Raw genomic sequence first — 142,880 nt, forward strand, 5'->3', positions numbered from 1 at the left:
GCTGAATTATAATCTTTTTTTAAATACAGTGGCCAAAATATTAACGGTATCTCTAGAAAATCACAAGTTGTTTCCAAAAACACAATATTTAATATCAGCCAATAAATATAACTGAAGACGTGTTATTTATAATATCTGCATATGCATGATTTATTTTGTCTCACACAGGCTTATGACGTTTTTCTGACTTTCTGCATTACAAATATACATCCAGTTTGTCTGTAGATTTGATCAAAAGTCATCAAAAGTGTTAAAGTGTTGGTGAAAATGAGCAACAATGTGCTGGAGTTGTGTTGTAATTCAGGTGACAACGCTCAACTTATCCCCCTCTCCCTTTATTATGAAGACAGACAAATATAACAGAATACAACCACTCAGAACAAATCACACAAAATCAGACATAAGATTCACACATTTCAAACCTGGCAACACAAAAGGGAAATTCTACATCCTGACTGTCATATACCAAATAATAACATTATGTGGAATATAAAGACACTTACTTTTTTTATCTTCTCAGCTGCAATTAACTTTTCCCGATGCCTATGATACAGTAATTGTGTCATTATTTCTATTTGTGATACACCCTTCTAAATAAAGTTGCACTCTGAATTGATTCATATTCAATGACTCAATCAGCTTTCAAAATTAAGACTTTCCCTAAGAAAAAAAAAAGGATAATATTAGTATTTGTTACTGTAACATCACCCAGTACAACCACGAAAAGCTTTGGCTGGAAACTCAGGTTGATTTTTGATCATATTGTTTGAACCTTCCTCCATAAGGTCGAAACAACATGACAGAAACAAGTGAGCTCTTGATTCAGACCCAACAAAACAAAAACAGCATTCATCCTACTCTGTAAAGCCCCACATCTTTAGCATTTTCTACATTTTTCAAAGTAACCAGTACAGCATGCATTCAAATTGAACTCAATGAATCCCTCATTTAACTCAAGTCCTTGAAGACTTCAAAGCTTCTTTCAAAATCACAGGAGGCTTTATTGGTCAAACATTTTTTCATTATAGTATATCCTATAATAGTTCAAAAGTATCACAAATGTGAAAGAATGTGACTGAGTGAAAATACACAATGTACCTGGTGGGTTAGGGTAGCAGTGTGGGGTTATCTAGACTAAAACTGAGCATCTACTGACTCTCTGTCATGTGAATATGAACCAAACTGCTCAATAAAAATATTTTTGATAAATAAATGTTGAGTGAATATTGATCTAAAGGGTTGGTCCATTGATCCAATCGGTGTGCAGTATATGTTTAAAGCACAGGAGCGATATAGTTATAGTTAATGATAAATGAATGTACAGTAGGTTTCTGGATTTTTCTGTGTACTTGATCACTGTCTCATGCAGGAACATCTGTGTTAACCTTTCTTACAGTGCTATAAAACATCTCATTAAAATAGTTCAGCTTAAAGGTGAGAAAGGCTCTGATAAGTGCTCAGGAAGATAGCATGTCCTGTTAGAAGTGGCCAATGTAAGGCTGTAATCAGAGAGTTATATATAGTATAGTAAGAGGAGACATCAGTCAGAGTGAAGTCACCAGTGCTGCAGGAGAAGACACTGTGCAGGTTGGAGAAATTGGGCCAATGGCAGTAATCTCAGGTTTGTAAGAACTGAATATGGATAACAGATTTGGAGCAGGTGGTGTACAGTGTCATAATCTGTATGATAAAGGAGGGTCCCAGACTACTAGTGGGTGGGGGTACACATTAATCCAGAGCTAGTGGCACTTTGTTATGTTAAGATTTGATGAAAATGTAATGTAAAGTATTACTGAGACATTATGAGTCAGTTAAAAGGGATATAATTAAAAATGTTCAACACACTGTAACTATTAAACAAAGACTACTTAAATCAGAGATATAGTTATTCATATTGATCATTATTTGATCTATGGCCGCTTGCACTGTGCCAAAATGTAAAACATCCTGTATCAATCAAGAAAAGAATGAAAGAAAATGCCAGAACACAGATTTTCAGCCAACTCAACTGTATAGTGATTAAACTACAAACTAATTATGAAATATGATATTTTTGATAATATTATGGTCTGTTTTTATTATTACTCTGCATCTTTATAAATGTTCTCATTAACTTTGTCATTTAAAATATTTTTAAAAGCAGGGTAGCTTTATAACATCTGTACAGCAACTACAGATGAAAAAGAGCCACTTGGCTAACTCTGGCCAATTTATAGTTTATAAATGTGCACTGTCCCTGTTAAATAAACCAATACATGAATAAATTATGCAATAAAATAAATAAACTATAAACCGAAAAACAAAAACATTCTGAACATATGGAAATGAAATGAATCACAATGTTTGCTCTTACAGTAGCCTCAACTGCAATATGTTTACTGTTGATTTCATGCATGATTGTGCACATGTATAATGTTGTGATGAGGGTGGTTTGTATACAGTGTGTATGTATTCAATTTCATTTACATGAATCAAAATGTATGCAAATGTGTTGTTTTTTTTCTTGTTTAAATACATTTTTGTAATTAACCCTAACCCTATAAACCTAACCTTTCTATTTCTTCATCACTGATCATATTTTATTATTTTAAATTTTCAGTTTCTTTTTTAAAAACCAGAAAATCCTGCTGCAACTTTTTTTGCTTTGCCTTTTTAATGCCTTGTTTTAGACTTTAGTCCCATTGAGCGACTGCCACTGAACTGCACCCCCACATACTGACAGCGTGTGCTCACTTTCTCTCTAAAATCCAGCAAGAACACAAATGTAGGCACAGTGGCTGGAAGGAATACTGTAAAAGCTCTGAAAGACTGTATCCCAGATGCATCCGCTGTGCAAAGAAGCAGAACATATAAACTAAAACTGAACAACTGAAATTTTATTTATAGACAACCACAAGTCAGCCATGAATATTTTTCCAGTGATCACACGCTGTTTTCCAGGCAGGCAGACACTGAGCAGTTTGTTTGTATCAATGAACATCAATCAAGGAATGAAATGAACCTTTAATGGGTCATTGACTTCAAGGTGCACCCTTATTACCATTATGTGTTGTGTCACCACTACCGCATCACATTGAATCCATTAGTATATTTTGTTCCTCTTTACTGGTAAATAACTATGTGTGTTCATTATCAGCAAATAATTGAGTTTCAACATTCCAGCTGCAGAATTCCCTGAACATCTGGCTGGATGTTTGTTTCAAGATAGACTGACATTCAGATTATTGTGACTGAATTAAAGTACAGCTTGTGCAGTATATCCAAATAGCTAAATGTTTTTGGGTTTTTTTAAATATCAGTGAATATCAGTTTATTATAAAGTTAGATAGGATAGGAATTTCCTGTCTGTTTCAATTTTAAGATGAATCTCCGTAGCCACCATACTGATGACTAAACACCATTTTTATTTCAGTAACTGAGTCCCACAAGCAACATAAGTCATTTCATCATCCATACACAGTGTAGCTATTACAGTATATTTAATTCTTTAATTGTTGTACATCCCTGATAACTGACTGGCTTCATGTCATCACTATTAATAAAATAATCAATCAATAAATAATAATAATAATGAATAAGATAGTTTAACCACCAAAAGACATATGAGCTCAGGAAAAATTAGTCTTTGTGTTCTTTACTCTTTCATCAAAATAATTCAATATTAGTCAGTCTAAATGTCAGTAGCAGACATGTCAAATTAAGTCAGATCTGAATATGCAATATTATTAGATGTTTTACATTTATTTAACCAGGAAAAGTCTCATTAAGATTAAAAATCTCTTTTACAAGAGTGTCCAGCAGCACAATTAATAGTGTTGCAGAAATGAATAATACATTTATACAATAAATACATTTATTAAAAATGTTCATCAGTATTCGTTGCAAGTCATCGACATCAGGGATCAAACGGGGGCAATATGAGTCAGTCAAAACATCTACAGCCAGATGTTCCTCCAAGTCATCCAAATCACTTTATATGCATTAAGTGAGACCAGCTCCTGAACATTCAGGTCATTTCTCAACTGAATTCAAGCAGAGGGAGCAGCATACTTGAACAACTTTTCAAGGACATAATGGAGACTCTGGAAATGTTGTGATTTTCATTCAGATTTTATGGAGCCAATGAATAAAACTGATGTGCAAACGGAGATGCAGATGGATGAACGTGTAGTAATAATTACTGGACTTCTTCTCTATTCAGGTCACATTTTCCCCCAATTTCCTGTCTTTCAATAGTTTTCACTTCTTTCATTTTATTACAATTATTATGATATTTTGTAATTAGAGATTGGACTGTTACACCCACAACTGTAAGAAATATGATGAGAACAGAACAATTACAGGATATCAAACTGATAAATTAAAAAAAAAATATTAAAAATCTGTCACACAAACTGTCAAACTTTTGTTTATTGCAGCAGCATCTGTCCAGCTGTTGTACCTTTTATTAGCAGATGACTTGTATGCACAGTATCTGGTGTATTTTATGGTTGGTATATAATCTGTCTTTTCAACTGTTTGTTTTCTTTCTGATACATTTTTACTGTAGATTTTGTTTTATTTCTTCATTGAATAGATTTTTTTTTAAATATCATAGACTCGATTATTTTTTACTCCTGTGTGTTGTATAGATAGCCTATGTTTGTATGTTGTCTATAGTGAAAATAAATAAACTTGACTAAACTAAGAAACCATTTTTGCGACATGCTGAATCAACAGGTGTGTCTTCACTTCATCTTTAGAAGGCTATCTGAAACCAACGACAGGCAGAGACGAAAGCACATCTTTGCATTTTTACAACAACACACTGAAATCCTCCTGCAGTCACGTTTTAGACTGTCATTAAAAGTTTGGATGCCACATATATGATTTACAGCTGAAGACTGAAGCTCCGCCTCCGAACCAGAGTTGCATGAAGCAACAGGAAGCGACAACCCAAAAGAGTGCAGACTGGGAGGAAAAAGGCCGAAATCATATCGGCTGATTATCTTCTTCTCCTCATCAGAGCCGGTGCCAGGCTGGAAAAGCTCAGCTCAAACCCGACCTGCCACTTCTGACCCGTTACTGCAGGAGTTATACGTGGCAGATCAATTAGCATGTCCTCCTCATAAAGCTAAAGCCAAAGCTTACCTGCCACAGCAAAGAGCAGCCGAGGTGAGTGGGCTACATGTCTTTTACACGCATGTGATCCGTGTGTGTGTGTGTGTGTTTGTGTGTGTGTGTGACACTTGGCAGCGGACATGAGACGTTTATATAACATGGCACACAGATAATGTGGAAATAGAAGTTATTGCAGGCGGAGATCATCCAGCTCCAGCTGTGTCTGTGTTGTTTCTTTGTTGTTGTGTTGTTTTTTTGTTACTGCTTTTCTCCTCCGCCACGTCAGTGAACATGTAGGTGAGGAGAGAAAGTCCGTGTGGCCTGTTTGTTGCTGCACTTTTCTCGCCAGTTTAATTAACAAAGGAGCGCCATGGAGGAGCACCACGTGTCGGGCCTGTTTCTTTATGCCTCCGCCCACAAGCTGGCCTTCAGTGTCCGGCTTAATGTAGATTTTTTTTTTATCAAGAAGATCAATGGATTAAAATTGAGAATTGTCAACTTCCGTCTGGCACATGATCAACAGGCTGTCCTGGTGATCAATAGCTGCCATTACAGGCAGTCAGATGCATGACCTCAAGTGTTGAGACACATGTGTAACTTCCAGATGTTGTGGCACAATCTTTTCCCCTGCTGGTGTTGTCACTAAACAAGGAAATAAGAAGCAGGAGGGGTGGTTGGGGAAGGGGGGCAAGGGGGGGCGGGGGGTTAGTTGGGGTTGACGTGACAACAAGTCATGTAGAGACTGACCACTTCCTGTGAGACCAGGATGTTTGACAAGTGATCATAGACCTGATCAGCCATAATGAAACTCTAAGTACTTCTAACAGGGTACTTCTGTAAGCCAGCGATCAATCAAGCAGTTCACCCTGCAGTGAAACTCCTGTGAGGACACTACAGGGATCAGAGCCTGGCAGATAAAGTGGCCAGCAGATAATATCAGCCAGTATTAGTGTATGTGTGTGTGTGTGTGTGTGTGTGTGTGTGTGTGTGTGTGTGTGTGTGTGTGCAGTGCATGTACACTGATGGCACTTGAGTAACAAGAAAAGTGGTCTGAAGTAGTTTAGAAAGAGTGGCACTCTTCCATAGTTTGTCTTGGAGGTGTTCAGTACACATGTAGGAGTAAATCTTTAACTCTGAACCAACTTCACTGAATCATCATCATTACTGACTGAATCAGCTGTTTTGGAGCCAGCTGAGCTCTTCAATGGTGACAGAGAGCTATGTTCACTCAGCTGTCAAGACTAGTTTTCTGAAAGGCAACAAGATCTACAGAAACTATCGTAATGTGATACATGTTGCAAATGACTGGCTGCTGCTGCTGAGCTATTAAACTTATAAACTGTGCTTTATAGGTCTACAGTTGCACACGTATACCAAAGTGTATTTTGGAGTTTGTATTTTAGGAAATAACTGAACAAACTACATAGCAATAAACTGAATTACATTATTTTAATTTAGTAATTTAGTTATTTTCACTGTCAGTTTGTTCTCTACAAACAGAGCACTGAAAAGTATGTCCTCATCAAAAATGTTTAAGTTTTGTATTTTTTAAATTTCAAACCTTAAAAAGTCACTGATATTTTTCTCACTATATATTTCACACATCAGAGTGGTAGAAGAGGAACTCTTTGGTTGGTGCACTGGCAGATCAACTTGTGAAATACACAATGTTGTGATATTTTAGCACGCAATATGCAAAATATGTTGGCATTAAGCTTTATATTGATTGCTTCATTCTATTAAGTTTTGCAAATTTCTGTCAAGCTGAGACAAAGTTCTTTCAGTGGTCTTTCAAATGGAAAAAAAAATAAGTAATTATTAGTAGCTATAGTTGTCCTAAAGTTATTACGCATTTGAATCGAAATATATCATAAATACCATAAGTAATAATTGCAAGTGTTCTGGGTTATTGTATTTGTACATTTTAGATGACATGTATTTTAAATATAAACATCTACAGATTCCTCCTTTTGAGTATTTTAATAATTTCATGGGAGGCCAGAACTTTAGAAAATATTCATTATTTAACAAGTTGTTTATGTGTCAAAAAAATATTTACCTATTCAAAGAAGTTTAATGATTAAAAACCTTTTGTGTATCAAAAACAATCTTTATGGAATATATAGTAAATGTCACTGTTTACTGGTTGGCTGTAGATGTATGTAGGGACCCAAGTAATGCTTAATCAGAGTAGTTAAGTTTTTTTCTTTTTGATTATGTTATGTACAAATGAAAATCTGCTAAATAAAAATATGAAAATCTTTATAAATTTAAGATTGGTATTTTTAATAAAGTCATTAAGTGACAGTTTGTTCATGAGAGAAAAAAAAGCAAGCACCATTTGGTTATGTTGATTTCTAATTTTCAGGCTGCAGAAAAGGAAGTTATTTTCAGTGTGATTGTCATTTCAGTCGTGGTGTGAGTAACAGGAATTTGTCTTTTTTGCAGACAGGCAATCTTGTCCGCAGACACTCTGACTCAATTTTGTTTGCATAATAGGAATAAATGTGGTGTGTTCACCATGAATGATGCACTTTCTTAATGCTATCACTTCCTCTTAACTGAATTATACTGACCACTTCACTAATTGTGGTTCCTTTTCAACCATTGTGCAAATTTGAACTTTTTCTTAGTTAATGTTCAAATTTTACAAGCCACTCAATAGATTACCATTGTTAAGTTTTTTTTTGGCTGGTGAGTGAAGCAAATCCACCATTTTACCAGCATTTGGTTGGCAGCTGGTGCTAATTTTGGGCCCTGTTCAAACACTTGACTACAACATATTCAAGCCCGATGTTGGTTAATGACATGATTATTTTTAGCACTGTTGTATCTTTATTTTGAACATGTTTAAAAAAGAAACAAAAAAAACCAAACACTAGGAAATAGAATGAACAGTAAACCTATGCTGGAAACTACCAATAACAAATTCTCATAAACAACATGAATAAATATACATGAGTGGAAAGAATTGCACACTTATATGGTCCAATCCCTTCTCCATAACTCAAACAATGAACTCAATTTATATCACATATAGCTAATGTAACTCACAACCAGCTACAACTATAAACAATGCTATTACAACAACCCAAACATCCATCCCATGTCAATCATATATATATATATATATATATATATATATATATATATATATATATATATATATATATATATATATGATCAACATTTATCCTATCATTTATCCTATCAGCGCTTCCTCATCACCATACCTCCTTAAAAGTACATCTTCCTGAATTGAATTGTATTTGGACTTTGCTTGACTTTTATATCCAAAACTTTTCACAAATTTAGCCAAAACAATGTTGTTGTTTTTCAATTAAACTTTCCTGTTAAATTATGACCATTATCACTTTTATGTGTTTGTTTTACAATTTTCAAACATCATTTTTATTTTGTTCAAATTTAATGATAAGTTGTTTATCTCAAAATACCATTTTAATTTAGTCATTTCCATAGCAACCATAACCTCCAGGAGCTGCTAGAAGTTCTCCTCAGAACAAAACATATTATTTTCCTCAGGAAATAAAACACATTTCAGTATTTTGATACTGTTCATATATCATTTATGTACAAAACCTGATAGATTATCATTTCACTGATACCTTGAGATACAAATTGACCTTATTGTATTTGCATCTTGGGTTGTAAATCGTGTTTACAATGTTGCATTTTAAAAAAAGAAAAGAAAAAAGAAAAAAGCTGTCTACTGCTATAAACAAAAATTTGAACAGTTTAGAGCATTCGATTTTGGAGTACTGACATTGGAAAATTATAGTGGTGGACAACAAGAGCAAATTCCTTTTGGAAGTGTTTGGCTTTCAGCTGAGTGTGTTCTGCTCTTTATGTTGTTTAGTTTTTTCCGTTCCTCTAGCAGAAACATTTTTCTGCCTTCTAACGAGTCCAAGGTGTACACAGTCTGACACAGCAGCAGGGCTCTAAACTGGTTTAGTTTTTCACTCATAATGTCAGTCACACACACTTCACTTTAGTTAAATATATCAACATAATCTTGGGTTTAGAATTGACTCTAGAAAATGCATACTATTACACAACATTGGATAGGCAAGACATGTGGATTGTATTAGATATGTATTAGATCATGAAAACTGTTGCACAATTAAGTCAAGACCCAGTTTTACAAGAAAGCATACAAGTTCACTATTTAGCCTGTCACATTTATATACAAGAATTTAATAAAATACAGGACCACCGACCAGAGGTGATCTGGATAATGACAGTGCTTTAAATAAATGTTGAAACTAAAAGTGTACATGTGTAGGTTGAAGCTGACCACAGAACTGAATAGGTGAGTCAAAAATGTACTGAAAGATGAACAGTAGCAGCAGAGAGATGTGTGCTGGCTATGAAGCCAACAGGTGAGATTATGGGGTTGGTGGAGGGGGTGGGGCGGGGGGCACAGATGGAAAAGGAGAAGATGAGGCTTCCTCCCACTCCACGGGAGTAGAATCAAATGGGTTTGATAGATTAAAGGCTTCAACTTGAACAAAGGGGAGGAAGGAGTGGAACGAGGCTGTTTGCCGTTTGTGTGCCTGCTGCCTGGCAGGAAGCTGCAGGGATGGAGTTGGCGGAGAAGCTGGTAAGTGGAAAGTATGGAGCAATGGGGCGGAAAAGCAGTTTGGTTGGAGGTGCTTCCTGTCGTGACCAAAAGTCCTTCATAACGTGTATTTGCTCTAAAATGGCATTCCATTCAGTGAGTCATTTGACTTCTCTCAGGAGGTCAGGTACTTTGTCCTGCGTTCATAGACTGTTAAACATTTGGTAAATGAAGAAGCAGGTTTCCCATGTTCATGAAAAACCTGGAAAATTCAAGGACATGTTGTTTTCCTGGCCTGGAAATATCATGAAATGAAGTAAAATCATTAAATCATCATCATTTTGGAAAAGTAATGGAATTTTAATTTTGATATGTGTAATCCTACTACTATAATTAGAGAGCAGGATGTTAGTCATTCCGTCTGTCCGTCTGTCCGTTCATCTTTCTCCAACCCCCTCCATCTCCTCTAAGGTTTAGGGAGCCAGCCATTGCATATGGCATTTTTTCACATTTTATTTCATTTCATATCAACTTCAATGTCTATTTCAATGTTAAATAAATAGTCTGCAGTTATACTTTTTATTTGGTACTCGGGAGCCACAGCAACCAGGGACTATTTTTTTCAGCCTGTGACATAAATGTGTAGAGACGCTGTACATTTTCAACATGCCTAATAAGAGCAAATCACTGTTGGAAAATACTCACCATGACATTAACGCAAGATGGCGAAACTCAGAAGTCAGGTAAGAAAACACAATCCACACCATAGCTAATGCTAATGCTACCGTCTGTTAGTTACTCAATTCACACAGTAGCTAATGCTAATGCTATAGTTTGTTAACTACTCACCCATATGTTTCTCTTTGTCTCATGGTTAAGATCCTTTTTGTTCCAGAGTTAGATAATAAAACTCGCCTAACAAAAACTTTGGTTTATGAATGAGGGTCTGGGAAACATGCTCTCTCTCTCTCTCTCTCTCTCTCTCTCTCTCTCTCTCTCTCTCTCTCTCGAATCTTAATCGCGATATCAATTATGCATTTCCTGCACTGCTGTTATGTTCCCTTGGGAGACATATAATTGCATGTATTATATAAATTCTATATAAAGCTGTACATATATTCTGTCAACAATCCCTAAACCTTTGTATGGCAAGTTCTCCTCTTGGTTTCTTTTTTACTCTTTACCTTATATGTAGTTCACTTTCTCTGTGTCTCATCAGTGGGGGAGTGGGGGTTTCCAGGGCACAAGTGTGTTTGAGACACATACTTACTGTGCCCTTCATATATAAATATACATTCTTCTCACTGTCTTTTGGCAGGTAAACATACTGTAGCGTGTGAAGTTAATTAGGCTGTGTTATCTCTGTGGAGAATCTTCCATATAATGTTTTGAAGTTCAAATGTCTGTAGCTGTTCACATTGCATCGATTATGCTCCTTCACTTTCATCCCTGTCTTTTCGTCTAATGCCAGTTTGAATCTGTCACATGCTGGGCGAGTGTAAGTTTAATATTTCATGGCTCTCTAATTAACGATATAAAAAGCTAAAAAAAAGTTGATAGTTGTAAGCTTTGCAGAAATAGCTTCCAGTGGTTCAGTGTGGCGTAGATAAGACAGTGATAGACAGTTCCTCCAATCACCTTTCATGTATATTTTGAAAGTACCCGCCCTTGTCCAGTTTCTATAAACAACTTCTCAGATGGCTTTGTGTAACGTCAGGTTAAGGAAACCATGCTATTACAGTAAATAACTGAAATACACTATGTTTGAGCAGTTATATCACATCTGGTAGGAAGAGGTGCTTGTTTTTGTTTTTTGTTAAATCTCTTTTTAGAGTTGAATTTTGAATTGTGTATAAGCAAGTCAGCTCAGTTTTTCCTGATGTTTGGAAGATGTTTTTATCCTAAGAGACTGTAAAGCTCTTTCTGTAATTAAGGGCACATGCAATGACTGAGTATTTTAAGTGAATATGAAAATAAGTGATAATAAGAAAAAAAGATAAAATTTGCTCTTTAATTTTCATATAATAATTCAATAAAGTGCACTTCTGTTCATGTGCTTAAAGGGTGTGAATGGTCATGGAAATTATATTATGGGTCCTTGAAGTTTTAAAATTGTCTGTGAAAATATGTGCGAACCCAAGAGCAGCAGCATTATTAAATTCCTCTTTTAGATATGAAGAAAAAATGTCACAATTTCAGCACTTTGCAGCCAAAGTACCTGGAGAGCTCGTATGAGGCATTACTTTAATAGGCATCGGCACAGAAAGCTGAATAGAAAAAAAAGGTGTGCACTTAGCTCCCAGCATAGTTGGCACCTGCTACCAGGTTGATTGAAATGACTGAGAACTTTTATTTATGAGCTACTCTTCTCGCTAAGAAGGGAAATCGTGTGGGTGAAGCCTTTATCACTAATGTATTTTGGTAAAGCTGCACCAATCAATATTTTTATATGATGGGTCAAACGACTTCTTGTATGCTTAAGGTGGTCACGCTTAGTGACAAATCCACAGAGAATTATCACCCAATTTTGCAATTCCTGTCAGCTGTTTTGGCGTCTCAGCTCGTTCACTCATCTGCTTAATTTCTGCAGTTTTTCAGCAAACAAGCTTTAAAAACTAAAGACAAACAAGGAAAGACAAAGTTAGTGACTCAAAAAACTTAGTGAAGCTTAATAAGGTGGTGATGATGATAATAATAAGTTGATAATGTGTCTGTTCTGTTAACGGCTTTTTTCACTGCCATTATGTGGCCACTCCAATAATGCGTGTTTAGAGTTTGTATATTGTTGATGTTTATAGCAGCCTGATTGTGGTAAAATGTTACACCTCTTTTTGGCATTAATGAATATAGTTGACTAGAGTTGCAATGATTAGATGATTACGCAAATTAATTGCCAACTATCTTGATTGATTCATCATTTTGAGTCTTTTTTTTTCCTAAAGAAAACTCTGGTACAAAGCTTGGCTAACTATTGGTGCTTCTCCTCAGCAGGTAGTTGAGCTATACAGTCTGTTTCTCTTTGTATACAGCTGCCCTCTCACCACTCTACACTGGCAGACAGTGGAAAGCAGTCTGTTTTACAAATGTAATGACATAAGGGGAAAGACGGCCCTCGTCCTGCTTCACAGAGAGTGCTGTTACACCGGCTCAGTTTGTTAAGTTATATTGTAATTGAGACCAGACTGGACTTTTCCAAGTCCCTCTCTGGACATTGATCATGAGGGTCAGCAGCTTGTTGCTTTGTTTGTTGGCAGGTGCTGTAACTGATTCCTAAATGAAGCTCTCCTCCACACTGCTGCCCCCCTCCTCCTCCTCCTCCTCCTCCTCGGGCTGATGCATCCGGCAGCTGAGGAGTCACAGGAGAATGCCTGGAATGACAATTCAAAACAAGCTGAAGCCGTCTGGTTGCTAAAACTTTAATAAAATTAAACAAGTAACACAAAGGGTGGTGCTGCTACAGGTGAAATAAGACAGCGTTTGAAGAATTCACAAACGCATTAGACTTTCATATAAAGAGAGGTCTGAACATGAAAGTGTCTTCTGTGGACACTTGAAAGTGGCTGTAAAGTTATTTCTGAGACTGCTGGCAGGGTGACTAAAAATAGCTGTTGTATTCATTCGGAAGTGGATAGTCGAGCACAAGAACTGTTGAGGAGCATGTGTACGTTTTGATTGTGAAAGGTTTAGAGACAATGAGTTTCAGCTTCTGCAGTATTTTATTTCTAAGCCTGAGGACAGTTATGTCTTTTATGGCTGGAATTCCACCAGCTTCTCACTGCCAGAGTATGAGACAGTTCATTACTCGTCCAGTACAGGGAGTTAATTAAACTGTTATACTAATGTCAGATGTTTATTGTCATTTTTAGCCATGCTGATGGCGTGGCTCTACAGATCACAGTCGGTTGGTCCAACACTTTAGTCACCATATAACATCATCACCTTTTATCATCTTTTTAGATTTTGCATCTCATACGTTTTGTCATATTATGTCTTTCAGTCTTTATGAACCTGGTCATGGCCCACGGCTCCAGCATCCAGTATGAGCCGGTGGCAGAGATTGGAGGGGGCGCTTACGGGACAGTTTATAAGGCCCGGGACACGGAGAGCGGGAAATTTGTGGCTCTGAAGAGTGTGCGTGTCCAGACAGACCAAAATGGCCTCCCGCTCTCCACAGTCAGAGAGGTGGCTCTATTAAAAAGGCTTGAGCAGTTCGACCACCCCAACGTGGTCAGGTAAGACATTCATCAAAGTGAAGACTGTTCAGCTTGTGTTGTCTATGATTCACTGTGAACACCTCTCACAGGAGTTACTGTTTTTTTTGCAACAGGCTTATGGATGTATGTGCCACCCAGAGGTCGGACCAGGAGACTAAAGTCACTCTAGTGTTTGAACACGTGGACCAAGACCTCAAGACATACCTAGAGAAGGCCCCAGCTCCTGGATTATCTCCTGACCGCATAAAAGTATGCACCAACTGAAACAGTATCTAAACTATGAGCATTTCAAATGGCTCAGAAGGAAGAAATTTATGTTGAAAAGATGGAGTTGTTTGTTATGTAGTCTCTTTTTAAAGCACCTGCTGAAATATTAAGTTTCATTTCAGATATGCTTGTTTTGAAGTGAGTGGGTGTTTTTTTTTTTTGCAGGACTTGATGAGGCAGTTGCTGTGCGGTGTTGCATTCCTTCACTCTAACCGCGTCATGCACAGAGACCTGAAACCAGAGAATATTCTGGTAACCAGCCAGGGCCAGGTGAAGCTGGCTGACTTTGGACTGGCCAGGATCTACAGCTGTCACATGGCCCTCACTCCTGTGGTAAGAACCTGGGTGTTACCAGTAGTTTATTGTGTGTGTGTGTATGTATGTATGTATGTATGTATATATATATATATATATATATATATATATATATATATATATATATATATATATATATATATATATATATATATATATATATAATTTCTTTCTTTCTGGCTGGAAGTATATATATACACACACACACACTGTATTTTCCCACAGCATACTGTGCTTTTTTAAAATTAGTTTAGATTGATTAGCATAAACGTTCAGTTTGGGGTCCTAGAGATGGTCACAGGCCCTTGTTATTTTAATGGCTTTTCCTAATTCTATGTAAACTGATTATAAAGATGTTGTTGAACTGATGACATGTTCTGGGATCTGCTACAAAAAAAGACACAGTATTTCTGGCTGGAAGAACAAAACATGGGTTTGAAGTAAAGAAATTGGTTGATGTAACTAATTTTTTAGAGATAATTCATAGTGGGTGTATTCAGTGTCTGACCCTCGACAGTCTTCTCTACAGGCTCCAAACCTGTGGAACAGCCATACCATACAATATCCAAACTGCTCAGACCCTGAAAAGTTGGAAAGACTCAACTTTTTGCATTGGTTTTTAATCCTAGTTGAGCCTCACATCCTAATTTTATTGTGTAATTATATTTAGCTTTTTTCTATAGTGTTTTTATACTGTATATGTGTTTTACCTTACTCGTAATTGTTCTTTTATTTTCTCTTGTGTCTTCAGCTTGTACAGCACTTTGGTCAACTGAGGTTGTTTTAAATGTGCTATATAAATAAACTTTGACTTGACTTCTGCCAAACATTAACCTTGTTAATGAAATACACTTCACGTTACCCTTTGGCAATGTCCATGTTTGCTTATTATTTGTTTTCTGACTTTTAATTTCCTGACAAGCATGAATGACTAGCATGAGTTTGATGTTTTTACAGTAGCTGCCCTTGAATTCATCATTTAGGAACAGTTTTAAGCTACAGGCACGCACAAGTATTTAGTTGTACAAGGAAAAACATACAAACCCACCGCAATAGTTAGTTGCTTAATTCACTCCTGTAACAACCCGCCTGCACATGAGCTCTAACAAAAAATACATTTACTTTACATAACTAAAAGATAAATGAAACTAAGCATGACCAAAACCAAAATGGATGGAAGCCAGAGAAGAGAGGGCATGTGAGCTGAAATCTCTCTGACAAACCAACTCTGCCCACCAGGCTCCTGTAGGGCAAGGACAAGTCCATCCAGATAGGGTCTTCACACTCTCTATAAATGTTACTGTTTGTTTTTCATGGTTACTTATTTATTTCTTCACTTGTGTGTCTCTCAGGTGGTGACACTGTGGTACCGATCCCCGGAGGTTTTGCTGCAGTCAAGTTATGCTACGCCTGTGGATATCTGGAGCACCGGCTGCATCTTCGCTGAGATGTTCAGACGCAAGTGAGTCGGCAGAATAATCACCAGATAAAAAGATACTTCATATTTGTTTTTGTTATGATGACATTATAAATTGATGTAGTTGTAGTTGTGTATGGCTGTGTCTGTATAACTGTGCCTTTCAATGATGTAGTTTGGTAAAATGAGAGAGTAAAAGAACAGTTCATTAGGTTTTGCTGGTGATCTGATTCATTTGATTTGATTACATATCCTCAAGGTGGAGGTTTGTGCTTACAAAGTGAGTTCTAGTTTCTCATTTAACCCCTCAGGCCAGCTCAGAGAAACATAATTGCTACCTGGAACTTGTAACAAACACATTAAAACAATATATTAGACTTCACAATATTATATATGGATTATCTTGGTAGAGGACAGTTTGCTCCACCTTTTTAAGCTCATCTCTCATTGTCTGACGCAGGAACACTCATTACCTTCTGGCATTAGTGTCCAGATTTTAACTCAAAGCAGTGATCAAAGCAGTTTTCCAGTAGTTCAGCAGGGTTCCGATTTTATCAGTAAATGGCTCACATTACGAGGTTATCTGTGGCCTCAGGGAAATCTGGTCTGCAGCCTCAGACTGTCGGAGGTGAACTGGTGAAAGACAGCTGGGCTGTTGCATATTATATCACAGCACATCCAAATGTTTTATTTCAACCAGATCTACAATAAATTTACTTGGAATATACAAAAATACAGTTTTGGCACTCACACATACTGTAGCTGTACTTATTGAACCCAAAAGTAATAAGTATCATGTATGTTGATACAAACCTACTGACAACTCACACACTCTGACCTGCTTCAACACATCCCAAATGGCTGGAGTCAACATTTTCTGCAAGCAAATGCTCTAATCTGTTAGTTCAACTCATTCTGCTCAGAGAGCATCATGGGGATTTTGTGATCGAGCTGTCTGAGGTGGTGCATGTGAGATGAAAACTTTCCACTAACTCCAGTGCATAGAAGTACACAGCAGCTACATCTAGTGGTAGAAATGACACATTGCATGAGAACGGTCAGTGGTTGGATGCTTTGGTTTAGAGATTCAGGCCTCAAAGTGGTTGCTTTGTCAGTTAATAATAAGGATGATGATGATGTAATGATGTGTGTTATCTGTATTAATAATGTCATAACTCATGAACATTAATAAACACAAGTTAGTTGGTCTGGGTGAGATGTGGCAAACACATGCAAAACTGGTAATCTGTGTTTTTATCTGTTTGCTACTTTGCTGATTGACATCTCAATGACCAGCAGGCAATACATCAGCTTAAATCTATTACCTTTTGTATAAACTGTAATATCTGTTTTAGACCTTTATTCTGTGGAGACTCAGAAGTGGACCAACTTGGGAAAATTTTTCAGTGAGTATGAAACATTTTCCATCACTTTTACCAGACTAGGAGATGAATCGGCTGATGACTCATTAAACATGATGTGTGTTTTCAGAGTTTTTGGATTGCCAACAGAGGAGGAGTGGCCGACTGATGTTACACTTTCAAGAAAAAACTTCCCCCCTCTATTCCCTCGACCAATCACTGACTTTGTTCCAGAGATAAATGAGCAGGGGGCTCAACTATTGCTGGTAAGATTTTGCCATGAATTAAACATCACAAGTGGCAGTCCATCCTGTCTGGTAATTGATCAACTTTTCATCTGTATACAGAGTTTACATTTTAAATCAGGACTAAAGATAAGCAGACTTGGACTCAGAGGAATTTTCTTTTCTCCTAGTTTAGTGAACAAGCCACAAGAATTCCACTGATGCAAACCTGAAATTCTTCAAACTGATGTAACTTTTCCAGCTGGTTAAAATAGGAGTGAGATTAGGATTATACAGTGATGTTAAAACTGAAGATAAACCTGATTAGTGTTGTTTATCAACATATCTGAAGAAGGAAATGTTGCTCTTCTGTGACTGAACCAGTGAGTTAAACATGTCCTTTAAATAAGACAGTATATTTATTGGGCTTCCTACATATAGTTTATTTAGTCTCTTTCCATGTGTAGAAAATACATCATTAAGTCCAAAATGATAGAGAAACCATTTAAAGCAATAGTTCTTTAAAATCCCTGAATTAAATTATCTAAATCCTAACAACCAAAGGAAGCTAAAGGCTAGACAATATTTTTTATTGATCCATTTCTTCACTTTCCTGTTAAAGAATAAGTTTACTTTTCTACTTTTTTTCTTTTTTTTTACCAGTTATGCCCTGGAGTCTCTGCTGGTTGCTTAGCAACTGGTCGTGGCCAAGAAATAGTCCAGGACATAACATCCTGCAAAACTGTGAATTGTCTTTTCTGCAATTTGGATTTTCTACAGATAAACAAACAAGATATAATATGTTAATAAATAGGGGTGGGGGAAAAGAACGATTCATGTACATATCGCGATTTTGTTATGGGGTGATTTTAAAAATCGATTTTTCTCCCCAGAATCTATTTTTTTTTTCTTTCTATTTTAGAGGCTCTATTTTGGCCAAGTGTTTTATTTTATTACTTTACAGCACTATCTTCTCAGCACCGCTGCAAAAATGACTGTGCTTGAAGCAACCTGACATTAACTATGTTGATCACTTGCTCGATTTCATTACAAGTTGCTAGCAGCTAGTTAACTATATAACTTCGCTTTTGGCTTTGGTGTAGGCTTCATAACACAACCTGCCCCCTCCCTTCATAAGCTACTGAAGTAGGGGGAGGATAAAAGCAGACAATCCAACTCTCCTGGACGTCCTGTAAGTCTCCAGCATATTGATAGTGACTCCTTGAGGCCCGCAAATTAGTCACAATCTCCCAGAATCTGGAGCCAGCGAGCAAGAGCGTGCACTAGAGTGACTGAGCGCGTGTGCGTGTCTGTGTGTGTGACTATCAATGCAGTGTGTGTGAGAGCACAGCGTCCTGATAGTGTGTGTGTTGCTACTTATTACACCAATCGCACCTAAATCTTCTAAAGTGTAGGAGCAGTTCACACTACATAAAACTAGAAAGTGTGTGCACAAAAAACGATCTGTTTTCTATCACTTTTGCGTGTCGTATCTTGACCAAAGCATATCGTCCCACCCCTATTAATAAATACACTTTAGAGGTACTGGTAGGTGGATTTAGTTACTCCTGAACAGAGTCAGATCAGCTGTTTTCCCTGTTTCCATTGTAATGCAAAGCTAACCAGCTCCACATTACCACAGAGACATGGGAGCAGCATTGATGTCCTCACTGAACTCTCTCAGCAAGAAAGTGAATGTGCCTTTTCTCAAATGGTGAACTGTTTCTTTAAGACCTAATATTTGACAGTGACACAGTTCTAATATCCTGCTATTCTTTCCTCCACAGAAAATGCTAACCTTTGACCCCTTCAAACGAATATCTGCCTTGAATGCACTAGAACATCCATATTTCCGGGATGAGGAGACATTGACTCAGACAAAAAGCTGAAATGATGCAATGAAACATGCAGCAAGAGGTAACCTGTGTCTAAGTTTAGACCTGGCCTTAACCATAAAAGATTAAATTTCAGTCAGTGCCATGCCTTTTCAAGACATCTGGGTTATTCTTTGGGATCTATTTTATTATTCCCGCATCACAAAGGATTGAAAGAAGCCTGAGAAATGAAGAGGAACGAACCGTGTATATGTCACAATTAATGATGTTAACATGTCATGACTTCAAGGACAGTACCAGTGTTTTTGATGTTTGCTTTCTGCATCAGTCCTGTCAGCAGAGGCTCATCAAGAAACATCTGTCATCTACTCTGAAATGTTGCTCTTGTTAATTTTGTACAGTGTTTAGACAGAAGAAAGAAAAGATGTTGTTTTTTTGTTACAGGCTCAAGAAAGTTTGAAAGAGGTGACCCCTCTGTCAGCTAGTCATTAGTGGTTTTACTGTATTTGTGTTCATATTTATCACACAGAAGCAACATCATAACATCATAAGCCTATGACAGAAATAAACCTGTAATGTAATTATTGACCAACTGTATTTAATGAGAGGGAACCAAGTAGAAGAAGAAAAAACGCACAAGAAAGACGCACATGAAGCGAAAGAAATAGTTACAGTTACAAGACTGAAGGGCTTAACTTCATTTTTATGTTTTAATTATGTGTGTTGCCAAAACCATCTGAACTCAATCAGTGCTGCAACTACAAATATTATATTAATGGCAGTCCATATTAAATCAGTAAATGTGATCCTACTAAACTGAAATGGATTAAAATGATTGAATATATGATGAGCTATATTAAATATGAACAAAAATAAAAAGAGCAAGTAGCCTTACTACACCTGCTGTTTGTCCTGTAAAACTGACCAAATAAACTGTCAAGAGCTGTTTTCTTTTTTTTGTTCTTTTGAAGGTAAATTGATTTTGTAAGGGAAGTGTTTCACATAGAAATGATCCTTCATTATTATTTTAAAGTACTCTTTGGGGGACTTGCTAGAGACACAGGTAAAAAGTAATTGTCAAAATCGATGCAGCAGAAGCCAAGATACTTTTAGTCCTCTATACTGCAGATCAAGCTCCAAAAACAATTCCTACTATACAGTTCCATATTGTCTTTTTGTTTTACTTTTCCTGTCTGCTAAACACAATTGTCTTTCCACACGTTTCTAACAAATACTTTCAATGTGTCCCTGACTACATCACAAGGGGTTATTTTCTCTTTTTTCTTAAGCTCCCTCCAGAGCCACAGAAAATATGAATACACTTTCAAACTCCATGTATGCACTTGTTCTTACAGGCTAATTAATACTGCTCATGATGAGTAAAGGTGAAGGGAAAATCAGCAGAGTTCCCCTGTAAATAGATTCACCTCATCGCTGTTCTCTCAAATGAATAATCTGATGAATTCACTGACAAAAACAAACAAACTGCAATAATCCTCATTATATGAGAATGTCAAGCTTAACTGTAATTAATTGCCCAGTCATTATCAAACATTCATGCACAGCACAACTTGTGACCTTTTACAACTTTCAAGTTATTAAGTTAAGTTGCTCAAAATGTCAAAATATTTCTTTAAGAAAATTATCCACATAGCATCACTTACAATACGTAGCTGGCTCTATTTCATCTAAATAACTAAATTCAATACATTGATATAAAATGTAAATCAATGAAAAAAGTCTTTGCTCTCCTGAACTATACATCTGAAATATTATTTTATTACATGTGTTTACTTAAAGATCCACACAAGACAAGTTATATATTTGATATATTTGGGGGAAAAAATCTTTGTATAATGTGGTTTTTCCACAAAGAAGTACTATTACTTCCTTTAAACTACATCTCCATCCTCACTGTAAAATCCTGGAATCCTTGAATATGCAAATATTTTTCATTTCAAGGGTTTAACTGTATTTGCACTGGAGGTTTCAAGTTTCCTCATACCTTTTTGTAAGCTATGTACTGGACTGCAATTGGTTTGAAACTACTTGTGATGTCACAAATCTTGCTTATACTGTAGGTAGACCCCTTTTAAAATCAGATTCAAAGTGAGCATGTACACTTTGAAGCGTATTAAGTTGATTAAGTAAGAATCAAGGGAAGTAACAATAAGCACTTTTTTTGTGGAAGTGGACTTCAACATTAGTAGTGTATATTCCAAAGTAGATATTTATCGTAGCAATGTCTTAAAGTTTAATCGTGCTTATTTGTACCTTAATTTGGTATTTGTACAATTTTAACCATTTTCTTGATGTTATTGTTATACAAGTGGCTTCCCCTTGAGAGATTGTGTAGTGAGCAGAAAAATAATTTTAAGAGCTGCTTTCTACCATTTTTATTTCCAAGAAACTATTTTTTTTTCCCTTCTCTTCTATTCTTCTACTCTCCTGCTTCATCCAGTGTTTATTATTCAAACCCTTGAGTCTTATTCACGTTCCTCTCCATTTTTTCTACTGTTCTTTAATTGGATTTTATTTGACACAGCATTTCATTATTTTTTCTTTTTAAGATCTCCTTATCCTTTTCTATTTCTATTTCTAATCTTTACTGCAATTATCCATCAACTAACATCCAGATTGTTCTCCCCTTCTGCATCATCACTTTCTCCCTCAGAGGGGACAGACTGTGAGGCAGGGAGAGAAAACAGGAGCTGCCCATAAATTGCTTTGGAAAGGAGAGGGGAGAGAAAGAGCTGGAGACAGAGCAGATGCATTGGCAGGAGGAGAGCTGGCTTTTTTTCTCTCTCTCCCTCCTGTCTCTTTTGTTGTGTCGGCACAGATAAAAATCTGAAAAACGTGGGCAAGGACCACCACCACCTCTCTGCAAGCTTGTCATTCCCTGCCTGTTTGCCAGAGCTGAATCCAGTGTGGAGCTGGTTGTGCAGCAGGCTAACGGCGGGCTAGCAGGGGGCTGCGAAGCAAAGGAGGCAAGGGAAAAAAAGAGGAGGAGGGGCCGTGGTGAGCTGGTGGGCTTCCTCTGCCTCACAGACACATTTTATTGACTTGCTAATTGGATGAGGCACTCGGAGGAGAGGATGCGGTGACCGAGAGAAGCAGCTCTCCAGAGGAGTGATACAGGCACAAGGAAGCATCGCTTGGGTTGCTTACATCCAGCTACTTTATCTTCCTTATTTTAATGTTCTGGGGACATAACAACAGATGTTTTTCAGCATCTCTCTGTGACCCTCACACCGTGCATACATAATTTTATGCATGACATTGTCGAATGGAGGCTCCAGCTGCCAGACGCTTCGTGACAAGTGAATGATTTCCATTTTGATGTTTTTTCACCCTGTTCCTTTTCATTTGTTTTTTTTTCTCTTGGGCTGATCAGCTGAAGCTCCTTTTTTGTCAGTCTTGTTTGATGTGGTATTTGATGTGAATGATCCTCTGGTGACAAGAGAACATCTTCAATTGTGCAGAAACAATATGTTCAATGGATATTCTTCAGGAAAAATGAAGGTATGAGATGAGCGAAAACCAAGACACATACTGTACTAAGGTGGCATTATTCAGCCAGTGTGAGTCAAGAAATGGATAAACCGAATGTATTGACTGTTGCATAATTCCAGGCTACAATCAGAGGCTATAAGTCATCAACACTATAGGAAGAAATGTCTTCCTGTATCTATACATTTGTCTACATGCCAGATTTGTGTAGAATAAATTAGTTTAAGAAGGAAAGCAAGGCACAGAGAGGAGAGGATTATGAATGAATCAGTGGTAGAGACCAGTAGTAGCGGTGTGCATTGAAGAGGATTAATGGAGGCATTAAAAAAACAGTCTAGACTTGTTTTACCACTGGATCATGCTTTTAAATATATTCTGAAATTTGCAATTTTCAGCATTCCTCTTCGTGTTTTTACTAAGCTGTAAAGAAAGCAGGATTCCTGTCAACTCCATCTGCCTGATAGATCAGACTGAGACATCATCAGCTACGCAAGGTTCAGGCAGGTGTGTGTAATCTTAGATTTTCTTTTTCTTCTGCTCCAGTCTTGTCCTGGATGTCATGACTGAGGTTTGTAGGTCTGGCTAGGTCAGAGAGCAGATGCCACTGTGCTCAGGTCTGCTGTCCCAATGAGCAAAGCGGGCAACCCACAGAAACGCACCACCTACCTCATTTCCCTCACTCTGGTGAAGGTTGAGGCTGTGCCAGAGGATGGAGCAGGGGACCAAGTGGAGAAGGAGCCCCTTCCAGAGGTGGAAGGGAGCCCTATGAAGGAGGAGGAAGAGGAGGTAGGCAATGCTACTAAAAGGGAGGAAGAACCTGTGTGTGTGCCAGTAGAAGAGAAAGCATGCATACAGGTGGAAGAAGAATTGGAACAGGTGCCATTCAAGTATGGCAGCCCCAATACAAACTGGGGGAAGCCCGAGAGGAGAGAGACTCATGGGCATCAAAAAGACTTTGTATCAGTCGGAAAGAGTAAAGACACTTCTTTTGTGCATCCACCTATGAAGCAAATGGTGAAAGTGTATGGAGGAACTAGCTATGAGGCAACTGTACGCAGAGAGGGACCTCGCTCAGATGCCATGCGTCCTAAAACAGAGCTCTACAGGGAGCCCCCCATGCTTTTCCTAAAGGGTGAAAATGGAGCCGACCTGAACAGTCGCTCACGTTGCAGCCTCCCTTTTTCCGTCCCACCGCAGGTCAGCCAGCGCCCTGAAGTCCTGATGAGGTCACATGCAGGAGGCAACTCTGCATCCTGGAGGGAGATCAGAGAGGCCAATTCAAGCTTGTATCACTCTGCTAAGACTTTAGACCGAAGGGATAACCGCCTCGGGGACCAGTCCCCCTTAATGGCACCTACAACTCTTGGGCCTTACAGGGCGTCCTGGGCTGACAGTGATGGTAGAGGTACACTCATCCGCCCTGGAGCTCCCATGAGTGGAGGATTTACAGGTGTGATGACGAGGGACAGCCCTCAGGGGGAGAGATACAAGACAGTTTCAGTTTCCTTGCCTGCTCCTCCTTCCGCTGATATGCCCAGGCCTCAAAGAAAAAGTACAAGTCGTACCCTGGACAACAGCGACCTACATTCCCCCTCAGAAGAACTGAAGAAGGGGAAGGACGGCCAGGGAGGAACAATCCAAAGGGGCCCTGCTCGTGATCGAAAGATGCTCAAGTTCATTAGTGGGATTTTCACCAAAAGTACAGCTGTGCCACCCAGTGCCAACACTGCACCGCCCCTCTATCCAGCTGTGGAGAGGGGCTCTAGTGAGGAGGAGGGTAAGTACACCTCATGCATCTACTACACACACACACACACACACACACACACACACACACACACACACACACACACACACACACACAGAACATTACTGTGTGACAGAGAATTATGGCAGCATTTTACAGTTATAATCGGCACTATATCAAACCAGCTCACTGTTTTACACATTTGGGCTCTCCACAGTGGTGAACATGCATAACAAAACATTATTAAAGATTGCTGTCGGTGAAATGAACCAGCTGAATCATTCACACAACTCTACAGACAAGAAACTAGTCTTTCATGATAATTTGGTGAGGGTGGCAGATAACTGTCACATCTGCCGTTTCACTTCACTCATCAGTGCTCACTTGGGCTGAGATTAAGTGACTAAGAAGACCATTTTATTTAATGTGATTATACAGGATCACATATTTATTGCCATTAATACTGCCCTCTCTGGAGCTGTGTGGACCTACACCAAAAATCTGCTCCCACTTAGAGTTCATGTAATGCTCTAATGCGCTTATAATTTGTTAATTTACTTAAATATTTCATTTATATTGGCACCTGATAATTAAATGGATTTAAATGTGGCTTAACATGGTTTTTTCTGTGTTTATTTCAATAAGAATAAGCTGTTTTCTTTTCCTTTTAAGAAGATTGATTATTACATTGCTTTAAGTAGAATGGTTAAGTTAGCATGAACATGTGTTAGCTGGCAGCTTTACAGATTAACTGTGTTAGTGTTTGTGACATGCTACTGTAAGTATTGAGTTAATAGTATAGAGAGCCAAGAAACAAGTTTAAACTCCAGCTGCTAACCTTTCCTGTCTTTGAGGGATTTGGTAACATGATTCTGCTGTTTCATTACTGCCCCGAGCTCTCTGTGTTTCTGATACTACTCCTAAGAGCTACACAATTACTTGAAATAACTTTGCTGGAAATACTATCACAATGAGATCTAATGAAATGGGGCTCCTTTGAGATGAATTACAGGTCTAAAGAGAAAGAAAACGCTGCTCTTCTATTCGGAGCTGCAGAGGAGATTTTGCCTGGGAGATATGTATGGGTTTGGAATATGTATTTTTTAGATTAGAGATAGATTTTTAAATGTGCGAAGCAGTTACATGGCATCTATCCGGTCATTTGTCAGATTTCTCTCTGTAATGGCCCAAATGGATAAATGACTTATTCAGATATGGTGTGGAGCTAAAATGATTGGTGGATTAATCGGTTATCTGATTGACAGAAAACCCAAATTCTCTGATTCCAGCTTCTCAAATGTGAATCTATTGTTTTCTTTGACAATAGTTTTTTAGGAAACTGTTATGGGTATTAATTGTTAACTGCATCACTATAATGATTATTAGGTTTACCGTGACTCCAACTATTATTTTCATAATCGATTCATCTGTTGATTATTTTCTTGATTATTGAGTAGCTGTTTGGTCTATATAAATATCAGGAAATGGTGAAAAAATGCGATCACTGTTTCCCCAAGACCAGGATAGTGTCTTCAGTCCCAAACAGTCCACAACCCAAAGAGTTTATTATCATAGAACACTAAATAAACCAGAAAATATTTACATTTGAGAAGCTGGAATCAGAGAATTTGGGGTTTTTTCTTTAAGAAAATCAAAATAGTTGGTGACTGATTTAATAATTGACTCATTGCTACAAGCGCTAAGATTTATGATAAAAAATATATATCTAGATGTTAAGAAAAATATCAAAAACAAACGCTGGGATCTGTTGCTGGAGGTGCATTAAGATGGAATAAAATATTAGTTAGTTATAAATAAATAAACTTTTTCAAACTTCAGTAGCCACAAATGTGACTGCATAAATAAAAACAGCTTAAAATGGGATTTTCACTTAATTCATGTTGGAGGCACAGTTTTCAGATTTTCATCAAAAATATATCTCACATGTGTAAGAAGTGCATCCCTTCTTTACAGATGTTCTTTATAAGGATGCCACAATACAGCTTCACTGTAGGCATTGGAATAGTGGAGGGGGTTAAAAATCTTAAATTGTGTGGTTAATATGCAATGAAATGCCTCTGTATTGTCACTAATGTGCTCACTGTTTTGGATATCTGTTTTAAGGAATTCCCCAAATCCTGAAAATTAAACAAATAAAAATGACTTCAGTCTTGTCAAAAACTAAGTAAAGACCTCATGAAATATTCATACTTGTCTATGTGAAATAAAGGAAATGATGCAACTTTATCAATCTTTAATCTTTATTAATATATTCTAAAGAAAATCATCTATGACAGAGAATGTAGGATCGGCGTAAGCTCTGAATAATTTGTCAGGAGTAAGTGGGACATGAATAATTAAGGTTGGGGATACACAGAGCTGTGTTCATCGGAGGAGTGAGGAGAGGGGGAATGTAGGAGTGAGGAGCGAGGGAACCTGCTACTTCCTGCTCTGTGCACAGAGTTAATCAGCCTCCAAATGGAGCCTATTCATTCGTCTACGCTGTATTTTGTTAGTGTGCGTGAGCAGCAGAGTCTAAAAGGTGTCATGTTGAACCTGTAATTTCAGCATATTATGTCATTATTCTGATGACAGATGAATATTATTTATGTAAGTCACTGTAAAACATATTTTTCAGCAATGAAAAAATAGTGAGAGACGCACTTTCATATGTGCACCAGTGGACATCATCTTTCTACTCCTCTCACACATGTCGCTGTAGCCATGAGAGACCATTTGTTGTATAGAGACCCAGGCTGGAGGCTTCTGGAAAATGGAGTTGCCATGGCAACAGCAAAGCCGTGAGAGATGCTATTTGGTCTGTGGTGTGACGCTGTTGATGGAGGGGAGTGTGGGTGTGGGGATTGCCCAAAGATGGGGATGAAGGAGAGTCACAGGGTTTAAAGTTAGAATCTGTGTCCCCAGAGAGTCGGCCGACACCGAGGCTCCGCCCGGTACAACGTGACCCAACAGCTTCAGAGTGTGCGTGTGGGTGTGTGTGCATGTGCATGTGGGTGTGTATGTGTGTGTGTGTGCAAGCAGTATCTGTGTCGTTGTCTGTGACAATGGTGATTTCCATATTAATCTTCATCAGTATTACCCAGAGTGTGTGTTTGTTGAATTCGGATGCATGTGTTCACTCTTGCAGGCATTTGTCTCGCTCTGTTCAGCCTCACATCTGCAGATGTGTATGTTGTCCTTTATGGCTGTGTGTTTGCTTTATTGAATTTCCATTCACTAATGCAAGTTTGCTGTCAGCCTACTGAGGATAGAGCTGTGGTACTCAAACCATGCTGTTCAGTGCATCCAAACTACAAAATATCCTTAAGGCATTTCATGTAGAATTTAAATAATCCCTACAGACATGCTTTAAGATGGCTATAAAATACAATAAAATTAAATACTACTCTGGATAATAATTTGTGTTCAATAGTTCTTCCACAAAAAAGTTCAATAATCTCATTAGAATACTTAAAATTACTTTTTATTCTTCACCCTCATTAAAAATGACAGGATTTATGAATTTGTAAAGATTTTTCATTTCCAAAATTTAACAGCTGGGCACAAGATGTCTCCTACTTCACTGTTATGTCTATTCTCAGTGTTTCTGCACTGTAGGCTGCAAGTTTCCACATCACACTTATATCAATGCAATACTGGGCCACAACTGTCTCCAAACTAGTTGTAATGTCACAAATCCAGCTTGTAGGTATTCCCCTTTAACTCAAATTTTTGGTGAGCCCAGAAAAACTTTTCCCCTTGAACAGATAAATGTGAAAAACCTCTGCACGTACACCATTCTGCTATGTGAAGATCAAACATCTAACTTAATAAATAATAAGAAAAACACACTTTTGAGTGGAGGGGGCTGTTTTATTCCCCCTTTCAAGCTATTGATCCTTGTTTTTTTACAGCCCTGAAACTAGTGGAGTTATTTCTTTCTAGATAAACGTGACTGCTGAATATGAGAGAGTAAGTGCCTCATGATTGATATTTTCTGCAGGGTGTGGAACAGAAATATTACAGTGACTAAGAATTAAATTAAAGAGTGAGCTATGGAGTAATAAAAAGAAATTCTCACAGTAGTGCATTAACGCTAACACTTGGACTCCAGAAAGAGCTGAACAAATGTGACTTACCTGGCTGACTATACCACTGTAATGAGTGTTTATATATTTTACTCTTATCAGTATCAAACCTGATAAAGCATGTACAAAGCATGCTGCTGGATCATTATGAACTCAGTTAACCAATGAACTAGATGTATTTGGCTTTAATACAGAAACTATTTATAATCATGGCACTGGGAACATAATGTGAGTTCTTATTATACTGTATATAAACACTCAGTCACTATCATGTTTTGGTTGATAGAACAAAGCCTGAAAACAATAAATGGTATTAAATCCTTTGTGGACCTTAAGTCATATTGCAATGAAAGATGGTGCACTAGTTGTTCATGGTGTCCATTTACTTTAAAAGCATTTCACTTCTCTATTTAAATAGAATATTTTTTATGGAATAATTTTATATCCTGTATGAGGTTAGGTTTAGTATATTTCCGATGCAATTCAAAGACTTAAGATCCCCGGAAATGCTGATGACATAATGAGCCCCTTAACAGAAGTTATCTTCTGCCAATTGGTTTTTGTTTGATTGAAATACATTTTAACATAGATGTAACCAAAGTCTCACTATTGATCATTAAGTATAAAAAAACATCCAACAAGTAATTTGGTCTCATTTTCATCCCTCAACATATTATTGTATGTTTCTTACAAGTAAAAGTCACAATTGCAATAATTACATTTTTTCTCAGTGCAGTTTCTCCTTTTCATGGAATATTCAATAAATGTAGTATAGTATCATCAATAGATAGAATCAATGATAATTCTCAATACATTTTCAAAACAAGTGATAAAACATTTTTATTTTCCATTATTTGACTCGCCTGATGATGAGCTTCTTGCCAAAGTCTTTTTGAATCAGGTTTCCTTTTCTCTAGACCACCAAGCACCAACTGTCATATTCTGTCTTGATTCACTGAGACTGACTTCTATAAAATTCATGAAATGAGGGAAACTGCACTGGGAACAAGATGATTTATCTCACCGCAGTTATAAGATGAATAAGTCTTCAAGGCTGAATAAAAGAATAAAAGACTTGTTAGGAGGAGTTTTTGCAGGGTAACTACAGTAAGAGAAAGAAGAGTAGTGTGTTTTACAATGTTGGGATGAACTAAAGATATCTGGCATGCTCACTAACTCGTGCAGACTTGCATGGTTGTACACTTGATTGGATTTTCTGGGCACTCGCTGAGAGCTGCAGCCTCTCTGCACCCAGAAAGGAGGTTTGGACACCCTGACACTCCACACTGTGCTCTGGCTGCAGGCAGTCAGGATCAACCTGCCCAGCAGTCAACAGTGACATTTATAAGGGATTTCACCACAACATTTTGGGAGAGTTTATCAATTTCATTTTTGTTAGTATAGGAGGCTACAGATATAGGCACAGGTAGTGGAAACAGGGTGTTACGCTGCTAAAAATGAAGTTACCTACACATCTTCCAGATTCTGGACAAAATGCATGTGACTCATGGATGTGTGGGTGACTAGTTTGGATGCTTAGAACATGTTAATATGAAAGTTGTGGAGTTGTTAAAAACTCTTTTTGCTGTTAGTGGAGATCACCTCTGTTTCTTGTTTGTACTGTTACAAAGCTCAGTTGTGTCACACTTGTTAAAGCAGTCTGACATTTTTATGCCTCTGTGCCGACGACAGTCGAGGCCAGCAGCATCAAGTTATTGGTTTGGCCGTCCGTCCATCGGACCGTGTCTCTCATTACCATTCTGAATGCGATATCTCAGGAACACCTTGAGGGAATTTCTTCAAATTTGGCACAGACATCGAATTGGACTCAAGGGTGAACTGACTAGAATTTGGCGATTAAAGGCCAAGGTCATTGCAACCTCATAGAATATGTTCTTGGTCATTACTCAAGAATTATGACAAAGTTTCACACAAATGTTTAATATGATAAAAGGATAAAGTGATGTTATTTTATATCTAAAAGACCAAAGTTCAGCTTCACTGTGACATTATAACGTTCTACAAAAACGCTTTTCTGGCCATATCCTGGTATTTCTAGTCAGAAATTGTTTTCTGCTTTGGAAATTGAGGATAGTGTCATAATTGTTGGTATAGTACAGAAATGGGATCAGCTTCAGTTTGTGCCTCCCATGTTCTGTCATTACAGTGAGTCACAGTGCTAGGCCTCCTAATCCTACATTTTAATCCAAACTAAGATGGTGGCCAAAAATGACATCTCTCCTCACTCAATTTGTTCAATGTGAGCCTAAATCAAAAAATGATCAGTCATTTTCTAGTTCTTCTCAAAGACACTGTTAGCGCCATGAAACAAATTAAAACACAACTTCCATGAGCTACATTTTTGCCTTATCTATTCTTTAAACTGTACCTTGTCACCCAAACACTAATTACCAATATATCAAATCATTGCAGCACTGAGAGCTTACTTTATGCTTTTTTATTAATTATTCCATTTATTTCCTTTGTAATCAGCTGGATGCACCAGCAGTCAAGAATGGACCATCAGCCAAACTGTACAAGAACTTCACCTGGTAAGTATTAAAAGACATTTCTTTTACAAGTCAGTGAGCAGAATTCAATACTAAATGTATCATCTTTTCATCTGTGTGTTTGTTCATCAGGGTGTTTTGGGAGGCCTGTGCAGTGGGAAGTCTGCTCTGGTCCACAGACACTTAACAGGAAGTTACTTGCCGCTGGAAAACTCTGAGGGTCAGTTTCACATATCCTCCCCTACAACATTTCTGTGGGTCTTTCTATGTCAACTGGCGATAGGCCTTTGTCATCACAGACAATGTTACTTCTCATACACAGGTGTAACATTTCATCATAGTCTTAGAGTAAATTACTTGTTTCATCTTCTTTTTTTTTTCAGGGCGCCAGTACATTAAGGACGCCCTGGTTGATGGACAGAGCCACCTGCTGATAATCAGAGAGGAAACAGAACTCCCAAGTGCTCAGGTGGGTATGGAAACGGACCTGACCTTGGATAATGTGAACAACTAATTAGACTTTGTGTAAATTACTATCAGCCTGCCCTTGTGTTTTTTGAGTAGAATTCTTCTTCTGCCTTCTCTTCAGTTTGCAAGTTGGGTGGATGCAATTATCTTGGTCTTCAGTTTAGAAAATGAGTCCAGCTTCCTGGAAGTTTACAAAATCTACCACCAGCTCTCTATCCACCGGCCGGTCACTGAAATACCTTTTGTAGTAGTCGGCACACAAGGTAAGATGCTTGCACACAACATGTCCTTTGATTTGAATCTTCTAAGAGGTGAACTATTGTTGTATTTGTGCTTTCTGCTTTCTGCAGATAAGATCAGCAGCACCAACCCCAGAGTAATAGATGATGCCAGGGCTAGACAGCTCTGCTCAGATGTGCGGCGTTGCACTTACTATGAAACTTGTGCTACATACGGCCTCAATGTGAACAGAGTCTTCACTGATGGTATGCTTCTCTGTCATACCAGAACAGAGAGAATAATACAGTAGAGTACAAAGATATCTGAAGGTTTCTTTCTTTTTTAGTGCTAATGTTACAGGTTTTTTCCTTCCGCAGCTGCTCAGAAGATCATGGCAGCTAAGAAGCAAGCTGCCTTACTGGCTTCCTGTAAATCTCTCCCTAACTCTCCCAGTCACTCTGGAGGCTCCACCCCAGTGTCTGGCATCTTTCCAGGACAGGTAAAACTGTTAAGCACCATATGTCAGAAAGAAATGGTACAAAGTAATACCATTTAAGTGCACCTTTTCTTGCTGAGTCTGTTGCATATTTTAGATTTGCTGTGGTGCTGTAAGTCCAACTGAAATTGAAATCCTTATTGTGGAAGGAAATATATTTTGTAGAAATGATGTGCAGGCTCTGGGTGGGCATTTGAGGTCCAGTTTTGCTAGACTTTCTGTCAATGGTTTTGCCTTTTTTCAACAACTCCACATACTGTAGCTCTGATTATTTACCGTTAGTAATATAAGATATCTGTCCCTTTACAATGTGAAACATTTGGGAGGACCCTTTGAACTATTGAATTAGCATTTTCCTACAAACTCTCTGAGTGAAATGTTAACACAACATGTTACTTTTGCTTTATGTCATTTCATTGCTTGTATCATTGTTTGTCCTGCATTATACAAAGAAGAAGAAACACCAAGTATATTCTTAGAAAAGAAAATTCACATTGACTCATAATAAAGTCAATTATCTGTCTCCCCTCACCCAGGCCAGTAATGGTGGTCAGAGCAGTGACTACTCCTCATCACTTCCCTCCACTCCTGTGATTACTCATAAAGAGATCGGCAGGACAGCGAGAGGGGAGAAACAGGACAGTGCCATGCCGGGGTCAGTCCGCAGTGCCACTCGAAGACGCACTTCCCGATTTGCGGTAAGTACATAGACACAGAACAACATTGTCATTCATTTGCAGCTGTGTTTCCAATATTCACTCTCCTTTAAGCTCTGTTTTGGAAAAATATAGAAACATATTGATTAGTCCAGCTTTAATTTTAAGTCCAAAAGACAATTTCTATAGATAACACCTTAATCATAAGCCAGGCCTTTGAATCACCAGAAACCTCATTCATAATTCTACATGCTTTTCTTGGGCAAGAAAAGATTCAATACTCTATTTTCTAAAACAAAGTTAGAGTTATAAATGATATTTACAATCTTAACCAATCACCCCTCTGTTGCCTCTGATGCAGTTATTGCTCCTGTTGTCCTTTGTCTAGGGCCGGAGAGGCAGTGATTCAAACAGACGGAGTGCAGACTGTAAAGGAGATCTGGGAAGTGGACGCTCAATTCCCATCAAACAGGTAGGACACTGATTTGCACTTGATGCTGAGACAAATCTGATATATCTAATGACCCTCTGCAGAGGACATCACACCAGCAGTCACTTAAAATTAAATGTGTGACAGCAGCTTCATCGTTTGAAGTGATGAAGTGCTGTGATCTCCCATATTGGCATGATGAATAGATTGTGGGTGTTTTTGGCAGCCAACAGACATCAAACTGAAGAAATGTGCGAGATTAACACAGAAGACATTAGCAATAAATTTACACTCTTCTGTTTTGTCACCTCCATCAGGGCATCTTACTGAAGCGCAGCGGGAACTCACTCAACAAAGAGTGGAAGAAGAAGTATGTCACGCTGTCCAACGATGGCATACTGTCCTATCACTCCAGCGTAAATGTGAGTCAGAGCGCATTTTACAGGCTGCTGCTGAAAGCACCACCAACAGTTAGTGGCTGATGGTAATGGCTGATGTTTGGTTTGGCAGGACTACATGCTAAATTCCCCAGGTAAAGAGATGGATCTTCTGCGGGTGACAGTGAAGGTGCCTGGAAAGCGTCCACCTCGTGCTGTACCAACCTGCGGCCCTCCAGCCGGGCTCAATGGGAGGGTCAAAGATGTACAGGGACCTGAGGGACTCAACCCAGGTAAAAGAATAAACATGTTTTCTGGATTGTATACTATGAGAGGATGTGCTGAATTTCAAAATGTAATCATAGTCAAACCAATTCCTCTTCCTGACTCTCAGAGAAATTATAACTATGGAGCCCTGAAGAGCCTAAATTGACTATATCTAATGGTTAGTGTGATGCAGTATTTTGCTGAGGTGTAGCTCCATCAGTTTTTGATGTTTTGGAATCTCCACCCTGATCCTTCTCGTTGTTAACATCAGTCCATACTGCCCACATTTACTCCCACAGTTCAAAAACATGTAAGTTAGATGGACCCTGAATGTGAATAAAAAGGTGTGGTAAAAAAAATAAGATAAAGAACATGATTAATAGGCAGCGTTAGGAGAAAGCAGGAGTCAGACCTACACTAAATACATTGTTCCTTGAATTTTAAAGACTTTTTTAGGGGGAAGGGGGTCAAACCTTTGTGCCAGAAAGGGAAAAAAATCACAAGAGGATGCAAAACCTTTGCAAAAGAACAAAAGAGCGTCATAAGGGATTTTAAGTTTTTGCAAGGATGTGTGAAAGATAAAAGTAACCCCTCTCAGTGTCTTTTTCAGGACTTCTTCAGTAATTCTTGTGTATCTTTAATTTTTCATGTGTTCACACGGAATCATTAATGTATTTTTTAAATCTCAGTAGCTCAGTTTTACATTTCATGTTTGGCAAAATTACTCTATTATTAACTAGATGTTTGCCATAATATTTTTAGTTCCTGTAAGCACCAGCGGCCTCCTGCAAGTGGAGGAAATGGAAGGACTGGGTGGAGCACTGTTCCTGAGGAGTAACAGAGGTGTCCAGCGATGTCCTTCCACATTATCTAACCATGCTCAAAGTGTTGGTGAGAAAAATAACTTCATCTGTGCATACAGTGTTTATCATTACTTAAAGTCATGTTTTTCATATTCATATAATTTGGTACAATTGTTGCCAGACTCTGCAGTTGAGGGTGTGTCCAGCTCCTCCTCCACCAAAGATGTAGGCTCCGCCTCCCCAGTGACAGACAGGAAGAAGCATCGCAGAAAGAAGAGCATGAACCAGAAGGGAGATGCAACCATTGGCCAAGCAGATGGTAAACATAAAGAACTGTGTTTTTATATTCAGCATTAAGCAAGACAATAACAATATTACTGTTGATATGTTGTTAATTATTGAAAAATGAACAGTAATAATTCATAGCCTAAGAACACATTTGATAAAGTGTACATTTTATTATGTGTTACTATGACATTTTCAATCTTTTCATGCAGCCAAGCGCAAAATGTGGAAACTGAAAAGCTTTGGTAGCTTGAGGAATGTAAGCAAGACAGGTAACACTGATCTGTTGCTTTGCATCTTTTAAGCACTGGCTGGCCCTCTGCACACATCAAGCTCCTGCTGTAGCATCAATTCATTGCTAATATTTGATTGATATTCTTTCCATACATCTCAAATATTTTACCTACATGTACGTACATTTTAGCATGTAGGTAAAAGATTTAATTGACTAGTTCACTTACATAAAAGCATAAAAATTCTAATTGTGGTCAAACTTGAACTGCACTGATGCATGCAAACTCTTTTTCTTTATGTTAAAAAACATTTCTGCATGAAAAAGATTAAAATTCTCTTCTGTGTGTTCATGTTTTTCTCTCAGATGAGGATAATTTTGACTTCCTCATTGTGTCAAGCACTGGTCAGACGTGGCACTTTGAAGCCCAGAGTGTGGAGGAGAGGGATTCCTGGGTTCAAGCCATCGAGAGCCAGATCCTGGCTAGCTTACAGCTGTGTGAGAGCAGCAAAAACAAGGCAAGACACATCGAAAGGCAAAGGCATATAATGTACTCTTCAGAGACTTTATGTACGCTGAGATTTATAGTGAGAAAACATAAGCACATTCATTAGTATCATATTCTTGGAAAAAAACATTACATTCTTTTTTTTATGTAGACGCAAAACTGGCAGAAGAACACAACCATAATTCCCTTTTTGTTAAGGTGCAAGTCGCTTCTTTTTGATGATTTCATGCTCCCAAATGTTCCTGCTTTCATGGAGATGGCAAGAAGTGTGTTTATGCACCTCAGTTAGTGTTGTGCTATGTTGGTGCCCATATTGGTATGACATTTTGCCTGTTTCCAGAGCTACTCTCATGGCTGTAGTTGGCAGACTCACACACACTAGAAGAATGTTTTTGAATCCATCTGCTGAAGGGGGAAAGTTTCTCTGGGAATTTTCTATTAGGGAGAGGAATGAGATTCATTCTAAGTGTATTTACCAAAGGGCCTGAACACTTTTATGGAAAAAAACTGTCACAATTTATTATCTCAAGCAGAGTACAGTAATTTAATATGTCCTTAAATATGACTAGAGGGGATATTTAAAGTATTATTCTGTAGTAGTGGCATCATAGTACACAAGTACAGTAAATGTATGTAAAGTTAAAAAAATTAAAAAAAAAAAAAAAGCGATAATAGTTTGTAATCATGAAAACACACTGATTGTCCCACACTGTGATTTTTTTCTTTCTTTTTTATTTGGCTCATTATGCACAGAAAGCTGGAGCAATTTTAGCATCTTTTTAGATTTGAATTTTTAAGTTGTGCTATCCAGGATAAAAGGAAGTACATTGGAGTACCTTATAATGTGTGTGTGTGCTGTATTTTTGCACTGTGGGACTCCAGACGGAAAGCAGTTTTGTCTCAGGAAGCTGACCTCCACCCATTAGAATACTGCTGCTACTTTTAAAAGGGATGAGGACAGTTAATCTGATTGTCCATTAATGGGTTAACACTAATGGCTTGTGCTGTTTTCTGTTTTGAGTGGGCAACATATCCTGGTTTGGATTTAGATCAATGATCTCTAAAAATGATAATTGCCACTAATATAATGATAACCTCAATCCCATGATGCATTTCCATTTCAGTGTTATGGCATTGTATTTCCTATGAGGCCCAAACCCTTAATTGTACAGCTTTAAATGGTTAGTACATAATGATGATAATAGCCATCTTCCACAGCGTTTTCACAGGGAGATTTGGAAATTATAATCATTAGTAAGGAGAGTAGCTACAACAGAGCTGGTATCACAGAGGGACGTTGTTTCTTTCATTTTGATCATATACTGTGTTTTTCACAGGCTCGCAAGAACAGCCAGAGTGAAGCAGTGGCTCTGCAGGCCATTCGGAACGCAAAGGGCAACAACTTCTGTGTTGACTGTGATGCTCCAAGTTAGTGACTCATTTATATATGTTCTATATTATATATTTATACGTCTAATTTCTCCTCTTTGTATCTGTCCGTGTGTGTCTGGGTTGTTTCTTTGTAGCTCTGTAGCGCTTGCTAGCAAAACATATTGTTGAAAAGGAATTCGATTTTTATTGTTTTCAATTTTTGGAATCATAAGTTGAAATTTTGCTGGCAGGTAAATAACAGACTTGCTAACTTGTTCATTTACAACATAGATGAGACTTTTACCTAAATACTTTACTGAATTAAATTGTCATCAAGGCTTTGAAACATTTTACTTTAGTAAGGAAAAACAGCTGCCTTAACAATTGCTATAACATTAATTGCAAGGTAAACAGGCCAATTAGGAAGGGTTTAAGTACACAGCAAACAGAGCAGCAGTGAGCTGCTAAGCATAATTTTTGATAAAAAATTAATTTTATGTATTTTTCTATTTTTATTCATTTAAATATGTGTCTTAGAGTTTACCAAACCAAACAAAAATAGATCAAATGCTGAATATTCCTCTAAAGTTGGAACACTTTTAAAAGGCTAAAAGGGCAGCCTGTCAGGGGGAGTCTGGCACAAATCTGCTTTAAAACTTTCAGGATTTCACAGGGCTTCAAACACTTTTGTGGCATGAAATGGCCAAACTGGCAAACTTTTCACATGTAAATGCTGCTTGTGAAACAGATCAAAATGGGAGAAATCGACATAGTTAGACACATAGCTCAGTTCCAAATGAAGTGGCAGTCTAATTTGTTTGTGTGTACACCTCCCTCTCCAAGATCCAACCTGGGCCAGTCTGAACCTGGGTGCTCTCATATGCATCGAGTGCTCTGGGATCCACAGAAACTTGGGAACCCACCTGTCTCGTGTTCGCTCCCTGGACCTCGATGATCTGCCACGAGAGCTCACACTGGTTCTCAGTGCCATCGGCAACCACATGGTCAACAGTATATGGGAGGCACGCACCCTGGGACATCGTAAACCATTGCCTGATGCTTCCCGGTAAGCAGAGTTGTTCCAAAGAGTCAATCATGTTTGACACAGTAGGGTGGCACAACGACAGAAATCTGTTCATATATTTCACTGGTAATTTACCCTCTCCTCATCATCTTTCTTTTCTTGTCCAGAGAGGAACGGGAGTCATGGATCAGGGCCAAATATGAGCAGAAACTGTTTGTGGCGCCGTTGCCTCCTCCCACTCCTGGTGAGGGCCCAGATATCACACTATCTGGCCGTCTTCTGTTAGCAGTGATGGAGCACAACCTCCCCAAGCTACTGCTCTTTTTGGCCCACTGCACTAAGGAGGACATTAATGCCCCTCTCAGCCTGGCGTTCTCCTCCAGGTCGCTCCTAGCGCTGCGGCTGCCCGGTTCTGCTCTGCACGCTGCCTGTCAACATGCCGATGTGGTGATGACACAGCTTCTTGTTTGGGTGTGTTTCCCTCTCTCTCAGTTTACCTCACTGCAGTTTTGCCAGTTGTGATATAGGAACCAATATTATCATATTACTTCAAAAAATGCAATATTGACAAAGTGTGAAATCAAATTTTAAATGTCTTCTCGGTGTTAAATATACGATCACAGCCAACCATCTCTTTGACTTATGCAAAAATGGCAAAATAATAAATGTTACCCTTCAACAACCTCTAAGTAATACACTCAGCAAGAAACAAAAACTATTAAAACAGATGACTCAGCAGACCACTCAAAGTGATCTACGTATGTCTGTGAAAGGCACTAAAGCTCACTGAGTCACGCCTTGTTGGGATAATTCAAGACAGTCCTGTCAGCTTTTAGTCCCAAGAAGCCATGGGCAATTTATACCTCATATGATAAAACTTCCTTAAAATGTGGTATATGGGATAATTACATAACCTAATCCAGTCTTTTTTATCTCCTCTTCCTCTCATCAACTTCAGTATGGCTGTGATGTTCGGTATCGGGATGCTCAGGGGCAGACGGCGCTGGCTCTGGCTCGCAGTGCTGGCAGCCAAGAGTGTGTCGACATCTTGATCCAGTATGGATGCCCAAATGAACCAGCCCCCTCAGTTGCAGCAACAGTCGGTTTCGCAGCGGCTGCGACCTCCAGTTTCCCAGTTGCCATGACGCCGAGCCTGACAGTTGCCACGACACTCAAGATCTCGCACAAGAGCGGCGGCGGCAGCACCAGCTTGAGTTACAGCACCTCCAGACGAGCAGTGTCATAATTGAAATGTGGTGTGGTGAAGTATGTGTGTGTCAGCTTGTCGCTTTGCCCTCATAGTGTCCTGTACATTCACGCAGGCCAGTGGGACTGATGAACACGTCGCCAGATATTGCACTCCTGAAGTCAGATGAGGTTTAATAGGGTGTGTTTGTGTTTGTGTTTGTCAGGGATGAAAACACTCACTGGTAATTAACATGGGCACATTCATTCAGTCTGCTAGAAAGGTTTAACCAAAACAAAAGTATACATTTTCCTGACTACACTTTGTACGTAGACAGTAAGATTAAAAAATATATATATATATAACATTGGGATGCCTCTGCATTCAGATCTAATAGGGATGTATTGCACTGTATACCAGCTGGTATGATTCATATGTCACCATACGGTCAATATTCAATTTTATTCTCCACTGGAAATTTGCCTTTGGTCTAAAATAGCTTATCTTATAAAGAACTGCAATAAGTCTACTGTTTGATAGATGGATGTCTCGGTCTGTCTTTCTCCGCTTGAAATACCAATGTTAAACAGATCAACAGTTTTTAAAACTTTATTGATAATGAATGTTAGAAAACCAGATCAGAGAGAGTGCATATATACTGTGTTATGTTCAACAAAGCCGGGAGTTGAGCTGTGCATACATATGGTTGTATAAGCTGATTATTAAAAAAATAACTTTACAGTGGCTGAAGAGTGAGGCTGTTTTAAAGATGATCAAAATAACTGTATAGAGATTAATTGATAAAATATAATGATTCTAAAAAAAAAAGTGCTTCATTTTCCAGATTGTTATTGTACGATTTGTACAGTTGGTTCTGTGTATAAAACTCAAAGGGTTACTCATTGCTGTTCAGAGATTTACAGCTTCTTGGTTTCCTTTGATAACCACCTGATTAACTCTTTGACACCCAAGACTGAGATTTCTATGTTATGTTTGTATCACTGTGTGTGACATGAACACTGTACACGATGTGCGCATTAAAACCTGCAGAGTGAGTGACTCCAACAGCAGGTCATTGTCAAGGCGAGTGTAATACTGGATGTGCATATGAACAAATGAAAATGAAATGCCTTGATTTTGATTGAATGTACAAAAACAGATGATTTGAGGTTGTTATTTTAAACATTTAACATGCGTTATCCAGATGATACAGCTGTGGCTCCATCCATGTTTTCGTGGACTGTCGGGGCATTTTATGTTTTGATTAACTAATATTATTCCTGCTGTGACTAATAGAAATTAAAAGTGTGGGTTAATAGATTAAAACCATTAAGTCTTGACACTTAATGGTTCTAATCTATAAAAACCTTTGAATGAACGTGTTTGTAAGTGGTTGAAAATCAAGATGATAAATAGAGGAATGTTTCCCAAATTAATATTTTAAAAAATGACATAAACAATCCTCCTGCAGTACTGTATGTATTTTTGTGTTAATCTCTTCGCTGAGTGTACATGTCTGTGATGTAAGCATCTCTTTCCATTTGTATTTTTTTACTCATGCAATGATTCATAGAGCATTCATTATCAATACACTAAGGCTACTGCCCAAGCTCTGGTGTTTTGTGTTTACATTTTCTGCTCATAGCAAACTTTTCAAAAAGTGATCTGAGTTAAAGGATAAGGCTGGTGAATTTATATATTTTTCTTATTGTCCACAAATCTCATGTGCACAGCTAAACCAACAATGAACTCATCCAACAAGCATTATGTATCTATCCAAAGTCAGATATATCACATTCCACTGAGCCACAGACCTCCATTGCTGTCTAAAAACTATTAAAAAACAGATCAGTGACCACACCGCAGCGCTGGGTGACTCCAAATAATAGTGCTAACTTTTAAATTCTCAGGAGAGTAGTTCTTTGGCAGATGCCACTGTACATGTGCTAGCTTGTGTTTCATATCACAACCTCTTGATTTTGCTATATTATACATTTCTCAAAGAAAATTGGTACAAGAGATTGTGATATGTAGCACAACAAGCTAGTGCATGTACAGTGGCATCTGCAATACAAGGAACTACTCCTCTGAAACTGAAAGTATGATCTCTGTGGCTGGTCTTTGAAGGTGTTTTTAAACAAACTACAGTAGCCATGGCCTCCCGGGTGAAGGAACAGATTAATTCAATATAGCAGCCTTTGGATACACACATAACACTTGTAAGTAGGATGAGTTTCTTGTTTTTGAAAAAGCGCCAGCCTTATCTTGTAATGTTTGTCGTGTGCAAAAAGCAGATTTGTTTTATGTCTTGACTAATCTCAACCCAGTAAGATGGAGACTGCTCCTGGGAGGGTGAGGGAAGCTCCAGTAGATGAGACAGCACAGTTGCATCACATGTGATGGTATGCAGAGGTGTTCATGTTTCAAACCAAATAGAGAGCAGTTTTCTGGACAGGTGGAGTCCTCCAGCAGCCAGTGGCCATCACTTAACACTCATCTAGCATTTCAATGTGAGATCTTTCAGATCAAACCGGTCCTTGTTAAAGGCCCCTGATGACTTTGACCTACTTCTTTCTAGGTCGAAGTCCTGGACTTAATTTTATAGTGTAATACCACAACGCACAGAGCAATATTATTTCTGTTTCATTGATTTACACTTGTTTGAATACTTCTGGGAACACATAAAAACAAAAGTACTGTAACATAAACACAATAACAAGAAAGTAGTCTGGTAATTTATACCAGGAAGGGAATAACTGAGACCTGTTTGAGAACTAAAATGAAACATCAAAAATACTATGAGGCTAGTAACCCAAAAAACATTTTAACACTATTGATCCCAATAATAGATTTTTTTCTCAAAGTACCAAAAGGAAATTATCACAAAAAAAAGAGAAAAGCAGTGACAAAGTTAGTCCTAACAGGAGATAGATCTCATTGTGAATGGTTACATTTCAAATTACAGAGGTCACTGAATCATTGTATTTGGTGAGATGATGCTGTTGAGTTTTCAAATTGTATCTTTTAGATGCAACAGAAGTAGCATGCTAAATTTAACCTTTTTTGTCAAGTTTAGTTATAAACTTTTTCATCTGCCACCAGTATAATACTCAAAACCAAGACTCAGTGCACAGATCAACAAAATATTTAACTCCCAGTTTCCCTTAAACATGCTGAAAGAAATTAATCTAAAATGGTAATCAATAATTATCTTGCCAAAATTCCCAAATACTTTAAATATGACTTGTCATAAAAACAAACAAAGCAACCATTCCATGATTATCTCCATTTGCTTTCTATACCTCATAGTATTTATCCAGTGTCATATAAATTAACAAACTGCCCTTAGAGTTTATCACACAAATTTATGCTGTTTTTGTTATTTCTCTGCCTGTTTGTCCACTCAGCTAAACTTACAAATGAGTCCAAAGTCACATCCTCATAACCGTCTCATCAGGAGTTTTAGGAATGTATGCCAGGAGGACTGGGACAAGGGAGAGGACTAAATAAGAACACAAATGAATGTGTAGCCACTGAGACTTCATGTTAAAGGAGCACACGGTATGTACCATGTGAGCCTGGATACCTTTCACTTCTGCTTATATTGTAAGACTTACAAGCAGCTAAAATATGTTTAATGAAAGTGAAATTAAAGTGACGATATATGAGGCTGTATGCTACAACATTTGACTTGAAAACTCAATGATTAATTTATAGTTTAATATTTGGTGAGCTACCGTGCCTCTCTGATGATGCAAGCTTGTGTATAGCATAGCTGGAAACACTGCACTGCAAGCAAAATATGGCACGATAAATACTGACTGCTGACACAAAAAAAGATCATGTGTACTTAAAGAATAAGGTTACACTATGCTGAACACCATATACTGTAAAAAAAAAAAAAAAAGAAAAAAAAGAAAATTGGCGTTGCTATCATGTTTTTTACTTTGAATAGGATGGTAATACACAAAATTAACATATTGCCATTTTGAAAAAGACTTGAAACAAAGACCATACATTTATCAGGATTGTATTTACTGAGGTAATAAATCAAGTGAGAAGAGGGGCAATGTTCTCAATGACTTCCATACAATAGTGCCTCTTTCTGCAACCAGGGGAGTCGCCCCCTGCTGGCCAAGAATGGCACTTCAGCATTGGCTTCACTTTTCAGACCAGGAGCTCCCCGCTCGCTAAAAAGTAGTGTGTTACCAACCTCTCTGTTGAAAGTTTCAAGTCTCTTTAACCTCTGACCACACCCCACAGCAGTGATATCACAAGACACCTGTCTCTCACTACAGACAGTAGTTAAACCACTAGAGGTCAGCAAAAACAGGAGTTTCCTTTAAATCTCCAGCAGCCTAATTTAGTGATGTACAGTCAGTCTTTATTGTAAAGGAAAATTAAATGGTGAAACTGTTTAATTAGCTATGATAACAGTGCACTCAGTGTATGGATTATTGTTCAATCTCTGAAGAAATCTGGTATTTTTGTTTTTGTGAAAATACTTTAATAGTCAATAAAACACAATTTCATCATTCATAATACATTCATCAATAAACTTAATAATTCATTATTTAAATTTCGAATGGTTTCACCTATTTGTGTTATAATTACATGGTAGGCTTTAAATATAATTCTAATAATATTAAATTTTAAAAGATGTGCTAAAAACAGGGCCAGTATTTAACAGCTGGTGTTTCTTCACACTGTGATGTCTGTGCTGTTTATTTTAAATCTAGACTTGGCAACATATTCATTTATCCGTGCTTACTAAGGCAGCACATATAAAAAACTGAAATCATGTAAAATTACGTCTTATGAGGTTGAAGTCATATTTTGGTGCTGAAAAATAGATGAATATTGTATTATCCCTGAATGAGAACCTGCAGATTTGCCAAATTATTTTGTCAAGTGTTGTCACTGATGGAACATATTGATAAGAGAGGGAATGACAAATTTTTCAGGAGGATAAATATTCAAAAGCTACGTAAATCATTTTGAGGGCATCTTGATATTGATTTGACATGGCTTAGGTATTGCATAGTGGAACTCCTCTTGTATTAAATGATGATGGTAGTGACCTGGACTGAATCCTTGAACTAGGCAAAGATCTTAGTGATGAACTCTTTGAAACGTTTAGCGTACTGCTCTGGATGCGCTGTCGAGATTTCTGCTCCTGCCTGAAACACAAACACACAAACACACAAACACACACACACACACACACACACACACACACACACACACATAAAAATAACTCGATAGAAAATTAAAGCAACCCTTTACACTTAGCAGGACAGAGAGAGCTGATTTGGCTAGACAATCCCTCTAAAAAGACTATGATCTCTCACCCCGTGTTTGACAGCCTTTGCAGCGTGAGCAGCTTTCTTCTTGGTGTCGTACTGCGTCAGCACGTCAATCAGACCCATGAAATACACCTCCCTCTGGGGTGCACCTACACGAGAGTGGCAGTGTTCACAGGATACAGTTAGGGATATTGATCTGCAGGTATGATCTCCACTATGAGATGGTACATTATAGCTCCTATACCCTGCATAAATACACATCTCAGTTGTCAGGACTCACCTTCAGTACTTTGAATAGCATACACGTCCACATAAGGGTCGAACTCCCCGGGACCCATGGGTTTGAAGGAGTTCATGTAGCCAGCGATACCCTCAGGTGAAGTGGAGCTTGGAGCAGGAGCCAAGCCATTTTCATCCTCTTCTTCCTCCTCACAGGACGACTCCATCATCTCCTCCTCCTCCTCCCTCTCAGCCCGCTCGACATCATGGATACCCAGCAGCAGGCTGTAGTCCATGATCCTCATACACACCAGAAACTGCACAAAGACGACACACGTGCTAAAATCCTGTCTGAGAAAATAATGTCTGCATGCATTTCTTCATTTTTTACCTCAGTATCTCTGTTTAGTTTGTCCATGATTTTCTCCTTCTCCTCGTCACTCACATAAACCTTTTGCATGTTATTCCTGAAGTCTACATCCTTATATGTGGGCAGTTCTTTCACCTGAAAATGCAGAGCAGAAGTATACTACATTACATTTAGCCTAAAAAACCCATAATATTCATTACCAAGTTTCTTATGAAAATATAATGTATCTGCAACATAAAAGTCAAATAATGTTGCTCCAAATATTGTTTTTCAAATCAACACAGTTGGAAAAGATCAAAGGTTTTCACAGCTCTGCAGTTATTTTAACCCCATCTATTCAACCAGCTATTTTTCAGTCTTTATATCTAGGTCACAGTCGCTCTAGTTCAACCAGAAGGGTGCTGATGTTATCTAAACAGTCTATTGCTAACTGACTGCATGAAAATCTAATCTTTAAATCACATTGGTCTCACCTCACAAACATAAAGGAATTGTCACTCATTTCAAAAAGTACATTTCTCATGTATGCAGTTAGAAATACAACATGTCAGACTGGGTAAAAACAGCCAGCGTCCACGCCTCCAGACAGACTGTGGCACAGCTGCAACCAATTCAAGCTTGTTACAGTCGTTATGTTGTCCTCGTTATGCATAAAAACCAAGAGTTGACTTCATTTTACTTTTTCTCAAGCTACTTACTGTTGTAAGTATGTACATGAATATAATACAAATGCATTCAAATTTGAGCTTGTCAAAGGGGCTTTCCACTAATTTTACACATACACACTCTTTTACTAGTCTGGTCGAAAACTGATCAGCCAGTTAATACAGTGGACAGTGTCTTCTATAGTTTTGGAAGGAGCTTTGTCAAGTCTGAGAAAATAATCCTTAAGATGTCATCAAGGGTTATTTCAGGTTGGGCTGAGTCAGACTCACTGGGTGCAGACTGTGGCTATTTCAGACGGCATTCCCCTTCCCTTTATTATCTGCGTGCTATCGTTTTCAATGTGCCTGTCACTACACGAATGAACAACAACCTCTCAACTTATAATGTACACGCTGAAAATGGCAACTTATATTTGTCTTTTTTATCAGTAAAAGCATATCATCGTCGATATACATCTTTCACTGTTTCATGTGGCATTTTCTTCTGCAGGGGATTATGCCATTTTAATCTCAAACAAGTTCCGTCCCAACACTATTATGCAAGGACCCCATTGCTGCATCTTGGATTTAGCACCACCCAAGATGATTATATAGCACTATAGAGCATTATAGCAGAATTCATAGTGCATGCAGCCAGACATGCATGAACATTTTTTTCCTCTTACAAGTCAAGCCATCTACAGTACTTGTGCCAAACTTCCTTTTTTTTTTTTTTTTTACATCCTCCACATATGTAACTGAAAGTCAGCAGATCAAAACAAATTCAGCAGTCCTTGCACGATCTAATTCATTATCTTTGAGTCTGAGTCAAATTGTTCTTACTCTTTCAATTTCCTAATTAACTGACTATCTATGAGACTCTCCAACACAACTCTTATGTTTCTTATCAATAACACATCTGACCACATCTAATCAATAAGTTGCCAATAATTATTGCAATTGAAGAACTACCCTTCCCTCCAAAAAAGAGTTTAGTTTATCATTTAGTTGTTGTTTTTTAAAATGTCCAAGACTTTGAGGTTTGCCTTAAGCTGTATTCATTGAATCAAATATTAGATGTCACTCAGTAATGCTGCAAGCCTTAAATAATGTTGAGTTACAAACACATGCATAAATGTCAAGGGTAAAATAACAAATTCATCACAAAACTGACATACCCTTTAATCTGACCTCACCTTCTCTTTAAAACTTGCTTCACGAGACACCAGGGAACCCTGAGGAAAGACAACACCCCATAGTATTTCACTGATTTCTGCAGAAACCACATTCACGCATTAGTTCATACAGTGATTAACTGTTATTCAGGGTTATGTAGAATGTATTAATTCATGGGCATTCAAGTCCCAACCAGTAGATTATTTAAGTGGTTGTATTATCTCTCAAATAGTTTTCATGTTGGATCATCCACTTTCCACTCTGTGATCAAATCTACTAAAACTACAAACACAGGATATTTCAACACATGACACATCAGAATGTGTGCAGCATTAATAATATGTTATCTGTACTGATTAGACTCTCTGGATCCTCATCTAGCTACATGACTCTGGCATAATTTACCTTGAGATCGTACTTCCTGTGTACATGCAGTCTGTGGCTGAACATGTTCCTCATCACTAACAGGTAGGTGTCCTCGCTCTCCACAGTGACCCTGTACATTGCCAGGAACTGAGGGAGCAATGTACTGCCATGACACGTGACAATATGCTGGAAGAGAACAGCGGTGAATGGACAATAAATGATGGGGAACAATAGAAGTATCTACAGCATCCAGCTGATCACCACTAGACAGGTTGTACATCTCTGCTCAAGTCAGCCTGTCTCACTCTAGTTTGCTGCTTTGAAATAATGAAACAAGAGTGAGTGGACTGCTTATTCTAAACAAGAGTCTCTCTAGCAACTGTGTGACACTGTATGTAGATACAGTGGTACTTTGAGCTAAATGCTAACATGCTTACACTGACAACATGCTAGTGTTTTAGCAGGTATAATGTCATGTAATGTTTTCTTAACTATTCTAGTTTAGCATGTAATGTTGCTAATGTCAGCTAATGAGTTCTAAGCACAAAGTAGTACAGCTGAGGCTGATGGGAATGTCATTAGTGTGCCGCCATAAAGACAAATTAGTTAAATCAATGTAATTAACTATAACATTAATTGCCTGATTTTTTTGAATATTCAATTGAACATTTAAGAAAATGTCCAAATGATCTGATTCCAGCTTCTGAAATGTGTTTACTATCCTCTCTGATAGTAAACTAAAAATCTTTGTGCTGTGGATTGTTGTTTAGGACACAAGAAGACAAATGAGGACGTCACCTTGGGCTTTGGGAAATGGTAATCAACATTTTTACTATTCTATGGACCAAACAACTAATGGATTGTAATCGATTGAGAAAATAATTGACAGTTTAATCACTAATGATGCCCTAAAACTGTCAGACGTTGCCATCTCTACAGCCACACTGCCCACATCGCTAAAAACCTTTCAAAAATGGTATTTGAACATAAAAGTTCATTCTTAACTGAAATAGTAGTTTGACAAGAAATAAAAATAAATATCATGATCCACTTACTATCATTTGAAAAATGAAGTTTAGAAGAAAAAAAATGCTATAAGAATAAAGGACCTCCCTCCTCTGATGACAACACTAATGAGTCTCAAGTTAATATTTTAAAGAATATCATCATCATCTATGATGTGGGGTTTGTCATGTTTACTCTGCCATTAGGTCAAAACAAATTGACAATACAAAATTCCAAAATTATGAATTTATTTTGCTGACAAGTAAAATATATACTTTCCCATTAGTCTGTTCTTTATAATGGTCTGTAGAGGCAGACATAACATACATGATATTAAGCATTTTTATAAACTCACATTTAGATGTAATAAAATAGTCCTGATAAAAACTCTTATTGAAATACACTCATCTATCAGCTTTTCTGATATAAAATCTTTGCCATGGCAACAAGGGCTATCACACTTTGTCTTGTATAGAAAAGATACAGAACAATATGAGTGGAAAATGTGTGACTAATATAATTAATCCCTCAACGCAAACTAGAAAATAGACCAACTGGTTAGAATAATGTTTGGGTCTTCCAGTCTGTGTTGGCCTACCTGGTGATACTCAGAGAGTATGTTGTGCATCTCCTCCACCTCCTCACTGGAGATTTCTTTGATTACTAAAGTGCGGTCGTATGATGTCAGCAGCAGCCCCACGCACTTCCCCTCCTCATCTTTAAGCGGAGGACTGCGGGCCAGAGACACCTGTTGGTGAGCACCAGTAACACGTGACATCAGCTGCACAATACATCTGTCCTGCTGTATGAAGCCTTTTGCATCCCTGCATCCTCTTTTGAAATGCAAACATTTTTCACAGAAGCACAGAAAATTATAGAAATGCAAATCTCTACCACAAACAGGAAATGTACAAAAGGTGAGGCCTGTTTGTAGACTCAGTCGGCTGCTAGTGTTATGAATCACGCTGGAACAAAAAGCAGTATTTTGTATTGTTTTAAGGCATTTAATGCAGCACTCTTTTAGGTCGGCAGTAATAAGGCTTCAATCAGCACATGCTTTAAAGCGCACATACAGAACGCCTCAAATAATTGTGTGCTAAGCAAATGTGGGCTTACTCTGTGCCACCTGCCTCATGCAAATATCACAAAGAAATGCAAATTTAGAAGATAGAAGATCGACAGATACAAAAAAATTGTCTAGGTTTTATAAAAGAAAACGCACACTGAAAATATCTTGAATGGTTTATGTTTGTTAAAATCTATGTCTCTGTTTTCCAAACCTATTGTAATCTGCCTCACACTCTAAAATAAATGTTTGTGGCCCCCTTTTGTCTGTTGATTATACCTGGTAATCTTGATCCTCGATGCCAAAGCGCTCTCGCAGGTTTCTGAACACCTGTGGACAGTACTCTTTGAATTTAAACTGTCCAGGGAGATTCTCTCTGAGGAAGGAAGAAGTTTTAATTAATCAAACAAAATACTGCAGGTTGATTTTTGGTGTAACATGACTTTACACACTCTGCATCTAACAAAGCTTCAGTAAACAAATATAATGTCAGAGATCATAACCCCTAAATTTAGCACAAGATAGCCTTCACTAAATGTTCCTCTATTCCTGTTAAATACAGCACAAATATAATATTTCAGTGCAGAGTAGGGTTAGGGTACAGGGTAACATGTTCAAATCATGTGATGAAAAGGTTAACAGGATTAAACGTCTGCTGTTTTGTGCTGCTGTTTCTATACAGACATCCTCGTTCAAAATGATGAAAATCTTTGAAGAAATAAATGTGTTTGAATCAGCACTATATTTATTCCAGTATATTTCACAATGCAACTGAAACATGAGCTCCATCTGTGTTTAAAAGCATCAAGTCTGTCGTTTTATATATATATTACCTATGCTGAATCTATTCTCTACTACTACACCCTGCCAATTCATTTAACCAGCTTCCACATCAAGCAATATGAAAAACATTTGAGTAAAATCTTGTAATGTGACAAAACCTGTACTTGACAAAAACATACTTTATTGTTCCCCCCTAACCTCTGTTTAGAAGTCTTTATGCGACCTGGATTCCTGAATGGATTAAAGGATTATTGAAAGCTACTCAGTTTTGGAGACTTCAGCCGTATAGAAACTGAACCTCGGACATAGTTTATAGCACAGTTTTTCATAAATAATCCTAATTTTTGAGTCTGTTTGACACTGTGTTCCACACATCCTCAAGAATATGTTCAGATGAACTCATGAACTTAACTGTTTTGGCCTCTGCCCCCAAAACTGAAACTACTCATTGAGAGGAAATTATAATGCATTTCTAACTTTAGAATACATTTTTTTTATTGTTTTACATAATTGCATAGTGTAGACTATAGTCCAAACAAAATCATCTATTATTTTTCTTTCTCTTTTTGACTGTTATATTGTTGGATGGCTGTAGCTATAGTGTTGTTAATGGCATTGTTGTTCTCATGAGGGGCGTCTGCAATTTCTGATAAGCGTAGGCTGACAAATAAATCATCAGAGCAATACAAATCTGTGCAAATCACAGGAAGCAGTAGGGTGAAGGTTACAATCAGGCAAAGTTGAATGGAGCACTGTACTTGTTGAAGAGGTGGTTGTTGACTTTGATCTTGGTGCTGGCTTTAAAGTCGTCTGGGAGCAGCATGACAGGTACAGGCACTTGGCTCAGGTCATTAATCTGCGCATGATCCATTCACAGACAGCTGATCAGCAAACATATTTACACTCAAACCGATGTAAACACAAATGAGACACATTAAGCAGCGCACATACCCACCGAATGATTGACTCCCCACATCAACACGCTCAACACGGGGTCACTGGCTCGGAAAACCTCCACTTTCTGCTGCACAAAGTGTTTCTTCTTCGTCTTCCTTTTAGGCGCCATAGCCATCAAAGGGCTGGAGGTGGCAATGGGAGAAGACATGTCACTGTGGCAGGTCAGACAGGCGTGTGGGTTTTTGTCTTTAGAGGAGAGCAGAGTCTCAGTGTCCGGCTATGAACAGGCTGGTAGTTGTCATCTGAGGCGTCCTGTCTATGTAAAGCAGCCGCGGGCAGACTGCTGCATGGGAAACAGCTCCTCCTGGTCGATTCAGACCAACAACAATGAAGTCAAACAGGTGTTCACTCATCCCTCATAGTTGATTATATAATTCGTTTAACACAAGTTTTAGAGTAATAATCATCAATCGTCAAATGCAATACTTGACATTCTTGTAATAAATGATAGGTTTGTGAAATATTTTGCTGTTACACATCATGCTCATTCAAAACTACTATAACTGTTGCATCATTATGAAGGAAATGATCCCCACTTTGCTTTATTTGGAGTTTTATATTAGACACTTGAAAAGGTGAAGTTGATAAAATATTGCACACGCCTTTCAATATAGTGTAGTCCAATACAAGTAGCAGTCTCAACAAAAAAAAATATATAAAATAGATGTTTTAAGTAAGGTTGTTAAGTAAGGTTATTACTGGGCTAATATAGGGTTAGGATGTTTCTATAACTCAGTGTAGTAAATGCCCTTGTCTAAGAAACAACCTCTCCTAAAGTAACCCAGATATTTCAAAATATTTCAACTTTTTTGTTTGTGCAACTGATTCACATTTTTTTACATACTGCAGAGGGTGCTATAGGTTCAGTTTGAGTGACCCACATTAATTAAACTAAAACAGTCAGCATTCTTCACATTAAATAATACTCACTGAAATAACAATGTGCTCCTGTTTCAGGTAACATAGGATCATGATACATTGTGATTGCGTTTTCTTCATAAATCAATAGCATAAGAGCTGCAGTCAATGGGTTCTGAAAGCTTCATTAAAGGTTAACCATCCATTTATCAATGACTAATGAGTTATTTATAAATGAATGACTGGATTTGTAGTTTGGAAGTTTGGTAAAGACACTACTGTAATTATAAGACGATACTGTGACCGGTCAGAATACAGTATGAACAGGGTGTAAGGGTTAATTATACCCAATAAGTTATAACAGACATCATGGTGCTTTCTGTTACCACAGTTACCCATCCAGCATGCTGCAGGAGGCACCAAAATGCTCAGAGATTATAAAGTTTAATGTAAAATGGATACAAAAGCGAGTGTAATACTTCAGTTTATTGAGTTAAATCTTCTTGTTATATATTTTTTTTTTTTTTTAAAGTGAGACTCAAAATAAGGAAAGTGCTGTTACAACTATGCTGTAATCATAACTGTAGACTAATGTTAGGTTGATGAATGAATCTGTTACTCTCTAACCCTGCTGCTGTGTTTCTGTTGTTGGATTAAAGGACCAGCTGAATGTAATTCCTGAGAAATTGTATTTTTATTCTCAAAACAGGTGACTGAACATTTTTAATGCACAGAATCCACAAAGAATTCTTGAAACCTTTTGTGTATAATTGTATAATATCGTCCAGCAGTGTTAGTCTTTATCCCCTCCTCTTATTGTTCAAGAGGCAAAATTTCTAATGGCAAAAAAGGAATTCATAATAATAATGCGCCCATGTAATTCTGTATTTAAAAAGTAGGTTTTAAAAATGATATCCCTGTCTGCACTTATGGGCAAGCCCTAGTACATTTCAGATTCAAAGAAAAGTAATATTAACATAAATAGTGTCATACTTAATGGGATATAAATAGGGTGATACACAGAGATTTTTTTTACAGCATTACAGTAATAATACAATTACAGTGGTTTAAAAGTTCAAAAAAATACTGAAAAAATATAAATATGATATAATGAATACATGAATTACAATATTAAAGTTAACTTGGTAAGAAACTGCAGATTACAATGTGACTCTTGGTTGGATAATTCTGTATTCATAAATATAATGCAATGTGCTTCTGCATCTGATCAATTCAATAAGTAGATGTGGAAGGATGTCAGATCAATACAGTCGTAATATGTTCAGCAGAGGGCGCAAAGAGACAAAGTTACACCTGACTATTAAAACACCTTCTCACTGATAAAGCTGCTTCCAGTTGACAAAGAACAAAATGTTCTGAGTTCCTTCAGACTCTGTGCGGTGTTCCTTCATCTTCATCTCATGTTGGTCATGAAACTTCAGCCTCCTCTGCTTTAGTCTGTGCTTCATGCATTTCAACAGCTCAGGCCGCCCCTCTGTTTTGGTTGTGAAGCCACGGGCATGCCGTTCTCATCCACGCACCAGCACCTACCACGCTGCTTACCCCGAGACGACCAACACTGCACAAACACAACACACAGACACACACACACGATGAAGCCTGAAGCTACAAACACATCCAGTTGTAAACAGGACTCCCATCATTTAATAATATTCATCTAGAATAAAACCTCACCTGCTTTTTATTGAAGAAACCTCGCTTGTTACAGTTGGGCATATAGATATCATGATGTACTTTAAATAAATGGGCATCAAGGCCTCTGATGAGTGTAGTGAGTAGTTTTCGACATGGAGCCTGAAAAAAGAAATGAATTCAACAGATGAGTGAGTCTACTACTTAGACTTATATTCATTGTCTGTTTCTCTGAAGTGAAAGTGATTTTTACCTCCTCTGGATTCTCAGTAGGTGCTGGGTCTGAGGTCAGATAAAGACAAAACATTTAGCATTTAATTACTGTGTTAATACATGTTAAATAGCTTTCATTTCATTCTGTTGTGAGCTCAGTTGTAGTTTTTCTTTTTAATCAACTCTCTAAAAACCTTTTTTAGGGGATTTTTTTGTAATATACTTCACTCTTAGTTTACTAATCACACTAATAGAAGCACAGAGGGTAAAACCTATCTTGAACAAAAGAAAAATCAATGGTCATAATGACTTTCATTGTGGTGAAAAAGTCAGTAAAACATTATTGTACATTATTCTTATTCTGATGTTTCACTACTTCACCCTAAAACTGCTGAAACAGCTTGTTCACCACTTAACAACTGAGGTGTGTCTCTTTTTTCTCTTGCTTTTCAGTGACTCATAATCATGTTACAGGAAGATTGGTTGATTTGTTGATTAAATGTGACATGTAAGGTTGTAATGCTGTCAAAAACTGACAAATAAGTCATTATATGGTGAGTTTTGGTGTTGATAATCCAATCATCACAAACCTCACTTGACCTGAACACCCGAAGGCTGAATAACAACACTCTATTAATTTGTTACCATCGTCTTCCAGGCACAAAGTAGGAACTTTACCTGCAGTGCGGCTCTTATCAGTCAAGTTGGTGCTGCTGGTGTTACTGCAGACTCCTCTGCCTTCCAGCAGGGTGCGGAGGGGCTTTGGGTCGTCTTCTAGAGGGGCACAATGCAGACCAATGGCACAGCTCAGAGTATAGACCCCACATGGTTCTCCAAGGGCCAGAGATGTGGCATTTAAATCTTCAGTTGGCTGACTTTGTGTAGGCTTTCCTCTACAGGTGGGACATCCTCTGGATGGTGTGGTCAGCGGCTTTGACAGAGCCGGCTGCAGGAGGAGCAGCACCAGGATGTTTAAATAGAGCATCTCACACTGAAAGTTGTCCTCTAGTAAATGGGTCTATTCACTGACTTGTTGATTGTTATTCTCTATGAGGACTTCTGATCCCTCTTTAGCACAGCTCCACTGACTGCAGTCTGTTGAAAAGTGGATAGTAATTCCTCAAGTCAAGACAAAGTGATAATGAGGCTGACAGACACCACTGGCAGCAGCTTTTAAATAGCCAAAACCAGTGAAAGGTATGGGAGGGTACGTGATGGAGAATGTTAGTTTTCCCTCTCATTTCCACACAGCTGAGCACACCCCGTTTCACTGACACACAAACCAGCACGCACACACGCGCATGCTCATACCATTTGTTGTCTGTCATCTTGCAGGGTAGTAATGTTTTCTACACCAACATTGTGTACGCTACTCCATTGCTCTCCCTTTTCCGCACTGACCAATCATGGCACGTGACCAACCAGACAAGAAATTAACCATTCACGTTTTAAAATGACTGCTGTTCATCACAAAGAAGGAACTGCACTTTAAACATTGTCATCTGTCTTATAACCAGTCACTATTACCTGAAGTTGAGTAACTACAAAAGGAAATGCAATGGTAAAGCATCAGCAGAGGTGAAATCTAACTAAGTACATTTATTTTTTTTATTTAAGTACTATATTTACTGTTAGTACAATTTACAGTAGTTGTAATTAACTTGAGTAAATTAGCTTGAGCTTAAGTGACAGATGTGAGGTGAAAGTACAGAATATAGTGCAAAATGATCAACATCGCAGCATCTCAACCAAGCACAACAATGAAATGTTTCTCATGCAGTAAATGGCTAAACAATCAGTCATTTACCCCATTATTGTACAATTTATGTTGATTATAGGGAGTCGAAAATATATTGTACTCTGTGGATGATTTGAAAAATATGATTATATGAAAAATTTCCCCCCGTTAAAATAACAGGAGTAAAGGTATTCAGTTACTGACACCCTTACGACCTTGACACTGATGTGACTTTTCTTTAAAGAGCAACCTCAAAACAAAACACTTTGCTCACGGAGTGTGTTTACAGACTCTGTTACTGCAGGGCTAAAGATTTACACGGGAGATTGAAGGAGTGCCACTCAAGGTTGGATGACTAAGACATTAGTAGCCACTAGCAAAAAGTCCCACCCTGCAAATTCCACTGTGCGTGAGTCACAAACATATTCAATTAGAAAACAAGATCTCATAAATTTAATAATATGTCTTCTGATTTAAAGTATCATTAACAACCAATCTGTGACCACATCTCAGTTAACAAGACATTGATCTATAATAGAATATGATGAAAATGTATGATTCATTGGATTAATTGGAAATTGGCCTCTACCAATGGACTGACCTTTTTTAAATTGCTGTATAACATTCACAAGTTTTCATTAAAAATTAAAAACAGTTAAAAACTGTTTACTTGTGTAGCTTTTGGGGTATTTACATAGACTTACATTAATTTCCTGGAGATTTACTCTGACCATAACAAAACCCTACCCTTAACCACTGACCCAAAACTCAGCTTTTTCCCCTATGAGGACAAAATGTTCCCCTGGAAGTAGGCAAAGTCAGGTAAGAACGAAAGTATCTAGTAAATCCAGTAATCCAATAAATTCAGTAGTTGTGTGCCATTCACCAGTATATGACTCATAACTACTGCAGTAGTTAGTCTCCATGGAGAATTTGCAACATTAGCCTCTGATTTTTCATCTTTTTATAGCCTACAATTTGGATATTTGTATTAATAATGAACATTAAATTAAGTCACACTTTTGACATAATTATTTCATCATTACATCAAAAGCTCAGTTTAAGTGTTTAAGTGTGTTTTATGCTTTTAAAATATAAAACAAGCAACTATGACACATGAATATTGTATAACACAGTTGTAGTAGTGACAGTAGCAGCCTATCTATGTTGTGCCTGAGTGCTGGAAAATGAACCATTATTGTGAAGCTATTGGAAATAATAAAACAGTAAGTGAAGGAGAAAGAGAGGAGAAAAGAAAAATCAGAGCCAGAACCTGTAGTCAACTACTTTAAACTATTGTGGAGCATCAAGCTCAAACAACCAGTCTGCTCTCACTGCTGGTGATCATGTGTCCTCGAATCTGACACACACACACACACACACACACACACACACACACACACACACACACACACACACACACACACATACGGCACTGCACAGGTTAATTAAAAGACGTCACACTTTATTTATCCTCTGTTGTGATTGGTTGAAGGGGCGGGACTTCCGGCGAGGCAGGTTGGACACAGAGTGACAGACTTCACCTCCTTAAAATTGGAAGAAAACCCGCAGGACGACGCATTACAAGTTATTAAACAGTAAGGAATCTACGTAAGAAAAGGGGCATTTAAGTAGCTTGACAATAACCTGACGTACATTTGTGTTTACAGTGTTTTCTTTAATCACGGAGCTCGATAATGTTGTTACGCTGAGAGCAGCTAGCCGGCCAACCGAGTCCTGCCTGTAGTTTGGGAAATTTGATGCTGAGTTTGCGGAAGGCTCGTAAATTGCTACACTTCAAAAGTAAACACTCAACAAACAATAACATGAAGCGACAGCTCACATTTTTGTTTACCTCGTAAACGTATATCACTGGTTTGATTGCAACCTATTTTAATCAGTCGTATTTGGGCTCTGTGTTTGTCATCAGTCCACTATTTCCTCTCACGTTCATGTTTTAAGGAGAGCAGATTTTCAGGCTTCTTGTGAAATAAATATACCCACTATCAACCTCGGGAATGTAAATGAACCTCCACTAATACAAGTAAAAGTATAAGTCCACACAGTAAGATACTTTTGTACCGAGATATGAATGTGAATGACCAAGAAAACACAAAAGCGCGTCCACCTGAGTCATCCTGGCTCTGACGACACAACCTGGCAACAAAAGTCATAAATCACTCATGTAGCCTAGTAAAACGTTAAAGTGATTGGCTGATTAATGATTAGTCAGTGGATAAAACAACAATGGCAACTATTTGAATGAGTGAGTCATCGTTAAACTGATGTACCAGCAAAACCTGCCAAACATTGTCTATTCCCAGATTCTCAGTCATGTGGATTTTCAGTTTTAAAGTATACTGAATAATTTTAGGCTTTAGAGTGATGTTTGGGGGAAAACAAGCAATTTAGTGACATTATCTGGAGTGATGAGCATTTTTCACTATGTTCTGACATTTTAATGGCTAAATGACTCACAATGAAAATAATCATCAGTTGCTTGGCTTACATCGGAGGGGTAATGTTGGCATTTAGGTTGGCAGTATTTAAGGAAGAGAAACACCAGACCCGAAAAGACACTGCTGTGCCTGGGTGTCACCTACACAACAGATGTTTGTGCTTGTGTTAGTCTCAGTTCATATTGGGTGAAAGACACACAAAGGAGACACCTGACCATCACACGACTGACACAAACAGCAAACTCACCCTCGTGCCTGTTGGCAGTGTCCAGGCCTTTGCTTGTCTCTGGAATGTGGGATGAAATGTGAATGGAAAAACACACAAACGCTTCACAGGAAGGGTTTGGCCTGAGGATCAAACCCAGGTCCTTCTTGTTGTCAGGCAACAGTGGTAATCATGTTGTGGTCGAATACAGTATGTTATGCTGTGTTTTAAGGAGGACTTGAGCTGTTGCTGCGTTTTCTTCCGTGCTTCTGCTCACAGCTTTTATGACCGCAGTAATGAATTGTTCATCTGTTGTTCTTTATTATTGCTTTGCTTATTGTCTGTGTCCCCAATGAAGGTTAGTCTTCAAAAACTTTTTTACACTGTGACCAGGGTTTAATTGCTGAGTTCCTCCAAGCTTTAAATGGTGCTGCATGGGGACAAATTTTGATGGATGTAAAAATGAGACAATCAAAAGAAAAACCATCAAACACATGTTACACACAAATAGATACAAACTATGCCCTTTACTTAAAAGTAATGTTAATGTTTTAAAATAGTTGGTTTTGTTTCAGATTCTCAAGGACTATTGAGGCAGGTTTTAGACTTCAGTGTTCACAGTTAATCTAGTTTTTCTGATCACATCCTCCAGATCAGTAATAAAGCAGTTTGATTTTTTTCCCCTGGCTCCTAGATTGTAATGATTTTCCAACATGGACGACATCAACCTTCATTATCGCTTTCTGAACTGGAGAAGGCGAATACGAGAAATTCGTGAAGTGCGAGCAGTGAGATACCGGGAGCGGCTGAAAAGGATGCTGAGGGATGGAGACATACTCAGGTATCAGTGATGAGCAGCGCCATAATGAGAGTCATATGTGTTATTCATGGTTTGATGCTGGGGCTGTAACTTTGCTGAATCATTATCTCACTTGCTTTTGACTTCATTATATTTCCCAGTATGTGTGTTATCCGGTCCTCAGTAATATGTCTTGGTTTTTTTTAGGTATCACGGCAATTCAGATGAAGTTGGCTGTTTTGTTGCAGCCAGGCCGTTGTCGAAAAGAAACCGCTATTTTGAAGTAAGAGTTGATGATTTTCTCCCAATTCATGACTGTTTATTTCACACAGGACAGCAATATTTAAAAAAAAAAACCCACTTAGTCAAGAAAAGGTTACAGCTACACAAATTATTTACTGTCCTGATTTGACATGAACATTTCTCCTTTTTCTCTGAACTCAGCCTACTTATCTGTCCATGCTGAAATTAGGACTAAGCAGCTTGATTTATTCCCTCATGGTTCATTAACTGCCATTGTAATATTCTCTTGTGCATATTTGAGCATTATCAACGCAAGCCTACAGCTGCTATGATTATCTAGTCATCGATTAACAGAAAATTAATGGGCAGCTATCTTGATAATCAATTAATTGCATATTTCAAGCAAAAATGCCAAAATCTGACTGGAAATTTTCTGCTTTTCCTCGACTTACGGTACAGTAGATAAAATATTTTGGGGTTATGGGCTTACTCAGACAAAACAAGACACTTGCTAACGTCACCTTAAGCTCTGAATGTTTCCATTGGCATTCACATGCAGATTCTTGATGTTTTATTCACCAAATGATTAATCAATAAATCAAGAAAATTATTATCAGAGTAATTGAAAGTAAAAATAATTGTTAGGTGCAGCCCCGCAGAGTCAAATGCCCCGCACAAAAAGTTTAATCTAACTGTCTGTGTAAACAGCCGTTTTCTGACAGTTCAGTGCAGTTTCGATGGCTCTCAATTATCTTTATTATGATCTCTTATTGAATATAAGCTCTAATTGGTAAATGTGATTTTTATGTGATAAAACAACCCAGTTATTCAGAATTGTTTTAATATAGTCCGCTTCAGACCAAATGAAGACAAATTAAAAAGTCCTGGGAATTCATCGAGAGGTTAAGCTTTACATATGTGCTGTGTGTAAATATTTGTGTGTACTCAGATGTGTTTACAGTGTAGCTCTTTCTGACAAATGCTTCTAATATGAAAACCTGTCCCCATTTCCAAACTATATACTTATTTTAACAGTAGTTTAACTTTGTAATGTGTTCACATAAGAAGTTTGACAACATGTAATATTATTAAGGATATTAATATGCATACAAGTCACTTACTTTGTGTGGTATCGATGGACACTCATTATCCCACAATGCAGTGCACAACAGAATTGGAGGACTTGCTAAGAGCTGGACATAACACAATATTGGACTACTTAGAGAGCCCAAATGTATTTTAGACACAATGTTTAATGTTACATAATGTTTTTTTTTTGGTAAAACCATTATGTATTTGAAACTGTGTTCCAAAGTCACGGTGTTGTGGTGTCCTTTCCATCTTGTGTCATTTCCCATGAGTAAAGTTAACTTATAAAGTACATTCATTTCTTGAACTAATGTTAAAACAATGTGCTACCAAGATGTGTATGTAGTGTTAACTTTACAACATGACACAGGGCTCCTTTGTTGATGAGAGCAGACTTGGCAGGTCATCACGTCTTACTGCCAGCGTTCACCTTCTTCTTTAGTCATAAAAAGAAATCATGACACCTTCTGGGAACAGAACTGATTTGAGGAACAAATCTTTCTGGAAACAGATATGCTATGACTTGGCAGGGCTTTTTTTACATTGTTTGCTGAGTTTTGGTAATGCTGATTCTTCAAGTCATGCCAAAATAATTTATAGCAGAAGCAGAAGTCAGAAGCAGTGTCAGCAATAAGTCAGATCTCAGCCGTAGCTATCATGTTTGAGATTTAAATAGATTCACCTCAGTATGCTGAGCAGGTTTTCCAAACAAATTGGCACACCTTGCATAGCTTTGGTGGTTAGACTGTTCAATCCGCTTACCAGGTTCTGTTAGGGTTAAGAAAATGCATCTGTACGTCTTTTGATCACATTTTTTTTTTTAATTGTTAAAACCTGTTGATTAGTGAAAATAAAAATAAACCATGAGAGTAAATAGTCACTTTAAACTGGAACCACACACATTTCTTCCAGTTTATCTTGCAGAACATTCCTGCTATAAATAGTGGTTCACTTCATACAAAAGCTGTTACATAATGTGATAATTATGCAGGCCAACAACAATTCTTAGTTGCTGCTAAAGGCTAAAATATACCAAACTCTGCTGTTGACACCAGTGGACTCTGATCGGTCAAGATGGTGTATATGTAGTGTTATAAAAATGAAAAATGCTGCAATTGCAGCTGCTTCTTCAGTTTCAGTGGTACTTTTCCCTTGATGGGTTTACAGACTTTTTCTAATGCAGGGACTTTCTTAACTCAACCCTGACTGATTAGTTTCACAGAGCCAAACAAGTCACAGCTTATTACAAATCCTGTGCTGCTTTGTTTCTTTCATCGTCCTTGGTAATCTAGATGCTGTAAACATCCCAGGACAGTGACTGTTCCTCAGAGTAAACCATGTTTAAACTTGCCTAACACACACATCCTGCCCCGGTCTGACGTGTAGTGATACAGTAACTAACCCTATTAACCTTTATACTTCCATGAGCTTCATCCTTGTGACTCACTTTGTGGGAGTCACGTAGGAGGAGGGAGGAAGCCATTTGTGCAAATGCGGATATGGGATAATCAATGATAATTAAGTGGATTCTGATCATAGATGTGATGTTAGATTTTGGGGACTTGTCTCTGACACAGACAGAAGAGACGTACTATTTCTCGGCCTCAGGAGATCAGAGTTGAGGTCATGGGAAGGAACTTAAAGTTTCCTATTCTCCTTGTCCTGAGTTTGCCAGCAGTACTCAGACTGCACTGCATCCATGTCAGGCTCCCAAGGGATGATGTCATATGGTCACGAATCAGTTATGATAACAATGGTGCTCTTTACTTCAGGGGTTTCACCATCATGTGGTGTTGTGCAAAGAGATACTATGTGGTTTCAGGTTGGGGTGAAAAGGAAAACAGTGCCAACCCGAAAGCAAAATGTTTAAACCTTGTGTGGAGTCTAAGAGAGTGGAAACAGTGAGCGTTTCAGCCACATAAACTTGCAGCGGTCTAGAGGGCATATTGAAATTGTCACCTTGTATGATTTTCTTGCCATAAAATGACTGCGTCTCAGTGGTTTTAGCCTTGCTAGCAGCATGGCACTTTGCTGGCTGATCCATTGCATTGGTTCAGACTGAAATATCTGAAAACTATTAGATGAATTGATATGATTTTTTTCACAGAGGTTTGTGGTGTGCAGAGGATGTATCTAATGACATCATTTTAATTCATCCAATACTTTGGTTTATAATGAAATACTTGCAAAACTAACAACATTCCTAACAGCCTCAGCTGTACTATTTGTTTAGTGCTAATTAGCAGATATTAGCATGCTAATTTGCTAAACTCGAATAGTTAACATGGTAAACATACTTACTCCATGTAAGAATGCATACAATAACATTTAGCTCAAATAACTGCTGTGCTTCACATGGCTGCTAAGCTTAGCTATCTCTGAAGCTGACAGAGCTGCAGCTCTGTGAACATGATTACTTCCTCAGAAGCTGTTTATGAGTCAACAAAACATACAATATCGTATATATTTTTTAATTGATCCTAGTGGCTGAACTAGCCTGGTCTTGCAACATATACTACCGGTCAAAGGTTTTAGAACACCCCAAATTTTTCCAGTTTTTTATTGAAATTCAAGCAGTTCAAGTCCAATGAATAGCTTGAAATGGTACAAAGGTAATTGGTAAACTGCCATAGGTTAAAAAAGCAGGTAAGGTTACCCAAAACTGAAAATTATACAGTTCCAACAGAGAACTTGCAAAGAAATTCAAGGTGTCAGTGAGTACAGTTTCCTTCACCATCAAAAAGCACTCAGAAACTGGGGGAAACTCTGAAAGGAAGAGGTCTGGCAGACCGAAAGCCACAACAGAGTCAGAAGACAAGTTTCTGAGAGTCAACAGCTTGCGTGACAGGCGGTTCACAGAACAACAGCTTCAAGCACAGCTTAATAGCGGTCACAGTGAGCAAGTCTCAGTTTCAACTGTGAAGAGAAGACTTCAAGTTGCAGGTTTGACAGGTTGAGTTGCAGCAAGAAAGCCATTGGTAAGACTTCAGAATAAGAAGAAGAGGCTTGCCTTGGCCATGAAACACCACCAATGGACTACTGAAGACTGGAAGAAGGTGTTATGGACTGATGAATCAAAATATTCTGTTCATCATGCAGGAGTTTTGTACGCCGTTGAGTAGGCGAAAGGATGGTTCCTCAGTGTGTGACATTAACTATCAAATATGGAGGAGGAAGCATGATGGTGTGGGGCTGTTTTTCTGGATCCAGGGTCGGCTACCACAGCATTCTGCAGAGCCATGCAGTACCCTCTGGTATGCACGTAGTTGAGTTCATCCTGCAGCAAGACAGTGACCCAAAACATAAGTCCAAGCTATGCCAGAACTACCTTAGGAAAAAAGACCAAGATGGTAAGCTTGAAAACATTTTTTCAATAAAAAAACTGGAAGAATTGGGGTGTTCTAAGACTTTTGAATGGTTGTGTACACCATAAGAAAGTAGAATAAATTCAGGTGAAAGGACATCTAAAGCTACTGGCTGTTTGATGCTCAAGTCTGTGAAATATGTTGTAGTAATACTATTAATATTAAGATGAAATGTACATTTGGTGAGATTGCTATTATCGTACATACTAAAGAATCTATATTGTGTTTGTTGATGATAATCTGGTCTTTGGTCCTTGCAGGTGACCATCATTGATACAGGAGTGAGGGGGATGATTGCTGTCGGTTTGGTGCCTCAGTTGTACAAGTTGGACCATCAGCCGGGCTGGCTCCCGCAGTCTGTGGCCTTTCATGCTGATGATGGCAAGTACGTGACAATGATAATTTTCTTCAGACTGAACATGTTTTTACATGACACTTAACATTGAGATGCAGCAGAATAAACACTACTGATACACAAACTCACAAAACACTTTTGCTCGTGTACTGAAGAAGTTCTTTTCTCATGTTATAAACTGAGAGCACAGCAGTTTTGTCTGTTTATAAAAAGTTCACTCAAGATAAATTTGGGAAGGTCCCAGTTGAACACACTTCTATATTTAATGTTCAATTCCCAGAAACTGTTACTACTTTAAGCAAGAATTTTGTCAGTAAGTGTGGGAGTACACTAGTGATGTTTTAGGAAGTGGACGAAGGTTAGCATAGCTACACATTTACCAGTATGTCAGATTCTTTAGAGTAGCTGCAGAAAAACTGTAGTGATTAAATGCACATCTTGTTTAACACCAGTGTTTATTGTACAAGTTTGGTTTTCTACTATGTGAAGTCAGTAGTGTCCTGGAGTTGATATGGATATACTGTAAAATTATGTGACTCTTAAAAAACGCTGTAACACTTAAAAAGTCACAAGCATTGCTGGCTCCATCACAGGGAAACTGAGTAAACAAGGAGTCATAGAACTAATGTTTGCCAAACACTGAGTAATGTTAGGGCTCTTCTTATCAGGGAATTTATCAATAATTTTTAGGGTCTGGCCAGACCCAGCGAAAAATGTGATATTTAATGGTTTGCATTAATGGGTGTGGCAAAATGGCTCTGTAGTGCCCCCTTGGCAAATGAATAAAATTGAGCCCCTCGCCACAGATTGACAAATTCGGTACACATGTACATCATGTCAAGACGCACCAAAAAGTCTCTTGGACCCATACCCTAACACCAACAGGAAGTCGGCCATTTTGAATCAAATTGTTGATTTTGCTGCCGATTTTGGCATCATATTTGAGCAAACTAGTCCTAGGGATTTTATCATACCAACTTCAAATTCGCACAGAATCATCTTGAGACATTGGAGATGAAAAGTTATCAAAAGCTTTTCCTCTGTGATTCCTCGTTACCGTGGCGACGCGGCAAATTTCGATGTCTCGCCAATGTTCAATAAAAGCCTGGGTGCCAAAAGGGCTGTGTCTGCCCTGCGACTGCAGCATGCACATACGGCATATTTTGCTATTTTGGGGCAGTGCATGGGGGGCAAGGGCCCGATCATTGCTGCTTGCAGCGTATATTATGCATGTTATACACTGTTTTAAAAAATCCAATACTATTTGCTGTCCAAACACACAGGTATTATAAGTTTATTAATACAAGTGATAAGTGTCACCTGCTGTGTCGACATCGGGAGAGATCCAAAAAGTCATCAGGTTCACCTGTTGAACTACTCCTGCTTGTATCTCTGTAGGCTGTATAATGGCAACACTGTAGGACAGCAGTTCGGTCCAAAATGCTGTAGAGGTGACAGGATTGGATGTGGGATATCCCTGGACTCTGATGATGGACAATTAACAGTGTTTTTCACCAAGAATGGTAAAGAAGTAAGTGCTCCCTTACCATCATATCATTTCTTCAACCTGTGAGTTTTCTTGTTTTTGTTCAGTTCATATTTTACAGCTACTTTATCCTGAAGAATACTGTATTTGAATGTGTTTGCAGGTCGGCTGTGTGGAAATCCCAGCATCTCTTGATGCCCTCTACCCTGCTGTGGGAATGCACTCTTTGGGGGAGGAAGTGCTGCTGGACCTGCATGCTGAATGGGGAATGGAGGAGGATGACGGACAGATGATAGTGGATAGCCATGAAGAAGACTGGGCCCGCCTCCACGATGTTAAGGTGACTGGCACGGTAAGTCTGGAAACAAAGAGAGACAAAAACATAACATTAAAGAAATTCACTTTCACTTTCCCTGTGAGCAGTTATGCAAGTCAGAGACATTAAAGATAACATGACAGATTGATTAAGGTTCATGCTGTGTAATAATCTGTTGAATCAGTGGGAGGTTGACTGATCAGTTTACTGGTCTGGAATACTTTTTTAAAAAAGCTTAATTTTTTTGTTGGCTGCTACCTTAAGTATGAAGTTGACTCTTTAACCATATTTTAAGAGTCATACACCACTTGTTTGCTACTCCATCACTCATATACTTCATTCATTTTCTGTCTATTAATTCCAGGGTTCCTCCTTTAAAAATGGTTAATTTACATCAGTATTGGATCTTAAATCTTTGTCTGTTTCGGTGTCCTCCCCTCCCTGAGACGGCCAGCTGCAGTGTTTGTGTCTGACTCAGGCGTTGATACAGACAAAACCTGAACTGAAAGAGAATGGGAGGGGATCGCAACTCAATAGCCCTCAGGCAGGAACCTGCATGCCACCCGCACATTTAATAACCCGTTTTACAGATGTAGCTCTGTCCTGTATGAATACATGGCCCCCAAACCACAGTCTGGACCCCTCGCTACTCATCAATTACACATGTGCACATCTTGATACTACACACAAGAAGTGTTTTTTTATTATTGGCACAGGAGGCTTTTAGGTATAAAGGGCTTAAATTAAGTTTCTTTTGATATTGAAGTTTTAGTGTGGTGTTCAAATTTAAGGATTACAATGTTGTAATGCAAATTTGTGATTCCCAATTATCAGGCAACTTGGTTTCTGGGTGTATTTATCTAATTGAGCCACGTCTGTAGTATATTTATAACTATAATTATAGTAAAAAATGTGCCCAAACAATAACTTCAATTGTTGTTTGTGTTTAGTCTTGCTGACAGTTGTGTCATGTGAGATCAGGTATTTATGGAACATACAAGTGTGTTTAACGCTCATATTTATTAAGAAACACAAAATCTGTTATTGCCTACAAATAAACTGAAATTGGCAGAGCCAGCTGTTTACAGATTAGTGAGTGATTCACTGACAGCTTTCATCCATCTGAGGTCACCCACAGTAACAAAACTGGAGTGACTGTTTACCTCTTGAGGTTGTGCTTACGTACCGATACTGACAGAAATGGGAGAGGTGGAGAAAATGAATCAGTGTATAAATACTCAATAGACTCAATATTTAATTTATTAAAAGAAAGTGTACATGTATGCACTTGTTCATATGTGTAGCTTACGCATGTGTAAAAAAAAAAAAAAGTAACCCAGCATCATGATGATGTGAAAGGACAGTGGTTGTATTTCAAATAGTATTGGCTTGTTTGTAAAAACTCAGACTATTGCAAAATTATTATCAAAAGAAAATGAACAATGTGCAAACCAGGCAGAGCAGCCTGGACTTTGATGATCTTCAAATGTTCATATTAAGGTCCAGTGTGTTCATCTGTAGCTCTGATGATGTTTGGGAATCTCTTCTGTAGAAGGGGATTTAGCTTTGGTGTTGTAGTAAACAGTTATGTTGTCCCTGTTGCCCTAGCATTGCTGTCAGTATACAAACAGTAAGATGGATGACAAATCCAAATCCTACTTTATTTTTCCAGGAAGAAAGAACTACTTGACTTTTTTTTTTTTTTTTAATGTTAAATATAAATGCACACTGAGTTGCAGAATTAACTTTTATGTTTTGTTGGTTTCACGCTCTAAAGTGACATTTAGCATTAAATAATTTATAAAAGATATTAAACCAGAACACAAAATGCAAAATTAACCTCACACTCCACATGCTTCAGTCTAACACTAAGTTAAATGAGTGTTTTCTTATCAGTGTCACATTGTGTGGATGGGGATATGAATGCAGGCCCTGTTTATACTCATTACCTGTACGTGTCGGTTTTGTTTCCTCAGCTGCTGGAGTACGTGGGGAAAGGGAAGAGCATTGTGGACGTGGGCTTGGCTCAGGCCCGTCGGCCTCTCAACACACGCTTCCACTACTATGAGCTGGAGATCACAGATGCTGGAGAGAAGTGTTACATTGCCCTGGGGCTGGCACGCAGGGTAAGATTCGCTCATTGTAGTTACATGTGATGTGACGCGTCGTGTTACGGTACTGTGGTTATCTGTCGGTAAAGAAACCCCCCCCACTTCCCCTCGCACCTCGTCATCCCACTTTCTCATACGTACCACTGCTCTCACTGTTTCCAGTTACAGTGATGGATGACTGAAAGAGGAAAAGCTAACAGAATAAATATTGTCTCATTTTACCCCCACATCTGGTTTTCCGTAGAAAGCAGGTTGTTCTGTTTCCATGTTAATCTACCATGTTAAATTTAATACTGCTGTCATATAAGGGGACAGTAAATCAGGAGATAAGATCAGAACATCTGATTGTACTATTTGTCTCAGTTTCTTGCCATTTCTTCTTTTTTATACTTTCTCTTTTCATACACCTGGTTACCGTACACAAGAAGAAGAAGATGAAGAAAACACAGAAGAATCAAAAGTATGCAAGTAGTTCCTCGGGCTAAGCAATTTGAAGTTAATATCCTAATTAATTTGGTTCAATTCCGCGGTATGTAATCACAAATGATGACAAGAACTGATGATTTATATTTTGGAAATACGTCGGCTCTGAGAGAGGACTTGTTGAATGTTTACACATCAGAGATGCAATCAGTTGCTTTTGGCTTTGAATGAAACCATCATGAACAGTGCGCACATCCTGTTTAATATAAATGAATAACTGTTGGATGAAGTCGTTATCATTTGAATAACAGATATGACGTGTGGCTCAGATATCGAGGATCTCGTTGCTCTCAGTTATCAGCTGTTCATCGTGCTGCGTTCATCACTGACGTGAGGTTCTCCCCGACTCCTCTGCTGGTCCTGTGTGTGGGCATGTCGTGCCCTCAGGTCAGACAGCATGGAGAATAGAGCTCTGTGATTTTGCTGATTGTTTTCCAGGAATTGTTTTTCTCTTATGTGTCTGCGGTTTTAGTGGAGAATTATAAATCCATCAAAAGGTCATTCCTGAGGTTTAGTTCCAACCCCCGTCATCTCCTGCAAGACACATCAGTTTCCTGATGGGAACCATTACCTCTGTCTGCAAATATCAAAACAAAGGTGTCTCTCGCTCTCTCTCTCTCTCTCTCTCTCTCTCTCTCTCTCGCTCTCTCGCTCTCTCGCTCTCTCTCTCTCTCTCTCTCTCTCTCTCACTCTCGCTCTCTCTCTCTTGCTCTCTCCCTCTCTTTCTTTCTGGGTAACACATGCTTAACAGTTTGTAGTTGATTAATTGTTGCTTACATTGGATGACGGTGCAGTTGTTTGTGGTGCATTCTTTGTCTGTTTTGTTTCCTCATATCCTCTTTTGTTGTCTTTGCACTGGAGCCCGACCTATAGATCAGTCAGCCAATATTAGCCCATTATGTTGACCGATATGTGCATTTAATTAAAAAAAATAATACAAAAAGGCAGAATTTTATGTTGGATGCTTTCTCTTAATTATATGTTTTATTTGATGGATCATTGCAAAAGATGTGGTTATACAGTATATATATTCTGTATTGGCCAATCTATTGATAGTTAAAATGATGTAAAACCTAATATTGTTATCTGCATCAGCAACAGAAATCCAGTATCAGTCAGGTCCTGCTACACACCAGTCATTATAAACAACTTATCTCCTTTAACCTTAATTCCTCACTCTAATCTTGTCATGCTTTTTCCCTCCAGTGTAAACTTCACTACTTCTTGTTGTACGATCAGACAACTCTACTGTCCCATCAGTGATCTGCTTACATAGACACAACCTCTCTTAGAATTAGATTAAACATGTACTGGAAAGTCATTTGATCCATTTTAACACCCTGGTTTCATTTTATGTTGCAATACACTTTTCGTGTTCAAGATGATCCATCAGATTATATTTGGATTTGAAGTCATGATGTTGGCTTTAAGTTTCTCAGCCTGTCACTCATGATGCCAAATAGCATTACTAACAATCATTAAGCAACATTTTGCTACTCTGCCAATTTAAGAAAAAAATAAATGAAAGGAAAAGAAAAGTTGTTTTAAAGTGATTTATTTTTAATTCTGACAACCCCAACTGCATAACATGCTCAGATAAACATTGCAATAAAACTCAACTTGAAAAATAAGTCCCATTAATGAAATCAAATGGCATGGAGACATAGTTTAGACTAACTGATGTGCTAATGAGTAATGTGATGTATCTCTCTCTCTTGTTTCACAGGATTATCCTAAAAACAGACATCCAGGTTGGAGCAGAGGGTCCATAGCTTATCATGCAGGTGATTGTCAATAGATCTCCTTAATGACATTTGTCACTGAGTTGTTTCTATAACTGTTGTGTCTTTAATGTTGACATCTGAAGTGAAGCTGCAACAATTAGTCGATCACCAGGGAATTAGCTGGCAACTGTTTAAATTGTTTTAGTATTTTTCTTAAGCAAAAGTGCAAAATATTTGATGGGTCCAACTTAAATGTGAATATTTTCTGTTTTTCCTTTTCTGATATGACAGATAACTGATTATATTAACATTTTAAATTGTTAGAGCCAGAAAATTGGAAACATCACAGTGGCCTTTTGAGGAAGTGTGTCACAATTTTTTGACATTTCATAGATAAATTATAAATAGACTAATTAATCTTATAATTAAATAATTGATAGTTGAAGCCCCTAAGTGGGAGTGACAACAAATTGTCATTCATATTACTGTTAATGCTAGAAATACGATAGTCATTTTCATTATTATTATGGATAGTCATGTCCGTAATAGTGAAATATTTTATAGGATATATTAAATTTTCTTTTGCTTCCATCAGCTAGAAACAGCCAGAGCAGTACATAATTAGAAATAGTACCCAATAAACACATCAATATTATAGTTCCAACTTATTATTTGATACATGTTTACACTGTCTGTTTGCTCTGGTTTCCTCCCACTATCCAAACATGCAGATCAGGTGAAGTGGAAACTGTAATTTTCCTATTGGAGGAGATTGTCTGTCTGTGGTTTAGAAAATAAATGGATGGATAGATTCCTCTGTTCAAGCACTAATCCGCTTCTTTGTCCTTCTGTGTAGACGATGGGAAGTTGTTCCAGGGCAGTGGGGTTGGGGATGCATTTGGACCACGCTGCTTTGAAGGAGACATTATGGGCTGTGGGATCATGTTTCCACGTGACTACAACCTTGATGGTGGAGGTGAACATCGTGTTCTCAGAATTGCAGGATGCACAGCACCTTATCATGAACATCCTCTTATTGTCTGTCTATCTCCTCCTGGGTTTTCTCAGATGACGCAGATGACTGGGACTTTGATGTGTTACCCAAGCCCAGCGAGGTTCAGAACGACTTGTATGCAAGCAATGAAGATGAGGAGGATGAGGGAGAAGATATGGAGGGGACGAAGGTGACGGTGAGTTGCAGTGTAAAATTTCCGAATGGAAACTCTTAAACCTTGAGTGCACACATGCATATAATCTCTCTGCTGACCTCTTGTGTTCGAGCAGGTGTTCTTCACTCGAAATGGAAAGGTAGTGGGTCGAAGGGAAGTGGTCTTACCAGTAGGAGGCTTCTACCCCACAATTGGCATGATGAGCACCGGGGAGAAGGTCAGAGTAGACCTGCACCCGCTCAGTGGCTGAGCAGAGAAAAGCTGAGAAAGGATGAATGATTGAGCTCGAAGACCACCGACATTAAATAACAGCTCCACATCAACAGGCTCCAACTTTTTACTTGAAAAAGTCACAGCGGTGTAGGAGGTTCTGTGGCTCCCTCATGCTGTAAAAATGGTATAACATGCTGACAGTTAATGTTTTAAAATAATGATCAAATTAATTTATGTTAATAGTATCTGTGCCTCAAAAAAGTGCTTTATAATGAAATGGTTTTATAAGAAAATTTTAAGGGTAAAACACTATTTTTGACAATTAAACCACAAAGTTGATAAAAGAACATAAAATGTTAAAATAGGGTCTCACCAGAATGTGAATGTGGGTTGCAGCCAGCAAACAGACCCCACTGTCCTCATAAGTGCATAATTATCAACAGTAATATATGTCAGCAGATACTCTCACAGCCGCACTGAGCTTGTTACCAGAGGTCTGCTGTGTGCTGCTGTACTTCCTGTTGATGGTGTATTACTGACACTCAGTGGCGAGAGTGATGGTGTGGGTGCTTGTTCTGACACAGAGTCATTCGATGGTGTCAGTACAGCTTTTTTGTGGCAACCATGCAAGCAATGAGCAATAGGAAATGTGGGATAATTAAATGCAATAACAATTAGTAGGAATTAAATCCAAACCATCAATATGACCTGTAACTGTTCTGAACGTGTAAGCTGTTTCAGAAGTACATTTCCAAATTGAGGTTGATTTGGAAACTGTGATGACTGTTGTCCTTCTTAACCTTAACCTTATTATTGGGCTATAATTAAAAAGATGTACAGGTTATACTCACTCCAAAATATGTGGGATAAACATGTTTGAAAAAAACAGAGCTTTATAGGAAAAAGACAGATTGGAGGTCTTGGTATTGAATGTATTTTCTGTGGATCATGAGGTATTCTGGATTAAATGGATACAAAACCTCTCCAAAAAGGGAAAAACCATGAAGAGCAATTCTCTGATCCTTGAATTATTTCTGGCCAAAAAATTAAATGAAAAAAATAATGACTTAACATGGCGTAGTACTAGTTCAACATTGAATATTTTGTTAAAGATATGAATGTTGAAAATGAAGCCATAACTAAGATCTGCTGCTCTCAGGTATATTTGAAAATCAAAATGAATTAACATTGTTTTTTCTAACGTCAGTCATTGTTTGCCACTAACTGTTTTTTACTTGTAATTCTTCTTCTTTTGTTTGTTTGTTTGATTAGTTATTGTTTTTCTGACAAATATTTCTCTTTGAAATAGAAGACAGTAAAAGTAGAGGACTCTGACAATCCCCCTGTTATAGTTAAATATTTAATGATACTTTTTCTTTTTCTGACACACATTAGACACACAGCACCTACCCTTCACTATGCTTTTAAGAATAAAGACGCTACTTCTGGTATCACTTCATAGGACACTAGAACAGGTTTCTCTGCAGATTCACAAAATTATGACAGTAGGCTGTGTATCGCTGGCAACAACTGCAATTTTAAAATTGTGCCTGCAATAATGTATTTTAATGCAACTTATTAAAAATAAAAAACAAAACAAAAAACAATCCGCCATAAACGGATATAAAAGCTTTATGGATGTGGTAAAAAGGCTTTATAGTACTATATTGATCATTTGAACGTTGACTGTTTCTAAATATTTGACTTTAAGACCAAAGTGCCTGCAGGAGTTAGTCCAGTCTGGGCCCTTTATTAGTTAACACATGTGGTAGAAGGATGTGTATAGCTGGTGGAAAGGTTCAGTCTGGACGTTGGTTCATAGTGACTCATATTTGTGGAACCACATTCCACATTGTTGCATGTCCTTATCATAAGGTCTGTATACCTTATGCCATACATGTTTTCCTGAATACAGCAGACTCCACATCCTGCTGAAATTAATTTTTTTTTTTAAATGACTGCAGCCACGGGAGCTGCATCTGGCCAATACTGTTTAAAGACTCTGGTGTTCATGTAATACTCCACTGCTGCTAACTTTGTGCTGAGAAAACTCTCTGCACATACTCACATCAGCCTGTACTGTAACCAAGCATGTTTATGTTTATGCCATTGTTTCTGTTTTGACCCTGTCATAGAAGTAACAGGCTGTGAGTTTTCTAATGTATTTTTCCTTTTCTATCATCACCCAGTCTTGGTGACCCCAGTCTTGGTGACCCCATTGTGTGTGAATCATTAGTTTACATGAATTAAGAATGGTCCTCTACTGCTGGTGTCCAACTGTGACACGCTTCTAATGTTCAGCCCTTCTTTAATTAATCATGAAACAAGTTTAAAACAATCAGGATATGTTTCAGTCACTTCCAATCCCTGTTATGTGTTTTCATTTAATCTAGACTGTTCTCTCATCCTGTTGTTGTTTTTCTTCTTCACTTAAAGCAATCAGATAAACATGCCAAAAACAATGAAAAAGAAAATAAAGAGTATTTCCTTTTTATTGCATCAATGCCCCTTTTTTCAGTTCCTGAGGAATGTAGTGTAACATTGTGTTGTCTGTTGCCTTTAAATGCAAATGAGATCATCTTAGATTCTTGTTTTTAATGTAAATCAAATCTTTTGATCCCAAGACAATTTCATATATATATTTTCCTCATACTCCACAGTTACAAGTTGTAGTGCTGGGGTCAAAGTGCTTTTTCACAGGTTTAGGCCCTTGTTGAATTCGTCTTCTGTTTAACAGCATGTCAAAAGGGATGATGATCTTAAGATGATGTACTGAGAAGTGTGTGAACTACTGCGTCATTTTGATTTATCAGTTATATTTTATTTTGGTGTCTTGGAAATCTTAAATTATATGTATTAAATATGTACATTTATTTAAATTGTTGCTCAACAGTAAGCTTAATATAACAGCAATGCAAGTCATATCTTCAGAGGAGGGGGAAATTCCAATTTCTCTAAGAGAGAGAATATTTATTATCCAGTTAACAGACTTCCTCAAAAGACAAAATGAGAACGTAAGAAAAAAAGTTTAAGAGGTGCTGGATTATTTACAAGATATTATCATATGTGCATTATTAACGTAATATCAACATTCCATCCTTTAGTATCATGGTTATCATCAATACCAGCTTAGTGCAACACCCCTAATTCTGACTGTAGCCTGTGTAGAAAACAAAAAATGATCTCCTGTGAAAAGAAAGAAAATTCATGTTAGTCCAGATGGACCACAGTGTCCCTGTTCAGTTGACCTTATTGTGTGTTATATGTAAAATTGTTGCTCTTCACCAAGGAGGAGACAGCAAGTCTTGTGATGTGATGTGAAAAAAGATGCATCAGCTTAGTGCAGACTCTTGATTGTCCTTATCGATACATTTTAATGTGTTTCAACAACAGCTTACACTGTGGTGGGCAACGTGTCAATATACAAATTATTAAAAAATCTTCTGCAGTGCAAACATATATTCCGCGGCACTTTTCAAAATACAAAGTGTTTTACATATAAATTGGACACCACATTTTACAATGTTAAAGACAAATCCAGAAGGCCCAAAGAGATGATACATACTGAGTTATCAGACTGAAAGGTTAGCTGTCAGTAGAGACTTTGGTTAATTATACATTCTCAATTTTTGAGGTAATGGTGAGGTAACATTTCCAGAGCATCTCGAGCATAACTTTCTAGTTTCAGAGGTTTCAGATCATTTCACAAAGGCTGCACATTTTCAAATGTGTTAAAAACCATAGTAGGGAATATTGACTCCCATCAGATTCTACATGAATATATCTCCATATATCTCCACATATGATTTTGAGAATCCCTTTGCAATACATCCTTATGTCTCTCGGTTGAATGTTTTTCAGACCAGAGAGCCCCCTGCTGGAGAGTGTTATTATAGCTCACTGACTGGTCTGAATGTAAATTTGCACATCACCATTTACATGTAGTTATGATTATGCAGATGTTTGGATAAGGTAAAGGCTTAATAACAAGTAAACTGCATATTGTCTGCTATATAGTATTTTAACTTCTTGTAAATCACTGTAATGCCTCTGATAGCGGCAGTCTCGTGAGAGGAGATACAGTACAAAGGCAGCTGGACATGAGGGAGCAGACACTGATGATGTCTGCATCCCTGAGAAAAGACAAGATCTAAGTAATGTGCTCCCTAAACTCTAACCCAGAGCATACTTACTTGGGTTATATATTTTTTTGTTTTTTCCTCTAATTCACAATATAAATTTGAGTTAAAAAAAAAGAAAGAAATCACCTCTACAATGACTTGTTTTCCAGCAATATCTTAAGAATAAAGTACTGTTTTGGTGTAATAAGATACTTGGGTCTTTTATGTATTCTAGTTTGGGTAAAAATACACTAATGGCAGTTTTGGTTGATGCAGGCTGGTGCTGGCTGTAATTAAAAAGCACTTTCAATTTGCATTACATTAAGTATGTTGTTGGATAAAATAAATCAAAAGATGAGGTGCAGAAATGTACTGATTTCTAATAGAGGCCCACCTTCCAGTATGATCAGGAGTCATATAAAAGCTGTATTAGATATTTTTACAGTATTGAAAAAACTTTTGTACTTTAGAGATTAAAGGCAATTATTGTAACATATATGCACATACACACGCTTATTAAACCTTTTTGCAACTTTAAAGACTATAAAATCTGGCAAAGCTAAATTAATGATCTACCAATAAACTGAGATGATGAAACTAACTGAGTGTTATATATGGTGGATTGACAATTTGATCATGAGATGTTTCTATGAGTCAGAGTCCTCCTCCTCCTCATAGTAACGGTTCCTCTTGATTATATCCTCTGCACTCAGCTCCTCAGCATCACTTCCTTCTTTGTCCTCCTCCCAGAAGCCCACATCCTGGGAGGTGCGATTTTGTTTTGGCTGCAATGGTGGGGAGGGGGATACTGAGACATCAGGGGAGATGCTTCTGAGGGAGCCCTCTTCAACCACCCTCTGGTCTGCAGCTTCTTTTCCTCTCTGTTCATCTCTGTCTTCCTGTTGCTTAGGCACAGTCTCCAAATCCTCCTCTGAGATGGTCTCACTTAGACTTGCTGCATCTTCACTCGTCTGAGGTGTCACCTGCTCTTTCTTTTCTTGCTGTTTCTCTGGTTTGTTTTCTCTGGGTTGTTCTTCAGATGAGCTTTTTTCTTCCAGTGATGCTCTCCATTCCAGCAGCGACTTGAGAGGGCGACGAGGCTCCCTGGGCCCTGGACCAGCTGCAGGGGCAGGTTTAACTGCGATTGTAAAAGGCCGACTGCGCTCCTTCAGAGAAGAGCTCCTCCTCAGACCCTTCAGTTCAGCTCGGTCAGAGCTCTGGAAGGATGATGGTACATCGTCCCCTGGTGGCCACTTGGCTCTCCAGGATCGGCCTGAAGCAGCTCCCTCTGTGACGGGACTAAGTGCTCCTGTTCCAGACTGGCCCTCACCACCTGGAGGAGGCCAGGCGATCCTCAGCCTGCGTGTCTCAGCTGGCTTCTCTGCAGACTGATGTTTCTCACCAGAGCTAGCATGTGACTGCACACGTGTCTCCAGTTTGGTAGTCATGTCTGTAACTTTGACCTGCTGGGATGTTTCGACTGGCGGGGCTGGCTCTTTGTCTGAGATACTCTGAACTGAACCTGTTCCTGCTGCTGGTGCCTCTGGTTCTTTTGGTTTCACCAATTCTTCACCTTCATCTCCGTTAGCTCGGGGTTCCCACATCTCCTTGTGAGGCCGATAGCCGAAGCCCTCATCATAGTTACCCTTAGCTTTAAACAGCTGGCTGAAATGGGGCTTGCAGTACACATTACCGTGCAGAGAGGCATAGTTCCCAAAACTGGAAACAAAGAAAAGCAAAGAGATGATTTTGTTTCAGATTGTACTTTCTATGACAAATTTCCATGATTTATGAGGAGGAACTACTGTTTAAATGCATAAAGCATAATAGGTATTTGTGAAATATAGGCCTGTCAGAATAACTACTTTTGTTGGAATATATATTGTCTCAGAAATAATCACGATAAATAATAAATTATTGTCATTTGAAGATCATTTTATACCACTGATATAATTATAATATAAAATTATATCATAAGTCGATATATAGACATGATGATGGGCGGCTGTGGCTCAGGAGATAGAGCGGTCGTCCTCCAATTGGTTCAGCAAGACACTTAACCCCAAATTGCACCTGTTGCTGCGCCAACGGTGTGTGAATGAGAATGAATAGTTAACTTCCTCCTGATGTGCAGGTTGGTACCCTGCGTGGTAGCCCCTGCCATCAGTGTATGAATGTGTGTGAATGGGTGAATGAGTTGTAATGTAAAGTGCTTTGAGTGGTCGTAAAGACTAGAAAAGCTCTATGTAAGTACAGTCCATTTACCATGATGCAGACAATTACTTCATTAGTTAGTTGATAATGTAAATATTGTAGTCTAGTCTAGTAAAATATGCATCCATGAGAGACAAACCTGAGCTTTGTATTGCAGTGAACACAGCGGAAGCAGGCTTTGTGGTAAACATGCTTTTGAGACACCAGTCTCTCCAATGGGTACACTGTCTTCAGACAAGCAATGCATATCTCCTTCACCGGTGGGCAGAACTTCTAAAACAGACAAATAAAGCCACATAGATCCATAATCAATAAGGGCTGAAAAAGTGATTCATGGTTTATGCATGTCTGCTGTTGCTCTGACTCACCCTGGATGCTTTGGCTGGCTCGCTGCTCTTCCCTGAAACAGACAAAACATTCAAAACCTCTGTCTCTCTTGTACAAGTATTACATGTATCATATATTACATTACAAGTAATACTGTATCAATAACATTAATGTGGGAATATGTCCTTGTAGACTTACCATTGCACTCAGGCACAGGTACAGGTTTCTCATTTACAGGCGCAGATGTTTTTGGAGTAGGCACCTCTGGAGCCAGACCCTGGAGAAGCCACAATAAACATATTTACTTTTTATTAATTAATTAATGTTACATTTATTTACCGTATATTACTTATTCATTTATTTTAGATTCTTAAATCAGTATTTTAAAAATGGACAGGTTATTTAATTTTTTAAAAATCATTTAGAAAATACAGAGATCTGAATCAGGGTTATTATAGTTAACTAAAATTAAGACTAGCAGTGGAAAAATAATTTAGTTAACTGAAATTAAAAAAAGAGAGTTTTGTTAAAAAACGAAAACTACAATGAATAATGCAAAACTAAAACTAAACTGAATTGCAGATCAAATCAGCTTAGTTTTAGTTTTCTTTTCATTTTTACTGTATTGTGTTCAGTTTGACTTCTTGAGATAACGGACTACTACCCTTAGGGAGACCACAAACACGGCCAATTTGACCTCAGTGTCAGGCATTATTTAATCCTTTTCAGATTGTACTAATCAAGGCTTTCCTCCTAATACCTGAAAAACTAAAAATAAGACTAAAACTAAATAAAAACTAAACTAAAACTAGTCAATTCCTCAAAATAAAAACTAAACTGTTACTACTTCATCACTTGTTAAACTACCTTAAACTAAACTGAAATAAAAAAGCAAACTGAAAAACTAAATAAAAATAAAAACTAATGGAAATTTCAAAACTATAATAGCCCTGATCTGAATACATGATATAATACATTTTGAACACTGAAGTATTTCCATCTCTATCCTTTTGACACAAAAAAGCAATAGAACATTTTCAATAAAAAAAACATTTCAAATCTGATTTTAGAGAAACTATATTTTAAAAGTTTAACGTTTTAAACATGATTTTATTTTTGCTCCATTTGTGTGACCTCACATCTTGTGCAGGGACTTGTTTGGTAACAGCAGCCTGGTACTTTGCCATCTTCTCCCTCAGCGAGGTTTTCTCCAGCACCCTGTCAGTCACTGGTGGACGTGAAGTAGACGAGAGAATCAAAGTTAATCATTTGATTGTTGTTATTCTGCAGTAAAGTGGTGAAATTGAAGTAAGGCTGCTCACCACTGTGTTGGTCCATCTCCTCTGATGAATTACTGCGTAGTGTTGTCCTGCCACTCTAGAAGAGTAAAATGATTGGTGGAATCAGACGACCAGTTTATAAAATTGGTTCTATAAACTAATTTATTCATCAACCCAGTTTCACCTGTCCTCTACTAACTTTAGTTTATGGTGTAAATCAATCACTGCACATTACTCACAGACCACTTCCACAAAGCTTTACAAGACGCAAACCATAATATTTACGTTTCTATATCTGATTTTTTATGATCGTGTTTTAGCCATGATTTGTGCACAAGAAATTATAATTAAGTGAAAAAAACCTTTAAAGATTATCATAAAGATCCTTATAATGCTGGAACATGGAGGACCTGCAAAGATGATGTATTTTTACATGCCGTATTATTTACTCCTATAACTTCCAGCAATGTACAGAATATTTTTTAGACAAGTTATTAAAGTTTAATTTGTGTGTGAATTAATAGTATGAGCTATTATTTAAGTCTCTGTCAATCAACATAAAGGGGGAAAGACCGAAATTCAAATGATGTCACAGACAAAAATGACCGTTCTTCAGTTAAAAGAACAGATTGCAAAACATGTAGATCAAATTAAGACAGAGACTGGGCCATGTATGTTAGGCACTTCCTGTCCTGTGTCCATTGTTACTTCAAACTACTGACTAAAGGATAATGAGAGTCACTAGTCATTACTATTAGTCACTTTGCCTCTGTTCTTTGCAGCTGAAATGACGCTCTGCAACAAAATAGCGAGCACACCAGAACTGGAGTTACAGAAAAAAAATTGGTGACGTCCTTTCCAGTTGTTCATTTAACATCTGGTAATAACCAGAATGCAAGTGACCTGCATGGAGAGCCACCAACTTGCCTTTGACCACTTAAAACCAAAACTATTCCATTGCATTTGTACAGAATGTGTGTGTGTGTGTGTGTGTGTGTGTGTGTGTGTGTGTATGTGTGTGTATGCCCACGTGTCACCAACACTAATGAGTAAACCAGACAGTTTGGCTCAGCAGTTATCCTGTCTATACACGGGTGGAAAAGAGTTTTGGCCAATTAAAACAGGCCATTAGGATGTTTCATTGAAAACTGTGGATTCCTGTTGTGCCACCATTTTATTCTGCCACATAAACCCAAATACCAACTGCCACATTCAATGAATCATTAAGGTGAGGGCTTGATTACATTCATATAAAATTTTAACAGGAAGACATTTAACCTTTAAACCAGTAGTAGTCTATCCTGTAAAATGTACACAACTGGTTTTACTTCTTCTTTCCATTCAACTGAATGTTACTTCCTAATAGTGATGTAATAATGTTGAAATCGTGCTACTGAGTTAGAGTTAGTTTTAAAGACTTCAACTCTGAGAACTGGAGAACCAACACCATGGCAAAGTTGAGAGTGTGAGGGTTAAGCAAAATGACAGGCCTGCAGGAAAAATAAGCCTAACACACACTGTAGCTAATGAAAAGTGAGATAGAGGTGGCTCTCTGAAGAGTCAAATAGCCCTAAGTCAGGAATGTTCCTACATTCCTCTGTTATTGGAGGTGAGGAGAAGAGTGCTTGTTATTTTGGGCAGAGACGGAGAGAGAGAGAGAAAAGGGTAGAAATGGGTGGTGGTGAGGTGAGGATAAACAAAGCTACTTCAGAAAAAAACATTAGGTTTGAACAAATGGAAGGAGTTTAAAGTAATATGAAAAAAGTTTTTATGGTCTGCATATACATCTTCTTATCTCTCTTTTATATGCGTAAATAGAGATAGTAGAGAACTAATTCTACTAATTGTTGTGCTCTGTTCATTTGATCAGGTACCTCTGATCTGCTGTAAGGTAGGATAAACCTTGTGCGGTGCAGCAACAAGCCAGACTCCCACTACTTCTGGAAAACTTTCTGCCTTTCCTCAAAAGGATTGTTTTAGCTGACAAACATTAACACAGCAAATCCCACCTCAAACATTGTGATTTACAGCTAAATCCTGCGATTTAGACATAGACCAATAGATGCACATGTACAACATGTATGCAAATAAATACCACCTTAACTTGTACAGCAGCTGAGGTCAAACGATTAGTTGATTAATTGATTAAGCAATCGAGAGACAATTGGTCATCAGTTATCTGATAATCTATTCCTTATTTCAGTCATTTTGCAAACAAAATAATGATAATTGTCTGGTTGCAACTTCTCTTATGTGAAGGTTTGCCATTTTTTGTCATAGACAAAAGTACTCTGTAACTTTGTGATGGGTGGACGTCGCCTTGTGCTTGATGAAACTTTTTTCAGACATTTTAAAAGACAAAATGAGTAACTGATCAATTAAAAAAATAATCTAATCAATTGATAATGAGAATAATTGCAATTGCAGCTAAGTGATGATGATGGCTTTGTGCTCATTACACATAATATTATTAGTTTACTGAACATGATAAAATGATTTTTACCTTTCCTGTATTCTCCTCTCCCTTCTCGAACCTCATCTTCAGGTTGTTCAGTGGCACTCGAGGTTTTTCATAGGAGGCACAGGGGCTAGTTGGAACTTGCTCTTCAAGCTTTTCTGGTCTTTCGTTGTGTGTCAGCTCATCCCTGTCCATCCCTCTCTGTTCTTCACCTGCTGGAGCTGCTGGAGCTGCTGCTGGAGCTGCTGCTGGAGGCTTCTGGGCACTACGGACTGTATGTTGACCTTCCTGAGCAGTCAGCGGGCCAGGTCTCTTCAGCTGAGGTGGGTTTTCACTGATAGCAGTCTGCCTGGTCAAGGCAACAGGTGCGCTACGTAAGCTGGACTGGACAGGAGATGGGTTGGTAGAAGACTTGACGTGATCAGTGGTTCCGGCCTGCTCCCAGCGCTTCTTCAGAGCACTCAGGTTGCTTGACCGCAGGGAGGGTGACGCACTCTCAAAAGACTACGTGGAAAAAGAGAGGAGATTGAAAGCAGTTAAATGCTGTTCATGCCAAACTTCAAATGAAAATAAATCCACAAACATTGCCAATCAACAATATAAAGGCTTTTCAAACTGACATAATGTCATTCTTTGGATGGGATAACATATTTAAGTATTTCTATTCTACAAACAAGCATAACCATTCATAAACATACAGCTCAGAGCTGCACAATGGTATAAAGGAAATGCTGGAATCTGCACTTGGCTTCACTGGCAGATTAGGTGAACAGCTGTTCAAAGCTGGTCCAGGAAATAGATGTTTTGCTGCGGCTGTTGAAGGCAACAGACGGGCTCAAGATGGAGATAGCAGGGCTGAGCATGCAAGCGGATTTTTCAGCTACATTCCATTCCACGCGACAACTTCACCTTTCCCAAAAACACTGAGGATGCCTCTGTTTGTCACTCGGCTATTCATGACAAAAAAACATGCTGTGCAGTAAACAGCACAACAGAAGGGCACACTACTGCTGTGTGACCTGCAGAAAAGAGGAATGGCACATTGAAGAAAGAGAAGTTGGCCATGAGAGTAAATCACCCTCATATAAGTAAACCAATCAACTAATAAACCTTAGCGAACAATATGAGCTTTTGTAGGGACGCTTTCCTGCCAGGTCAGTAGGGAACACTTACCACACTACCATAATAAACCACATTTAAAAATAAATACATAAAAATACAAAGTGCAGATGAATTTTCAACTTAATTTAGGAATGACATCAGTTCTAATAATCATTCCTTCACCCAAAACTAAACTACCGGAGCACATTAGTGTATCACATAATAAATCTTGTACATGTGCAAATAAGTTCTATTAACATGCACACACATGGACATAGAAACAATAAAGAAAAAGAAAAAGAAAGAAGAACATAAAGGACTGAACAAAAGGGACAGAAACCCCAAAGTGGACACAAAACAGAGACACAATTACTGCCTTTGTGAGGCAAGTCCTGGGTGAATGGAAAGAGCTGGACAGTGACAAGATTGTTCCCCGTTTTTTAGCAAAAAGAGAAGAAAAATTAAACCTCTGAATGCGATGGAGTGGCTAAACAAGATGTAACCGCAACTAGACAGCAAGAAAAGTGAGTGTCCTTTGGTTGGTCCTCATGTACCGGTCAGTGTGCTGACAGACAGTGAGAGGCAGAGCTCACACAGATGTTAGCCGCTAGACAAAATCTGCTCGTAAGAGTTAGTCCAACCCCTTTAACACCAGGAAAGTGAAAAGGAGAGAGAGTCAGAATACCCAGGAAACCAGAGCAGGAAATGATACATTCAGGGAAAAGTTAACTCTTTGTTCACTGTGTTGGCTCTGACATTTTTCCACTCACACGTCATGCTATGAAAAAACGTATTTACATGGCACTCATTTCAGCTATCTTTAAATAGGCTTTGGACGAGGCCAAAAGGCACAATATGAAATAAAAGTTTTTTTTAAAACATGATGAAAAGAAAAATAATGGATCAATAAAACAACAAAAGGCTTTAAAACAATGTGAAAGCAAGTCCGTCAAAGAGAACATTTTAAACATTGTACTGACTAAACTCAAATATTCTGGGAGGTGTTTGTTTAAGTTTTAGTAGTTTTATGCAACTGTAAAAGTAATTAGTAAATGTCTTACACTAACTATGACTACAATTATGTTTTTCTCTCTGTTTAACACTATTTAAAATTCAAGAAATTTTATTCTGTACATGCTGAAGATTGACTTGATTGAAAAATGAGTCTCTTTCTCTAAATCACTCATGGATAGAAATGCCTTAAACATATTCCTGGTTAGAAAGCCAAGATGGACACACAGATACCATGAGAACCAGTTTGATCAAGTCATGTCTGCAGATGATACTGTTGAAGAGCGGGAATGCAATATGGATAAAAGATTGCATCAATGTGGTGACAGTCCAATTTTTTTTAATATAAATTAGCAGCGATTTACAACATATACAATATTTTAACTATAATTTCCTTACTATTTAATAATCTAACAATTACATCAATCAATCTCAATGTCTGTTCAAATTAAATGTGAATGACACCAACATATGGAGAGGGTTTGTTTTTTAATGATAAATGAGTATATTATGATGAATTTTTTATCAAGTTATCAAGTAACGGACTAATTGCATCATTGTTAGGTTTGAAGAGTCCCCCCCCTTCTCCCACCCCACCCCCTCAAACACACACATGCTAGACAGATGGTCTTTTATGCTGATTGTTCAAATTAGGCTCAGACCCATCAGGACACGTGTTATTTTAACTACAGTTCTGTATTCTTGTAATAGTGGCATCAGCTCACATACATGCTATCTATTGAAAATTATTATAAACTATGATGAATGATAAAAATGTAAATTTGTATTTTAAAAATCCCTTTGACAGAAGTTTGCCCTCCAAGCATCTTTTAAGTTTTGCAAACACAACGTCTAAGTGTGTGATGCAGGAAACTCTCAAGTTCATTCATATCACACTTCACCTGGTGTGAAAACAGCAACGCCTTGTTGTCATTGTCATAATCAGCCAGATCAGTAAACAAAGCCTAAACAAATTAACAAGCTTGTCACACAGGTGGCTTATATACACTTCTAGACACTTACTACATTACACACAATACATCCTCAGCAGCATTACCTTAAATTTCTTCATGATATTAGCTGATCAGTTATCCATTTAATCTCAGTCCGGGCTTGTTTATCAGTCACTCACACAGACAAAGCAGCTAACCAACAGTTGGGAGCACAACCATTGCAAGGGGATTACACTGAAGAAGGATTATGGGTTTGATAACCTGCCCATCGCAACAAGTGGCCAATGAGAGGTCAGCCAAGACAAGACATTTGGCCCAAACAGTGTGTGTGGTTGGCATGGTGAGTGAGTGTGTACTGCTCATCTCAATGTGCAACAATTAGTTCAGCATCAACAGCGGTGAAGGGCCTCTTGTGAGTTAATGAAAAAGGAAATAAAGGGTGTATACGCCTAATTTAATAACATCGTTTGGTAACAAAAGCTTATCAAAATGCATTTACACTAAATCACAGATAAGAGATTTAAGAAACAATTTGATCTTTTTGTGAGAAAGCTTGAACTTAATTTGGCATTCATCTATCAAATTCAGGAGCAGTTGTACAGAACTAATAATGCAGAAGCACAAATCAATGTGTAGATGTCTCAAAACTGATCAACTAATAAATTGTCTGTAGCATCCTGTTCAAAAATCTTAATACTTATATAGGTAAATACTTACTCCTTTTTTCTTCTCTGCAGACTCCTCCGCAGCTCTCTGGTACCTGAAAAAAGACGGACACAACACTGACCTCTGGTGATCATTATATTATACTAAATACTAACTTATTGTTGTTTTTTTAAGAACCTTCCAAGTTGAACAAGAACTGCATAATGTGAAATGTTTATATTTGACATTTTTCAACATTTTATATGAACTGTCTGTTTGTCTAAATAAAATTTAAATTTGGTTTTAAATATACCTTTTATATTTTAAGGAAGTAATATTTCATATAAAATATGTATTTATGTATTTTAATTACACTCTCTACTCTAAATGCTCCAAAACCTGATCCTGTAATAACTGCAACAACTATTTAGTGTATAATATTAAGGAGAATCGTGCAATATTGATGTCAACATGTGAGATGTCTTGTGTATGTGTATTATGTGTTTTCACCTTCCTTTTAGTTTTAGTACTGATTACTTATTTATTTTATTCTTTTATATTTTATTCTTTTTTACTTATGGCGCCATAAGGGTTGCTTTCAATTTCACTGTACATGTACGATGACAATAAAGACTCTATTCTATTAAATATTTAGGAGATTGTATTTACATGTATTTAAATAGCAGTCTTAAGCTTGATTTATACTTCTGCGTCACGTTGACGGTTTAGCCTGACGTGCACCTCCAAAAAATCCTAACTACGCGTCATGGCAACGTGGACCGCAAGGGCTGTGATTGGTTTGCTTGGTAGCAAAAAATATGCAGAGTAATAGAACAATGTTGTGTGACAATCATGTGCATTACAACAAAACACTGCAAAAACTCAAAATCTTCTAGTCAAAATTAATCTCATTACACTTAAAATAAATGTAATAAATAAGTTTCACTTGTTTCAAGCACATTTTCACTTGAAATAAGTAGCTCAATCTGCTGTGGATCAAGTTTTTTTAAATACTTGTTATAGGAAAAAATAAAAAAATAAAGTGTGAAATTGTCTGTGTCATACCTGGGAAGGGACTAGAGACACTGATAACCATTCAGATTAATGCACCGCAACAAAACACGACGCAATGGTGAGACGCAGAACTTAGAAAGGTGTGCAGCGGCGTTGGGGCACCGACGTAGTTACGGCGTGGAGGTTACGCAGAAGCATAAATCAGCCTTTACTCTTCATAGCAGTCAATTTAGTCCAATTCAACCTAGTCCTAAATACACTGTAAACTAGTGCAGGATAGTATTATGTTAAAAAAAAGTTTTAATTTACCATTCAAAGTTCATTTTCTGCCCAAAATAAAAATGTTGACCCTGCATATAAGATGTGTTAATATGGGTTTACATTTGGTTTTATGAGTAGAAGTTAAGAACAAGTATTACTGAAAAACAGATTTTACTCACTTGGAGAAGCGTTCAGCGATGGCATTGTTTTTCCCTCGACCACTCACAAGTGACAGCTCCTTTGCAGTGATACGCAAGGAATGCGTCGCCCAGGACCTTCGACTGAACTGGCTACTTTCCATTTCTGACAACTACCTGAATACCTGAAACACAAAAACACCTTTTATAGGCACAGTGTATTATGAGACATTTACTTTAAGATCATTCTCTAGACAGTTACCAAAACAGGAAAATTAAACTTGATATCTTTGCTGAACTTAATATTAAATTTGCAGTCAGTAAGGGCCCCATCCCTGAAGAATTCTTGCTTCTTATGGCCAAAAATATAAAATGAGTAAAATAGTCCCCTTCTCCCTTTGTTTGAAATCAGTCCATTTTTCATTTGAGTGACTTCACATGTACAAGCTGTATGTTTTAGGCAGTAGAGGCAACCATGGTGTAGGCATGGGCCGGTATGAGATTCTGGCGGTATGATAACCATAAGAAAAAATATCACGGTTTCACGGTATGGCGGTATTGCGATTACAGCTCTAAAATGTTCCTAAAAGTAAGAAAAATAAAGACAGACATGTTAATTTAATCTGAATATATACTGTAATGACAGTGTGAGGGGTTGTGATACTCGTACGCTGCAGCTGCACCACCTGATTTCTGACCAGCACTTCCTGTCTTTGACCTTAGAAACGGTATGACAGAAATTTTGGCGGTTTCGGTTATTGTGGTTTTTCAAATCGTGGTATACCTTGAACACGGTTATCATCCCATGCCTACCATGGTGACATTACTACACTGCAACATCAAACAACGACTAGATAAACAACAAGCCCTTCTTTAAATGGATAGTAAAAAGCTGAAATCTATATTGACATACACAGACTCTTCAGAAGCATGTCGTGCAGGTTTGTGCATGTAGAGGAACTATCTGTTGTCTGAGATCACTGATGTGTTCATAACATGCCCTCCATCACTTTACCTCTTGCCGCACTCACCCTACCTATCATACATACCAAAGAGTTCATGCTCTTGTACGTACTCAAACAGATAAGCATGCAAACACACATATAAACACAGTCATTTACAAACTCAAGCCTGTAGTGGACATGTTCAAACTTGTGCCCCAGCTTGTGCCACTTGATTACAAGATGGAAACACAAACTGCAAATAGCTAAGCTGTTGTTTTCTAAATGTGAGCACATGATCATCTGAGCAGATTACTCATCTACAGCTAAATTCATAGAAGACCAGAGTAAAGCAGAGAGCCACAACCACATATCTCACACACCCACACTCAGACACACAGAGTTGTTCTTTAACTTTACTCTGACAAACCCATATTTAAAGTAGAGCTGCAGACAGGTGATGAGCCTCTGCTGCAGTTTATGTGTCTAAGTGAGACAGACCAGCCTAATGTCTGACTGTGAATCCCTCCTTTAGTGTGCAGACATTATGTTATAAACCATGTGTTTAATCACTGCAGTGCACAGCTGGTAGACAATCACTTGTCTCACTCTCTGACCCTTTTCAGTCAGGTGCACCTATTACATCATCAGTCTGATGCAAAGCGATACTGGTGACAAGCAGTGTGAGGACTTTGGATTGACATGAATTTCAGCTTGGCATTAGGTATTACTCATCTGACTATGTTACCAACAGTCTTAAATGTTTAGTTACTATAGATTTACTATTTAGACACTGTATGATGCAGCTCAAGTGCTCGAATTCTTTGATTAGGTGTCTTGTGTATTAATAGCTTGGGCTGTTTGCTGGTGTTACAAGTTAGTTTACACTGGCTATTGATTAGTGATATGTTGTGTTGTGTGACATTACTATTTTATGGGTACCAAAAACAGTGAAACTTGCTGAAAGGGTGCTTTAAATTCTCCTTTCTACCCTGTAAGTCCTGCTGCAGAGTATCAAGGGGCTAGAGCCTATCTGATCATGCGTGAATGAAAGGCAAGGACACACCCTGGACAGGTCACCGGTTGCAGTGAAAATACATGTAGCATGAGCCAGTCCACTTCTTTTGCATATTTTTGGACTGTTGAAGGAAGCCAGAGCAACTAAAGAAAACAGGGAGAGCATATAAACTCCCTGCAGAAGGATATGATTTGAAATGTTTTCTTGCTACAATGCACAAAGACAAAAGCTGAGAAATGTCATCTGAAAATGAGTAGACAGCATGAGAGAACAGGGTGTGGCCATAGCATGATTTTCTTGTATTTGAAAACAATCTTAATGTTTTAGATTCTGACTATTTTAGCATTACTGGTTTAGAAACAGGAGGATAAAGAAACCATCTTCACCGTATAAGATGCTTATATTACCACTTCAACTCAGCATTGCACACTCACTGATTACAACCTGTACACAAATTCACATATCTCCAACATTTTAGAGTGCCATTACCTTATTAATAGCATTTTAACCTAAACAAAAAAAATGTGTAAAAATGGAACAAAGGTAAGGGTATCTTTAATGTGTCATGTGCAAAAGCCCCAGCAATAGATAGCAATAGATATATCTATATTTTCTTAATACATGTGTCAAATATAAAGATTAGAGGTACAGCTTACAGTATTCATTAGCTAGCAATAAAAAACTTTTTATATAACTTTTATATAACAGGTAATCTATCTTCTCCAGAGCGAAGTCAGGAAAAAAAAGGTGGCACTCCCTAGTAGAAAAAAAAATCACCTCATGTATTGTTTTTTTTTTTAGATTAATTTATTCACAATCAATGAGCTCTTACAGATAATGTAATCTTTTATCTTTGTATTTAAGTCACTAGTTCCACATTCTCTCTAATGATTGCTTTCATTTCATTTGCACTGGCATGATGTCATTAATTTTACTTGCCTGACTGGTAGAGAGACCATTGACTTAAATTGCCATTAATCAGAGGTAACAAAGGTAACACAATGTAAACAAAGCCTATTCAATGGTGGCACAGTTTCGGTAGGCAGTAAGGTACACTGGAAAAAGGAGCCATAAACCTCTACAAGTTATCTATTATATGATCTTTTCAAAATCTGATAATCATAACACCTATATTTAGTATTGTCTCCATCACTTGTTATCAGTGGAAAGTGGATACTGACCTTTCACCCTCACTTTGAGTCAAGTCCTCCTTATCAACAAATAACACAATCAGCCTACAGTATGATTCATAAGTAAGGAGGAGTCCTCATAGCTTAACACATGATTAACCTAAAAGGCAATTATTACGTAAAAAGCAATTATCAATAAAAGCAAAGGCACAAAATGAACTGTTCATATGGAAATAATTGAGTTTGAAAGCAAGAATTAATGGCAATGAATCAAAGAGAGACATGCCTTATGCTGATGATTGGAAGCTCTAACATGGTTATAAACTGTCTGACATGTTTGAATAACTTTAGCCTACAGGTGTACATAACACTGTCAGAGCTTGGTAGAGAACCGGATGATAAACAGACGTTTGTGATTTTTGGTAAAAACCCAAAATAGCCTATAATGAATTAAAATGAATTACATTTCTATTGTCGTGTGTGAGTTTCACTTTGGGGCATGAAATGTGTAGCTACGCCAAGAATACAAACACAGCAGCTGGACTGGTTTGGCATTGACTATTTCGAAAGACAGCGAACTCTTTGAGTGCAGGATTCGCACGTGTGTAATGTAAAAATTAACAGCTATACAAGATACCTATAGCTACACACACATGCCAATTCGACTGTTCAAAACTTTTAAAAATCAACAACCCTATAACCAGACTTATTCTATGTTTTCACGTCCATACTTTTAGCTTTGTCTTACCTGTGCGAACTTCCGTCGAATCACTCTTTTGGTGAAACCTTGAGACACCTGACTCGCTGCTGCGCTGCGTCACCGCCCGGTGTGAGATGGGCGGAGTCAACACAAAGGTGTCATGGGAGTGGAAGAGCCGGGTCACGTGAATTTATGCACCAATGACCTAAGGTATTACATTACCTCTACCTGGTGCACTCGCCTATGCAAGCGTGCATACAATTCACCATAGCGCCTAGAAACAACATCTATACCAGATATCCGTGCTGGTCATCACCATTCATGCGGAAAGTAAAACGAGCAACTCCTAGAGTGATGTGGGCAGAGGTTGTTGAACACTGCTCCTCTGTCAAAGGAACAAATACCCACATTCAATTAGAAATTAGATTAAATTATTCTTTGCCTTTTATTATTATTGTTGTTCTTAACTGATGTTAACCCATAGAAAAACAAATAAAAAACACTAAGTCATGCACTCAAGCAACTCTGAAGGTTTTGTTGTCAGTCGCCTAGCAACAGCATTTGTTGAAATGCCCACAGTTTTATATAAAGTAAAAGTAACATAAGAGATTATTAAATCAGTAATCTCAATTTACTTGTTCAGCAGAACTAGAAAAGCGAATGAAAAAGGGTGTTTTCAGCCACGGCCACATGTTTCATCACATAAACATATTAACACAGTCAATGGGAGCCCATCACAGTGGAGGGGAAAACAAACTTCAGGCACTCGTGTGTGGAACAGGAACAGAAAAACTTACAATTAGGTTAAAAAGCCTAAAAGACTCCTCACAGTGTTAAAGATCCACTCCACATATGCTTTAAGACATAATATAGCCTACTTTGCTTTGAATAATATTGTGTGTTGCGTATGCTATTTACATAAAAAAGTTCAATTAGCTTATTAGAAATTCTTAAAATTACCTCTACTTCTCCTCCCTCACTGAGAAATGAATAAGTGAATGTGCAAATATTTTTCATTTCTGAGTTCACTGAAAAGTCCATCCTTAGCTGGAGGCCTCATGTTTCCTCATCACATTTGTGTAAAATGGAGACGGGACCACTATTGGCTCAAAACTAGTGGAGATGTCACAAATCCTGCTCATATGGTTGTGTGTTAAATTCAAATGTATTAGTAGCACAGTGAAATTTGCTGCCTTCAGCAGATTAATGTGAACACATCCTTTTAGTGTCAAACACACATCACAGTGAAGGTCAAACATCCAGTGAAGTAACAATAAGTTAAGCCCATTTTGAGTTAAAGGGGACTTTAAAGATCCTCTCTAGACATGTATTAAGACATAAAAATGCTCTTTTTGGGACAGAAATGTATGTCTGGTATAGTTTTTCCACAAAAAAATAATAATTACCACATTGAAATCCTCCTCACAGGCCCACAACTTACAACCTGATTTTCAATGAGCACAGAGTAAGGTTTCAGCAGTTTCAGCAGGTAAATGTGGAAACAGCCATCTTGTGTCAAACTCTGCACATACATCATTCTGCACCATGAAGCTCAAACATTCAACTTTAGGAACAAGAACAACAAAAACACATTTTGAGTGAAGGAAGGGGGTCTTTTAAAGTCATATATTATGAGGAACTAACTTTTTCAGTGGTTGTGCACATACATTTGGCTTTGATTTGCCTACTGTATGGGCTACAATAGATGGATGATATGTTCCAATCACTCAGGACATTATAAAGCAAATCAGTGACCACACAAATAAAGAAGTACCGAAATCCAACACATTTGAAAAAGCCATGTCCAATGCAAACAGCTCTAACCCACTGAAAAAACAAACATTATGCCAATAACCTGATAATTGACAACCGACTAAGAAACCCTGTCATTTTAGTTTCAAATAACACATGCAAGCCAACCAATGCAACCATGAGGCACTTGAAGGAAATGTGCAAACTGCAGAGGAAAACTCACTACAAGAAATCAGTAGACTATTGGCGATGGATGACGTAATTCATTTTGACAGGAGCAGCTATCTCATATTATTAATTATTATAATAAAAAAAGATGCAGCGGTGGTGATAATAACACCAGTAATGTAATAATAATAACGATTAGGATTATTATTGATTAGGTCCATATGGGCATCGGAGACAAAACAGGGCAAATGGGTGTGGGCGGGGGGCAGTTTGAGCCACTGTACCACTGTATGTCTTTCTGTCATTTTCAGTGTTCACTCCTTCCCCTTTCATCTGCGTCTCCTCAGTCGTCGCCTGAATCTGCTGCAAACTGAGAAGAGGCCACCTCCACAATAACAATACGATACAGCGCAGAATACACGTCAGATGTCCACTATGCTATATAAAATGGATAAAAAACAGGTGTAGTGTGCTCTTTCGTGCAGAAGTGCGTGTACACGGGGATCTGGTTGAAGAAGATGAGCCTTTTTTCTTCGCTGGAGGAGGCTGTGCTGCTGTGTGGGGGAGTGGGTTACATCCTGTGGCGTTTCCTGTGTTTGTAAACTAGACGGTCTCGAAAACGACGGACGAGAAGCTGAAGGTAGATATACACGTCTTTTCATTTCTTCCTCCGATGCTTTGTGGATTTTGATTGTGCACTCGGCGGCTTGCTATTTCGTTTTTGTAAAAAAAACAACAACAAAAAAAACACGCAAACACACAGCGGACAAGACTGCGGAGGGATTTAGTTGATATTACAGCGTCAGTGTTAGCCACTGCTAGCTGGCTAACGGGAGGGGGAGGCTCTCGATACGACGGCCATCACGAATGTCTTTATCGCCCAATCTCGTCTTGAACGACTTCAGCTATTGTGTTCACATGATTATCACACTGAAAAGAATCGTTTATCCAGTGCTCAAGATTGAGAGATGATAGTTTTTGGTATATACTGTATCAAACCAATGACCAAGTGGAATGAAAAAAAAAGTTCAATTTTTAACATTACAGTGGGCGCCAGCGAAAAGCTAGCTGCTAGCCGCTGTTAGCTTGTTCAACATCAGCACAACTAACGTTAGGTCGGTTGGCAGTGCGAAGGCCAGCTCAGTCAACGCCGAGGAAATTCACATTTGGCCTCCAAATAACATTATCTTAGTGTAGTGACTTTTCTGTTGGTAACTATATCGACGGTATCCAACAAAAAGCACTGTAGTCCTGTAATGTGCGTTAGCCAGTGTTAGCGTTTTCTTAGCAAGGGCTAGTCAGCTAACCAACGCTAATGGCGAATAGCACTGGAAGCCTTTTAAGTATGTTTCTGCCTCCATCTGGCCACCCTTAACTTTTACGGAGGCCCACAAGCTGTTAAACTGTACCACGGTGAGGGGAAACTTAACAAACGACTCAAAAACGGACGTAAGTAATGGAAAAAGCTACCTTGTTCTTTCGCATCGCTAAAATTTGAGCAATGTTTCTTTGCGCACATTAAGGCCTCCTCACAATAACCCAAGATAACGGTGAAAATGCCAAACCTACGATTTAATGCACCAGCTTTATCAAGGGCCCAGGCCAAGAGGGGGTACATATGATACATGTTCAGTCTACAGCCGACATATTAAATGTTAGCTTTTAGAGCTGCAACGATTAGTCGAGTAACCTTCTTTTATGCTAGTAAGCTGAATATCCGAGTTGTGGATAAAACAACACATTTGAGGACGTCACTGTGGGGGAACAGTGATTGACGTTTTTCCTCATCTCTGATTTTTTTTTCTCCCCCCGACCGAGCAAGACATTATTCGACAAAATAGCGAACAGATTACTCGATAGTGAAAACAATTGTTAGTTGCGGCCATGGAAGCTTTTGTATTAACCATTAACAATAAGTGTGTAATTGCTATATTCACTAAGAGATATTCTACTTCAATTCTATTTTCAACACAGTTAGTAGAAGAGTAAACATTAGGAGATAGAACCTTTTCTAAAAGTTTTGCAGCACAATGTGAATGCTGTTATGATTTTTACCTTACCAGAAAGTATGGCTTTTCTTCAGCGTCCATGAAAACATCAGAAAGAGAATTAAAAACCAACAACATTATAACTACTCCCTCCATATTATTTGTTTTCTCACACTGCATTATATTTAGCTGCATTCTTGTTCTTTCAAAGCTGATTATTTGTCAAAGCTGTTGTATTGTTTCGTACCTCCTAAATGTCATCATAACTACATGTCTTTGTCTCACTTAAACCACAACCTTTATAACTAGTCATTTAAAACAGTGAAAACAATTGATGGCAGCATGCATACCAGCGTCTACTGTATGTTTAACCAGTTTTTTGTTTTGTTTTGACTGACTCATCAGATTTAAGTTTACATGAAGAAAACGTGTCCGTTCTTGCCTGTATTATGTATGTTGTTGAATTTGTTCTGTATTTAAGGGAGTTGCAATTACATAAGTTGGATGTTGTGAAGCTCACTTTTGCTAATTTTCTGTACAGTCCCTTCGCATCTTCATGTTTCAACTTGTTTTTCTCAAGTCATACAAAACACTTACGCAAAACACTGTATGCAAAGTTTACTATAGGGTGTAGCAATGGGCCTAGCCCACTACAGTGCAAGCATTTGTTGAAGAGTTGTTATTTAGACCTAGTGAATGTAGGCCTAGTAAAAACACCATTTAATTTGGTATGCCTAAACTCTGATTGTTTCCAGATTGTTCAATCCCACTTATTGAGTTCCATATAATTTAGTTTGTGCTTCCATCTACTTCACGTTTTATGCACAAATCATTGTAGGTGTATAAGAGTTACAATAGTGGACAAAAGCTAGAGCTCAGAGGTTTGGGTGAGCTTCATAAAAGACAGGTACATATGTGCTAAAATACTTTAAAGGAAGTCTGACTACACCGTAAACAGTTAAACTGCTGTTAAATTAGGCAGGTAATGAAAGGTTTTCCATCTTAAAAGATAACATGTTTATATGTATATTGGAAGAAGGTCTGATAGTTTAATTTGATTTTGTTTAGTGCGTGTTGCCCAGCCTTAGTATACATTGCACTGATACTGGTACCTTGAAGTTAGGGTTTTATGTATCGGGATTATGTAGAAGGAAGAAGATAATAGCGCAAGTCCATTAATTGCTGTCTTGGTGAAGTATAGTAACCCCAAAAAAGAAAAACTATGCTAAGTTTCAAGATAAATGTACTGTATGAATATGTCTTAGTCAGTTACAGTTATTATTGTGAGTATACTGACATATCTAGGAACAAAATGCACACAACTCCTGACATAAAGAGAATGTGAGTTTCATGTTTTGTGATGTGAAAAAACAACAGGCAGCCAGTGATGCTGTTGTAATTTAATGTTTGTCTGTTTCATCCACATCCTCCTCTTCCTCAGTTTTAATGCTAGATGAGTGAGGTGGGTGTGGCTTCCCACCAGCCCGACCATCCTGACTGACGGATCTCTGGATGACCTTGTCCCCACCCCTGTCCCTGCGCTCACATACACCGTTACCACAGCAATGTCACATCTGCCCAGCAGCTCAGTCCGCGACCATATGAAATGGGTTTGTTTTAAAAACACCAAAATGGTTACAAATAACTTTATTTGGAGTCTTGTGTCACTCAGGATGTTGTCGTTGATGACTAGCTTGGCTGTTCTGCCATGTCTTAGATGCAAATCAATTCAAATTCCAGCCTGTTTTCTGTTAAATGTGTTTTCATTAGTTAACTATTCTTAAATTATAACTGTCTATCCTCCTAGGCGGGTCTGCTTGGCTGCGAGGCTGTTCTCTCCAGTATGGCCCTGATGCAGGCCAGCTCCATGGCCGCTCCACCCAAAAAAATGATGGCGCCACTTGGCCATGGACCACAGCAGAGAGACGGACCTGACCGTGCTCCCCAGAGCCATATGATCCTCCCGTCTGGAATGAGCTGTCCACCTCTGGTTAGGACCCACATTGGAAATGTAGAATACAAATTTCATTGTTTTAGATGTTTTGAGTATTGTCATGGGCAAAAACCCCTTGTCTTTTAAGAAATTGAAAAATTGAGTGGAATAATTAACTTAAACAAAGGAGTACATTTATCACTTTGTTTTAGGCATGTCTTGTTCAGATACTTTATTTTAATCTTAGTGGTAAATAATCTGAAATACTTAGGGGTTTTTTCTTGCTCTTCAGCTTATCCGGAAGGAAGGTGAATTCCAAGCTCCCCGCCTGCTGGACGAGAAGGAGATGAGGGCCAACGAGGACATGCAGCAGAAAAAAAAGAACAGGAAATCAGTAACGCCCTGTAAAGTGAGAGATCAAGAGGGAAGGGGAGGGAAGGTTAGTGGCTGTGATTGCTAAATGGGGAATGGTCTGTGCATGTACCTTTTTCTGCAATACAGAAAATGTGTCTTAAGTGGCTTGCACATGTTTTTCTGAAGGCATTTAACTTTATTTAAGTGTGCCTCACTCAGAGCTTTCATGTCTGCACATTTTGTTTGTGTGGGGGTGGGGGGAGGAGCTCAGGGAAGATGTGGAGGGGGTGGAGGATCTCTAGAGAGGAAAGAGGGGGAGGGGAGCGGAGCAAAGCGGAGCGGAGCACAATAACTGCAGTTGTGTGCATACAGGGGAGCAGTAACATGAGGGCATTAGGCCATAGTCAGGGATTGTGGGGTATTTCTCAATTCAAATGTTAATTACATTCAGTTAAAAGACAAACTGTTATGCCCTCCATATACATACCAAAGATAATTTGGTTTTAGACGTGGTAAACAATTAAAAATATACATGAAACTATTACATTTGGTCTAATGGAAATCATATATTTTTAATTTACTGAAATATAAGGGGAGTTATTTACATTTAATGGATTCTGAGCAATCGTGGGTGGGTATGTGTGACAAGATTGTGTCATTGTTTCATTGGTAAAATGCATTGGTGTCTTGGTATATACAGCTGGTGCACCATTGAGTTGGCATTTTAACAAATGTTGAACGGTTTATTCTTTACTGTCCACCTTAGGGCACAGGTGGAGATGAGAACGGTCCATCATCCAAAGTGCAGAAAAATTTTATTTGTGATCACTGTTACGGCGCATTTAGGAGCGGATACCACCTGAAGAGACATATCCTCATTCACACAGGTATGGGTCGTGCTTGGAACAACCTTAGTTCACAGTAAAGCCAAAAAACAGCTTTTAATGCCTGATTACATAAATCATTTGTTGAAAGAGGCTCTGAAAGCTTGAGTTGGACTGAATTTAGGAGTGTGCAGCAACTGTAAGGTTTTGCAATGGCCTGCTTAAAAATCTTGTTTGGTAATAGCTTTTGCCTCACAGCTAATTGGTGGTATCTGTGGGGACTTGAACTAAAACTGGTGCTCTTCGGTTTAGGGGAGAAGCCGTATGCTTGTGCCGTATGTGACATGAGGTTTATTCAGCGTTACCACCTGGAGAGACACAGCCTCATTCACACGGGTATGCGTCCTCTAACCGTACCCATATTACATAAATCTGACTACCTCTGTAGTCTTGACACTTGAATCAATGGACAGATGCTTAGGGTTCATTTTGTCTCTGGACAGTAATTTCCAACAAAGCCACCCCCCAAAATCTGTTCAGCCCAAAATATAAAGCACAGTATTTGTCTTAAATAAATATTGGTCCCCCCAACACCAAGAAAATTACTGAAGGCGATGTAATACAGTGCGGTCCAGTAGTCCCAAGTCCACTATTAAAAACTCTTGTTTCACTATGTATGATGGTCATATACCACATTATTTCAGCTATTTATGAAGACACCAAAGATGTTGAAGTCACAGTCCTACCTTTGCAAATGATCTCTGTTCAGTGTGGTTGAGCTCTGGTGACTGTGAAGTGAGAAATTAGCCTCTCTAGTGACTGTCTTAAGCTTTCTTACTGCAAATTCTTTTTGTCTTCAGCTGTGTAGTGGTGATTGTTTAACCCATGCCTGTTTTTGGCCCATCATAGTGACTTGTTTTATCCTAAAACTGTTTCTATTGACAAGTGAAATAGGTTTTTTTTGTTCATTTGGTTTTGTGTTGTTGTAAATGCTGCTGGGTCCTGTAAAGACGTAAGCTCGATACACTTGTCTTCACAAAGTGTGACTGCTTTAAAGACTCATAACAACCACCTAATCCCACATGCGCTGCCATCTAGCAGTTGGTGCATTGCTTTCTGCACACTGTGCACTGTTGGTTAACCCTACATCACATCTGGTTGTGGTTGAAATGACAGCAGACAACACCTGACCACCAAATATGATGATGGGTGTGGTTAGAAGTTCAGTAGATGTGAACCTCAACTTGTAGATGTCAGAGCAACAATGCCTCTTCACCCTCCAAGATTCAATGTCTTAAAGTCTGCCTGATCTTGGTTTGACCTCTGAGAAATGTTTCTAGCCTGCAGCCCTGAACTTCAGTTTAGCTGCTGTCAGATGAGACACTGATTACCACATCAGAGACTCTTTGCCATCACATTATTTGGCTCCTCAATTTTTGGCATCCCCTTAACAGAAAATATGCTTAAATTGAAACTCAAAGTTGAAGCACAAGCAGTAGTGACAAATGGGGAATGTTCATTTTTGTCAGCATGTGGTATTCTCTGTAAAACAGTTCTCACTACATATTAAAGGGAATCCTTGTGCTTAATATGTAAATGAAATATGAGAAAATGTGACAGATAATGTTTTTTTTTATTTTTGTGATCATAAGCTTGTAATTTGTGTCAACACTAAATAATGTAGCCTAAATAAGACTTTCTTGATGATGAAAACAAACAGTTCTGTAAGCAAGAATTCTTGATAGTGGACTTGAAAAGGACTCAAGGCTTTTGGACCCCAGTGTATTCATGTGGTGCCTCACTGCACAGGCCACACAAAACATGTCAGATTTTTTTTAATCATTTTTATTTAATTATTAATTTACTAGTGTCAATAACTGCATGGACATCAAAGGACTATGTTTGTATAAAATGGAAGTAAGGTCCTTATTGAAAAATATTTCCATAGTGTCCATATTTGCGTTGCACCTTTTCACACAAAATTCTTTGTTTTTCATTGTTTAAGAAGTATGCACTGTGGGTAAGTCAACCTCTAACATCATCGTTTTATTAAGTAATTACTGCTTCTAGTTTTCAAAAAAAGAAGCACATCAGTAGTGAAATAATGTTGACCAATTTTACCCAACTCTATTGATTCATACATATATGTATGTCATATCCTTTAAGATTGAGTAAGCAGTTGCTCCTTGTGGCCACACTGCATCTGTTCCGTCTGTTTTAACCATAGTACATTTTACAATATATATTATGTCTCTAATTTGACCTTATTTGATAGACTGAATAGCTAATAATTTTATGCTCTGTGTGTGTAGGGGTGAAGCCGTACGCTTGTTCCATGTGTGACATGAGGTTTTTCCAGCGTTACCACCTGGAGAGACACAGACTCACTCATACGGGTATGCGTCCTTTTACCATACCCAATTCAAGTTAAGAAGTTTATTTGATCAGGTTGTCTAGTTAAGAGCAGGAATTTTCTTAAAAGAAGAACAAAAACATTTACAGTAAGGCCTCATATACAAACAAACAAACAGCATACAAGCGGTCATATATGCACAAACAAAAAGTCCCTCAGGAGTTGATTTGGAATTACTCTTGTGGACCCATCAAAGTGTATTATCCCTTTTGTACCATTGCCAAAATTACCAACATTTACACATTCTTTATTTTTCCTTTTTATATTATATTTTCCGATCAAATTGTTATTTCTGCTTCTACATACTGAACAAGCAGAGCTTAAGAGTTAAAACAAAGTTTCAGTTGCATTATTGTGTATATAAGTCATATCCATTCATGTATTAATGGAGATTCATCATGAGGTAATTAATAATGCATTTACCGTGATGGTTCAGGACCTTGAGGGGAATTTTTAAATTGTTTCACAGCTACAGTTAAGAAATGGGGGAGATTGGTCATAATGCAAGGGCAAGACAATGTGATTTTGTAGGAACTTCGGTGAACTTCGGTGTTTGTAAAACCTGGATGTGCATGACTTTAACAGAACTAAATAGAAATAACTCTGTAATTATTTAAAGCTTTATAGCCAGGCACAGTTTGTGTTAATTCCCTCCTGCCTAGTCGTAGCTGATTGCCCGAGGCCATGGTATATTATGGGAATAGTCCTTTGATGTCCACACCTATTTTACATGCAGATTAATGGCTGCACAACTCTGTAATTGTCTGGCTTTTTAATTTAAGAAGTTGCACAGCTGCTTTAACAGATGTTTCTGCTGTAAGCTTATGGCGGCAATTGGATTGTAAGCTTTTCAAATTCTGAGACAGATCATCACTTTGGAGTGCTTGAAAGCAACACACACTTTCATGCCACCATAAATTGAATGAGTGTGTTGCATAGAAATTTAACCAAATTCAGTTTAACAGTAAGCTGCAACCAACATGCTGAGAAATGTCAAAAACCATCACATAAATGGTGCGCTAATGTGTCTGCTTCAGCTGGTCAGTGTTATCACTGTCTCAGACATCTCTCTTTGCTCTCTTGCTGCTGACTTGTATTTTGTCCTGTTTTAAACATGCTTGGCTTGTATCCTGTTGCTGTTTTTCTTTCATGATGTACTCCAGAATATCCGAAAACTAATGCTCCCCATGACAGAAGACACTTTTTCCAATTAGAAGTGAAAACAAATCCCTTCGCATGAAGTTTTAATTGGAATGTGAACTGTCTGCCAGGTCCCAGTGATTTAATGACTGTGAATGATGCTTCCCTTTGATGCTAAAGCAACGTCTTAGCTAATATGTTGATACTTTGTGTATGTAGGGGTGAAGCCGTACGCTTGCTCCATGTGTGACATGAGGTTCTTCCAACGTTACCATCTGGCAAGACACAGCCTCACTCATACTGGTATGCGTCTGCTTACCCTAGCTCATTAGGTAGTGGTTTTTTAGAAGTGCCTTAACTTTGAACTCACAGCTGTATAAACAGAGGTTTTAGGTATCAAAATTGGCAACCATCTTCAAATATGTTAACCCAACATATTAGCAAATAATAAGATGTATCCAGACATGTGTTAGGACAGTAAAATATTAAACTCTTGATGTGAATACATGCATATATAGTGGGAAACCGAAACTTCAGCTTTTCCCCTGCTGAATGCTCTACTTCGTTCTGTGCAGTTATCTCTTTCATTAGTCCTAATTTTACAAGATACCTTTTTTTATGTGACTGAAATTACCCACTCGTGGTCACAATACACATAATCGTGTACTGTAAAACAAGCATTTGAGATGAGGGGATTATGTGTAGAAGCATAAGAAGAGCTATTGTAAGGGAAGAGTTGATGGTTATGTGTTGTATTTTCTTTTCTGTTTCTAGCTAATATTTATATACTTTTTATGTGTGTAGGGGTGAAGCCATACGCTTGCTCCATGTGTGACATGAGATTTTTCCAACGCTACCACTTGGCAAGACACAGCCTCACTCACACGGGTACGGGTTCACCCTTCTTTGCTACTTTTGAGCCCCATATACCCGGTTTAGTGGAGTTTGAATTTTCCTTGTTTGTAGAATGATTTGAGTCTGGCTTTAAACATATTAATAATTGTTGGTGCACTTTGGAGGAGTGCCTTACTGTCTTTGTTTTAACTCTGTATAATAGTATCTTTGGCTAGCATTTCTTAGCCTCCATTAGATCATTACAACTTGAATTTAGTCTGAAGACTTTTTTGGCTTTTGTAATGTTTTCATTAAGTCCCTTCTTTATGTATATTGACAGACTAGAAAATGGTAGCTTCATGCATTTAGTGTGACATCATACTGGTACCACTTCTTTTGGCATGTCTGGATACATGATATAAGTGAGTGTGTCCTGTTCAGTTCATTGTGTTGTTTTTTACAAAATATTTTGCTCTGTGTGTGCAGGGGTGAAGCCATATGCTTGCTCCATGTGTGACATGAGATTTTTCCAGAGATACCACCTGGCAAGACACACTCTCACCCATACGGGTATAAGTTTTACTTAAATCCCTCTCATCTGACACTACCAGGGACTGTAGAGTTTTGGTCTATAGGCATAGCCTACTTATGGGATTTTATTTTCTGGTGTAATTTGTTTCATTGTATTTGCTAATTGTTTATAGGCTTGACCTGATACATTTCTGTATTTATAGTGATTAGTAAGTAGGGCTGGGCAATATATCGATATTGTATTGATATTGTGAAATAAGACTAGATATTATCTTTGATTGTGAATATTGCGATATAGCATAACACAGCATCCTGACATACAGTGAGTGAGTGAACTGGCAATGAAATCTCGCGCGAAACTGTCCTGATATGCAGCGTGACGATTTTATCGCAAGTATATTCCAAACCAATCAAATTATTGAGGGGCTAGCTAGCCTGTCAACGGGAAGCAGCGTGTATTTTTCAACCAATAAGAAGTGTTTAGGGTCGGGACACGGCTGTGAAATTTCGTCCAGATAGAGACAGAGCGAGCGATTTTTTTTAATTTTTTTTGAGGGGTGGGCGATGTCGCTCATGTCAGGAAAGGCTGAATGAAAACTCATGCATTTTAACCACTTTTTCTCGCTCACGTCGTCACTGTATGTCAGGATCCGGTGTTAGTGTGGTCCTGGTTTAAAAGTCATTTTCTGAACTTATCACACTGTAACAGCTGTTCTATTATTTGTCTTTATCCACTTAGTCATTATATACACATTACTGATGGTTATTTATAAAAAATCTCATTGTGTAAATGTTTTGTAGAAGCGCCAGTATTCAATATCTTTGCAATATCGATATCAAGGTATTTGTTCAAAATATTGTGATATTTGATTTTGTCCATATCGCCCAGCCCTACCAGTTAGGCATGACAATATAAGGGGTCTTGTAATGACAAAACACTCTCTAAAATGACATATGCTGTGTATATAGTTCATGAGAACACTTTTCTAAAGTTTGGTACTGTATGCATTTAGGGGTGAAGCCATACGCTTGCTCCATGTGTGACATGAGATTCTTCCAGCGTTACCATTTGGCAAGACACAGCCTCACTCATACTGGTATGCTTGAATTAATTGTTCCCCTTTCACTATAAAACCTTTTCTATGAACAACCTGCTCATGATCTTTTTCATTGATAAGTCCCTCTATATTCAATACCTTCATTATACCATTGATGGTGAATTTCCCCATCTAAATAAACATGTTTAATATAATTTTTAGGCTTTGTTGGAAAACTGTCCACTGAAAAAGTGACTCTTTCTGTCAGTTACCTTGTTTTGTGATTAACACTGTAATGGTACTATTGCATGCGTATTGTTGAGTACTATATTACATATTCAATGAAAGGTACATTACACTAAAAAGTGTTTAAATGCAGGCATCAATAGTCTAAAATGTAAATAAGAAGAGGCTACATTTCCCAAAATGTAATCAGGAAAATACAAGAATGCGTTGCCTGTCTGAAAAGTAAAACAGCGCATTGTCAACATAGTGTGACTCTGAAATGGGTCTTTTTTTTCAATACCACTAACAGTTTGCAGGATGACTAAATATTACTAAATGGGGTCCAAAGTCCCTTCTCTCAGCACTGTTTCTCCTTAATAAATAATGCACTATAACTATTGATGTCTGCAGGTCCTTAAACTCTTTTTTGTGTCTCTGTCTTAATGAAGCATGCTATTATAAACAACTTCAAGTATTTCATTATTTTTTTGAATTGTGGTGTTCACTTCATAAGTGTGTTGAAATACATCTAACTTTCTTGTGCTCTGTTTAGGGGTGAAACCGTATGCTTGTACCATGTGTGACATGAGGTTTATACAACGTTACCAACTGGAGAGACACAGTCTTACTCATACGGGTATGTCTTCATTATTTGACCATCTTGCTCCTTTACTGCGGTCATGCATGTGCCCCAAATTAATGTTTTCATGGCTGCTTCAAACTCGAGTTTGTATTGCTTTCTGTCACTATATTACCAAGAGATAATGTTTCATGTAGCATCTAAAAGGAGCTTCATAAGCATTTGCATAATGATACTTCATACAGTGATAGTTCCCTCTCAGACTTTGCATATGAAATGACATAATTATGAACATGAAGCAAAGATATCAACAGCTTGTTTTGGTTTGTAGTTTTATTAATGTGTTTAACTGTAAATGTTTTAGCTTTTAGACGTCAAAAACAAAACTCTAGTTTTGATAGGTTTCCTCATCAGACTTCCTTTGCGTATTTGAATTAGCTCAGCTTAAAAAGAAATTCCGCTTCAGACTAGTAGCTGCATATAGTGAAGAAATGGGCTTCCAAAAAAAATTAACTATATGTTCACTTTTGTAATGCACATTGTTGCAGAAATATTCATTCATCATCTAGTTGTATTTCCAAAAATCAAATTTAAATGATTCTCAAAAATATGATATATATATATATATATATATATGAAATGGTTTAATATAATTTGGCTAGTGTCTGTAGCATCAGACTCAACCATAACTAGCAATAAATTCTTTTTTCTCTTCTGTGATATATAGGAGAGAATATTGGTGTGATCTAAGTCAAACTGAGTAAAACAGGCTGTTCCCCCCCATCTGGAAATGTCACATTGTAATTCATCATAAAAGCTGTGTTGGAGAAGTTCACACAGTGTCAGCTCCAAAGCGATCGCATAGAATTTAAAAAATGCAAGAAATTTTAAAACTTTGTCAGCGAAGTGCAGCTGCATGAATGTGGCTGCCTACAGTAGATCAGTTCAAGGCTTTCTTCAGTCCTGTTCACTTTGTAACAGCTGTGGAAATTATTCTCAAATTCTGAATTAATGTGAACATGTGTGTAATGTGGCCTGTCTCAGTCGATGTGAATGGGACATGTAGTTTACATTTTGTAAACGAACTTTTGTAACTGTAGAGCTGAGAGTTCACAGAGCTCAGTCATTGTCATTTCACATTCAAAGTAATGGTGAGGAAGTGAAATATAATCCTCTTTTATGAATAGTTTACTTGCATTGTTCTTAAAAACAGGTTTTGTGTACACGTGTCCTATTTTTAGTACAGCTTTTAAATTTGAATGGGAGCAGAGATCATGTTATATTAACTTTTATATTCATTCACAAGCTAGGTTTTCTAGCATGTTTTCCTGAATATTTTCATTTACTATAAATGAGAATTTATCTGTAAATCAATGTCAACTTTTAATACATTGTGTATAGTTGTTTACCAACTGCCTAAAATTGTCTAACTTCTGCGATCAGCGTGACAAAATTCATGTTTTTGGCTTAACAAATCTATTCAGAAAATCTGTACGCAAACACAAACTTGTATTGGCATTGTGCGTGCTAGTTGTAATGTGTCCATTAAGGACCCCAATTTTGGCTCAATTGACTGCTCATTTTGGTAAGTTTTTAGGTTTGAAGACTTTTGCGTTCGGGATATTTTCATTGTCTGTCAATTTTCAATTTGGACATTGGCCGTAGACTAGTAGTAATTATAGTCTAGCTTCATTCTGATGTGAAAACATCATCTCCAATTGGATTAGTAGATGTATTTTGAAGGCAAACAAAGCGCTGATGAGTGCAAACTTTACTAAGCAATTAGTAAAGTTTAATGTCGATCATTTTCGGCAGTTGAGTTTTTTTTTTTTTTTTAACGCTAAAGTTGGTACTTTGTGTGTATAGGGGTGAAGCCGTACGCTTGCACCATGTGTGACAAGAGGTTTTTTCAGCGCTACCACCTGGCGAGACACAGCCTCACTCATATGGGTATGCGTCTGCCAATCTTAACCCAGTCACAAGATTAGGGTGCTGCAACATCTGTATGCTTGATGTAGTGCTAAATATCATGTATTCATACACAATTCTGATGGATGAGATTAATATTAAGTGTGATAGCCATTAGATGACATCATCAGCTCATGTGATTTTAAGTGGATTTTAAAAACCCTCTGAGAATATTGTAACTTGAAATAAGCATCTTATTCAATCATATTGTAATTAATGTTAGGGTATGACATTGGTTATTAACCACAGATATCAATTTAGACCAGATTAGTATTCTTCAGTTATGAAGTTGGAGTATAGACAAAAATAACGCTCTTGATGCTCTGCGTTTAGGTGTGAAACCTTTTGCTTGCACCATGTGTGACATGAAGTTTTTTCAGCGTTACCACCTGGCGAGACACAGCCTCACTCATACGGGTATGGGTCCGTGCACCGTGCCCATTACATTCAATGTTAGAAACCAAGTGCACATTTAATTTTGTTAGCTCACTTCAGACATAAGCCTTTTTTATATTTAAGGGAAATGTCAATGTGAAGTTTTGGTTTCCTGGTCTGTATTATGAGTTGAGCAGGATAACCGTGAATCATTCTTTTGTTGTTTTTGATATTTGTTGGTATCTACAACCCAGCGAAAGAAATACCTGAAACAAAAGTTTTGTTTTTTGCATGAATTGGTAAATGTGTGGTTAATAACCAATAGCTAAGTTTTTTTTTTTTTCTCCTAAACAAAATTGGAAAATGAAGCAAAGTAATATAATATTGCTACTTTGCATTTAGGTGTGAAACCTTATGCTTGCACCATGTGTGACAAGAGGTTTTTTCAGCGCTACCACCTGGCGAGACACAGCCTCACTCATATGGGTATGCGTCCGCCCACCTTACCCATGTTATTGAGATCAGACTGTACTTACATTGCATCAGATACAGGGTCAGAAATGATCATGTTAGGCAGTTCCACCCTATCTTGTATTATGTGTGTACACACAACATTAAAGCAGGTCTATATGTAAAGAAATGCAGGACTGCAACATCATCAGCTCATGTGATGTGTTTAGTTGTGGATTTGAGAATTGGTTAACGCAGTTTGATGTATTTCCTTATTTGATTTGGAAAATAACAACCATTAAAAAGAAGTATTTATATCTTTTAAAGGAAATTCCAAAACAATAAAAAAAACAAGTGGTTAACAACCCATCAATTCTGAACAGATGTTTGAACTATATTGCTTATTGATGGATTGTGAACACAAACAAAAGTGTGAAAGTAATACTATAATGCTCTGCGTTTAGGTGTGAAACCTTTTGCTTGTACCATGTGTGACATGAGGTTTGTTCAGCGTTACCACCTGGCGAGACACAGCCTCACTCATACGGGTATGCGTCAGTGCACCTGCCCTTCTCATATATTGTAGATCATCATTACATAGTCCCTATTGTGCTAAGATCAGCAGCAAAAACAGTATCAACACAGATGTCTTGCTTAAGAGATAGCCAAATTACTTTGTGTGTGTAAAACCTTTAAGTAAAATATTTTCTATTTGTGTAATGTTTCTGTAACAATGTTTGAATTAATGATTCTGTAACAATTAGGAGGTTAAGGCAATTTGCTTATAATAGTTGACGCCTTCTAAAACATTTTGCACCATTTTTGATGACATTTAACTAAAAGGCACTATAAAAACAGCAATGTAAATGCATTTGGCCTAATCCTGTGATTTTAAAACTCTACAATTACTACATTTGAACAATAATATGTCTCTCTTTTATAATGCTAACTATTATTATTATTATTATTATTATTATTATTATTATTATTGTAACAATAATAACATGATCTCTAGTTATAAAATCCTCTGGTATATAAACTGTACATGTCTGTTATCTTCATGTCATTCATAAAAACAGATAAAGCAGAAAAAGTTTCAATTAATAATATAATGTTAGTCTTACTCAATAAACTGACATTAGTAATAGTAAAATAGTTTGCTGCAGTACTCCCTGACTGTTATGGTCATCATAATTATGTCTTTGTAATGTTTAAGGTCAGTTGATCAGTGTAATCTCAGATCATGTTTAGTATTTTTGTCTATAACCGTTACAGAAAGGATATTTTTAGACAGTGTCTTTTTTTTGTTGATGCATGAATTGGCAGCTATGCCTGATATGTTTAAGGGAAATGTCAATATGAAGTTAACATGGTTTCCTAGTCTCTATTATCAGTTTAGCTGTAAATCACTCTTGTTATTTTAATGTTAAAAAAATGACATTACAAGGCATTACAAAGAAAATATTTTAAACAAAAGTTTTGATTTTGCATGAATTGGCAAATGTGTAACTAATAGCTTAGGGATGTATTCGTAAAGAATGGAAACTGAGGTACAGTAATATAATATTGCTACTTTGCATTTAGGTGTGAAACCTTATGCTTGCACCATGTGTGACAAGAGGTTTTTTCAGCGCTACCACCTGGCGAGACACAGCCTCACTCATATGGGTATGCGTCCGCCCACCTTACCCATGTTATTGAGATCAGACTGTACTTAAATATTATGTTAGAGATTATTAAAGCAAGTCATTCAGTGTAAAGAAATACAGGACTGTGACATCATCAGCTCATGTCATGTGTTAAATTGTGGATTTGATGTTTTCTTAATTGGATTCAGATTAAAAATGAGCATGCGTACTGCTTAAAGAGAAGATGAAACGTGGTTAACAACCCATCAATTGTAAATAAATGTAAAATTACTGATTGATGGATTGTGATACAAAAATATAAAAGTCCTGAAAATAATATATTGATGCTCTGCATTTAGGTGTGAAACCTTTTGCTTGCACCATGTGTGACATGAGGTTTGTTCAGCGCTACCACCTGGCAAGACACAGCCTCACTCATACGGGTATGGGTCCGTGCACCTGCCCTTCTCACATTTCATAGATCACCATTTACTCTTTATTGTGCAAAGATGAGGGACACTTGTATGATTACAAAAACAGTTTGAACACAATCTGTGTAGGTAGATGCTCAGGTTAATTACTGCCTGTAATTTAAATCACCAGTACTTGCTAATAAACCACTTTACATTTATGAAACTGTTAATAGAACCAGGTTATTTAGCCTAAAATTGTTTCCCTCCATAAGATAGCAAGAACCTCTTGTGTGAGGCTAATGTGTGGCAAGCAAATAGCCGCAGAGACCATGTCTGTCAACCTGATCCAGATAGTGTTAGTGGGAATACAAAGGGCCAATGTTCAGGTTTTAATTCAGACTGGCTCTGTTTGGATAGATGCAGTTTGTTGTTCAGCACACCTGCAGGACTGAAGTTCCTGCATGTTTTTTGTATATAGTCATTTAAATTAATTTTTGCTATGACCACCAGTAATACTGGAGGGCAGTTAATGAGTTATAGTGTAGAGGTGCAAGATTCAGTATTTTGCCTTTGTGTAATATGAATGTTTCTGCTTCTAGTTCTGATTTATGAATCACACTCAGTTACTTTGGTTGTAATTCTTAGCAAGAAAATGGAAAATGATCAAAAACAAAGAATAAAAATCACTCTTTCAGTGCGTAAATGATTTAATAGGTTAAAAAAAAAATAGTGTTTCGTAACAGACAGTCCTGTTGCTTCAAACCTCGCTTTCTGAAATCTGATGAGTTGAATTGAAACACAAATCTAAGCAAGTCCACTGTTCCCATATATTTTTACATGAGTGGGTTTTTGAAACCCAACCATACTTGAAGCTTAAAACAGTCAGTTAATTTTGGTCTGTAGAGGGGTTTGCTTGGACCCTCGTGGCATGCAAACTATTGGCCACACAGACATAAGAAATATAAATTGGCTTTTAGTCTGGGCCATTGAAGTGTTTTGACTGACAAACACAGAACTTCCAAACAACATCAAACTCTCCAATAACCAGCCCACATTTTTATCTATTGTATTTAATTGCATCTTGGCAACTAGAAAACTACTAATGAAAGTCTAGTAGAATCTTGGTTTTACAGTATTAAAAAAAACTAGTTAGTGGAAAACTAAAAGTTGGTCCAAACTCAAATCCATGAAGGAAATAAATGTCAGTTACCATTAACTGTTTATTTTATTTTGCTGTTTTTGTAGTGTAAATGTAGGTATAATGTAAGTAAAGGTGAGAGGATGCAATAGTGTTTTTGCAGTGTTAAGTGCCAATGTTACTAATGTTTATTCAGAAAAAAACGTGATTACATGATAATCTGACACTTTTTGTTTTTTTGAAACTAGACATATTTAGCTGCATACTATATTATAAAAACCTGACTCAGCTTTATTTTAAGTTTAACTTATTGACTTAGTTGCATGTCTGAATATTTCAACATTATTTTCTGCCATAGGAAATGCACATTACATAGTCAGAATGTATTAGTTATTATCTCTGCCATTATTTTAGTCCTAGTGTCACCGTAAGCTTGAAAGATGTATTTCTTGCACTTGTGGCGGGTAGGGCTAATATATTGCTCTGTGTGTGTAGGGGTGAAGCCGTATGCTTGTTCCATGTGTGACATGAGGTTTATTCAGCGTAACCACCTGGAGAGACACAGCCTCACTCATACGGGTATGCGTTCCTTTACCGTACCCTTACCAGTGAGAAAGGCTCTGGCGCTTGCAACACATCGGGGTCACAACAAACTCGAGTTTGGATTGTCAAGTCATTTGATGGGATGTTGAACCAGCCTCAAAAAATAACCCCCGTTTTTGGGGCCACTTTGTTGCGTAGATCTGGGCCATGAAAATGAGAAATTCCACTCTGATCTACACATAATGAGTTGATGACGAGGCCTTTTAGAATATCAATATTCAGATGCTGAAACTACCATTTGAAATAGTTAATAATGTGTAGATAGGGCAGTTTTTTCCAACTTTTTAAAAGTGTTGGAAATTAAATCCTAAAAGAAAGAGTACTAAGTAAAAACTGCACACTGTTTATTGGTACAAACAGCTAAAATTGATGCATTGACTGTATTTGTGTGCTTTTTTAGGAGAGAAGCCATTTGCTTGTGACATGTGTGATATGAGGTTTATCCAGCGCTACCACCTTGAGAGACACAAGCGTGTCCATAGTGGGGAGAAGCCATACCAGTGTGAACGGTGCCAGCAGGTATGTATGGATTTTGAACAGAGCAAAGGGACCTTAATGTAATTCATCAGGTGTTCATTCATTGTTTAAACTTTCATGACACTTACAGTATTGTAAATACAGATTTACTTTCAGACAAGTTACTAACAATATCAAATTTGTGTCTTTTTAAAAGAACTTTTCACGAACAGACCGGCTCTTGCGGCATCGGCGGTTGTGCCAGGGTCGCAGCGTAGCGAAAGTAGAGAACCAGCCGTGCTGCGAACCGCGCCCATATCCCCAAGAACCCCCGCCCGCACCACCAACCTGGAGTCCCATGCATCCCCCTCCAGGTCGACTGGCGGTCTGACATTCCACCATACCCACATCCATAACACCGCCAGTGACGGGACAAGCCACAGGGTTTCTTCACCTCAGCTCTGTGCTGAGTGGCTCCACACTCTAACACAGACTGATCTTGCAGCTCCAGTCTTGGGATTACTAATGACAGAGGGACATTTGTGTTTTTGTTTTGTTGACTTCTTACTGTGTTTCCTTTCCCCCTACGTTTTTTTTTTTTTTTTTTTTTTTTTTTTTTTAAAGACGAGACTTTTCTGTGATGAACAGTGGTCCAGTGGTTTTGTACTTAATCTGTTAGATTTTTTTGCAAAAAAAAAAAAAAAAAAGTTTTTATTGTTGTTCAAATATATCTGCATTTGGTGGTACTCGGGAAGGGCAGTGGGTGTTGTTTATCCTGACTTCTTGGCAAAAAATGGGATACAGTGGTGAGGAAAAACATTTGAGCTTTTTTCCTTATTTGGCCCATTTTGTTTCAGAAGCATTGCCACTTAGGTCAAAATGAATAAAACTGAACTTTCCTTTCAGGTAAAGTAAGGAAACCACTCTTGATATCTCATGTGGACCAGATCTTGTTTGCCATTGCAGCTAACATAATGTTTACCATGGAAGCACCAACCTGACATTTTACCTGTGGTGAACTTTCCCATGATGTTGACTTCTAGTCAGTAATTCAGACATTTCACTCTTTATTGGTAAGCTGCATCTGGTCCAAATATAATTTGAACAAGATGCGTTTTCTGACTTTAACAGCACAGGAGGTACAGTTTTAATGCTTACTCTGTAAATAATTCAAAATGTTTATTATTGTTTTACCATGGGACTTGAGAGGTAATTTTTTTTTTATCCACAAAATGGGCCAAAAAGAAAGCAGAAATTAGAATTGGGTTCAGTCTGTTGCCACTGTTGAATCCAGTGGAATCCTGAGTAACTTTGTGGGTGTTGATTTTAAAAAAGTAATATCAAACAGTGCTTCATAATTGTAAACCAGGACTTCCAATAAGTGAATGATCATAGTGCCGCCTGCAGCTGACTCATGTCAGACATGAAGGGTCGGGTCACAGGAGTATCACCTGTGTATCTCGTGTTCTGTGTCGTGTGTGACATGCCGATGATCACTCAGGAAATGGCACAGGATAACGGCCTGAGCAACTCCTCCTGTAGAGTCCTGCTATTGTAAGTGCAGCTGTAAACCATGTGTATACAGTGATCTCCAGTACTACAGCAGACAACTCTCTCTCTCCAGCTGTGTTTATAGATCGTGGTCTAAAGTAGTGCAGGTTGGCCACTCGAAGTCCTATTATGTTTGTACAGATTTCTCACATGGTGAGATCAGTGGGGGTATACAAAATCTTGTGGCCTTAGTGTATTTCTTTTTTTTTCTTCTTTTTTTGCCTTTTTTTTCAACTGTTTATTATTGTGGATCAGATGTATTTACTAAGACAAGACAGCTTTTCATCATCACGGTATTTTTCCCCTCAAAGCTGTCATGGTTACAGAATGTTGACTGCTTCAGACTAATGTTTTCTCCTGTCAAAAGAGGTGGTCCTTTGATGAATATTTTGAGTCATTGTTGCTGATAACGGTGTAACACAACATATAATCCTTAAGGAGCCCATAGGAGTTTTGACGGTCCTCTGCAGTGCTTTGGCCGGTCGCAGGCCACACAGTAGACTCAACACTTGCTTGACTCTGCTACACACTAACGATTGCCTTTTTATCCAAATATTATGTGGTTGGTGTGTATAATGGATGTCTGTCATGTCATTGGGTTTAGCCTTAAGTAAGTGCGGATACACAAATAATCATTGTAGTACTAAACGATATTGTAACGAACGATTTCTTTTACCTATGATGAACTCTGATCGTACTGTGGGGAAAGTCTTTTGACTGTCAGGTAGCAAAGAGCCGTTTAATCGTGGCCTCTTTGGTGCCCATGGAGTCATTTCTCAAACTTGATCCTTTCTGTGACTTGGTGAGCAAGTGATGGGTCTTTTCATAATGTTTAACTGAGAAATGTCAGTGCTGGTGGGAGGTTTAGTCTACATGGTCAAACATTCATGTACATAATAGACAGCTATTAGATGCCACAGCTATGTAGGTGTATATAATGACTGACACCATCAGTGGTGTTTTTTGGGGACTACATTTTTTTTTATTATTATTTAAAGATCCACATCAACCTTAGATTTAAGGTTTAGATGTGTGGAATCTCAGAGTGTAGTATTTGGTCTCATTGTTAGGATGTTCATGTTCAGATTGCTAGTTAATGGGAAGCCTCCTTAAAATGATCCTTTGATATTCAGACAAAATTGTGTGTCAGTTCAACTGTGCACGGAGATTGCATTCATATTTAAGCGACTCGATTGAATATAAGAAAACTCAGTGGCAGCAAAGGGACAAGTTTGAGAAATGCATTAATTTGCTCTGGAAACACTATTCCAAAATCTGCGGAAGGGACACTGCTGGCACGAGCACATAACTAAAAATGGCTAAAGGGCAATACAGTATATAGTGGACGTCACTTGTTAATACCTTTTTGTCATGTATTGTTTTTAGTATTATCAATCTCATTGTTAAAATGCAATAGAATCCTTGAGCCTCAGATCATTTGTTGATAAGATTGAGGTGTCATTTTTAATTTTTTTTTTTTTTTTTTTTCCCAGACAGATCAAAATGATTTAATTTGTCTGAGAATTTCTCATCACATTTTTGATGATTGTTTCAAGGACCTTTTTTTTTATTCTGATGAAATTGTAAACACTGGAGTGAAAGGAAGAAAAAAAGAGATACAGATTTTTTTTTCCCTTCAGACTGTACTAGGTTTTAGACAAAGCCTATTTCTCCTCAAACTTGACAGAGAAGGCGGACATAACAGTTTGGATCAGTACAGTTGAGAGCCCAGTATGTTCGGTAATTTTGACATTAGAGGCAGTAGTACCACAAGAAAATGTTTTCTTTCTTATACAAAGTCCCTGGTATTTGTAGTAAATTATATTGATAATGGTATTAGATGAACAACAGCATAACAGTAGCTATCACAGATTAGTTGTTTTCTTTATTAGTCTTGCATGCAGAGTTATGGTCCTCAGTTAAAATAGGATCTTGATATTGATTATTTTGTGTAGGAAAATGAGTGCATAAGAATAACTTCCTAAAAAATGTTACAATGATTATTGTAAAATGGGCTAACTAATATGTACCCTTGTGATCCAATTAGTTTCAACTGTATGAAAATCAGAGGAGAGGCTTCTTACTATTATGCTGAAATAAAAGAATTTGTAAAGGACTTTTTGTGCTTACTGGATGTGTTGACTTAACTGATGATTTTGATTTCACACACTTGGGTAAAAATGTTAAGAACAGCATGATTGAGTGAGTGACTGTCATGTCTTATTTGTCAAGGTTTTGGTATTATCAAGTAGTTTTTTAAGTTATTCACTGTACTAATGCCATTCCATTTCAGACACATGAACCACTCACAAATAAGAGGACCCTCATTTTAAATTTATGCTAACCAGGTCGGCTGATGTTCCCTTTTAGCTTTACTTTACACAACAGTGCTGTCCAAAATTGAACAGGATAACATTAGATGGATGAATTAGTGTATCAGGATGTTTGTGGATTCAAAAGAATATGGGTGGATCATAATCATCACATGAATGAGCACCACAGGTAGTGATAGATGATAAAACACACTTGAAGAGCTCCAATGCTGGATTACCAACCAAGTAAATGGGGAAATGCCCTGTAATCCCACAGACACCAAAAACCCAAACTTCACTACAAGTCAACTGGTTTTGGTAGTTTGATGCACTACACGTTGCACAGAGAGCAGGAGAGGTTGGTGGACAGCTGGTGCCCAACAGAATATTTTTGCCCCAGGGCCCTGAAACAAGTTCATTCACTTCAAACAAATTAATCCATGAAGATACAACAGTTAAAATGTGAACCAAGAAAGATTAAAAATACAACAGAAAACTGACAACTACTTCAGTGCCACAGGATCTGTAGACATCAGTGAAGAAAAGCAAGGAAACATTGAATTGGGTGAGTAAGATTTGTAGAAACTAGAAATGTATACTTATAAATGGTGTCTGGTGGGACTCTGGGGAAAAAGTAACCTTACAACTTGGCATGGAAGAGGTGGCACAGACTTACGAATAGTTATGAGAGTGATGCGCTACTAGTAGAGTTCTTGTGAAGAGTTTTGTTCCTTGTGTGTGTTATGTAAGTGTTATTGTTTCGTTTGTTATTCATTTCCCCACTAGAGAGGTGTATGAATCAGAAAAGTTTGGCTTTGATAATGCTTACATTGGGCAGTTGTAATTGCATTTTTTATGTTGCAAGATACGGTGTCCAAGTGTTAATATTGACATGATCCTAAAAGCATGCACAATTATAATTGTACCAATGAATGATAATATTGCATCATTCTGTCTTTAAATGATTAATGAAGCAATTATTTACATGTATTTTGTTTGTTATTCTCTTTACCATACCATCTTCCTATCTTCAGTCTCACTTATCATCTCCTGCTTTATTGTTAACAGTTTTTTACTGTCCATTTTCTGTGTCTACCTTTGTTTAATGAAAAGATTCCTCTCCCTATCTTGAAGACATAACAAATAATCAACATTAGAAAAAAGCACACAAGTATACAGAAGGCCACAATAGTCAGCCATCATTTAGTGAGGAGGGGCCTTATTCCCTCCACATAATCAATATAGCCAAAAGTAGTTTCAACATCTTTGAGCACTGCCACTGGACATATGGGATAGCCAGTGAAAACTTCTCACTCCCTCAAACCTCACTGACTCTGATAAGCAGTGGTCCTATCCTGTTAACAAAACAGCATAGGGGCTGGTTTCTCCTTCTTTCTGTCCTTGATGAAAAATCAATATGGCAAACTTTTCCTCTCATCAACTTTTCCTAGAAAAAAGTAAATTTACACTGAAATTGAAAATGAGACCTTTGGAAGTTATCAGCTAGGTTAATTCTGAGGTACTTTACTTGAGTATTTCAATTTGATGCTACTTTATTCTTCCACTCCATTTCAGAGGGAAATATTGTACTTTCCATGCCTACATTTATTTGACAGCTTTAGTTACTTTTCAGATGAAGATTTGACACAATGGATGATATAACAAGCTTTTAAAATACAACACATTGTTAAAGATGAAACCAACCTTTTTGGCTCTTGACATCTTACAAAAAGCAGTGTGTAGTCTGGGTCACATCCGCAATGTCTATAAGTTGTTAACAGCTCCACCAAATAGTGATTTTTCCCTCTAAGCTTCTTATATGGATTCTTTTTTTTTTTAATGTTCAAATGATGATGTTCAAAAAATCAAAGATTAGAGAAGAAGTACCAAAAAGATGCATAGCCTATCAGAACTTTGTTTTTTGAGTACCACTGGACTAACTGTGTAAAGTAATAGCTCCAGCTCCAGCAGCTAAAACAGTAACATGCTGATCTAACATTGATGCTTCAGTAGTCATATATCAGCTACTTTTACTGCAGTAGCCTATTTGAACCACATTATGTACTTAAGTAGGATTGTCATGCATTACTTTTACTAATAATGGAATATTTTTACTTTACTGTATTGCAGTCTTTACTTAAACAAAGGATCTGAGTACTTTTTCCACCACTGTTGAGTCCACTATGCTAAGCCAAAACATGTGGATGGACGTGGACATACATGTGTGCATGTCATTGCTCACACAGCCATCATCATTATCCACAATATACCCCTTTAACAGTTCCTTGTTGTAATTACACCAGTATTGCTTTGGGGGGCAGCAGCTGCTTTTAATGTGACTAGAGGAAAAGCGCAGAGAAAGAAAGCAGTACATCTGGTGGAACAATATTATGTTTACGAAAACCTAAACCGTAAAAAGTTGTTTGTACAACCCACTGGTTGTCAGTGTCAAAACTTGACAGAAGAAGCGGACACAACGTGACCTTAATGCTCCGTTTTTATCAATAATTTAATACTCGTATAACCACAAATGTTAGCTGACTATGCGGGTCAGCTCGCCTGTGGGGATGGAGAGGAGAAGAAGGAGCTGCCTCCGTTTGAGTCAAAGGAGAAGAGTTTTAAAGAGGTACCGGAGGGTGACATGACCTCCTCCTCCAGGTTTCTGCAGGCTGAACTGGAGCTGAACACCCACCTCCGCCGGCTCAGCTTCAGCGAGCCTGTCCGATACATCTACAACCCGCTGGAGTACGCCTGGGACACCCATCGCTGCTACGTGGAGAAGTATTGTCAGGGCGGACAAAGCATCCTGTTTTTAGGGATGAATCCTGGACCTTTCGGCATGGCACAGACAGGGGTGAGAATTTACTTGCATTTGCATCTTTATAAATGACCAGAGATGATTTAGTAGTTCGCTTTGGTTGCACATTCACTGCCTGCTCATTGGCTGCGGAAGCTAAGGTAAACAACAAAGCCCAGTTTAACCGAGGCAACGTGTAGGATTTAGTGACATCTAGTGGTCATGTTGTAGATTGCAACACATTGAATACGTCGCCATCTCGCACCATTTTCCCACCTGCATTCTGCGAAGACCCAACCCTACTCTACTTTTGACTGGCTCTGACCCTTATATATTTACCCTAACCGAAGCAACTAGCTCTGAGTTTAAAGGTGAAGCCAATGCTGGCATTCTCTCTAGTGGCCAGCAGGAGGCGACTCCACTGGTTACAAAAAGAAGTCTGGTTGTAATAACTTACTATTTATAACCTCAGACAGTAAACACTTTCCTAATGAGTTTACTCTTGATCGGTAGTTCCAAGTCTTCAATGCAGCATGAGGTTAATTTTGTAGCTAAATTATGGTTCCCTTTACAATAACATGGCCATCTTGCAATTGACAAGTCATAACCACAGTGTATTGTAACGTATCATAGCCCCAGATGAAAATAGGAGTATACACTAATTACAACATATTTACTAATATTGTTTTCCATTCTGTTTCACTAGATGCCACTGAATTCTATCCACTGCACCTTTAAGATACATTCATTGTGTGTCACTTTGTGCTAATGTTATGAATTACTAATTGCAATTTTTTTTGATGAATCCACATGGCAACACTAATATAAAGGCACATCTTCATAAAATTCATAAGAAATAATCCATGTCAAATCATTGTCAGAGGCTGAAAGCATTGGTGTAACATTCAATTATGTATATAGAATTGGGCCCTTATGTTGTTACAGAAATATTCCAAATCCTTATAATGCTTATAATCCTTATAATGCTGCATTTCTTGCAATGCCAAGAATTTTGTGTTTTCCTCCTGAGATATTGCAACACTAGCAAGAAACTTTTTATTATTTTGGCTGATGTAATGTTTCTTTACAGGATTGAGGAAAATAATTCTTCAGTGACCATGATTTGTTGTAAAAAGCTAAAATGATCTCCTCTTCTTTGTACAGGTGCCCTTTGGTGAAGTGAAGTCAGTTGTTGATTGGCTGAAGATCACAGGGGACGTCGGCCATCCTGAAGTCGAGCATCCAAAGCGAGTGATCAAAGGGCTTGCCTGCACTCAGAGTGAAGTGAGCGGTGCACGTTTCTGGGGCTTCTTCAGAAAGTTGTGTGGGGAACCTGCAATGTTCTTCCGCCACTGCTTTGTGCATAACCTTTGCCCACTTATTTTCATGAGTACTAGTGGGAAGAATTTAACCCCCCCAGAGCTGCTTAAAGGAGAACGGGAGGCGCTCTTGGCGCTGTGTGACATTGCACTGTGCCAGGTGGTAGAGGCTCTGGGCGTCTCCATGGTAATTGGTGTTGGAAAGGTGTCAGAGCAGCGGGCACGACGAGCTCTGTCTGCCGCAGGTATTAACGTGCGAGTTGAGGGCATCATGCATCCATCCCCCAGGAACCCTCTAGCCAATAAGGGCTGGGAAGCAGTTGCCAAAGCCAAGCTGGAAGAACTTGGTGTCCTATCATTGCTAAATAACACGTCAACCAACCATCCTTGCCAGGAATTCTAGTAAGAGACTCAGGGTATGAAAACCTTTCTAATGAGTTTTTAATATACCAGTGCCCTCCATCTCTGTCATTGCTCATCACTCATACAACACATCCTTTCAACAACTTCAGTTTTTCTTTAACTGTAAACATCTGTCTGTTTGTTTTGAGATGTCCTAACAGGTCAGTGGACAAAGCATGGCACCAGGTTTTGGGCCCTTCAGAAATACTTCTACACTAATGTAAATATAAAAAATATTGGATAAATGCGTCCATTTATACCCAAAGCATAAGCTCAGACTGTTTGTGATTATACAATGTTTAAGCACTTTTGACTGCTATTGGTCAAACTGGCAAAGACTGTATTTTGGAAAAGAAATTACATGTGATTGGTACTGTATAGAAAAAAGCTCTATATAAACAACTTTCAAACATAACAATGGAAAAGGAATTTTAACACATATTATACATCATTGACCTTCAAAATGTATTAGCTTACAAAATCAAACAATCACAGACAGAAGGCTCTGATATTCCTCTGGGGGAAAAACAAGTACACACTGAACAAACTTTCTGTAAGATTTGACATTAGACATTAAAGCCCATAAATCTTCTGTCATGAAAATTAAACTTTTACTTTTTAAAAATACTGTTTGTAAGCACTGTGCATGTTGGACCACTATACAAGATGATTAATTTGTATTCTTTTTAAACGTCTTTTTTAATTATAATTTTACATTTCTTGTGTATTATTGTGCTGAGCACTTGAAATTAGAGGCCTCTGTTTGAATAAAGACACAATATTGAATTATGTTTTGAAAAAATATTCTTCCATTGGTGCTCCATAGATGAACGCCTACAGTAAACTAATGGTATTGTTTAGCATGTCAGTGAAAAATGCCAACAAGCCAAAACCAGTTAATGTTTGATTTTTAACAAAAAATAATAACTGCTTGTTTAAGCTCAGTGGTTCCTTCATCTAAATGCTGGAGATTAAATTATCACTGAAATTTGATTGTAGTCCAGCATTTGCCATCAGAGCAGGCAGCCTGTAGACCTACATTTATCTACATCACTGTTTTAATATACTGATAATAGTTGAGATGAGATGTTTACCTGTCAAATCGTCTATTTTTGTGATTTGCCAATGTGGATCACTAAACACAAAAACCTTCACTCACATATTTAATGTTTGCTGCCACCAGGTGTTCAGAAGAGGGACCACACATATTACACAATCACATATTTTATGAGAAAAAGGCTTAGAAAATATTATCTAAGTATGCTTTATTCACATAAATGAAATATGGCATTGTTTCATGAGTTTTACACAAAATAAATCTGTTTCTGCTTCAGTATTTTCAGAGAAGTTTTAAAGAAATGCAGCATAAATTATTATTATTATTATTATTATTAACCTTTATTTTACCTCGAAAGTAAAATATATATTATCTAAATTAATTTCACTTACATGCAATGTCTTCTAATTGCAGGTACTTGCTCTTTATTTGGGATGTTCTGCTGTTTTTGTATGTTTCAGTGATTTCAGGGCAGTGGGTTCCCTGAAGTTGTTGTTAGGAGAAATGCCCCCTCCCCAGTCATTACTGAGAACTGAAATGAGCAAGCAGCTCAAGAAGCAGATCCTGTGTTCTATAATAGGAGTTGAAGTCTGCTGCAGTGCTTTTACCTTGTCATGAGCTGTGCACTCATGAACTGCATCTCCCATAACGCAAGAGGTTAGGGTCCATGTGCTACAAGATATATTGTGAAACTCTTGTATCTGACAGGACTGCTTGTCACTGTCTACACATTGATGCACAGCTCTGTCCTTGAAAGACATCACTTTAATTTCTCAGCAGAATCAGGTAAGATTCACACCAACAAACACACAAGTTGATTAATATAATTTCTAAGCATACAGTGAGTGCATAAACTTATCTTCTAACTATGTGTTTATTTAATTATAACAGATAGAATTTCACTTCAGAAAGATATATCTCTTGTGAATAAGTGTATTAACTGCCAGCATATAAGAGTAATTATTATTAAACAAAAAATCTTTTATTTGTGCCTATATATTTATGAATGCAGATCGGTTTATGGTTTCCTAGGAATGAAATATTGGTCATGGGAAAAAATCAGAAGAAGAAGTCATTGGAATATAAATCAGAATAATATAATAATAATATTATATGATAATATAAATCAATTTATTTTACAGTCAAAAACTAATTTTAAAATAGTTTCAATAAGACTTTGACATAAATTATGATGCAGAACTAATCATTTTTATTGTTTTTTATTAAACCTTTATTTAACCAGGCGAATCTATTAAAAACAGATTCTTATTTTCAATGATGGCCTGACGAAATAATTAAAAGTGACTCATCTTTACAGTGCTCAGAAACTGTCCTCTGAATATGTTCAGATGACAGGTTAACATGTTGTAACCTCAGTGCTTAGGAGGTATATGAGCTTGTTGTTTATAAACATATTGTGAGGCCATAGGCGACCATGTTGCATTCCTTAACTGACTCTGCTATCATCTTTCATCAGCTGTTCTCCTTCAGACTGAAACTGATGCCCATTTCACTAGATCCATGTATGTTTTCTTCCTAAACAGCAGAGCTTGCTAATACCATGGATAAACAGCCCACAGTGGTGTTTCGAAATGTGGGGCAGCTGTACTTTCCCCAAACCAGAGTGGAGTGTCACTACAGTCTGACCTCTGACCATCAGTGGAACAGCACTGACTGGATAGGAATTTTTAAGGTAGAATAACCTGCTTTAGTGGCACAAAACCAAATACATCATCATTTATTTTTGGTGTCCAAAAGCAATGATTGGGCATTTGTGTTAGGTTTGTATCTTAAAACTGTGTGTTTGCTATTATGCCACAGGTGGGCTGGTCTTCAGTGAAAGAGTATTACACTTACACATGGGCACTTGTTCCTGAAGGCTACACTGAACAAAGTGATGTCAACTGCTATGCACTTTTTCAGGGTAAGAATTCAGCCACACATTTTACAAAAAAATCTATAGATTTGTTTGTAGCATCTTGGTGCTCCCAAATTCGAGTTGGCACTTTATGTAGGACTAACCCTAACCCTAATTTAAAGTTACTTCAAGGCTGCATTCACACCAAACCTAACAATGCAGCAGCTTCCTGCAGGGTTGTGGAGGTGGAGGTGTGTTAGAATGTAACTGCCACGAAACAATGAGAAAATAAAGTTTCATTTCTTTGATTCACTCCTTTGTTCCCAACAGTGCTGCTTGCTCCCTTTATTCACACTCTAGCTTGCTTTGTAACCACTTACTTTGTACCGGCACACTTCTACATCACTGCAGCCAGGTGTGAAGTTAAACCACTGGAGGTCAGCAAAGACAAGATTTTCAGCTTAAGTTGCTGTTGTGAAAGTTCTCAGAACGAGTGGTTATATAGATCAGAAGTGTCACTGATATCACAGAGTTGAGCTTTCTTAGTCTCTTGGTAAAACATCATTGCAAATCAATAAATAAGTGACTAAAATATAACAGGAAATGTCTACTTCATACAGCATTTTACCTGCCACGCCCCAGTGATGTGGAGTACCAGTTTGTGTATGTGGATAAGAGGGGAGAAGTTTGTGCCTCTAGTCGGCCCTTCACTTTTTGTGCTCCCAAGCCGCTGGATGAGTTGGAGACTATGAAAGAGGACAGAGAGGAGGAAGAGGGAGAGGAGGAAGAGGGAGAGGAGGAGCTGCTCCTGGTCATTCCCAGGGCTCAGCTGCTGCAGGTGCGAAAAGAAAGCTGCAGCACTGCAGTGCAACATTTATAACTTTTTATAACTTTACAATTATAATAACATTACCAACAGTACTAACATAGGATAAAAGTATTAAAGGTATATTGAAAACAAATAATAAGCACTATTATTTCTCTGCATGTTTGTTAACAGAGTCGGCTGGAGGATTGCCTGAAAGAACAAGCAGAGTTACAACAGGCTGTGAATGTGGCCAAAAATGAGGCAGAGAAAGAAAGAGAGAACTGCAAAAAAGCAAAGATGGAGTGGGAGTGGGAGAGAGAAGCGATGAAGGAGGAGTTTTCAGAGCTTAGACAAAATCTGAGGCTCCAGTGTGAGATGTTGAATAACATAAAGGGAAAACATGAGGTAAGGCCTTCAATAAGAGCAGAGTTGCATTGCAAATAGGTCAATGAAACAAACAGGTGAAAAACAATCTGTAATAATGTGTCTCTTCTTTCCACAACATCCTAAGGATGTGAAATATAGTCAAGAAAATCTTAACTCAGAGCTTACTAAAGTTTTGGATGAAAAAGCTGAGAATCAGCAGCGAATCAAAGACCTGGAGGACAACATCAAGGTCTTGACTGACAGGGAGATTGAGAAAATAGATGAATTGGAAAGGCAAGTGTTATAGACATACATCATGCATGTCATTTGTCTATTTATTGGGTCAAAACCTAATTTAATTTTCCACCCTACAGGCTGAAGGAAAGATTGAAGAAAATGTCCAATCAAATGAAACATGATGAGGAAAAGAGAAAGACTCTGCAGGTGAGTGCTTTAATTCTTCTTCTCATATGAAACTCATTTTTACAGACAACAACTGGAACCAGTCCAGATTTAGGTAGTTAAGCACCATCTTGTGAACAGTGGGAATGAGTACAACTTAACTGCATTAATTATGAAGCAGTTCCTTCTTTTTTAGGCTAGCTAAAACAAACATTTCTATTTCTATAACCTCCTCTATGCAGATGGAGAATGAGGCATCTCTGTCAGAGGTGCGCGGGCTGCAGGAGCGTCTGGAGGCCAGCGAGCATATAGCCGAGAGCCTGCGCAGGGAGCTGAGGGAGCTGGGAGCCCGTCAGGGTTATACCCACACCGAGCTGCACCAAGCCCGACTGCAAGTGGCCCAGCTCACCCTGCAGCTGTCCGAAGAGAACCTGGTCCTCAGAGAGGAGCGTGCCAACTGCGCCCTGGAGAGAGAGGCTTACAAACATGCAGCAGAAGTGAGGATGAGAGACAATGTGATGTATGACTTATATGTCAATTTGACTTTAGTGCTGAACTTGTTTTGACGTTTTGATGCAGGCTGACAAAAAGAAATTACAAGACTTGAGCTGTGAGGTGCAGAGGAAGGAGCAGTGGCTACGGGAGGAGAGGATGGAGAGGGAGAAACTAGAGATGGAACTTGGGAGTGAGAAGGATTGTAATAAAGTGAGTCATTCAAAGTACATGGTGCTCATTATTATTTAATACACAAACACATTCAGCTCTAAATATAACTGCTCGTGTGCCACTAATCTGCATCATCAGTTGCTCAGATTACATTCTGGAAACTGGAGAACTATGTTAGAGTTCAGCTGAGTTCTTTTATTAGGCTGCTCACATACAGGCACAAATAGAGTTTCCATGAACGGTGAGGAACTATGAGTAAACATTTCCTCACACTGGCATGTGATCCATGGAGGAAAGAGGTCAAGTTAGCTCAGATGTTTAGTCTTCAGAAGGTCTGAGTGTAAAACTGCTGCCCCCTGCAGGTGCTGCTGAGCGATGCTAAGCGAGAGCTGCAGGAGATGAAGGCCAGTGTGAGGAAGGCTGAGAAGGAGAGAGAAGAGAAGGAGAGAGAAGAGCAGCAGCTGGACAAACAGGCAAGGATTTCACACTAGACCACATATGCATCTTATAATCCTTAAGAGATTTATGGATTTTTCAGTGAAGTGCTCTAACTCCATCTGAATATATCAACACATCATCATTTCCTGTTTTGCACTTTGCAGTTACATGTCATGGGAGCTGCATTCAGTGCTCGCACCCCTGTGAAATGTGGATAAATGTGAAATAAAATAAAATCAATTAGCTCAGTTCTGTTTTGTTCATTCTATTAAGTTTCCTCCATAATTTATTGTTTACTTGAGAAACAAAACACAAAAATACCCAAAACAAAGCTGAAAGACAATAGAGAGACAGAATGATACCACAGCAATGATAAATAATAGTTTAAATTGGAATCTACTCATTTATTCTAAATAAATTCTGTTTTTCTTGTCTTTCTTGTCTTTCTTCTTCCTCTTGTTCTTTAAATATTCAGATCTGTGGGTTTGAAATTGCACATTTACAGAGCGAGCTGAACTACATCCGTCACTTAGAGCAGAATTTTGGGGTTGGGCCAGAAGCTAAATCAAACGGAGAAGTTCCCACATCCATTTGTGAGTAATGAAGTCTCTAAGAACAAGGCCCTGCTATTTGACTTCACTGTAATGAGGAGCACACTAACAGAGTCTTTCTTCACTGACTCTTACAGCTCCTGGATATTCCTCTGAAGTTAATGAGGATGCCTCCCCGAGATCAGTCCACTCGCCTCTTTTCCTGGTTCAACTTGACAGAGATGGGATCCTCGCTGGGACACACACCCAAAGCAAAAAAGACACATCAGCGTCTGACACACAGGTATGCCATCTAATTCACACATGAACGAAACAAGGATTAACATCGCTTGCATTTGGTGTTTACAGACCTTAGAGGGTAAACATATGACTGGTTTCCTCTGTCCTGCAAGGGTCTGCTCCTACGCTGATGTTAAACAGCTGGGTTTAAGGCAGAAACAGGACACGACAATGTGTTTTATTTTATTAAATCAGGTTTGAAAGTACACACATGGAGCCATTTAGTCAAACAAACATATTTCTCAATGTTCATCACAGTTTGGGATAAAAAATTCCTTAAACATTGATATGTAGTTTTGTCCATCACAATATATTATATCTGTTAGTATCTCTCAATTAACTGGTTCACTTGATATTTCAATATATCCTGTGCCAAAATACTGTACAATTAAGTCATGAACAACAGATTATGGTTACAAACCAGCCCACTTTTCTGCCTTTTGACCAACAGTCCTGTTACAAAATGAAAAAACATAAATACACAAATTAGGTCAGGATTTTAAAATTTCTTATTTATAAAAAACAGAAACCTATTTGCAATCAAGCCTTGTTTTACAAATACACAGCTGTAAGATGTTTAACATGAATACAACTTTATTATTATTAAGATAAGACATAGAAAACCTGAAGTTGATTGTGTTTTTACAATCTTTTGAAGGGCTAATTGCGCAGGTAGAATGTAGTCTCAATCAAAAATATAAAAACATTTTTAGGGCTTGTGTAAAAATAAGAAAAAAAGTAAGAAAGCACCACTTCTTTGTTTCCTCCCACTCATATCCTTAGTTAGCACAATATAGGTGTGTGAACTAATGCTCACAATGACCCTGATTAAGATCTTGATGGGTCATATTAAACTTTGCCATGTGAAATAAAGGCGTTTTATTTTTACACACACCCTACAGTGTGTCTTGGATTTTTTTTGGAGGGAAACTGAGACTGAGACTACATTGTGCATGCAATGAGCCCTTCACAAGATTGAAGAAACACAGTGCACTTGAAGTATCCAAAGAGCACCTGTATGTGATTACTATAACAACCCAACAGCGCCTCTACGCCCAAGTGTCTTTTTGATTGTGTTTTTTATTCTGGCGTTAAAGTTTTCAAGACTGAAACTAACCAAAAGTTATCCATTTGTTGCTGCTTTGCTCGCGGCTCCTTCATTGTTATATTTTTTGATTAGTTGGAAGTATATATCTGGGGATACATGCTGAAATGTGTGATTTGTGTGATTCTCACTTCTCTGCCTCTGTGTGTTAAATCAGGATAAGAAGTGGCAGCATTGTGAACCTCTAGTTAGAAGCAAGGACAAGCAGCTGATCTTAGCAGAACTCGTCAACCCCGTCTTGAGGTGACATCTCAAGTCCCACAACACACACCCTTTTTACTCCTCCAAAGACTGGAATCATGTTTCCTAAAATGTTATTTGGAGACCTCATTCACACTTGTTTTATGAGAAGTGTTTTCCACTTACTGCATGCTTTCTTTTCTCATAACAATACTTAGCACAGCCCTGGAGAGTAAAAATAACAGTGGAAATAACATAAGAGTGAAAATAGCAGCAGTGATAAATCATTTGATGTTTAGAAAGCAGTGGATCAGTTGCATGGAGTTTTATTAACCTTGTACTAACAGTGTTGTGTGGCTCCTTCTGACAGTCATTCACTTCTCCTCTGCAGTGAGCTAGCTGACTCCCCCATGTGGTAACATGAAGAAGGATGGATGGAGGGTAGGCTGCTGTAATGTACTGTATGTGGGTCATCAGGACACCCAGTGATGTTTGTATTTCAATTGATTATTCTATTGTTGTTTTGAAGCTGTTTATAGATACATTTTCCCTTACAAAGTTCATATTTATAGTCACTTGTGAGAGCCTGTATTCAAAGAAAACATGGCACAATTAGTAAGTCTTAAGTTCAGATTTTTTGTGTATTTGCTTTGGTACAAGGGCTGAGTTTTTCTTTTTCTTTGATTTGATTTAAAATGTTTGTGGAATCTATTTAAACTTCGACTCCATGTGAAATTCCTATATTTTGCAGATTTGTAATAGTTTTAAAAGTTGTAAATGTTACTACTGATTTGAGCAAACTGTGAAATGATGCCATGATTATATTGAATTAAAAACATTGCATCTTGTTTTGGTGGCATATCAGCCCACAACCTCTGCATGTGAGTGTGGCTCCTGAAACTGTGTCAAATGTGTGGGTGTGTGTGTTGCAGACGAGTGTGAAATGTTAATTTGTGGCGTGTTGAGAACATTTTTAGATTGGATGAAGATGAAAGTTTGTTTATGGTACATTTGTTTATTGATCTGAGCCTCTGCAGGAGGAATGAAGCTGTTTAATAAACTATGATAAATAAATGATGGTGGCAGTTTGTATTTTGTTGATGTGTGAAGTTTAAGGGAAATACAGGCACATATTTCTATTTTCTTACAGTGTAGAAATACCATAATCAGTGTTGGGGAGTAACTAGTTACATCTAATGGTTTTACGTAATTCAGTTACAAAATAAATGTAACTGTAATCCATTACACTTACTGAGAAAAAATGTCTAATTAAATTACAGTTACTTATGAAAATGATGACTACAAAGGGGGTTACATCTTTTGCCATTTCCAGTCAAGGCCATTTAGTAAAGCCATTTGATGCTATTCTGATGTTTTTGATTGGTTCTGTTGTTTGAATTTGCAGCGCCCAAAGTCTGCTAGTTAAATCTATTCACATTGTTGCTCAAAGCTAAACTATAAATAATAAAAATAACATTTTATTCAAAAATCAGAGAAGGGAACATCGCAGTGCAATGTAAAATATGTTTCCCAGCTGTTAAAATGCTACTGATGCCAAAAGTTTCCATGTCAAAATGTGTTTTTATGTTTTGTAAATAAATCATGATGTGGGCTTATTTGAAGCACACTTGGGTTTAAATGGGGTCACAGCACCAATTAAGCTTGTGCCAGACTTTATACTTTTTTCATCAAATATTATTTATTATATTCCAAAATCTACATGAAGATTTCAAACTAACAATTGAGACCATAAATTCATTAGGAATGTGTTTGCTGAAGTAGTAAATCAAGTGAGAGGTAGGGTCATTTTCTCATAGACTTCCATACAATCAGACTTCTATTTGCAATCGGTGTAGTAGTGGTCCCTGCTGGCCGCAAGAAAGAATGCAGGTTCAAATCATTTCTACATTGGCTTCACTTTACAGACCCAGAATTGCCTGCTTGTATGGGATTCTGCATTGCTGTGTTTTTATTTATACCACAACCGGGGGCCACCATAGCTTTTGAATTATACACATAGTGGCTTTAAAATCATGAATGCATACTCTTTATTATGAACGATTATATCAAATGTATCCGCTTGATAGATGGTGTTAGATCAGACTAACCATCAAAAACACTTTATGTGTAAAATGAGTTCAGCTTGGTGTGATGTTTGTAGTTGTAAAGGTGTGAAAACTGATGACAAAGAAGAAGACACTGAAAAGTCTGAGAACAAAATGCGCCTTTATCAAAATACAAGAAAGACAACATCAAATAACAAATAAGCAAACCATTAAGCAACAAATAAGCAAAAATAGTATTAACTTTTCATAAAAATGTAAAAACAACAACAGATCAGCCTAGTCTTTCTGTTTTTGTGCATGTGTGTTGGTATCAGAGCTTTTTGGTACAAATCAAATTGAAAAAGAACTCATGAGGTGGCTGAATCTGAACATGGAGGCAAGATATCTGCATGATAAAGAGACCGTGTTTATAAAAAATAAGGCTCTACATCAATTACAAAAATGAAACAAAACAAAGCTTAAAAGAGCTTAACAGATTTAAGATGGTTCCAGCTTCAAAAGTAATTTAATCTCCTCCGTCACACTACACAAAGTGAATATATTTCAAATCACCCTAATGGATTTTTAAATTAGTTAGCATTGCTTCATTTTCATCCAAACATTTGATTTCTTTCTCTGTCCTGTTTTCACTCACATATATGTACAGAGATGAGACCGCCGCTGCCTTCCATGGCTTACTTATTGCACCAACTCAAATTTAAGAACAAACAAAATTGAGGAAACGACAAAAGAGACAGGAAAACTTTTTTTTCCTGTAATATTATGGTTATGTGGTGTAGAAATATTAAAATACAAGACAACATAGTGTGTAGGATTGGCTGACACTGTATGGCACTGATGCTTCCATTGATAATAAAATCACCACAAAACAGTCTAAGAAACATTCTTATGGCATCAACGTTGATTATTTAATACTTCTATCAACCTTTGAGACCTTGATGGCTTTATTTGGTCTTCTCTAATTTTTATATTTCACTGCTTGAAAGCTGCTGCTGTGTTGCTACAATGGTCATTTAGGATCAGATTTTCTGCTGAAAACATATCTGCATTTTCTCTCTGCTTTATTCAGGGAGTGAATGTTTCCACACAATCAGGAATATGCAGTCCTATATCTTTCTTCAGCTTCTGTTTTCAGAGCTGAAGTCTGTTTTCAGACTCATTTTACATTATGAACAGCAGAGCAGCATCTTTTCCCTTACAACTTTCATCACACAAATAAGACAACTGGACACATCTTGCATAAAAAAAAATTGTAGTCTCAATGAAAAACAAATACGTATTTATTTTACAAAATCCATTGATGTCTTGCATCATTAGATACAACTCACATGAAAATGCATTATTTGAAACTCAATCACCCAATGTAAAGCATTTGTTTCGTTTTGTGTGGATTATGGTGAATGGCTGCAACCTCAGAAATGTGAAGTGAAATTGATCATTATTGATGATTTATTTATTGTTGTGAGAAAGCAGATCTTGTGATTCTTGGCCAGCTTGTATCTGCATCAATGTCCCTCTGTCCACTGGTTATCTTTGGGTGAGTGATATCTTTAAAAAAACATTTGTAAGATACTAATAATATCGCTTCTGTGGATGGTTGCAGTACTGATGGTAAAATAACACCCTGTTGATTGGTTAATGCTCTTTAAATGTCAGACATTCTGACACACACATACACACACGCACACACATACACACACGCACACACACACACACCTGAGGTTTTCTGCGACTGAAATTGCTTTTGAGGGTTGTGTCTGTTTATCATATGATTCTTTGCTCTCTCTCCTACAAAATGATATCTTACCTGCATCTTTGCTATGTTGCCCTGTTATTTTGCAGCATTCAAGACAACAGCACCATTCAACAGTTTAATCGACATTCTTATCTCAGAAAATACTGTACTGACAGGTGAGACATGGCCCTGATTGAATTGACCTGAGATTACACGATGATATTAAATCTACCCTGCAGATTCTTTAATCCAAGTATTTATGGATTATTGTAAGTGTTTATTTTTGTCCAGAGGTGAAGGTGTTTTGCTGTGTTTGGTTTATGTCGTTTGTTAGGATCTTAGTTGGATGTTAAGATTACAAGGTTCCCTCGCTCTTACTCGCTTTCAGATGTTTTACCCCGTCAGAGACTTTCACGAACTGGAAGGCTAACATACATACCATGTACTTGAGTCCTGCTCATGACCTGCTCTCTTTCCTTTCTTGCTAAATTGCTCTGCACTGTGTCCAATAAAGCAGAAATGCATAAAATTAAAGCTCAAAAATGTCCAGTCAAATGTGATCAGGACTGAGTGAAAATCCACAAAAAGCAACAAACAGTCCCACAAACAGGCATAAGACAGAACAGAAACGTGTACATGCTTAGAAAAACCATACAATAAAAAAATAAGTAGCATATCTTTGAATGGTAATAAAAGGGAATTCTGAAAAGACGTTTTCCGGCAAATGGACACCATGTAGAGTTGTGATGTTACCATGTAGATTTACCATCAATTTTATACAAAGCATAGCCCTTATATAGCGGAGGAGTGCATTTCCTTCTGTCCAACGCCTCTCGGTCCTCTTTGCGTGGACAAAACACTTTTGAAATATCTTTTAGACAGTCTGATTTTGGCACAGTGACTTTTCATGGCGCCCTCCTCAACCCAATTACATTTAGTGCTTTTGCTTCTCCCATTCCTTTCCTCCCATTCTGAACTGAACACATTTTCCTTTCAGTCCGTATGTACAGTTAATGTAAATATGGACTATATGCATGTTGTATAAGAGCCTAATTGTGGGAGGTTTCTGGGAGGTGATATTGCTATGAGTGAGCTCATCGATCTGGTGGAGGAGGCAGCGTCATCGTGTCTCTCTCACTGTGTTTTTCCAGTCACACCTATCTTTGGCGCGGCTGCTGATGCTGCCGCCTCCCCACAGACCTCCCCGTCACTGTCCGCCCCTCGCTCTTTCTCCTCATCCCAGTAGTCGTCGTCCTCCTCCTCCTCTTCCTCCTCGACAGTCTCAGACTCATACGTGGATTTCTCCTCTTGCTTGATGGCCTGAACGGCTGGGGGAGCGGTGGCGGTGGCTTTGGTTTCGGTGGTGGCGGCAGCGCTGTCCCCTGAGTCACTGCTGTCCTCAAAGGCCTCTGGGTTTTCAAGCATCTCCCTGATCAGTGGAGGCATTGGACCGGGGATCTCAGTCTTTAGTGTGATGGCTCTTTCTGCACCTACAAGCATATCCACACATATTTAGTTAATGGTTAATATTCACACAACCTACATTTCTCACTTTTAAAAGTGAGGAATTAAAAGGAGTTTGTTACATTTGAGGAAAGTAGTGCCTCTAGACTGTTGTGATCGTCACATGATGTTAAGTTCCATCTGAAAAAACTGTTGTATCACCAAAATGTATTATTTTTCAAAATACAATGATATTAAGTGATTTTTATTTCTCAATAGCCCCATCTTTCTAGAAATAACAAATGAAAACCTTCAAATATAACTGGTGAATGTGCTTTATTATTTTCAACTAGCTCTCACCTAAAAAAGGCCTCAGTATTGTTTGAGATATGTCGATAGTACTGCCTATTTAATACCCAAATCTCATTACAGATTAAAAAAACAATACTTTTTTGATGCCTTACCTTGAGAGACATTTTTTATATAAAATGTATTTAGCATCAACAACAGTGCCTGAAATAGTGTCTAAATTGGCAAAGAATTGTTTTAAAATCAAAGACTCATGCCATAAAAGTAAAAACTAATACTTTACCATTGTCAATACTCTGTGGATACATTTAGGTAGCCATGCCAAAAAGTGTTTGTTTGATACCCAGGTCTTTTTATGGTCTTTTATGTGATTATGATATGTGAGAATGAAGTGTGAAATAAAGTGCGACTAACCTTTGGTGCTGATTCCTCTAAGGTCTGTAACTTTCATCAGCATGCGGGGAAACATATGAGGCTTGTTTGGGCGGCGGCGGCGGGTGTAAATCTTCAGAGCCTCTAGCAGAGGCTCCTGCAGCTTGTCCACCTTCTGGGGCTCTTCCAGATCCATACGATCTGAGAGAGCAAGAGAAAAATACAGATTTGGAAAAATGCAAGCAGTCTATTAAACACCTGATAAGATGATGGCAAGGCAGCTGCAGAACAGTGAGACCAAGTAGCAGTTGGAAGCTACTGGCTTATAATTAAGAAATGGCAACAGTGGCCAAGATTTACCTCCGCAGATGAGGCAGATGGCACTGAGGAGGCCTGTTTCTGTGTCGTCCATCTCCAAAGGCAGCAGCTGACCAGCAAAGGCAAACACCAGGTCTGTGAGTGGGCCAAAGCCAGCATTATGCATCTGGGTTCTGTTGAGAGTCAAGCCGTCTGAGAAGGTCATTGTGTCCTGTTCTGGGGTGTAGCGAGTGCATATCCTCAGCATCTAGACAGGGGGAGAACATGGTGAAATAGAAAACAAAAGTGGACTGTTAAAAGGGTAAAATAATGATGAAAATTCTATCCAGAATAATTTCATGGCAGCCGTTGAGAATCACATTTGAATGTTTCAGGCGCCGTTCATATCAAAAAGTTAAGCAGCGTGACAAATGAGAAAGCGTTAGGGAGGTGGAAAGGGTTGGAGGGAAGGAAGGTTAACGAGGAGGAGTAGTAGGAGCATGTGGTTGGTACCAGGATGTCCAGACATGCAGATTTGAGGAGGGTGATCTGGTCAGCGATGGTGAGCGTAGTGAAGCCTGGTAGCCGCTTGGCAAACTCCACAATCTTTATAATGCACTTAGTGGAGAGCTCACTGAACTTATCCCACAGGCCCAAGTCCAGCTGTACTCTGTGGTCAGCACTTGAATTCTGGGAGAGAGAAAGAGGGACACTTTTGTCTGTGTAGCTGTGCAGAGTCCATACTGTGTTTGTCATTCTGGCAAAGCGGTGAGCTAATGCTTGAGTGGAGTGTGTACGGGTGGATGTGCACAAAATAGAAAACTCACTGTGGTGTATTTGCCCAGTTGGCACAGAGATGGAAAAGTCTCTTGGTGTGCTTTGCTGACTTTGTTCACCAGCTCCTCCAGTTCTCCACTCAGCTCGTAGTTCTCTGGCAGCACCACCTCCTCCTTCACATCCTTCTTCTTTTTGTTCCTGTCATTACGCACCGCTGTAGAAACACGAGGAACAGGTAACACACTTTAATTTTCCTTAACACCGATTCTTAGATTTATATCCATTTTTTATATTTTGATCCTGAATCCCATATTTTCTTGGACGCTCACCTTCTTTTGACATGCCAACCTCAAAGCACTTCTGCAGCCTACAGTACTGACAGCGGTTACGGGTCACTTTGTTGATTTGACAGTTCTTGTCTCTGTGGCAGGTGTACACCATGTTCTTTTGGATACTGCGCCGGAAAAATCCCTGAAACAGATTAAAAGACAATATCTGTTTCAAGACAACTGTTTCATAACATGGTGAATGAGAAAAAATATTTATCTACTATCTTTTCCTTTTACATTTCAAAACCATTTGCTAAAGAACATTTTGAACACATCTTCCTCAGTCATACAAGTAATAGTAGTTTGTTCCAGTGGATGTGTGGGTTGGCTGGCTGCGGTCTCACCGAGGGATGAGAAGTCATGTTTTACCGCTTCTTTCTACATTGCTAATATCAACAGCAGTGACTATAAACAGCAGTGACTAACAACAGATTCATTTTATTTACGTGCATTAACCTCTTGTTGGTCACAGACAGTACATTGTTAAGCTCTGCTACATTACATTAATAATGTGCAGTATTGGTAAGAATACACTAGAGGGCAGCTTAACAACAGCAGAAGTACTTCATCTGTCAGATTCCAGCTGAACATCAGACTCTCTCACTTTCTCCTTTCCAGCTGTTCTCTTCATATATGTCCTCTAAACTTTTGGAGCATCTCTGTTTATCTACCTTGCAGCCCTCGCAGGAGCTCACTCCATAGTGATAGCCAGATGACTTGTCCTGGCACACAAAGCATGGCTTGTAGACACGAGGAGGAGGTGGAGGAGATGGAGAGCTGGGCACCATCTCCTCTGAGCTGGTGCTCTGGGTCTCGACCGCTGCAGAGAGAGAAAAAGAAACATTTAAATTATCTTATTATATCAGAGCACCTTGTTTACATAAAGTCTTTGAAAGCTAATACAACTGATTAAGAGAAGAGTGGTCAACAAACAACCCCCACCCCTCTCAACCCCATGCAGGCTACTTCTTAGAGCCAGAAGGCAAGCTCAAAGGCAGACATTTTTAAGAGAAAAGGGAGGAGGGGGGGGCATTGCTGATTGACAGGGACTTAAAAGACATACAATTAGCTGATGGCCAGATGGCCCTGCTGATAAAATGCTGATTGGCAGCTGAGATTTGATTGGCTTCTCCATTTACTGGTGAGTGGGGGAGCAGCATACCTCTGTTGACTTTTTGACTGACATCTGAATTTTTGTATGTGTGTGTGTGTGTGTGTGTGTGTGTGTGTGTGTGTGTGTGTGTTTGGGAGCTCACATTTTTATTTGAAAGGCTGTCCAACCAGACCTGCCTATATACTTCCAGCCCCATGTGAACAAACAGAAGCGGGATGTTTATGAGACTCTGCTGTCTCCCTCTGTTCCCTCTCGCTGTCTCGCTAAAGAAAATGCCACACTGTATAACACCATTTGCTTGGCCACAGGCGAAGTCGTTCAACTGCTGCTAATGAAAACGTTCAGAGCAAACAATGCAAAACAGATGCAGCGACAGGCACGTCCAGCTGATTAAAAACGCTGTTCCCTGCGCTCAAATTAAATCAGAAAACGAGTAAAACAGCGACATGCCTGGCACACATTTAAAGGTGATGACTAAAGAACAACCAGATTCCTTCGAACATGCCTTTCAACTTTCACCTTCAGTCACCCCAACTTCACCTCACTCTGCCCACTCCCACCCCCACTCCCTTGTTTCCTGGCCCTAAATTCCTCAGTGCAGGCTGGACAGGGTTTAATAGTTGCCCAGGCTCATAAGCGGCCCTATAAAGGTTGTGTCTGGGATGGGAAGGAGGCCCCCGGCCAGGCTGACGGCCTCTTTATTGGGATCCAGTCACCTTGGGCAGCTATTCACATCAACAGCTCCATCCTTGGATCCCTTCCTAGTAAAAATAAAGAATCCAGGGTCAAAAACCCAAAGTCACTGCCCCTCCTGTCACCTTCAATGGATAGCACAGGACTGAACCAAATGTGGCCCCCACCCCACCACAGCAACCCCAACCTGAACCTGAGGATTGTCATTAACAAGAGTGGTAAGGTTTCAAAAAACAGAGGAGCAAAGGCACAAAGGAATAATCTAATAAAAACAGAGAGGGAAAAATGAAAAGAGAAAGAAAGGAGAGGAGGAGGTGAATGTGAGGACAGAAACTTCCCAGTGGCCGAGAGGTTAAATAAAATCCTGACCATTTAACTTTGACCTTGACTGGAGAAGGCCATGACTAACTTCATGTCCAGCAGCTGGTTTTAAAGTTCAAAAATGTACTAAAATATGACTTCTTATCGAATATGACTTCATCCTAATGTGTTTCTGCTCAACATTAACAGCTGTTGTCTTTGTGAGTAACAAATAAAGAAACAAAAACCTGGATAATCAAATATTTTGCATTTACCTTTAACTGGTTTTAGTAATTGGTTTTGACACAGTTACATGTATGTGTTTGATTCTTATATAAGTCACTGGGAACACACTGTTTCTCTCAGTGAGAGAATTTGAAATGGAAATTACAAAACACACCAATTGGGATCACTGCACACACACTGGTCATTAATTTTTTGATGACATGTGTGCATAAATTTGAACATTTCTTTTGTTGTTTTAAAGTCTCTGTGGGGTCATAAACTAACGTCATTTTTAACTTGTACACAGCAAATATAGATTTTCAGTCCTTCTGAAAACATTGTAACTCAAAACTGATCTGTGGCACTGACAAACATGAAATTTATTCTTTTATTTTCCCATAACGACAAACAACTGGTGGGTGCAGCTCATGTGAAAAACAAATCATTCTATGCTGCTGGCCTTTTTCATTTTCTATAAATGTATTTTTCAGAGAAAGTGCACTTCACAATATTGATGTTTAATAGTTGGTGATGTGTCCACTCAATGATAAATGTAAAGCCTGACTGATATATTGGTCAGCCAATATTATCAGCTTGCATATATATTGTCTGATATGAAAAGCATTTTATATATGTTTGATCCTTTTTCATACTTCAAGTTTTTGGTCAATGTGTGTCAATGACAGTAAAATTTCAACCATAAATACTGACCATCTAATACTGACCGTAGTAGTGTATTATGAAAAAGGTAATTTTTGTTTCATCTCCTATGTTACCCTGAGGCATCAAGGATGCACTAAGCTGCTCATTTCCAGTCTCTCACTTGTGAGATTTTGCTGCTTTTCTTTGTCTTATGTGGGAGTAAATTTTATATCTTTGGGTTTAGGCGTATTGGTTGTTCCAAATAAGCTGAAAACAACAGGTTGGAAATTCTGATAGGAATTTTTCACTATATCTATCTATATATATATTTTTTTTCTATGCCAAATTATTTACCAGTTAATCGAAAAAGTAGAAGAAATAGTGAGTTGCATCAGAAAAGGCTCCAAGTAAAATGCAATTTTCTCCACAGTGAGTGAGTAGAAAATATCAGCAAACAAAGATCTGCTTGGTGAGAGGGAGGTAAGCATCCAGGTGTGGGAGGTGCAGAGAAAGAGGGGGAGTTGAATAAATGGCACTGTAACATGATCACTGTTTTCTGTTTATATAGTAACACTGACAATGTAAAAGCGGCCCTGAGAAAACAAGTGGAAAAATCGCTCCTGCTGAAACGAAGATACAGCATCTGGCGCCAGGAGAGCAGTAGTGACTGACACTGTCTGAGTGTGGTGAGAAAGGCTGAGGAGGGATGTGACTCAGAGAAACGTGACGGAGAGAGACAGGGTGAGAGACGCTAGGATGGAGGTAGAAAGGGGAGGAGGAGGCAGGGGGTGGCTCTACCTGGTGTGGAGAAAGAAGGAGAGGAGCCAAAAACTGTCAGCAGCTGTCATCACCCTGAACTGAGCTCAGCCTCAGAGCCTTGGCTTGAAAAAAATACCTGTGTCTTCTTAACCTACAACTCACCCCTCAGCGTGTCACAACATCAATCAGCACACTTCTATTAGACACAGAAGAGACGACTCGACTCATGTGAATCAGCTTCATCAGCCGTGTTGATTCATCAGCTGTGCAGAGCTTCACATGCAATCTCAGCTATAAATCTTTTTTTTTTCTTCTTTTTTTTTAATTAAACCTCATCTAGTTACAGTTGAGTCACAATAAAAATCCATTTATATGAATAATCTGGCAAGGCATCTCTCACCAGATTCACCATACAAGAAATAGCATTGCTGTATATCACTTCACTTGATCTCCCTCCATTTCTGTGTCTTTCCAACATCCCCCCTCTTCCATTTACTCAGTGTTTGTTGTCAGATCAACACATTCCTGTTTAGACAACAGCCACCCTCTGAAATCAGATACTCTCCTCATCAGTTCTGATACCTGGCAGTCTTGAAGCTTGCAAATGAAGTTCTCAGACCTGAACAAAGGTTACCAAACATCATGGAAATCATTTTTGTCAAGAATTCATATAAAATTTGGGAACATGGATGCAGAAACAGCAGCTGCTCTAAAAACAGTATGTGTCTCATCTCAAACCCATATTAATTGTATTATATGCTATACTGATATACTAATTGATTAGTCAATCAACAGAAAATGAATCTGCAACTATTTTAATAATTGACTGGGCATTTTTTGTGTATTATATATTTCATTGTAAACTACATATCTTTGGTGTTCGGACAAAACAAGACATTTGACACCTTGAGCTGTGGAAATTTACAATGAGCATTCTCCAGAACAAAGTCAGGAAAAATGCGGCCCTCCATGGCTGACAACAAACAAACACCAAAAAGAATCACTGGCAGCCTATTGACCGGGAATAAATTTATCTAAAAAGACCAGTACAGACATTTTTTCCTGACTTTCTTGTGGAGAATATAGGCACTGCTTTTTTGAAGGTATAGTTCAGGTGAAATTTTAGCACAGGAGAAGTGCACCAGTTTCCTCTAATGAACACATTGTTCACTGTTATCTGACATTTTATAGATTGCACTATTAATTACTTAATTGAGAAAATAACCAGAAGTTGCAGCCCTTCTAATGTATATACACATTTTTATAGGGTAATGTTTTTGGAGCATAGTATACAAAAAATCAATATACTTAACCAATTAATGTAAACAGGAATTGAGAGTATATTTGTGTCATGTGACATCAAACTGTGACTTTAGAATCATCATTATCAATTAAAGTTTTTTATGTTTTTGGTTTCTTTTTCAAAAATGTATATACTATATACAGTCACACAGTAATGTGTTGTTTAACCAACATCCTCAATCAGATTAATTCTCTGTTAGATTTGAGCAGCTCTTCTGTTTCCTTTGTGCACTGCAACAGTGTCCATCAACAATACATCCACTGTTTTGAGTTAACTTTATTGTCTTACTTTTTCCAGTGGAAACACTTAATACACAAAACCTGCTCTGAATTAATGTGTAATGTGGATCTTGGACACAGCTATGATTTCTCTAAACCTGTTGTATGCGTGCAGTCTTTTCTGAAGACATAAATGTGAAATTAAATATGAAAATCCTGAAAGCCAGAGTGCATCTAGCATTTAGCTCTGATGAGGTAAGTTTGGACAGAGGAAAGTGATGTTTCAGCAGGACTGATCTGTTATTCTTTGTTAACAAGTGCATGAGAATGAAAACACTGACTGACGCCATGTGTTATAGAGCTGCAGTTTGTTTAAATTACATGAACGTGCATACTGTCCATGCACACAGAGTGAGCGTGTGGTTTGTTTCACACTGATATTGAAGGTTTTTTTTCACCCCTGTCCGTGCGGTTGTGTGGACGACGCAGACACATGCCCTGTAGAGCCTGCAGCCTGGCTCAACCTGCCAACATCGCACATCTCATTGAACTAGACTTTGGCCTGGAGGCTCCACAGAGCCTCACACTGGAGAGGAGTGGAGGGTAATGCTAAGGTATGTGGTTTCATTACAAAGAGTTTAGTCAGTCCTAAACTGTAGCTGTATTACGTGATATATTTATTTTTCCTTTTTGAGCCAGATCAAGATTATGAGAAATACTTTTGTGACTCAAAAAATTTTAACACTACTAAAATAAGATTCAAATGACAAACTTTAAATTTCAGCCTTTTTGTTTTGCTCTTTTGGATGGCCAATTCAGTTTTTATGTAATTTTTCATCTCACAAAATGTTCAGCAGCATACTGAGGAATGTGCGTGCACATGTGAATATGTGTGTGTGGGCTGCTGCAAGGGGCCATGGGTCGGCCAGACTTTGTGTGATGGTTTTCTGTGTGACTATGAGCACAACAACGCTCACAGAAATAAACATGGTGAAGAGATAGAGAGAGAGAGAGAGAGAGAGAGAGAGAGAGAGAGAGAGAGAGAGAGAGAGAGAGAGAGAGAGAGAGAGAGAGAGAGAGAGAGAGAGAGGAAAACAGTGAGATGAATGTCCATTATTAAATAGCTGTCACAAAAACTGCTTGGCTAACTTGAAAATTTCTCACTTTCCCACTTGTAAATTAAATTCTCATCATGTAATTTGGCCTGTAATTTTCATTAAGAATTGCATAGTGTCATGCATACAGTTACTGTACTGTGTTGTAATTCATGAGCAGATAAGCTGCAGGGGGAGAGCTGCAACGTCAAATATGCTTAGTGAGTAATTACCACGACAACAGGGAGGAGATGTGGAAGATCTGACTGACAATCCCTTTCATCAGCTGTTCTAAGTTCAATACCAGTGCCCCCCCCCACCCTCCACCTCTCTCCACCCCTCCCCCCAGCCAAACCCTCACTAATAACCCTCTTCCCCCCTATGTCCTCTCCTGCCTTCCTGCCCTGGCAGGAGGAGGAGTCCTTCCTGTCATTGGCAGCGCCTTTTGAAGGAAAGGCTGTGAAAACCAGGCTACTGTCCAGGAGATGGCTCCATAAAAACAGCAGCAGCAAACAGTTAAAAAGGAGGCAGACACACACACACACGCACACACACAAACACACACACACACAGGCACACAGGCACACAGGCACACACACACACACACATTTGCACAAGCTCACAAACGAAAACACAAACCCTGGACAATTCCTCAAACCTGCAAACCCTTACATAGTTGTGACCACGTCCTGCAATGAATAAACAAGAAATTATGACTCTGCCTCTGCTTCATAATTTCACCACATAATCATAATTCAAAGCAAGGTTTAAAAAACAAAAACAAACAGAAAACAACATTCATGTAATTTTAAATTTTGTTTTTACCATGGCCATGGAGTTGAGCTTTGTCTGAAGAGTGTGGGGGCGGGAGCATTTATGGGGCAGGTTGTTAAATCTGGCATTGTCCCTCCCATTCATCATCATACATACAATACACCCTTTCTTTTTTATGACACCCAATAAACCCCAGCTTTCTATTTTTGCCCCTTTTTTGATATGACAGAGTCAGCTTGCACCTTTATAGCGAGGCAAGAACCCTGAATACATCGCTGGTGTGGAGGCAGCTAACATGGTTTAAACAAAAACATGCTCTGCAAGCAAAGTAAGTGGCTTATAGTGTTCAGGCAGATAC

The 142,880-nt window shown here is 38.1% G+C and overlaps 10 protein-coding genes across 27 annotated transcripts in view; 6 read left to right on the forward strand and 4 right to left on the reverse strand.

Moving 5' to 3' along the window:
• The first annotated feature begins 4,943 nt into the window (after positions 1–4,943).
• cdk4 (cyclin-dependent kinase 4) lies at positions 4,944–20,247 on the forward strand. Its single transcript, XM_053315319.1, has 8 exons — positions 4,944–5,154; positions 13,677–13,911; positions 14,007–14,142; positions 14,326–14,493; positions 15,828–15,937; positions 17,248–17,298; positions 17,384–17,519; positions 19,265–20,247. Exons 2-8 carry the CDS (start codon positions 13,682–13,684, stop codon positions 19,364–19,366), a joined length of 933 nt encoding a protein of 310 aa, XP_053171294.1. The 5' UTR covers positions 4,944–5,154; positions 13,677–13,681; the 3' UTR covers positions 19,367–20,247.
• A 3,202-nt stretch (positions 20,248–23,449) lies between these two features.
• LOC128355115 (arf-GAP with GTPase, ANK repeat and PH domain-containing protein 1-like) lies at positions 23,450–39,549 on the forward strand. Its single transcript, XM_053315318.1, has 19 exons — positions 23,450–24,599; positions 31,151–31,209; positions 31,300–31,387; positions 31,551–31,636; positions 31,757–31,898; positions 31,986–32,120; positions 32,232–32,353; positions 32,887–33,048; positions 33,395–33,478; positions 33,754–33,858; positions 33,947–34,106; positions 34,843–34,971; positions 35,065–35,202; positions 35,381–35,440; positions 35,767–35,918; positions 37,246–37,336; positions 38,123–38,345; positions 38,471–38,774; positions 39,262–39,549. The coding sequence occupies exons 1-19, from the start codon at positions 23,450–23,452 to the stop codon at positions 39,547–39,549; spliced, it is 3,678 nt and encodes a 1,225-aa protein (XP_053171293.1).
• Positions 39,550–44,588: 5,039 nt separating this feature from the next.
• Positions 44,589–51,529, reverse strand: LOC128355728 (phosphatidylinositol 5-phosphate 4-kinase type-2 gamma-like). 2 transcript variants are annotated; one of them, XM_053316060.1, is made up of 10 exons: positions 51,380–51,529; positions 51,183–51,280; positions 49,921–50,017; positions 49,174–49,323; positions 47,610–47,756; positions 47,225–47,263; positions 45,406–45,519; positions 45,076–45,331; positions 44,841–44,944; positions 44,589–44,669 (listed from the first exon to the last, which is right to left on the reverse strand). In XM_053316060.1, the coding sequence occupies exons 1-10, from the start codon at positions 51,527–51,529 to the stop codon at positions 44,589–44,591; spliced, it is 1,236 nt and encodes a 411-aa protein (XP_053172035.1). The 2 variants fall into 2 exon arrangements, with proteins under 2 accessions (XP_053172035.1, XP_053172036.1); XM_053316061.1 differs by lacking the exon at positions 49,174–49,323.
• A 1,783-nt stretch (positions 51,530–53,312) lies between these two features.
• On the reverse strand, positions 53,313–55,301 carry LOC128355829 (insulin-like growth factor-binding protein 5). Its single transcript, XM_053316193.1, has 4 exons — positions 54,784–55,301; positions 54,146–54,174; positions 53,935–54,054; positions 53,313–53,818 (listed from the first exon to the last, which is right to left on the reverse strand). The coding sequence occupies exons 1-4, from the start codon at positions 55,088–55,090 to the stop codon at positions 53,714–53,716; spliced, it is 561 nt and encodes a 186-aa protein (XP_053172168.1). The 5' UTR covers positions 55,091–55,301; the 3' UTR covers positions 53,313–53,713.
• Positions 55,302–57,341: 2,040 nt separating this feature from the next.
• LOC128355914 (SPRY domain-containing protein 3-like) lies at positions 57,342–74,353 on the forward strand. Its single transcript, XM_053316301.1, has 11 exons — positions 57,342–57,441; positions 59,202–59,348; positions 59,514–59,589; positions 64,264–64,388; positions 65,757–65,889; positions 66,008–66,196; positions 68,137–68,286; positions 70,481–70,538; positions 71,335–71,454; positions 71,547–71,668; positions 71,763–74,353. Exons 2-11 carry the CDS (start codon positions 59,221–59,223, stop codon positions 71,895–71,897), a joined length of 1,236 nt encoding a protein of 411 aa, XP_053172276.1. The 5' UTR covers positions 57,342–57,441; positions 59,202–59,220; the 3' UTR covers positions 71,898–74,353.
• Positions 74,354–75,208: 855 nt separating this feature from the next.
• On the reverse strand, positions 75,209–91,248 carry LOC128355505 (LIM domain and actin-binding protein 1-like). Its single transcript, XM_053315774.1, has 10 exons — positions 91,220–91,248; positions 87,425–87,567; positions 86,043–86,085; positions 82,306–82,764; positions 79,845–79,899; positions 79,662–79,750; positions 78,721–78,799; positions 78,564–78,595; positions 78,335–78,468; positions 75,209–77,700 (listed from the first exon to the last, which is right to left on the reverse strand). Exons 2-10 carry the CDS (start codon positions 87,544–87,546, stop codon positions 76,629–76,631), a joined length of 2,085 nt encoding a protein of 694 aa, XP_053171749.1. The 5' UTR covers positions 87,547–87,567; positions 91,220–91,248; the 3' UTR covers positions 75,209–76,628.
• A 2,272-nt stretch (positions 91,249–93,520) lies between these two features.
• znf740a (zinc finger protein 740a) lies at positions 93,521–115,648 on the forward strand. Of its 14 annotated transcripts, none has more exons than XM_053315265.1 (21): positions 93,521–93,731; positions 96,521–96,689; positions 96,887–97,069; positions 97,305–97,451; positions 98,133–98,253; positions 98,503–98,586; positions 100,503–100,586; positions 101,963–102,046; positions 102,548–102,631; positions 103,064–103,147; positions 104,122–104,205; positions 104,924–105,007; positions 106,817–106,900; positions 107,252–107,335; positions 107,696–107,779; positions 108,208–108,291; positions 109,328–109,411; positions 109,731–109,814; positions 111,418–111,501; positions 111,926–112,044; positions 112,199–115,648. In XM_053315265.1, the coding sequence occupies exons 2-21, from the start codon at positions 96,645–96,647 to the stop codon at positions 112,370–112,372; spliced, it is 1,965 nt and encodes a 654-aa protein (XP_053171240.1). In that variant the 5' UTR covers positions 93,521–93,731; positions 96,521–96,644; the 3' UTR covers positions 112,373–115,648. The 14 variants fall into 14 exon arrangements, with proteins under 14 accessions (XP_053171240.1, XP_053171241.1, XP_053171248.1 ...); XM_053315266.1 differs by having other exon boundaries at positions 97,305–97,421; XM_053315273.1 differs by lacking the exon at positions 111,418–111,501.
• Positions 115,649–118,200: 2,552 nt separating this feature from the next.
• On the forward strand, positions 118,201–120,808 carry smug1 (single-strand-selective monofunctional uracil-DNA glycosylase 1). Its single transcript, XM_053316220.1, has 2 exons — positions 118,201–118,698; positions 119,806–120,808. The coding sequence occupies exons 1-2, from the start codon at positions 118,375–118,377 to the stop codon at positions 120,361–120,363; spliced, it is 882 nt and encodes a 293-aa protein (XP_053172195.1). The 5' UTR covers positions 118,201–118,374; the 3' UTR covers positions 120,364–120,808.
• Positions 120,809–122,980: 2,172 nt separating this feature from the next.
• On the forward strand, positions 122,981–128,804 carry calcoco1b (calcium binding and coiled-coil domain 1b). Its single transcript, XM_053315499.1, has 13 exons — positions 122,981–123,112; positions 123,241–123,343; positions 123,898–124,115; positions 124,278–124,490; positions 124,597–124,745; positions 124,826–124,895; positions 125,096–125,350; positions 125,433–125,558; positions 125,882–125,998; positions 126,433–126,550; positions 126,646–126,791; positions 128,050–128,135; positions 128,464–128,804. The coding sequence occupies exons 1-13, from the start codon at positions 122,981–122,983 to the stop codon at positions 128,489–128,491; spliced, it is 1,761 nt and encodes a 586-aa protein (XP_053171474.1). The 3' UTR covers positions 128,492–128,804.
• A 4,203-nt stretch (positions 128,805–133,007) lies between these two features.
• LOC128355066 (retinoic acid receptor gamma-A-like) overlaps positions 133,008–142,880 on the reverse strand; it is a 21,818-nt gene continuing 11,945 nt past the window's right edge. For 3 of the 4 annotated variants that reach the window (XM_053315228.1, XM_053315229.1, XM_053315231.1), the window contains exons 2-8: positions 136,072–136,220; positions 135,401–135,542; positions 135,122–135,285; positions 134,808–134,984; positions 134,358–134,562; positions 134,040–134,198; positions 133,008–133,363 (exon numbers count right to left, since the gene is read on the reverse strand). In XM_053315228.1, the coding sequence (XP_053171203.1) occupies positions 133,008–133,363; positions 134,040–134,198; positions 134,358–134,562; positions 134,808–134,984; positions 135,122–135,285; positions 135,401–135,542; positions 136,072–136,220 (1,352 nt within the window). Of the gene's footprint in view, positions 133,364–134,039; positions 134,199–134,357; positions 134,563–134,807; positions 134,985–135,121; positions 135,286–135,400; positions 135,543–136,071; positions 136,221–141,193; positions 141,210–142,880 lie in introns of those variants that run through there. The other variant, XM_053315232.1, reaches the window with a different exon arrangement.

This window comes from Scomber japonicus, chromosome 3 (assembly GCF_027409825.1).
Source record: "Scomber japonicus isolate fScoJap1 chromosome 3, fScoJap1.pri, whole genome shotgun sequence".
Lineage (NCBI taxonomy): Eukaryota > Metazoa > Chordata > Actinopteri > Scombriformes > Scombridae > Scomber > Scomber japonicus.

Excerpts from the sequence above, each read along its gene's own strand:
- cdk4 (XM_053315319.1), top strand. The coding sequence starts at position 13,682 with ATGAACCTGGTCATGGCCCACGGCTCCAGCATCCAGTATGAGCCGGTG. Across the intron at positions 14,143-14,325 it reads TATCTCCTGACCGCATAAAA|GACTTGATGAGGCAGTTGCT; the intron begins GTATGCACCAAC and ends TTTTTTTTGCAG. Across the intron at positions 15,938-17,247 it reads GCTGAGATGTTCAGACGCAA|ACCTTTATTCTGTGGAGACT; the intron begins GTGAGTCGGCAG and ends TATCTGTTTTAG.
- LOC128355115 (XM_053315318.1), top strand. The coding sequence starts at position 23,450 with ATGAGCAAAGCGGGCAACCCACAGAAACGCACCACCTACCTCATTTCC. Across the intron at positions 32,121-32,231 it reads GAACAGAGTCTTCACTGATG|CTGCTCAGAAGATCATGGCA; the intron begins GTATGCTTCTCT and ends TTCCTTCCGCAG. Across the intron at positions 33,049-33,394 it reads GACGCACTTCCCGATTTGCG|GGCCGGAGAGGCAGTGATTC; the intron begins GTAAGTACATAG and ends TCCTTTGTCTAG.
- LOC128355728 (XM_053316060.1), bottom strand. The coding sequence starts at position 51,529 with ATGTCTTCTCCCATTGCCACCTCCAGCCCTTTGATGGCTATGGCGCCT. Across the intron at positions 47,757-49,173 it reads TACTCTCTGAGTATCACCAG|CATATTGTCACGTGTCATGG; the intron begins GTAGGCCAACAC and ends GTTCTCTTCCAG. Across the intron at positions 45,520-47,224 it reads AAGCAAGTTTTAAAGAGAAG|GTGAAAGAACTGCCCACATA; the intron begins GTGAGGTCAGAT and ends CTGCATTTTCAG.
- LOC128355829 (XM_053316193.1), bottom strand. The coding sequence starts at position 55,090 with ATGCTCTATTTAAACATCCTGGTGCTGCTCCTCCTGCAGCCGGCTCTG. Across the intron at positions 54,055-54,145 it reads CTACTGAGAATCCAGAGGAG|GCTCCATGTCGAAAACTACT; the intron begins GTAAAAATCACT and ends TTCTTTTTTCAG. Across the intron at positions 53,819-53,934 it reads GTTTCTTCAATAAAAAGCAG|TGTTGGTCGTCTCGGGGTAA; the intron begins GTGAGGTTTTAT and ends GTGTTTGTGCAG.
- LOC128355914 (XM_053316301.1), top strand. The coding sequence starts at position 59,221 with ATGGACGACATCAACCTTCATTATCGCTTTCTGAACTGGAGAAGGCGA. Across the intron at positions 59,349-59,513 it reads AGGGATGGAGACATACTCAG|GTATCACGGCAATTCAGATG; the intron begins GTATCAGTGATG and ends GGTTTTTTTTAG. Across the intron at positions 64,389-65,756 it reads TTTCATGCTGATGATGGCAA|GCTGTATAATGGCAACACTG; the intron begins GTACGTGACAAT and ends GTATCTCTGTAG.
- LOC128355505 (XM_053315774.1), bottom strand. The coding sequence starts at position 87,546 with ATGGAAAGTAGCCAGTTCAGTCGAAGGTCCTGGGCGACGCATTCCTTG. Across the intron at positions 78,800-79,661 it reads AACAAGTCCCTGCACAAGAT|GGTCTGGCTCCAGAGGTGCC; the intron begins GTGAGGTCACAC and ends TGGCTTCTCCAG. Across the intron at positions 77,701-78,334 it reads CACTGCAATACAAAGCTCAG|TTTTGGGAACTATGCCTCTC; the intron begins GTTTGTCTCTCA and ends CTTTGTTTCCAG.
- znf740a (XM_053315265.1), top strand. The coding sequence starts at position 96,645 with ATGTCACATCTGCCCAGCAGCTCAGTCCGCGACCATATGAAATGG. Across the intron at positions 96,690-96,886 it reads TCCGCGACCATATGAAATGG|GCGGGTCTGCTTGGCTGCGA; the intron begins GTTTGTTTTAAA and ends CTATCCTCCTAG. Across the intron at positions 97,070-97,304 it reads GAATGAGCTGTCCACCTCTG|CTTATCCGGAAGGAAGGTGA; the intron begins GTTAGGACCCAC and ends CTTGCTCTTCAG.
- smug1 (XM_053316220.1), top strand. The coding sequence starts at position 118,375 with ATGTTAGCTGACTATGCGGGTCAGCTCGCCTGTGGGGATGGAGAGGAG. Across the intron at positions 118,699-119,805 it reads TCGGCATGGCACAGACAGGG|GTGCCCTTTGGTGAAGTGAA; the intron begins GTGAGAATTTAC and ends TTCTTTGTACAG.
- calcoco1b (XM_053315499.1), top strand. The coding sequence starts at position 122,981 with ATGGATAAACAGCCCACAGTGGTGTTTCGAAATGTGGGGCAGCTGTAC. Across the intron at positions 123,344-123,897 it reads CTGCTATGCACTTTTTCAGG|CATTTTACCTGCCACGCCCC; the intron begins GTAAGAATTCAG and ends TACTTCATACAG. Across the intron at positions 126,551-126,645 it reads AGAAGTTCCCACATCCATTT|CTCCTGGATATTCCTCTGAA; the intron begins GTGAGTAATGAA and ends TGACTCTTACAG.